This window comes from Castor canadensis, chromosome 14, assembly GCF_047511655.1.
Source record: "Castor canadensis chromosome 14, mCasCan1.hap1v2, whole genome shotgun sequence".
Taxonomy (NCBI): Eukaryota; Metazoa; Chordata; class Mammalia; order Rodentia; family Castoridae; genus Castor; species Castor canadensis.
Window position 1 is genome coordinate 105,156,114 of NC_133399.1, and position 144,179 is coordinate 105,300,292.

At 41.1% G+C, this 144,179-nt stretch overlaps 1 protein-coding gene across 1 annotated transcript; it reads right to left on the reverse strand.

Moving 5' to 3' along the window:
- Nucleotides 1-6,691: 6,691 nt before the first annotated feature.
- On the reverse strand, nucleotides 6,692-92,995 carry Adra1a (adrenoceptor alpha 1A). Its single transcript, XM_020153652.2, has 3 exons — nucleotides 92,689-92,995; nucleotides 89,943-91,479; nucleotides 6,692-13,225 (listed from the first exon to the last, which is right to left on the reverse strand). The coding sequence occupies exons 2-3, from the start codon at nucleotides 90,826-90,828 to the stop codon at nucleotides 12,708-12,710; spliced, it is 1,404 nt and encodes a 467-aa protein (XP_020009241.1). The 5' UTR covers nucleotides 90,829-91,479; nucleotides 92,689-92,995; the 3' UTR covers nucleotides 6,692-12,707.
- Between the last annotated feature and the right edge of the window lie 51,184 nt (nucleotides 92,996-144,179).

The following is a 144,179-nucleotide window of genomic DNA, read 5'->3' on the forward strand; positions in this document are numbered from 1 at the left end:
GGGAAGCTATACTAAACTGACTGTAAAATAACCAAGCTACTGTCCTAGGGCTGATACCAGTACTCTGTTAGATTTGGGTCATGTGTGTCAGATGAATGCCCAATAAAGAAGTAAATTCATGTGTCAGGCAAGACCAAGCAGCTCTACTGGAAGCGAGGGGGTAGTGGGGGAGAGGGAGAGGGTGGGGTGGCTAAGGGAGGGGGCAAGGGGAAGGGGGGAGAAATGACCCAAACATTGTATGTACATATGAATAAACTAAAATTAGAAAAAAAAGACCAAGCATCTCTAGAGGTGGATTCAAAGTGACACAAGTAGCATGAGGCTGTAGAACTCCAGTTCTGGACAGGGAGCAGGCTTCATGTTACAGGTGTGTGTTCCCTTAAAAAACAGTGTAGGTTGACCTTTAATGAACCATCATATTTTTATTAGGCATCACACAACACATCAATGTGATCACAACTTTGACCTTTTGTTGAATAAGAATTCTTACTCTAGATCCAATGTATTCATTTTTCCAAGTGCAGACTTTGCTAGAGCTGTTCTTCTAGCCAGCACTTGTTTCCCCGTTAGTCAGGCCAGCCATATTCTGCTCCCTGTGGGCCATGCGCTAGCTCTGTCCCTGCCGGCATGGAGACAACTGGAAATGGTTCACTTTAATTTGGGCCAACACCAATTCCTTCGCTCTCACACAACTTAGCAGCTGCTTCTTAAAACCCAGAAGACTGAAATAGCCAGATTGTGTTTATCCAAAGCAGAGTTGGGCCAAGAACCTCATCCCCTCATTTCCTTCCCTGTAAAGCAAGTTTGAGAGTCCGAGTCTTGAAAGACCATGGAGCAGGAGACAGTAGGAAATCACTGCCAAAGGCGCCTCTGTGTGCAGCTGGCTGCCCAGTCAGTCCCAGTCCTGCAGAGCTGAGCTTATGGTGTGGACTCTCTGGCCAGCCACCTGCTGGAGGCTCCTAGCAGTCCTTTCAAGGGTCCACAGAAATGCCTGACCTGTGGGGCAGGACCTGAAATTAGAACCAAGGTCGTGCCTTGGAGGTCCCACTGCGGGGACTGAATTCCCAGTGAAAACAAATCATGATTGGGATTTGTTGTTTAGTCGTGTAAACATTTACTTCTGACAGTTGCCAAGCAGTGCTGGGCCCTGTTCCTCAGATGATTTTAAACCTAATCCTTGTGTCAAACTCTGTTTCTTCTTCCAGTGGTCAACACTACTTCTCTTTCTTATAACCTTTTGTAAAGTGGTCATACTTTACGTTGCGCCTTTCACAGGACAACCATGATAACATAAAAATACTTCCTCCTGCCAAGAAAGTAGCCAATGTGAGCGAGATTACAAACAGCAGCTCTAGACACTCTTGGTTTGAGTGGCCTTGATCCCAAACTTGGTAGAATTTCAGGGACTCTTACTTAAAAATTAAAACAAAATTTCCAGGTAGGGATATTTCCAAGTCAAGGAAAACAGCGCCATGTGGGACAGGTATCTGAGCATTTGACTGGTGCCTAGCACCCTAACTTCAGGAATGGCCAATCTCCACCATGGCACAGAGCTGGTTTTATGAGTTCCTTTCTAATTAAACAGAAACAAGGGCGGACCAACTCTTGGAAACAGACAATGCTGAAGTAGGATGAAGGACAGAGGAAGGAAAGACTTATTCTCTCTTTCCTCACATTTGGAGCTGCCATTGCTTGAAGATACCGAAAGGTCATCTGCATTATAATAACATCTTCTGTACACAGAAATTGGGAGAAGTCAAGACAGGCAGAGCACTGGCGTGCAGTGGAGTTCATCATCGTCCACAGGTTTTGATCTGTTCCTTCCTGCCCATCGTTTTAGTTGCTCCCCCATTTCACAGGCATAAACAAGGGGCCAAAGAGCTCCAGTGACTTGTCAGGGTCATTGAGAGAGGGGATGGCCTGTGAATCCCCATCCACAACACAACTCCCAAGATCCTTCTAGGTCCATTCCTATGATGGGTGGTGCTGGGAAGGTCAGGTTCAGGTTCACATAGGAGAACTCCAGGAGAAGGAATGGGCAAACTCAACTGTCCCCAATCTTTTTCTTTTTCCTAAACTCCCTCTCCTCTTCTTATGCCCACATCACTCTTCTGGTTCTCTGTGAAAATATTTCTTCTACAAAGTGACTGTAAAACCTCATCGTTTCCCACCCAAAGGGCTTAAAATGTAGCAGGTGCTGTGAAAACAGTTTTTATTACTTAAACCTTATTTCCTCCTGATTCATCACAGAAGCATGGAAGGGGGCAAAAGAATTGAATTGTCTGTGATATTGGATTAAGTTTGTGTAGAAATACTCCAAATGCACTCTTGTAGCTTGTTATATCCAGAGACAAAAATAAAGAGCTGTTTTCCTTCACATCGTATGAGGAAAGCATGTGCTTTGATTAGGGGCTTTCAAGGTGGAAGCAGAATTTCTGCCACTCACTTAGCTCCCACTCAGAGTTCAGGTTTTGGGATGCTGTGGAAGTTTAGAGGAGGAAGGTGGGACCAAGCTAGCTGCCATAAATGGAGGTTACAGTAAGCAAGGACCCTCACTTTCTTATTTACTTCCTCCTTAATAAGTGTTTCAATTTTTAAAAAAAGGTTTGAGGAATACTGTCAACTTGTTTTTTTTTTAATATTTGTAACACTTGCATGTTTTGTTCTTAAAAATACTTCATGGCATACTAAAAAATAGCCTTCTTCTCATCAGATTGAATTTGGGCACCTTATTTGTAGATTAAAGCTGCTTGTTCACCTACATTCATCAATGTCCTACCTTCTCTACACTTTACAGCCACTGTCACTTCTGGTATGATGCAGGGACTGGGGAGGGGTGACAGGGGCCGGGGGAGGGGGGAGAAGGGGAGGAGGTTCTCATTACGACTCTCAGCTTTTGATTAATGGGCCATGCCCTTCCTAGCCCTCAAGACTTCAATTAGCTAAAGCCTTTTCATAATGAAAGATAAGGCAAGGTTCAGCAAAAGAATTGCAGACCAGACTGGGGAAGCAAGACATTTTTTTTTTTAGTGGATATATCAATAAACCACAGCTGCAAATCCAACCTGTTTTTGGCTGGCTTTTGGCTTGCATACACTGAATTCTTGTGGAGGCTTTGCTTTTCCTGTGATTTCCTCTCCTAATTGCTAGACTGGACTGATAATGATGAATCATGTTGATCTAGACAACGGTGCGTCACTGTGGGACTGAAAACACCTCCAACCTGAGAGGCGCTGGGAGAAGGCAAAAGCAGCAGCATCCCCTGTACAGAAAGCAGGCCATTAGATGCCCATGCAACAGAGCATCTCTGAGTCTTGCTAATGAGGACTGATGTTGTTGGTTTCTCAGCAGGAACCAGGGCAGAAGAGAAAACACCACTCTGTGTGTCTGTCACAGGGCACCATGAGGGCAATAAATTTGCCTCCAATAAGGACTTGGGTGGGTTGATGAAGCAGAAATAGAATTTCACAAGGGAAACAAGGGGGATAGGACAAGGTACTTGAAGGCCACACAGAAGGCTTCAGAAGTGAAGGTGGGAGCATATTTTCACAAGGTCTGAATTAAATTGTCTTCTTATCCACAGGAGTGGCTGTTCATGGCCTTGTATCAGATCAAGCCTCCTTTCCTCTTTTTTCAACTACCAGATTGAATGGAGGAGAGCTACCAGGAAGCTCCTTGGCTTCTATTGTCCAAATCCTGATGAAGGGCAGAGAGTATTGAGGATCCAAGAGGTCCACAGCTATGCAGTGCCCAGGACCGGGCCTCTACAGGGTCCTCATCTGACGGTGTTCTGCCTCACACTACCCTCGGTGTCAGGGTCTCCTCATTCAATGGTGGGGCTCTGCTTTCCAGGGTACAGATGCATCTGGGGTGACCATAAACCCATTTGATTCAGGACTGTTAGACTGAGATTCCTCATGCTGTGCCCTGCCCCCACCTAGAGTTTTATTGGAACTTTTTAGAAACCCCAGGGTTACCAATATTACTCGAGCCTTCCTGGATATTTCTGAGTTCCTATAGGCAGGGTCTCCCAGCCCTTGGTCAGCTCCCCTGTCCCTTTGCCTGCTCAGGTGGTGGTGGGTCCCAGTACTCAGAGTTGGAGTATTGCTATGGGTGTACTAAATGACATGACTGTTCCTGACCTTCCAGAGTTTCCCTGTAGTCAAAAAGACAGAATCTATATGAGTACAGTGTCTACAAGATGCCTTTTAACTTTAAACAGATATAGATTTTGAAAAGAACCAGAAAGATCAAAACAAAGCACATAAACAGTTGCCAAATATATTTTGTATACAGTTGGTATAAGAACTTGGAGAGGGCCTGGGAATAATAAAGGCTGAATTTGAACTCCTGATCTACAAAGAAATTATGGATACCTCTTTTTTGTACAGGAAGAATGGAGAGAGAGTATATGGATCATATGGCCAAACCGAGTTCCCCCTCAACTGCTGTTTGATGTCCTGACCCCATTCACTTCCAAGGTGACTGTATTTGGAAAGAGAGCTTTTAGAGAGATGATTAAGGTTAAAGGAGGCCATGAGGTTGGATCTTAATCCACTATGACTGGTGTCCTTATAAGAAGAGGAAATCGGGACACAGATGTGTGCATGCACAGAGAAAAGACCAAGTGAGTTGCAAGGAGAAGACAAGAGAGGCTTCAGAAGAAGCAGCCAGCCCCTTGCTTGATCTTGAACTTCTAGCCTCCAGAAGAGAGAAAGTAAATGTGCATTGTTGAAGCTATGCAGTCTGTAGAGCTTTGTAATGACTGAATAGCTGGAGCTTTCAGCAAAACTGGAACCCTGGGGGGAGAAAGGCCTGTGTTTGAAGCAGAAAGTTTCCCGATGTAAAGAAAGGATGAGTGAGCAGGGGGCTTTGTGAGTAAGTCTCAGTAACAGATGGCTGGTGGGGACAGGGACAAAGAGCAAAGCCCCAGAAAAGAAAGGACATCCTCTGCCTAGTTGGCAGTTTTGCCTAAGGAATACCACCTGATGGATTAACCATTGCACAATGCTAACTGAGAACAAGTTTCCTTTATGGGATCCATCAAAGTCTGGGAGGCCCAAGGTGCTCACAAGAGGGAAAGTCAATAGGAGAGAAAGAACAAAGGCCAGGGACAAAATGCAAAGGAGAAAAGAAGGCAACTGCAGGACTCAGTAAAGACTTTGAATTATCAGAACAAGAGGCGGCAAATGGCAAAAAAGAGGTGCACATTTTGGGATGGCAGTTAGTAATACCCCAGAAACCACTCTGACCATCAGCTCCTTTCTGCAGTGTCTCTGTGCTCTTCTTGTGGAATGAACAGTATAGGAATAGAAATGCAGACAGAAGGTAAAGGGTGAAAGTCCTTCAGGATTAGGATGTTGAGAAGGTTGTTGCCTCCTTGGCCCCATCTGTTGCCCTTGGCTCACTGGAGGCTGTGGCCAGAGCTCACAAAATCAGGTTATTGCTCAGAGAGCCCCATCTGCCAACCAGAGCTATGCATGGGCACAATATTTCATGGAAATGTTTTACTTTACAGCAGAGGCCCCTGTCTGGACCTCTTTCATTGGAGAATTGCAGAGTAGAATGACAGAGATGGTGGATAGAATCAGGAAAGGAGACTTTTGGAAAGGTGAAGGGCAAAGGGTCACGATACAACAGGAGGTGGGGGCGGGGAAGGGAAGGAGCCACAGAGCATCCAGCCAACCCTTCCTTTTTGTGTTCCAGACAGGTAATGGTGGTGTTAGCAAGTGGCCCCAATATTTCCATGTCCTTTCAGATCAGTCCTCTACCCACTCCCTACCTCAGAGCCCAGCCACGGAGTCTCCTCTCTCAACACTGTGGAACCCTGCTCTAGGCCATGGGATTTCAACCTTACTTCCAGCTGGGAACGTCTTCCTCCTCCTCACTGCCCATCAGGACTGGAGAGAGGAGGGGAAGAGGTCCCGCTCAGGGAAACATGACTTCAGGATCCATCCAGGGGAGGGATGTTTTCCCATAGTAACCCACTTCTAGTCAGATGATTCCAGACTTACAGAAAAGGAAAAGAAGGAAGAAACAGAGAAGCAGGTGTTTGAATGCCCTTCTACAGGGCACTGTGGTCAGGAGGCTTCTTCAAGGAGCCAACTGTGGTCCCAAAAGACTTTGGGGACCTCCACTTCAGCAGGGCCTGGGAGGAGTTTCAGGCCAGCTCTGGTTATGTGGCGTCTGACTGTTGTTGCTGTTCTGAGTTGCTCAGATTGTCATGGCAGGATTTGCCCATGGGCTCGCTTGGGCTTCTGCTCTCCTGCCTGTCCCTCAGAATACAAGTGGAGACCACAGGTCTCACTTTCATTCCTGATGTCTGCTTAGAAAACCTCTGGGATAAGGACTTGTCATTTTATGTAGCCACTCATGCAGGTGGGGAGCATTAATTTAGTCCAGTGGAGATGTGTCAATGAAATATTAAAAAAAAAAACAATGCTTGTATGCTGGGCACCAAAAACCATTGTTTAGCGTCATTTGTGTACTGATGATGGCTCAAAGCATTCATGGCAAATTGTGGCCCAGAGGCTAAATCTACCCCTTCCTTTTTTGAACTAAGAGTGGCTCTACATTTTTAAAGGATTGGTCCCCTTCTCCCTTAAAAAGTCAAAACAGAGAAGATGTAGAGATGATATAGTCCATAATGGCTAAAAATTTTACTATCTAGCCATTTACAGAAAAAGTTTGCCAACTCTTGGAGTATATTAAATAGATTTTTATTTTTTAGTTCATCTGGGAACATCCTCCCCTCCTCCATTTGTAACAATGCCTCCTGGAAAAACACATTCTTGACTTTGGAACAGATGAACTTGGAGCCCATCCAGCTTGTAAGTTGGGGACTGTCTGTGCCTCACTGGGGTTTCGTGCCAAGTGCAGTGCTGGCGCAGAAGAGGTAGGTTGCCACTGCTGATCAGTGTGCACAAAGACTCCAGGCTCACTTGGAAAAGGAACATTACCAAACTCCCTTTGGGATCTTTGTGTTCTTCATGACCTTGAGGTGACAGTCACAACTGGCTCTGACTTACATGTCACCCTGTTGAGCAAACAAAGAGCCTCCTGCCCTGCCTATTTTCATGGCTCTGTGGCAACCTACCCAGGCAGAAAGAACGGAATGACATGTGCCTGTCTGTTAGCTAAGGAGAGAAGCATGGATGAATATACTTGGCTCCCAAAATGGTCCTGTGCTGCCTAATTTCTGGCCAAGAGAGAAGGAGAGAAGCTACACACAGAGCTGGAATTACAAGTTAGGGATGAAGGAATAAAATATGAAAGAGAGTCAAGAAATACAGTGGACCTTGGGGACATTGAAGTGCCATGGAAAAAGGAATCAGAGGCTAGATATGGGGGTCTTCAAAGAAACCCTGAAAAACTCACCCCCTCCCCCATTTCTTCATATGCCAAGTAAACAATAATAACTCCTTCCTTCTCTTCCTATCATTCAGGTATGACTTGAGATGGGTGAAATTACTCTGACACATATGAAGCACTCTGTGTAGATGGAAATAGTAAACTCATGTTGGGATTTCTGTTTTGGCTTCTTCTGTCATATCTAATGCACTTGTTGAATTCAGGCTACTAAATAGGCCAGGACCATCATCAGATTTTTCTCTACAGTATAAATTTGCTTGAAGATTTTTTTTAACCTAATTCTGTATTTTTCATAGTTTATCAATAATCACTTCCAGCTTGTAATGTGGCTACATTGGATATGAGCTGAAGAGAGAGGAATGTAAGAACTCCCTGGCCACATGAAAAGAAAAGGTAATTATTATGCCTTTTGAAATGAATGAGCCACCCGTGTCAGGGCACCTTCTGGCTTATCAGTTGCAGCAAAGTTTTGTGATACCATCCTGTTTTGGGTCACATTTACAGCAAGTCTTCCTGATTAAGACTCCTCACCACCCCCATAACCTTTCTTGTAGGTGGGAGAACTCCTAAGCCATGTCACAGTGGCAAAGAAGGCATGACTTTTTCCTGCACCCGGAAGGTGAGGCCCATTCTCAGCCTACGCAGATAACATTTGGGACTGGGGACATGTTGATGGTGACATTGGCAATGTGCCGCTGTCCTCTGCTGAAATCCTAACTTGCTTTCCCAGCCTGGCCCCATAACCGTCATCTCCACTCACTCATCTTGCAGGGATTTTGGAGGGCCAGAGGCCACTGCTGCCATTGCTTTTGGAGGATGGTGGGCTCAGCCCTACTCCACAGCATAGTTGTAGACACGGAGCAGATGCAAACAGTGTTCCAACTGGGCTCGCCTGGAGCTTTGTACAGGTGGTTTCATGGTTAAAAGTCTTAGTACTGTAAAAGAGATCAGAGTGACCAATGAGTATACCTCTGATGTCTCTGTATTTGCTACTTCTGCCTTCTTTTTGTTACCCTGGCTTTTGCTTAGAGAGTTTGCCTTCTACCTGCTTGTCTTCTCCTTTTGCTGATGAGCCAAGTTATTCCCTTAATCAAGACAACAATTATTCATAGGCAGAAGTAGCAATTTTTTTTTTTTTTGGCAAGAGTACCTGAACAGAACTAGCCCCAGATGCAATTGAGGCTGTTTGTCAGCTGTGATTAAGTAGCCATGATTAAAGAGTGAACAATTACCTGTCTAAGCAAATTGTTCCTAAAATGATCTCACTCCCAGCCATAACCCTGAAACCTGCTCAGCCAGAAGGTCTGCATGATGGTTCACATTGAAGAGGGGGATGTCAAGATGCTTGGGACATGCAGCTTTCACTGGTGAAAGGAAATCCAGAAGCAAGTGAATGTCATCGAGTAAATAGCACAGCAGCCAAACAATGCTTCATTTGTAAAGATGGCCTGGGTCTCTGGCTACCTGGAGATTAGCATTCAGAACCCTTTTCTCACAGAGGCATCCATGAAAATAATTTGCTTGACATATTCTCTGCAAGCCCTGGTGAAATACCTATAATTCCCTCCCTTCTCTTCAACTCAAAAACAAAAAAAGTTGGAATAGAGATGAGAGTGAGTGATGTGTTTATTTGCATTAATTTAAAAAAGAATATGCTTCCTAAGCATATTCCTAAGAATATGCTATCCATGATTGGTAACCAATAACTTCAGCACATCATCCAATGTACCCTATCCACTGCTGGGTTTGTTGTTTTGGCCAATGCAGCTCCTTCTGCATTCTCTTTCATGCCCGTTGCCTCCCAATTTGGTATAATTTGCCCTTCTTGTAATGCTTTAGCAAAAGTCTGGGACATTACCTCCCAAAATTGTGGTATAGTTTGGTAGAATCGTAGGCACCAACCCTTCCAATGATTATCTGCTCTTGGGTTTGGTTGGATTGGAGTTTGGTAGCATATATACCAAGGTTAATTTGAAAGCAAATCCCAACAAAACAAATCATTTTCAAGTTTGGGCATAAGTTGGTATTCTTAGCATACCCCATCTAACCTGGAAGACTTTCCCCTCACTGTGCATGAATCAGGAGTGCTACAGAAAACATGCATGCTTAGAGTTAGGGAGACTCAGGTGTGAGTCACAGCTTCTCCTTGACTTTGGGCAAGTCCTTAACTTCTCTTAAGCATCAGATTATCTTGTCTAAAATAGAAATAGAGGAGAGTTTCTAGAGGCTTAGAGCCAATCATCCCTGACATACAGTAGGACCTAAGAGAAAAGTTAAGAGAATATTTATTTACCCAAATACCACTGTTTACCATGGATGGACCAATGGAAGTGGGAGGTGAGAGTTAGAAGGCCCAATATTTAAGAGTGTGGGGTGCACTGAGTAGTTACAAGCAGAAGCAGTCTTGGATGAGACAGCAGAGAGGTAGAAGGAAGAGATGTGATGAGTAAAATGTTTTTTTCTAAAACTCTTGCAATAGTCTGGGGAAATTTTTGAATAAAGAGATTCAAGTTCCCTCTTAATGTATACAATCAAAATCACAGAATAATCCCAAATTTTGCCTACTTCATAATGTCACATTGATTTTCGTGATGTGTAGGCAATCCCAAAGCAATTACTTTTTATAAGACACCAGAGAAGACATTTTAACCACTGCTACTGTGGGTGAACTCATGCTCCACATAGAAGCAGTAAATATGTGAGCAAAAATATGCCCATCATTTCTTTAGCTGTAACAATTTTAGATAGTTTTTGGCATGCGTAAAGGTACAGATATTTTTGTAGATGAGTAAGAAGCAACTTAACTTGTATATTGTTTGGCCCACTTTGTCACTCAGTTTTGGGTGACATTCTCAGTTTCTCATAAAATTGGCATGTTTGTACCCAATAGCATTGCTATGGGAAAGGAAAAATATGTTAAGAGTTTTCCTAGCTGGAGGAGGGAAGCTGGAGAGGAGAGTAACAGACGATTATTTACGGACAACTTTACATGGATACAATTGTCATGGTTTTTATCTGATGACTCAAAGATTTTTTGAGTTGTTTATTTTGATTAGAAGTGGCATAAATGTGTTTCAAAATCATTGCTAGCATGGATAATGTTTTGCTGAAAAAAAACCATGTTCATTCCATGAGCGCTCTCTTCCTGTAAGGGAAGCCAGAGCCAAGAGCGATGGTCAAAATTTTGGATTCTGAAAAAAAGCTCTTCTCAGCAACAACACTCGTTTCTATCAAGGCAGAAGATAAACCAGGTTTGAATACTCAAGTTTTCTTCTTTTTCCTCATCTTTTTTTTGACACTGAGGATTGAACTCAGGGCTTCATGCTTGCTAGGCAAGTGCTCTACTTCTTGAGCCATACCCACCCCCCATCCCCAGTCCTTTTGGCTCTTCTAGTTTGTTTATCTGATAGGATCCCTGGACAGGCTTCATATTGCAATCCTGTTATCTCTGCCTCCCCACTAGCTGAGATTATAGGTGCATGCTACAACCCCTGGCCATATTCAAGTTTTCCCTAGGTGCCTGCCTCTAGGATAGGACACCTATGTTGGATAGAGCTGTTTTGGGACATACAGAGACACAAATAGAGTCTAACTCCAGCTAACTTCTCAGTGCCAGAATCCAAGTATGTAGCAGGCCAATAAGAAGACACTATCCAAAAAAAATCTGAGAAAGTAGTCACATTCAAAATCCAAACATAGCCAATCACAGAACCCAAATGCACATGAAAACCCACCTTCTGCTGCACTGTGCACCATGTCTTTTAGAAAGATTGAAGGGAATGACCACGTTGCTACAGGGAAGAAAGGAAAGAGGATGGGACCAGGATCCTTGCTGCAAAGGTCATGTAATAGCTTCAACCTGCTTTGAAATTCTTAGAGGAAATCACAGATGCAGGGAAAGAGACCGGTAACTTTGGACCAGTGATTCTTGTCAGGAATTATGACAAAAACATAAACCTTATTTTAAATTTCTACTGTGAGTTGACAAGCACATTTTAACTTTTGCCTATCTTTTACTGTTTTCATCATTGGTAACGATCTGAGTTATTAAGGTTTATCAGAATTTGGCAAACATAATGCAAAAAAAGAGAACATTCCCCAAGATCCTGCAGAACGTGGATTAGATGAAGTCAAGTGGGTTACGGAACCTTTTGCCAGAATAAATGGGGTTCTGTCCAAAAGTGTTTGTAAACCCCTGCTTTGGGCAGTCCTTTGGTGATCAGTCAGCATGTGTCTGTGGCTAAAATCAGTAGTTTCAAAGGTCAGGAATGACCCTAGAACTCGTTCCATGGTGCCACTGATGAATCTAATTCACTATGAAGCAATAGTGAAGCAGGTGAAAAGAAATGTAAGTCAACATTATGCCTCTCAAAATATTATAAGCTCTGGGTTTCCACATGAAGTTCTGGAAAAGGTAAGCAATTTGTCAGGGAAGGTCTTTCTAGGCCACATCGTGAAGCTGCAGAGTAATTTGGCAGCCTCTGTCTCAGCCCCGCCCCCACCCCAACCTCTAGATCTTTTAACATGACACAGAACAAGTTTCCTGAACCTGATTTAGGAACTCCTGAAAGTAGTTAATTTGCAAAACCAAGTCTCACTCTACTGCCTTCTCTTAGGAAAAGCATGCTTTTCTTTGATTGCTTCTGTGCACTCTCCAGGCCCACACTGTGCAGGATAGACCTCCACCTCATTCAGAGACACCAGTGTTTCTCACTCTCACCCTTAGGGGATAAGGAGCAGTAACCAATCAAAACAACCAATGATAGTCTCACTATCCAGTGTCACTCAAGCTGAGCAAGTGGACCTATCAGAAATGGTGGAACTTTCAACTCTAAAAGGAATGTGCCAGAATACTGGCCATCTTCTTACAGTTCTTTCTCCGTAGGTCCTCTCTCCATAAATATGGCTGTCAGAAGCCACAAAAATAAAAAAATCCCCTCACTTCCATCAAGAAATAGCTCCAAACTTAGAGTGTGTTCAAAATATTCATGATGAAATATTATTCTATATTTATAGTCTTTTGGATTGTGTATGGAATTCTGTGTCCTAAAGAAAGGGCCAGTCATGGAAAGCAGGCTAGGAGAATGACTGAGAGAACTTTAGCTGTGGAACATGCTATCCAGTGTCATTCTGAACCAGCTGGTTGAGAGACAACTGGCCTCTTCCCTGTACCCTACCCTCTGCCTGATGAACTGGGTCTCTTCCCGACCCCAGGCCCAGATGGTCCACTCATTGAATGGGCCTGTCTTGTCCTCAAGAAAGGATGAGCTGGCCTTCCAAATAGGAAGTGGGGGAGGGTATCAGGGGTCCTTCTTCCTTCTGACCTTTCCCATCCTCTAGACCTCCTCCCCATTTTCACTGAGGGAGATGGTGTGGATCTTAATGGTTGGAACTTGGTGGTTTTCTCCAAGGTTGGGGGTCGAGGGCCCCACACAGCAGCAGACCTGCAAAAAGCTTTTACTCCTCACCCTGGCTGTGGTGCAGCCGGATTGGTCCTTGGACACTGTAATTCTGGCAGATCCGTGGGGCATGGAAGAGAAAAACTTCCATTCACAGACCCCATCCGTCTTGGAGATCTTATAGAAGGTTTCTCCAGATCCCACGGGGATGCGCACCATGTCCTTGTGCTGTCCCTCGAGGGCGTGGCTGGGGGGGTGCAGGGTGTAGCCCAGGGCATGCTTGGAAGGGTGCTTTCTGTGGAGACACTGGATTTTCAAGACGTTCTGAAAGGCCTTTTTGAACTCTTGACTGGAGCATGGGTAGATGATGGGGTTGATGCAGCTGTTCAGGTATCCGAGCCAAAATACTATTTTAAAAACTGTTTCTGAGGGCTTGAAATCAGGGAAGAAAGACCCTGGAAGAAAACAGAATTATACATATTATTTTCAAGCCAATAGGTCAATCAGCAGGGAAAACAGGCCAGCAAAACATCTTTTTATATCTTTAAAAACTTTCAGATGATTGCAGATACATTTGAGTTTCTCAGATTTGCTGGTAAGACTGTTCTTATTTGGTTCATGTGTGACCAATTAATCAAGGCCACAGTCCCAATGGACAGGGAGGGCTGTATCAGCTCTCAGTGACAAGACTATCCCTGATGGCTCCTTTAAGACTTAAAGAGTGAAACATGACATTGTGGTGAGTCTAGATACACAAATTGTTTTGTCTGAATTTTAAACATAGTTGGTATCTATTCAAACAATTCGTATTAAAATTTGTTACTTGAAAATATTCTTTATTCTCTGATTCAGTGCAATATACATGCAGCCTAAACGTTCATGAATTCCTTCCCTCTGGAATGTTGGAGCTGTATATTTTAACAAGAATTCAAAATTCATAAAATATTGACTTTGTCAACTTGTGGTCATTGATTTGCAACCATTTCTTTGTGTGGATGCCTCCTGCTGCCTCAGTGTCCTCATGACTCCTGAATGTTAGTCACCTGCTTGACAGGGTCCTCCCTGGCCTAACCAATGTAATACCATATTCCTTATTAGTCAGACTCACCACAGTTTTTTCCAAATCATTGGTCACTTTTTGTCCTTTTACGTTGGGTCACCATGGGGTAAAAATTCCGTGTGTCATCCTGTCTGTATACACAAACCTTATCCATTGACTACACGGCAGAAGCAAGGTCTCAGGTCTTTTTGCATCTTGAACAGTGACTACCACAGAGCTCTCAGAAGTGGAAACCATGGGGTGCTAAAGTAGGAACCCTGTTGGGGATTAGCCTACCCGATCACTCAATTTCCAAATAAAAAGATGATTAGAAAAGAGGTCTTCACACACTTTATAGCCACAGTACTAACACTGATGTGCAGAGTGATCTGGAATTTGCAGGTCAGTGTTCTTTACTTTCCATTCCCCTGACTTCTACTGTTTCCTAGAAAGGCACTTTATAAATACGAACCTCCCCAGGTGTCTCTTTTCATTCCTTCCAGACAGCAGGGAAGGTTTGAAAGAACAGGTTTGAAAGGACATCTTGATACTCCCTTCATCTCTTTTCTTTGTTCACTCCCAAGCTCCCATTCCTTCTCCCCAGGCTTTGTCTGTCCACTTGGGTGAGTAATGTGATGGGCAGTCTGATTGTACTTGGGACCTCAGTTTCCTCTCTGAAAAAGGAGAAGTTGTTATGGACAATTTCTAATGGCTCTGCCACAACCCTTTTATTTTAGCTTGAGGTCTTGATTTTATGTCTTTCTTTTCCCTTCTGTGCTGGGGACCCATCAGAGCCATGACACATGGTGTAACTGCTGGGTGTGCTTATCAACTGCTCTGACCAAGAGTGCTCTGGAATTTAGTAGAAGAGTGAACTTACATACTGTGAAACCCGGAAAAGAATGGTGCAGTGGTGGACAGGAATACTTATCACTGAGGCACACTTCTTGCCAAGTTCAATGTATTGCAAAGAAATTAACACATATACATATCTACACACACACACACACACACACACAGATGATGGGCCTGTACTTAGGAAAAACATAAGGGTAAGAAAGTTTTATTTTTGAGCCAGGCAGTATGATGAACACTTCACACACAATTCAATCTTTACTAGCAATAGTAAGAGTTACATGACTTTTATTTTACAAATGAAGAAACTACTGCTTAATGAGGTTGAATTGCTCAACTAAGGTCATTCAGGTAGTTACTAGCAGGGCTGGGATTTGAAATTAGGCAGTCTGATTTCAGGGAATCTGTTCCATCATGGAGCTGCAAAATATACTAAAATAACGCCTTTTTTGGAAATAGGATGGACTGAAGACGTGTACAGGTGGCAGAAGCTCAACTGGGAAGAAGCTTTTTCAAACTTCTGAAGGTGGAGAAAGTAGTCAATATTAACATGATTACTGACTGTGAATGGTTAATTCCAGAAAAATTCATCTTACATTGCAATGTAATATTTAGACTGTCCAATATTTCTTTTTAATAGTGACAGCAGTGTGATTAAGGGAACCTGTTCACAAATGCCTGCCTTTTCCTGTTCTTGATTGCAAGCATGATGAGTTGGCATAACAAAACCCACCTTGTCTGGAAATTTCCTTTCTAAATCAGCTAGACAGGGAAGGGCATTTTCTTTATTCAAAGAATTTCAGTTAATAACAAAAAAGGAAAAAAAATAAGGTATGAATGTGAATGCTATTACAGTGATTTGAGAGTCTTGAATCTCCCACAATTCCTTCAAGGACATGCTTTCTGCTCATAAAGAACAGTTTTGCATTCACAATTCTTACCCTTTCCTTTCTAGTCATCTCCTTCCTAGCCCCTTTCCTCGCTTGCTCCCAGCTCTTAACTCCAGGTCCAGTTAACCCAGAGCCAAGCTCCTGGGGTACCTCTTTCTTGAGGCTGCCATGCTGTGTCCACATTGTCAGAGGGAAATACAGGTCCTCTCCCTCTATGTCCCCCACCTCAAAACACTTATTCATTTTCACTGCAGCTGAGTTATAGGAGTTGGTTTAAAAACTGACAGATGAAGGTTTAGATGTAAGATAGTGTCCAGCCTCAATCCTTCAGGGATTTGCTTGTTAATCCAAGACCATTTTTGGATTCTGGCTTTCCAGATAGGGAGTGGGAGATGCATCTAAGCCAAAGACCTTTCTACGAACTACACCATTTGGTTTATCCCACTAAATGTGTGACAGCACCCGGATGTGTCTAAGCCTCGCACACAGATTTGCCCACTTCCAATTTGACAATTCCACCAGGAGCAGGTGGCAAGATCTACTTTTCCAGCTTGGAACATTCTTTTCCCCAGGGAGAGAGTCATGTGATTCTCTCTAGGCAGCTGTCAACTGGCTGCAATTGGGAAAGGGACTCAGAATGGTACTTCCTTTAGCCACTTCCCAGAGGGTGAGAAAAGTTAGTGAAGTGCTTTTCCCTCCTATGGACAGTACTCCCAACTTTATAGCTTGCTGTTTCCACTTCATTTTTCCTCTCTTAGGAAGGGGAGTTGGAGCTGGAAACAGGCTTGGGGAAGAGCTGCAGCTGCCTGTTCCCCATCACAGTCCCTCATCTTGCTGTCTTCTTTCCTGCCCAAACCTTTCCAGTCAGGCTTGGTCTTTTCTGAGCTTCCCACGATTTTACCCCCAGATGCGGTGGCTTCTTAGATCCCTTTCTTCCTGATAACGAATGGTACTTTTTAGAGTGGGAAGACACCTGAAGCATGCTGCCTCTGGCCCTCTGCCCATCATGGTATGGGAGACCAGGGCAGAACCAGCTGAGTTAAGGATGGATACCTCTGACCAGTCACTAGGACATGAACTCCACTTGAGCAAGACCAGTCCATTTTGCTCACTCATGGAAATCCAGAACCCAGCACAATGCAGAGATCCTGAAGATACCCCCCTCCCCACCCCACACTTTTTCTATTGAGTGGCTGACTGCCTGATTGCTGGCTGAATGAATGACTGGGTGTCCTTGTCCTCTCGATGCTTTTGCCTCACCATGTGGTCCATGGCTTTCTTCTTTGCCCAATGGCCATAGCTTCTTAATTCTTTCCCTGGCCTAGTTCTGCTGCTTGCTTTCCTTTTTTGTGCATTGTTCCCATCCAGTCCTTTAGCTTTCTGTGTTGGTATTTTATTCTTTTTTTCTTCCTTGCTGTATCATTTGGTTTCTAACATTCTAGTTTTTCATCATGGTTCATAGGAAAAGACTTCTGAAATATTCACATGAGAACAGAGGCTCCTGTTTTCTTTGTCAATATAGCTATGTTTTGTTCCTCAACAACCTCTGGCCAGACTTTGCCTCAAGAGGAGCCAAGTGCCCCCAGCTTAATTCTCTGAACACCTCGTCCTGCAGGTCAGGTCACCTTTTGCATGTGAATTTGCCTAATCTACTTCTTGGACTTGGGAAAAAAATCCCTAATTCTTTAGGAACACTCCCCTTCACTGAACTTCCTTCCACTCTTTACCACCTTCACAATTTCTGACTCTTTCCTAACCCTCTCAACACCCTGACCAACTTAAATTGGCCAGGTGGAGATGGGGTCTATGACTGCACACCATCATTACAATATTCTCACCTTTAGAGATTCAGTGCCCTCACTTCCACTGTAGAAGCTTCTAGATCCCAAGGAGGAATTGAAATGGGTGATTTTGAATGCTGCCTCCATGTCTTGTCACTTGAAGTTCTATCCACTGGGAACATTTGACTTCTGTTTTTTGATCTGGAGTTTATCTGGTAGGCTTATGTAGAGGATACTGGGATTTATCCCAGTGAAGCTTTGGGCACTAGAGTCATATTTTAGCTAAGACATGGCAGCAAAGTTTTCCCTTGATGTTCCCAAGATATTTTTTTCTGACAGTTTTAGTCTTGTATGTGAGTTTGCTCAACAACGGAATGAGACTAGAAGTGGAGACCTCTAATTCCAACCCCACACTGGTCATCTGAGGGTTCCTTTTAGTTCAACTGTTTCTTTCAGAGTCAAGGGACTCAGGATGGAAGCAGAAAGTTCAGTTGTCTTCTTAGTTGTAACCTTATACAGCATCTATGCCTCATTTTATCTACCTAAAACCTTAACTTCTCAATGACAACTTGGAGAGACCCTGGGTTGTGGTAAATTCCAGTTATCTGGAGTTACAGCACTTTAGGCCATAAAGACTGGCAGGAACCTAGAGATCAACAGCTCTCCTTTGCAGACAGAAAACCTGAACAGGGAAATGATTTCCCCAACCCACAATACTCTTTCATGGCTGAGTCAGGACTGGACTTAGAATCTGCTCTACTCACCCCAGTCTCTGTGTGCCATTTAGCAACCGTACTATCACATAGAAAGTGTTAGTGGCAATGTGTTCAGCGTTCGCTGGATGATAACAGGTTTTGCACACATATTAAGCAAGAGAAGGAAAGTAGTGTCATCAAATGACTACATTATTTAAAAACTCAGAATGTACTGTTCAAAAGGCCTGTCAGCAACATATCACATTCTGGAAATTTGAGTTTAAATGACTCTAATTAAACATGTGCATTCCAAAAGAGAAGCCAATGTTATGTAACTTTGTGGAGAAAATTACCCTTAGCTGTTTCTCATTGTCTACCAGTGGTCTCTCTAGTGGGTCTGGTACACATTCAATGGACATAGGAGAGAAACAACTGTTGCACAAATAGGTGGCCATTTTCTCACACTGAGCTCCAGTGCCAAGCAACCTTCAAGCCAGTCCAGTTGGTGTCTTTATACCAGGAAGACAATCTCTGCCTCACTCAATTAAGTTCCATAGAAAAGCTGGAGGTATCAGAGTGCAAGAGCAGACCTAGGTTTCTTATCCTCCTGGGTCTACCAGATGACTTATGTTGAGCTGCTAACTTGGCTGTGTTGCAGTAACCTGACTAAGCCTGCTTAGAGTTCAAGATGGGCCACCTGTGGACAGTTCTCAGCCAGCCAGGCATCTCTCAGATATCAACCTGCAATCATCTCTAAGAATGCTGGCCATATTAGCCATGGACTAGAGGCTCACACTCAAGATCTATAGACAGACTTCCTGCAAAATTGAACACAAGTCTTTGTAGGTTCAAGAGTACATTTCCTGGACAGAAACCTTCAGCTTCTATTGGCTTTTCAGAGTAGTCCATGGTGATGCTAAAGATGGTTAAGCCTGGATCCCACATAGTGAAGGCAAGCTGTATCTCAGCTGGTTCACTTCACTCAGCCTGCGTGTTCTCGTGAGTGACCAGCTTTAAAAAGGGCCAGCAAAACCTGACCTCTCCTGCTCTTTCTTTCCTCTCTTCAATTTGGGCTTGAAACTGCCAATGTTTGTCTCTAGCTTTGAGCATAGCCATGTGACTGCTCCTTTGAGAGTCAGTGTATTGGGTCTTTCCTGAACTTTCTGGTCAGAAGTATGAATAGTAGGCAAGGTGAGGTAGGGTGGAGGAGGCCTGGGAGGGCCTGGGCCTGCCCAATGTGGGGTGGGGGACTGCCCACTTTTTCAGGGATTGAGGAACACTGGCATATGGTTACTGCTATGAAGAGCCACTGCTCCTCTCAAGCCAAGCAAGGAAAAAGACCACTTGGGGAGATGTTCTGTCACCCCTCAGACTTCTACAAGTGGCAGACTTTTAACTGGATCTTTTGGTTGGTCCAGGACAGTTCTGCAGAGTCAGCAATCTCACCCCAGACACCTCCAAGCTGCTCAGACTCAAGCTCTTCAAAAGGTTTGTTTCATTGGCCAACAAAGCCCCACCCAACATTTCTTCTCTTGGAAAAGGGAGCAATTTTGTTACTGTACATGGGTTGGGCCTGAATCCCATAGTAACTTGGAGAGAATAATGCAGAATCCCACAATATAGACCACTGAGTATTTCTTCCTAGAAGACTGCCTTGTGTTGAACAAATAATTCAAAACCCTCTCAAAAGAGCAAGCTCTCCTCCCCTCTCCTTACCAGAAGATCATGTGATTCAGGGAAAAGCAGGCAATGAAGAAGTATCCCGCTCTTTTTTGCACTGTTTCCTTGAAAGTGGGTCTCCTTCCATCACCCAGCTTATTTCCCATACTTCATCTCCTAAGATCACCATTCTTTCATGAACTGTCTTTTTAAAACCCCTTATCATCTCCCCACAAAATGTTTCCTCAACCACATGGCCTTCAGATCCACAGTCCTCAATCCCATTCCTGCTAGGATGGGCTCTTTCTTCCACGGCACTTACTGCTTGTAAGTTTTCCTGTTTTCTTTGATTGTCTCATCCTCTAGGGTGGAGATACAGGGCCTGGTCTGTGGCAGAGCTCCAACACACAGTTCCAGAGAAGAATGTGTATTTGATTCCTCCCTCTCCTTTGTCTCTTACACACTAACCCGCTGCAAGGTCCCACTCATGTTTTCCTTTGAAACACCTTCCAAATTTGCCTTTCCTTTTCACTTTCACACTCAGCACTCCTGCATGGTGGGCTAGTTGTTTAAAGCTTAGCCAGCTACTTTCCCCTCCTGGGACTCAGTTTCTTCTTTGCAAAGCTAAAGATTTGGGGAAGGTAATTGTTACTATCTGTTCCTTTCTGTAAAAGCATATGCTTCTAGGTAAATTGCAAAGGTCAAAGGTAGAAAACACTCCACACCAAGCAGGATGCTATGATTTGGATGTGATTTTTCCCAAGGGTTCATGTGTTGGAAGGTTTGTCTTTGGTGTAGTGATGCTGGAGGTGATGGGACCTTTGAGGTGGAGCTTAGTGTAAGGTAGGTAGGTCATTCAGGGCATTGTCCTCAGTAGGAATTAATGTAGCTCTTCTGGGACTCCAGTTAGTCCCTATAAAAATGGGTTGTTAGGACTACTTCGTCCCCACACTTGTGTTTTTCTGTCTTGCTAAGGGAGCTCTCCTTTTTTCATGTACTTCCACCAAGATGTAATATAGCCAAAGGGGTCCTCACCACAGCTGGTACCCCACTGCTTGGACTTCTAGCCTTCAAAACTCTCAGAGAAATACAACTTTTTTCTTTCTAACGTACTCAGCCTTAGGTTTTTGTTTTGTTTTGTGATGCTAAGGATAGAATTCCAGGCTTTGCTATGACAGACTCATGGAAAGAGGGACTGGGAGGAGAAACCCAAGGGCTGGTGTCATGAGCTGCACTAACATGGAGTACAGACAGTCCCCTGAAGCCCACTGTCAAGAGAGGAGTTTGCTCTTTTTCTACATGGGCACAGCCTGGCCAGGGCTGCTAGTGGCTCCAGAGCTTATGCACTGCTTGGTAATATAAGTGCATATGTGCGCATCGGGGGTGTCCCAAGGAGATGGGACATAAAGGAAAGGGAGTGGTAGAAACCACGAGAGAACATTCTCAGAAATAGCTAAAGGGAGAGGAGGTTTTTCAAGGGATTCAGTAATGTAGTTAAGGAAACCTTACAATGGTGCAATGGCAAGATATTTCTTGTGCTGTTAAGATCAGGTACAAGTTCATCAAATAATATCCCGTTGTTTAAGATCCTTCATCATTTGGTTTCACCAACTCTGTGCAACATTCTTTCCTGTACTTCATGTAACAAATAATTTCCTTAGCACCTTCTCTGGATCAGGCATATTGTAGTTGTGAAGAAAGAAAGGTCAGAAGCCTGCACAGGGATCCTGCCACTGGAGCTGGTGTTCTATGAATATATCCATAAGAGCCTGTTACATTGATTCATGAATTTCCAATACCACAGCTTTCTTCCTGGCATGGTGGACATTTCACTGTAACTGGTCTTAGCTGGTGTGTTTGTGGTTCTTTGCTTCATTTTCCTGCTCTTCTGTCAGTGACCTGTCCCCCTCCCCATGGCTATTCAAACATGAATCCCATCACATTGTTTCTATCTTTAGGATTGTGGTCAAAACTCCAGTGCATCTTGGAGCTCTCCATTTATTATAGCCAAGCTCGTTTTCTGATCCTTCCCTTAGGTGGACAGCACCAGTTACTTTCTCTGAAATCACCATTTTCTATGCTTTGCTTATTTGCTTTTTGTCCTTACACTTGAGAGAAGAGCTTTTTATCTTATTTCACTGCTGTATCCTCAAACTCTGCATCACTTTAAAAATATAGTTGGCTCCTGACAATATTGTTGACTAGATTTTATTCAGTCTTTATGATTTGAGTCTCTTTAAAGACACCTATACAAATTTGTGATCCTTTAGATCACTTTTGGTGATGAGCACAATTCTCAATGAATGTTTATTGAGTGAATGAATGACATTTGTTGATGGAAGGAAATGGCATTTGGAATAAAATTCTTGCTTCAACAACTCACAGCTGTACATACTCTCTTAAATGGGGGAAGAGAGCTCATCCTAGCCACATTCCAAAACTATCTTCCCGACTTCAAGATACTCCTATTAACATGAAAATAAGACCATTCTCCAAGTAATTTTATAGGCTAGGTTGCAGGCACTTCATAAAATTATTACTTCCAGTACTTATAAAGACATTTTATTGGGTCCCACGGGAAGGGCTGAAGCCTGTGATTAAGATACGATAGCCATCATCTCCTCTCCTATTTGTGGGATGTAAGCCCAAGGCCAAACATCATTAATCCAAAGCAGTGACATAAACAACCAAAATCGGCCTTCCAAGGAGGAAGTGCAAGACTTCACTGGGACAGGATCCCTTCCTAGTCAGCTGAAAGGCTGAGGCAAGTCCCAGTCCTGATTCTTGCCAGCCAGGTCATGAGTGAGTCGGCTGATTCTTGTGTAGCAAAGGGCGAAAGAGGAGTAGGCAAGTGGACTTTTAGTTCTGGACTGATGTGTAATGCCGAACTTGAGCTTTCTGGATAATTTCCCTACTTGGAAATGACATACCAGTGACTCTTAATGGCCACTGGGTCATCCAGACAAATGTCCCCTATATATCATTCTTCAGCAGCAGCATCTAGCTCTGCTGAAAGTAGGAATTTGAATAACAACCTCTCTCTACTTCTAGCTTCTGTACCGCTCCCCCTCCCCCAACCCAGAGTAGTCTAGGAACAAGGACAGTCTGTGGGTTTCTGCTACTTCTCTCCAGCCATGAAGGTAACCAGCCCTAGGCTCAAACTGGATGAGACCATCACAGACCCTGACTGCCATGAAACATGGTTGGTTTTCTAACAGCATAACAGACATATTCAGGAGTTTTAATAGCTCATTTAAAAAATATGGCTTCTAGCATAGCTGCGCTAACCAATTTTAAAATACAGAAAGGGATTGGGGTAATTTACTCTTTAATGTTAAAAAGCAATAAAGTATGGTGCTGTTTTGATTACAGGCATCTTTGAAAATAAGAATTGTTCATGTCTCTATCTTTCATAATAAATGCAGCATTTAGGTAGCTCAGTTTTGCTTGAAGGAGACATTGTCACTCTTTAACCTGAATGAAACCTTCTGCAGTCTCATCCAAGAACTTTCTGGTACTGTCAGGAGGAAGATGAATGTTGGAACAGCTCATCCATTTCTGTGCCTCAATTTCCCTCTTTGGCCTGATTATACTCAATTCTTCTTCCCCAGACCATGTCTGGCGCTAGTCTTGCATGTACAACTTTTATCAGATGTCTCTCCTGATGTCTACAAGCCATCTCATCCTTAAGAAAACCAAAGGGAACTCACGGTACCCCATATACCTCTCTATCTTCTCTGCTCCATCCCCAGACAATGACAATCTTTTCCCTCAATTGTCCAAGCCAGAGACCCATTGTCATCTTCAGCCTCTCACTACTAACTCCCTCATGTCAGCCAAATACCCAGTCCTAACTGTGGAACCTTCAATCCAAGCTCAGGCCACCATCACTTCTAGCCAGGACTCTGTGTCAACTCTCTTAACTGGTTTTACTTCTTTCCATCTATTTCCTGCCTTATATCCAGAAAAATGAAATGAAACCTAATTCTATCCCTCCCTTGATTACATCACTTCCATGATTCTTCCTTGAATTCATGATAAAGTACAAATTCTATATTATGACTTACAAGGCCCACAGTCTGGGAGACTAAAAATCTACTTTGTTGATAATTAATTAGTTACTGTGATCTCAGTGTCTACCCAAAGTTTCTAGTTAGTATCATGGAAGAGTAGAGAATTTCAACCAGCAGAATTTAGACAAATGTGTAATTGTTAACTCAATGGAACAATAATGTATCTTTCATCCAGGCAGATTGATTTAGGTTATAGTGGCTGATGTAGTAGAGTTTAGGAATAAATTATATGACTTATAGGTGCAGCATATGCACTAAAACAGACTTCCTAAAGCCAAACAACTCATGAATTTCCAATAGCACCAGTAGCACTGATGACAACAAACCACAAAGTTTGTTTAAACTCACAAGACCCAAGACAAGAATAAAGATGTCTGAAGAATAAACAAGGAAAGTGGTGAAGACAAATCAAAGACAGAGACAACGGCAATTCAAGGCTGTCTCAAAAGATGGAATCCTGGTGGAGGGTGTGATTTTTTTGTCATCAAAAATAGTCATATTTCTTTCCAAAGAAAGGTTGCTTCCCCTGTCACAATTTCCCTCTGAAAGGTAGGTTTCAATTAAGTTATTAATTTAGAACACATGAGATAGCCATAAAGAATAGTTTTTGGATTTGGCCTTGGGAACAGTAGTATTCTTTACTGACTGAAGCACCACTGATCCCCAGGCAGGTGTGGAGGCAGACAACTTCTTACCTGCCTGTAGTTGTAGACTTGTCTCTGTATCACTCACAGAAATGTGCACAAAAGAAGAATGCTGGAAATTGGTCAAAATAAAAATTATGATCCTTGATGTTTTCATTTCTTCAGAGTTGATTTTGGTGAGTTAGAAATTAACTCTGTTTCATGTCTCAGGATAGCTATTAGTGTTAGCAAGTGGCTAGCTTTCCTGTTTTTTTAAAAATAAAGCTTGAATTTATCAAATAATAACTAAAGAGGAGACTGTTAGGGACTGGGAGACCAACCAGGAGACTAATACATTGGCCCGCTGTCAGAATTCTGACCAATGGCTAAAAGCTGTAGGAAGACAGATGTGGGCTGCCCTAGAATTTGTCCTTCACTAGGATAGAGTGGATAACCACTCATTGAAGCCCCCATGGCAGGATCCCAAGCACTGCAAGGTGTCCTACTCACCGCAAAGCAGTTTGTTAAAATGCTCTGGGTTAAGACTCCAAGAGAAGTAAACACGATTGAAGGACAAGAAGTTGTTCATTTTGCATGTCTTGCTTCCTTTTTAAATATTGCAATAACAAAACTGTGTGCTAGAAACATTTTAAGATGCATACATATGTAAGAATATGGATCTGCTGTTGATATGATAAATTAATTAGCATGGTTTATCTGTTCCTAGGACTAATCTACATGTATTTCAATAATTCCTAAATTGTCTTCATAGTCTATTTGAGAAATGTGGTATACATTTTGATCTAAAGTGATGTTGAAATTATTTATCATCGTCTATAAATTCTCCAAAAGTAGAGTTGATTGGGCAATAAACAGATAAGGGCATGAACACTTAGAAAGAGAAGGCACCTACTCTGGGGCAGCAGAAGGACTAGGTGAAAACTGCTCTTCAGATTTCCAGCTTTGAAAGTTTCTTGTCAATTAATGCACTGAAGTTTACAATTGCAGGGGTGGAAATAGCCTCTCTGAGAGTTTTGGGGAGCTCTCAGAGACCTGTTTGAAAGAAGCTGGACACCTTCAAGATAAGTATCTGTAGCGAGCATTTAACCATCAGGCGTGTGGCCCAGTCATTATTTGAGCTCACGACTTATGCACGCATTTCCACTTGAATGTCTCACAGGAATCTCAAAATTAGTAAGTCCCAAGTGACACTTGCTAATCTGCTTGTTTCCTAGGGCTTTTCATCCTTATCCATGTTTGTTGCAAAAACATGGAGTTGTGAGTGCTAATCTTTTTATTAGTATATATTAATTGTACAAAATAATGGACTCCATTAAGACATTTCATACATGTATAAAATGCCCTCTGGTCATCTCGCCCCCATTACTGTCTCTTGTTCCTCATCCCCCTCCTCCTGGTCCCCTTTTTCCCAAATAGTCTTTTTTTTTTTTATTCATATGTGCATACAAGGCTTGGGTCATTTCTCCCCCCTGCCCCCACCCCCTCCCTTACCACCCACTCCGCCCCCTCCCTCCCCCCTCCCAATACCCAGCAGAAACTATTTTGCCCTTATCTCTAATTTTGTTGTAGAGAGAGTATAAGCAATAATAGGAAGGAACAAGGGGTTTTGCTGGTTGAGATAAGGATAGCTATACAGGGCATTGACTCACATTGATTTCCTGTGCATGGGTGTTACCTTCTAGGTTAATTCTTTTTGATCTAACCTTTTCTCTAGTTCCTGGTCCCCTTTTCCTATTGGCCTCAGTTGCTTTTAAGGTATCTGCTTTAGTCCAAATAGTCTTTTTTAGCTTTCATGTCTTGCTTTTTAAAAAAAATCTAAATTCTGCATATGAGAGAAAATATTTTATATAGCATGATGCCACTTCCATCCATTTTCTGCAAATGACAAAATTTTGTTCTTTCTTGTGGCTGAACAGTATATATATACATACACACACACACACACACACACACACACATATATATATATATATATATATATATATATATGATATTTTCTTTTTCCATTCACCCACTGATAGGCACCTAGACTGATTCCATAACTTGGCTATTGTGAATAGTGCCACAGTGAACATGGGTGTATAGGTGTCTCTATTGTATTTTGACTTTGATTTCTTTGGGTATGTAAGCAGGAGTAGTAAAGAAAACTCATATGGTCATTCCATTTATAGTTTTTTGAGGAACCTCCATACTGATTTTCATAGTGGCCAGACTAATTTACATTCCCACCAACAGTGTATGAGGGTCCCTTTTCTTCTCACATCTTCACCAACATTTATTATTGTTTGCTTTCTTGATGATAACCACTCTGAACAGGTGATATGAAAGTTCAGGGTAGTTTTTATTTATGTTTTGCTGATGGATGTTGAACATTTTTCTATATATTTATTTGTACTTTTTCTTTTGAGAACTCTGTTCAAATTCATTTGCCTATTTATCGATAAGATTATTTATCCTTCTGGTGTTTAACTTTTTGAATTCTTGATATAGTATGGATATAAATCCCTTGTCAGATGAATAGCTGACAAAGATTTTTCTCCCACTCTGTAGGCTGTCTCTTCACCCTGGTAATTTTTTCCTTTGGTATGCGGAAGCTTTTTAATTCGATGCAATCCTATTTGTCAGTTTTTGCTATATTTCCTGAGCTGTTGGAGTCCTAATCAAAAAGATGTAGTCTGTGCCTGTATCCTAATGTGTTTTTCCTCTAGTAATTTCAGAGTTTCAGGTCTTACATTAAGGTCTTGGATCCACTTTGAATTGATTTTCATATATTGAGAGGGATCTAGTTTCAGTTTTCTACATATAGATATCCAGTTTTCCTACTACCATTTGTTGAAAAGGTATCTTTTCCCCAACAAATGTTTTTTGGTACCTTTGTTGAGAATCAGATGGCCATGGCTGTGTGGGTTTATTTCTGGGTTCTCTGTTCTCCTTCATTGGTCTCTGCGTCTGTGTTTGTGCCAGTAGTATTTTGTTATTATGGCTCTGTAGCATAATTTGAAATGAGGTATATGATAATGATGATTATTGATTGTTAACTTGGCTGAATTGAGAAGTGTGCAGGACACTAGTAAACCACACTGCTGAGTGTGGCTTTGAGGGCATTTCCAGAGAGGACTAACTAAGCATGGAACACCCAACCTGACTGCGGGTGGTGCCATGCCATAGGCTGTGGCTCAGATGGAATAAAAGGGGAAAAAGAAGAAAGGACATTAGCACAGGCATTCATTCTCTCGCTTTGCTTCCTGGCTGCCTTAAGTGAGCAGCTCTGCTCCATATCCTTTCTGCTACGATGAACTGAAACTTCTGAAATTTTGAGCCAAAATAAAGCTTTCCTCCCTTAAAATTGTTTCTCTCAGGTATTTGTCAGAGCAATGAAAGAGATGACTAGCACAAAAAATTATTACTAGGAGTGGGGCATTGTTGTGACTTTGCCTGATGATAAGATGGTTCAGAAATCTTTGGAACTGCCTTGTGGGAGGAGTTTGAAAAAGTTTGGAGATATGGGCTAAAGAAGCCATAGAACGTTGTATTCTGAACTTACTGGGCAGTTCTAATGGGAGTTCAGTAGACCAGAATGTTGATAGAAATGGGGACAAGAAAAGACTGTGCCCATGAGGTTCAGATGGGAACCATGGGAACCAGGATTCTATTAAGAATTCGACTACAGGTCATTCATGTTACATGGTGGTGAAGAACTTGTCTACATTTTGTCCATGCCCTAAGACTTTGTGGGAGGCTGACTTTAAAGGTGATTGACTAATTGATCTATGAGAGAAAATTTCAAGGCAGCTCAGCAGTCAGCCTGTGGCATGGGCATTATTGTCTGCTTTAAACTATGTTTACAGTGAGAACTGTGAGTAAAAATCAGAGTGGAAAGATTAAAGGAAAGCCCAACAACATTGCACTTTGCCCATTGTTGGGCAATGTGTAAAGTTGGGGCCAAGGAAAGTATGGCTGCTGAAGAAATTAGGGCCATTAAAAAGAAGCCAGGTAATGAACCAAGCCTTGTATGCACATATGAATAATAAAAGAAAAATGAAAAAAAAAAGAAGCCAGGTAATTTGCATTGGGACAATAGAAAACATGTCTTTGAGGCCATCTAATGAGTTGACCTGACTTCACCCATTACAGGCTTGGGTGTAAAGGTAACACTCATTTGAAAGACTTTGCTTTGAGAAGAGAGTTTCAGGGCTCCCTGCTTACAGAGGGCTGTCTAAGAAGTGTTTCCATATATTCAACCATATAGGCAGGCAGAGGCTGCTGCAGCCATAGTCCAAGAAAGCCTGGTTACTGCTTGAGCTGGCAGCAGACCTTGGGAAAATCCAGGTGATGCTGGATTTGAAGGCACACTGAATGCAAGAGTTATGGTGTCATGGAGGCTTCCGCACAGATTTCAAAGGAAGGACTGGAAGCCTTTGCAATGTGTGGCAGGGTTTGCAGGAAGCTGTGAGGGTGAGGTGAAAGATGCAGTGGAGACCCAGGAAGTTAGAGACAGCCAGGAACATGGAACATCTGCTAAGGAAACTGCAGGCAAGAAGCAGGGCCAGCCCAAGAGAGAGGCCATGTGACTACCACCAGCAAGACCATGGTGCAGGGCTATCAAAACCCTTTGGAGTTCATATAATGCCGCATGTGTCTAGCCATGGAGTTGTAGGATTTAGTGCTTGCCCTTCTGGATTTTGGTCTTGCTTTGCTAACATGTACCTGCTTTCTATACCTTCATTTCTCTTTTTTAGGAATGGGAAGGTCTATTCTATGTCATTGTATATGAGAAGTATTTAACTTGTTTTCAGGTTATTATTGGTGATCACATCTAAGAGTTTTCCTTGAATCTCAGAAGAGACTTGGAGACTTGGACTGGTTTTTCTTTTCTTTTCTCTTGTGGTATTTGACAATTGATCTTAGGACCTTGTACTTGGCAGACAAGCGCTCTACACTTGAGCTACAATCCAGTCCTTTCGCTTTTTTTTTTTTTTTTTTTGCTTTTCAAATAGACTCTCTTGCTAACTTTGCTGGGAGGCTTAGGACCTCCTGTTCTCACCTCCTAGGTATACCACATACCTACCTTTGGATTATAGGACTGAGCTACCATAGTCAGCTTTGGACTTGCTCTTTTGACCAGTGCTGGAACTGTTGGAACTATGAGGACTTTTGGAGATAAACTTAATGCGTTCTGCATTATGAGATGGACATAAGCCTTTTGGGGGCCAAGCGCAGACTATTACGGTTTAAGGAAGTGTAGATGCTTGTCAAGTTGACAAGGGATGGACTTGTGATGCTAACTCTCAATTGTCAACTTAAGTGGCTTGAGATGGGCCTATGAGATGAATAAAGCCCAACCCTGGGTGTATCTGGGGGACATTTCCAGAGAGGATTCACTAACGGGGAGAGACCCATCCTGAATGTGAGTGCACCATCCCACAGGCTGGAGGTCCAGATGGAATATAAGCAGAAAAAGAAGAAAGGGCATTAGCACAGACTTTCTCTTTCTGCTTCCTGGCTGCCATGAGGTGATCGTCTCCACTCTATGCCCTCTCTTCCAAGATGGACTGAATCCTCTGAAACTCTGATACAAAATAAATCCTTCCTCCCTTAAAATTATTTCTGTCACATATTTGTCACGGGGATGAAAAGGGTGGCTAATCCAGAGATGAATCTTGAAATCTTCTTGAAGAATAGATCATAGATCTATCTACAATCTCTAATAGATTATAGCCCCTCATCTTGTCCAAGTCTCTCCATCTCCATTGCCATGGCCTGCTCAGAGCCACCACACCTGTCACCTGCAGAAGCCTCATGTATCTCTGGCATATCTGCATCACCTTCCCTCCCCACAGGATGATCTTTATGTATTGCAATTCCTTTTGGGTGTCATCTCTGCTAATGTGCCCAAGCACCTTCCATTCCTCTTAGATGGAGTCTAGAATCCCAAAGATGGCCCAGCAGGCCAATGATCCAGTCTTGCCCCTCTCTTGACCTGCCTTGTACTACCTTCTCTGCCTCCTGCTTGCTCTGGCTACCCTAGTCTTCTCTTCATCTGTGAAATGTTTCTCTGTTTTGGAACCTCCACTTCTGCTGTTCTCCTTACATGGAATGTTCTTTTCAGCTCCATCCTCTGTGTTGTTAGCTTCCCTTTGCTGCTTAAGTTTTAGCTTAAATTCTACTTCCCCAAGGAAAGGGTTTCTGATTCTCTTGTACCCATCTACATGCTCCACACACTAGTCTAGAAGGAGTTGTCCTATTAAATACTAAGATTTTTGTTTCTAGTATCTATCACAATTGTTCTTATGTGATTATATGTGTGATGGTTTCTTCAATCTCTTTTCACATAAATTTCAGTAAGATAGAAATTGTGGCTGGGTGCAGTGGCTCATGCCTGTAATCCTAGCTTCTTGGGACACTGACATGGAGAGGACAGCAGTTCAACACCAGCCCAGGCAAATAGTTCATGAGACCTTATCTTCAAAATAACCAGAGTAAAAATGGACTGGAGTTGTGGCTCAAGTGGTAGAGTGCCTGTTTTGCAAATGAGAAACCCTGAGTTCAAATCCCAGTCCCACCAAAAAAAGAAAAAAAGAAAGAAATTGTGTCTGGCACATTGTTGGTGCTTAGTATTTACTCATGAATAAAACACTTACTGAGCGCTTATTATGTGGCAGACATCTTGCAAAATATTTTGCAACCTGTTGAAACTTCCAGGAATGGGGGAGAAGGGAAGAAAGGAGAGAGGTGTAGGGGGTTGCATTCAAGTATGATACATTTGATACATTGTAAGAACTTTTGTAAATGCTACCATGTACCCCCACCCAGCACAACAATAAAGGAAAAAAAGGAAAGAAAAAATATTTTTCAAACATTATCCCTCTTAAGTCTCCTGACAACCTTGTGTGCATATACTAGCAACCCCATTTTACAGATGATGAAACAAAGACTTAAGGAGTTTAATTCACAATGAAAGAAAATGGCTGAGCTCAGATTCAAATCCAGCTCAAAGTCCAAATTATGTTTGTAATCTTTGTAATCTGCCCCTGTTTTGGGTTTTATGGTAAAAAATGGTACACAGTGTTGTGATACTTAGAGTTCAAAACAAAGACAATCATCCCAGTGGCCAAGAAAATGAATCACACATATGATTGTACCATTTTTTCAGAAAGCAGAGAGACGCAGCATTCAAAATCATCATTAAGACAAAAATGAAATTCCTGAACGTTAATTGTATGTGTTCAGAATAAACATTTTGGACATTGGATCAACTGTGCACATCATATTCTGTTAAAAAAAACTCTTGACAAACTCTATTAGTGAAGAATTCTTAAGAACAGGTGGATTATGTCAGAAAGTCTGATCTGTCATTTATAATAAAACATTAGACAAAGCCCAGGCCTACACAGAGGATTGTAGTCTATAGTTCTTGAATGTGCAGAGTAAGAGAAAAGTGAAGGAGTGGTGGTAAAAATGATCACCATTGGGTGTGAGGCACAGAAGTGTGAATTCTAGGGAAATGACACTGTGGGAAGGAAACTAGGGATAAGGGTTGACTTCTGACATGGAGAAAACCTTCTCATTCAGAGCATTGGGGAAACAGAATATTCACAGTAAAACAGGCTCTCATTTCTTGAATAGCCTGTTGTGCGATAATACCTAACTTTGTCTATAACAAGGTAGGGCATAGCTTTTTTTCATTTGAGAATTTTTCAAGATGAAATCAAGTGTAAATATAATTAAGGAAAATTTTCTTTTTCCAAGTCATGTTATATTCAGTCTAGAGCTGGGGTCACGTGTTCATTACACTGGGTTTCTCATGAAGGGATACCTAGGCTTTCTACCACACTTGGAATGTTGTTTCTTATTTTTTAGATGAAAAGCCTCCTAGTAGTTAAAAATAATTTAAGTTTTATAATACCTATAAGAGTTCTTCAGAGCACTGTGAGGACAATGGTGACAGACCTGGTGATGATGATGGTAGCTGGAGCTTCTCTCCTATTGTTAAGCATTTTTAAGGGTCTAGCACTGTGCCAAGTGTGCTGTGCATTACTGCATCTCAACATTAGAAGGTACATAGTGTTTATTTCCATTTTATGTATGAGGAAAATGAGTCTTACGGAATTTTATAATTGTCAAAAAAAGAATCAGCCAGTAGGACCCAGTAGCGGTTCAAACTCACATTGCCCAACTCCAGATCTTGCTCTATGCTCCTAATATTGAGCTGGGAATCTGCGGCCTGCTTTCTGTTTCTGTGCAATGCTGAGTGCTAGCTGCTCAATCTTCACCAGTAGAAATCAGGTCCTGATGTAGACAACAATTTTACAATTTACACCTGTAAATTGCTGTGAGATAGAACGTTCAGAAAAGTACAATCTCTTTCTAAAAAGAAGCATAGGAACTAGCCTAAGAGGGTAGAGATCCATTGGAAAAGAATCAAAAAGGACACACACCCTGGATGTCACCTTTGATGACAAGCCCCTCCTCAGCAGTTGCCAGCTCCCCTCCCTTTCCCCTTATAAGAGCCCCCTATGCCCCTGAGCACCCTGAGATGGCTTTGAGGAGGTAGTCTCTCTGTCTCCTCAAAATGCTGGTCTTTGCAAAGCATCATTCCTTCCTACCCACTCTTGTCTCCAAAATATTGGCCTTTGTTTGAGTGGTGGACAGCCCTGACTTTAACTATGGCAACAGATATATCTTTATTAAATAACTGATATGATATTTATGACATGTGCTTTTGTGACTAGCCTTTTTTTCATTTACAAATCGCCACCTTTCTTCCATTTTATTTTTATTTCAGAACACAATTTTTCATGACATCTTAACATTTCATCATATGAGTATAACAAAATTTATTTATCTTCCCTTGCTAATTTGGACATTTTGGTTCTTTCCAAGTTTTCTCTGTTATAAATAACTATGAAATAAACATTGGTGTGGCTAGATTTGGAGGTACATTTTGGAGTATTTTCTCAAGATAAATTTTTGGGAAAAAGAATTTTGGGTCATATGATAGAAATTTTTGAAGGTTTAGAAGCCATATCTCTATATTTTTCTTTGGTGGGGATACAATTATTTACTAGCAACAAAAAATAATGACAATTTATGACAACAATGACAGTGAATGATGGGGTGTGCACTTAAGGTACTAAGCTCCCAACAACTGATCATTTTATATTGATAAATGGCACACTTACCAATAAGAGCTCTCATTGTCAAATTTTATGTACCACATGATAGCAAATATATATAGATGTGTTTATGTATTTATATTTAAAAATCCTTGGAAAAACTGACAAAGCTATACTCAAAGTCAATGGCCTTAGTGATATTTATAAAACAAGATATATATCCACAGTTTTTCAATTAAAAATAAATCAAAATAGCAATGAAAGGCAATTTGGAAATATTGAAAATGACAGCCAAGAAGCCAAGGTTGCAAGGTTGGACTTTGCATAAAGTCTTAGGTAAGTTATGTCTAGACAGGGAAGACATGAATAGCTGACAGGTCATTAGACTAAATATGCTGAAAAAACCCCACAAAATTAAAACAAAGGGAGCAAAAATCTTTGAATTAGAAAGCAGAAAGTCATTAGGATTAATAAGCACATTAAGTTGATTCATTGAAAAGACCCCAAGTCAGATATGCCTCTGACAAGCCTGACCGCAAATGTAAGAGGAAAAGCATAATTGCCACCAGTAGTGAGAAAGGAAGCATTTACAAATGCTGAGAAGAGTAAAGGCAATTCAGGGGAAGGCACTGCAGATAATCTGAGGAACATGGGTCATTCTGAAGATATTCAGTGAGAATATCTTCAAAGATATTCTTTGAAAGATTTTCAAGGAGAGTACCATAATGATTACAGAAGACATAAAAATTGCAAAATTTATCCATAGACATTGTTGAGTCGACACAGTTTATCTTCATACTATGTAAGTATCTCAGAGCTTTTACGTATGTCAAAAGCTTCCCTGTTCACATCTAAGGCTAGCATGATCCTGATATCCAAACTGAGAAATAGCCTCAAATCCAATCAAAATAAAAATATCAACTATTTATTTCACCATAAAACAAGTAAGTAGAGTTAAAATACAACGAAACTTAATTCAGTTGGATCTACCAGTCTATTAGCTGAAAATACTCCATGATTTAGTGGGGCAGGAACTGAAAACATCTTGTGTAAAGGGCCAGAGAGTAAATATTTTAGAGTATTCAAGCCCCATGAACTGTGTTTTGATTACTTAACTCCTCCATTGTAGGGAGAAAGCATCCAGTGACATCATGCAAACAAATGTGTATAATGTGTTCCAATAAAACTTTATTTGTGGACATTAAAATTTGAATTCCATATAATTTCGTGTGTCATGAAATATATTTTTCGATTTTTATAAACACTTACAAATGTAAAAATCATTCTTAAATTATGGGCCATAAAAAGAATGGACTGGATTGGATTCATGGGTCATAGCTTTTCAACACCCAAAGTGGAATTTATCCCTCACTTTGAGGGGATTAGTGAGCAGAAGTGTTTTTTCTGCCCCTTGATGTTAAGAATGTTATTATGGAAAGGAAACAGATGTTTAATTATGATTAATGGATAATGTTCTAGAAGATTAAGTTAATGAAATGGGGAAGAAAAGGAAGGAAATACAAATAGAAAAAAAACTTACTTTCTGTAAGCTGTATACTAATGATTTATTATCTGGAAAACAAATGTATTTTATCTTTAAAAATTCTTTTTTAAAGCTAAATTTGACTTCAAAAAAGACTTAGAAACAGTTATTAATGCAGTAGCAATGACTGTGTCCTCTAGTTTCCATTCACCCAAAAAAGATCCAAGGCTCCTTGAAGAAATGGCTGATCCCGGGTCTGGGCAGGAAACATTCAAGAACAAACTTGTCATTGCCATGAGAGACTCAGAGCCAACAAGTTACCACTGGCCAGAGATGAGACAACACCAGATTCAGTGAGGATTCACAAAGGATCAATAATGGCAGTAAGGAATCGTGAGCCTCAATGCACGAGTTTGGGTTTTCAGTGTTGCTGGGAGAAAAGGAGCTCTCATCAATTATCTTTGAAGGATGTTAAATAACCGCCTTAGAATTTTGAAACTCAGTAAATAAGTAAAGACGCAAGCATTAATCCTGACCTTGAACAGGTGGTGAGTGCAAATTGCTTCTTATAGATTTTTTTCAGTGAACAAATGAAGATAGAATGGTAGAGTTTGAATTTCACCATTTTAATACTTTAAAATAGAGCAAATTAATTAATCTAGGCAATGATTATTATTACACAATAAATCTTTATGTACTTCTAGATGGTAGATACATTATTTCAGCATTAGTTTTAGAACAAACAAGTGAAGAAGCCTTCTAAAGGCCAGTGACCAACTCTTCTAAACTTAGTGACCAATTTCCAGGAAATAGAAGACAAGGAAAATATTAAATAACATTACAGGAATAAAGTCAGCAAAATCCAGACTATGGAAAACTTTATTCAAATAAAAATAAAAATTTCAAAGAAAAGAAAAAGGAGAGGTGATAGGGAACTTGAATAAAAAATTCTTAAGAGATATAAGAGGCAATCATTATATATGAACTTTATTTGAATATCAAGCAAAAAATTCTGAAATAGTCTAAAGAAATTGGAGAAACGTGGATGCGGTTGGGAGATTTGGTGAATTATTGTTGATACGGACTCTCAGTGTAGTTTTGACTCACATTTTCTGGGCAGTGAAAGATGGTGGATGTGTTTCATGTATTTGTTGGTCATTTGTACTTCTTCACTTGAAAAGTGTCTGTCTATTCAGTTCACCTGAACACCATTTATTGACTGGATGATTGTTCTTTCAGTATGTAATTTTTAAAATTCTTTATATTAATTCCTGCAGGATGAATAGCTGGTAAAGATAGCTGTGTATAGATATGCAGTGGAGCTTAATTCAGCCATAAAGAAGAACAAGATTAAGTTGTTGGCAGGAAAGTGGGTGGAATTGGAGCTCACCATGTTAAATGAAATAAGCTTGAGTCAGTCAGGTAAGGAATGCATATTTTCTCTCATATGTAGGATTTACGGGGCGGAGGAGGAGAGGGAGGACATGAAAGTAAAAGGGGTACTATTAGGGTGTGAAAAGAGAAAAGGGCAACATGGAGGGGGTAAAAGAAAGGGAAACAGAGGGAGTGAATATAATCAAAGTACATTATATGCATGCATGGAGGTGTCATAATGAAATACATTTCTTTGTTCAATTAGTACATGCTAATAAAAAATTATTGACTTGTTTAGATATGATAATCATGTTACAGTTATATTTTTTAAACAAGAGCATTATTTAGGGGCACATAGGGACATATGTACAGATGAACGATATGTTGTCTAGATTTTGCTTCAAAAGAATATGTGTAGAGTGAGGAACTTGAATCAAACAACTGCCTCTGTATTTATCATTTTGAAAATTTGGTGATAATTACATTAGCTCCATTTCTTTACTCTCTCTACTTTTGTATATATTTGATAATTTTCATAATAAAATTTTAAATGTAATAAAAGAATGAAAGCACATGACTACGAATATAATGATTACCTATGATGTTTTGTTGCCTTTGTCTGCATTTCCAAGTTTCTTAAAGCTTTCTTAAATGACTTTGTCTTTTAGTTCATCTTGCTTGAAAACAGTGTGTTCAGGACTGTGAGGGACACAGGGCTGAAACTTGGTTCTTTACCTCCTGGATTCATTCATTATGGACCAAGACTGGAAGAAATGCAACAGTAATCCACAGCACCTAATGCCGTGAACAGGGCCCCAGGAAGCAGGCAGAGGCATTTGGATTTGATACAGTAGTGATCAGGAGCCTCTGCAATGTGTGAGTGCACGAAACCCTTGGATCTGAACTTGCTTGAAAGGCAAATCCATTCAGGACTGATTGGAGAGGTTTATTCACTTAATGAGTGAATATTTGTAGGATGAGACCAGAATCAAGTGTAAAATGAAGAGTCATATTAGAGCATCAATTCCCAATGTCCTCCTCCAAAGTGTCTGCAAGGTGGAAAATAAATTCGTAATAAATCTAAGACACTAGTTGCCTTTCTTGCTCTTGTCTCTCATGAGAGTACAGTGGAATATTGCACTATATTAAGTGTAGAGGCAGATAGGAGGATAGCTATTGCTTATCGTCAGACATTAAAGAAATTTGCAAACATAAAAAAACAAATTGTTTCAATTTTTATCATTATTTTTATTTTTTAATTTGGAAAATATATTTTCTTTCCACCAAAGTATTTTTTATCTTAACACACAGAGGGCTTATAATTACTATTGATGAGTTTATTGATGTTATTTTAAGGGAATTAATAAATACTTTAAAAAGTTCTCTGTTTTGATGTCTAATATAGCAAATATTGATGGATATAGTCCATGGAGACATGGACATGGGGTCTAATATAGTTTTAAGAGTGGAGTGGGGGCCTGGGAGCAACAGGTCTGAGAACTGCTATCAGAGTGTTTTCTGAGGCTGCAGAGAAGAAGAAGGATTCAAGAAGAACTTCAAAGGAAAAGTGGTCCAGACATGGCGACCAACACAGTATTGAGCACTCACAGTGTCCAGGGTGCTGAAGATGAGGCAGGAGGAATAAAGATGTTTAGAAGTTATCAGGCTAGCTGTTGTTTGATTCAAAATCAGGCACAGATTGTTGTCTGCATTGACCAATTAGTGAGTTTTCAGTAGTTTCTAATGCTCCAAGCAATCTGCTCTTCAGCTAGCTGATGGATGAGGTTTGAACTCAGAAAAGCACAGCTTTCCTAACCCCGTGTAGAAAGAAGCCTTTTCTTTTTCCCCCAGTACTAGGGATCGAGTCCAGGATCTCACACATACTGGGCAAGTGCTCTGCCACTTGAGCTGTGCCTCCAGCCCCTTTGTTTGTATTTTTATGCTTTTGAGATAGGTTCTTGCTAACCTTTGTTGAGGCTGGTCTTGAACTCTCCATCCTTCTGCCTCTGCCTCCTAAGTAGCTGGGATTACAAGTGTATACCACCACAAACTCAGTGAGAACATGCCTGAAAAAGGACCTCTAATACATTAAGCAGATCTAAATATACTTATCCCTTTGCCTACACTAGCTGTATCCATTGCTAGCTTTCAGCTACCTGCTGCTTATTCTCATTTGCTTTTTGTTTTAAGGACATTTTTCATTCCCAAATTACGTTCCCAGGCATAATAATTTAGTTATGTTGACATGTCATTTAATATGCTCGCAGGAAAGCCAACTCATTTGAGTTTCTGGAGTCTAATGAAAAATAGAACTGAAATAGTGTCTGCCTGTAAAAAAAAGACACAGTTTATAAAATACACAAGTCTACAAAAAGAGATTATTTTGGGGATAAGTTATCATTCTTTAATACCCAGATGAAAAATTATTTCTTTAAGAAACTTTCCAAAACTTACTTACCTACCACCGTGTCACCTACCATGCATGTCAAAAGTCAGCACTCTTGCGGTGCTCCTGGGAGCACTTTGATTTTTTTCTTACTGTATGAATTAGCCACACTTCTGTTTTACCTTCCTGTCCAGGGAGATCGTTCACAGAGATATTTTGCTTTATTCATATTTGCTTCCCAACTATCTCTTACCTGGGGCTTTCTATATAGCAACTTTCAATAATGAATATTAAAATTTAATTAGCTAAAAATTTTAAGAGTTGTCCACATGGTACTTGTGTATTTAATGTATGTAGGACCTCAGAAGTTCAGTGCTGGGTTCCAGCCATGACACAGTAGTGGGTACGCATATCTTCCTGTCATAAAATGATAACATTGGGTACTGTACAGAATTGCTGTTTTTAAGCATTTAAGGTTTGATCTCCAAAGGAGAGAGCACATGAGATGAACTCAATGTCACTAGCTTTCTCCCTAAGGGTATTTTTCACCTGGGGCACAGGGAAGTGGCCCTGACAGATAACTTACTCTGAGTGGAGGAAACAGAGGTTGTTGGTCAGGTATAATGAGATGGATGAAGTTCTGAAGGCAAGGTGCCAGAGAGAAGGCTATGCAGAGAAGTGCCAGCAACCTGCAGACGGATCCTTTGAATCTGGTCACATGGTTAGCTGTGCAAGCCACCAGAAATGCCTGCAAGAAGAGTTGGAGGGTGTGTCTGTTTGATTCCTTTGAGGCTGGGCTTTGGGCTTTCCATTGCTTCTGGGCAGCCTGGTTCCTAAGAGATAATGTTTTGGAGTCTCACATAAGCCCATGTTATGGGGTAAGGTCTCCACTCTGGCTTGTTTTACCTTTAATGTGTCCTTACTTGTGTGACCTGTTGAATCAGTCTTGAGACAGGGACAATAAGGAAATATCTGGATCATTTTCTAGTAAATAGGATAATGTACATGAGGTGAGATAGAAAAGTTCTTTGAAATATGTGAATTTTCAAAACTGATTTAAGAAGAGGACACTTCAATAAATCAATCTATACAGAAATGCAAATGATTTAGAATTGCCAGTGCAATTGGAAAAGAACAGAGTTGTAGGAGTTATACTATCTGACTTCATGCCTTGATAAAAAGACAGTGATCAAAACAATATTGTGTAGCTGTGAGGACAGACTGATAGATAAATAGGAGAGAATAGACTAGAAACAGAATTCAATGGGGAAAAGGAAAGTCTTTTTTTCCTCTGGATTTTTTATATTATTGTTGTACTGGGGCTACATTGTGACATTTACAAAAGTTCTTACAATATATCATAGTTGAGTTCACCCCCCCATTATTCTCCTTTATCCCCCCCACTCCCCCCAAGGAAAGTCTTTTTAACAAATTGTATAAGAGTAATTGGACATCCATTGGTAAACAAATGATCCTTGTGCCATGCACTAAAAATTAATTTGATAAGGATTATGAACTCAAACATAAAAGATATAGACTATACAGCTTTTAGAAGAAAATGTAGGAATACCCCTTCATGATCTTAGAGCAGGGAAGTATTTCATAGGACCTAGAAAGCAATAAATGTAGAAACAGACAAATAAGCTTAATCAAACTCCTTCTTATCAAAAGATAGCATTAAGAAAATGAACAAACTCAACCTTTGAGAAAATAGAGGCAATATAAATACCTAACAAGTACTTATATCTGAATATATGTGGAGATGCAACTCTATAAAAAACCAATTAGAAGAATACATAAAAGACCTGAATAGACATTCAAAGTAGGAAGACACAGAAAAAGTTGACAGAAAAAGAAATAGATGGTAAGTCAGACAAGATATTCAGCATATATGCTAGTCAGCTTTCTGTTATTGTAGCAAAATACCCAAGAAAATATATAATCAATATAAAAAGAGGACAGCTTTATTCTGGCTACAGTTTGGAGGTTTTAGTACATGACCGATTGCCTCATTGCTTTAGGCCTGTGATGGCACAGCACATCACAGAGGGAGTGTGTGGAGGATGAGGCCTGTTTACCTCGTAGCAGGGATGGTAAAAGGAAGGGAAGAGACCAGTGTTCCACTCATCCCTTTAAGGGCATGCTCCCAGTGACCTAAAACCTCCCATTGGGCTCCACCTCTTAAGGGTTCCTACCAATCTATAAAGCTGGACAAAGCCTTTAACACTGGGGCCTTTGGGAAATACTTAAGATCCAAACAGTAGCAGTATAGTTAGTCATCATGGATATGCACGATAAGAGTACAGTATGATGCAACTATACACTGTGACCGGTTTGCAGAAGAACATTTTGGGAGGTTGCTTAAAACTTACTTTGATGCCTATATTATGACCTAGCTGTTTCTCTTCTCAATACTGTCTGAAGGCTTGAATCTCAATGTTCAAAGAAGTGCTATTTGTAAGTTTCAAACTGGAAGTAGTCCAAATGTTTGTTGATAGGCAAAGTAGAAAAAGTTAAAATATATATTGCTCTGGAATAAAAAAGAACAAACTATTTATGGATACATCTGACAACCATTATGGTGAATAAGAGAAAAGAGGCACACACTGTATGATTCCATCCATTCTGATCCTAGAAAGTGCAAGTTAGTACACAGTGATAGAAAACAGATGGGTGTTTGTCTGGGGACAGAAATCAGCATTGGCATGGATTCTGTGAGCTCAGAGTTGAATTCTGAATTGCTCTAACATGTATCACTGTGTGTTTAATGAACAAATAATCATGTAACATGGGAAATCTCTAAACCAGAAATTTGGAGTTTGTTCCAAAACAATGCAGGTAGTCTCTGTGAGGCTCCTGGGCTGAACAGCTGATGCTTCAGAGGATGGCTGTGATAGAGACTAAATGAGCTGACATGTGAAAAATAATTGCAATTATAAGGTCTGACAAAAATTTAATTTATTCTTATTGTTTGATATTAACAGCTAGAGAGAGGCCACGAGATTGGAATTTTATAGCTCATTAGTGAGAGCAACCATGGCTTTGTGTCAAAATTGGCTTTGAAGTCACACACACACAGACACACACACACAGAGACACACTTAGGTTCCACAGATATTGATTCTGTGGTCTGGATCAAGACTCTGAATTTTGTATTTCTAATGCTACTAGTAATTCGAATGTGCATCGTAAGGTAGAACTCGAATCTTAAAAAATCACGTAGATAGTTCCTCATGTCGACCTAGCTTGTCACCTTCCTAGTTTGCCCAAGGAAGTCTCAATTTATGCCTGTCATTTCCGCATAATTCCTAATAGTACTTTCTTCTGTCCTTTAGAGTGTCACAGTTGGACAAAAATTCACAATGAACAAATGCTTACTGGTTAGGATAATCAGGCAGGGATTGTTTCTGCTTTGAGGATGAGGCACATTGTTTCTGGATTGGATACCACATGCGGTAGAAAAGGGAGACCAAGACTCTAAAACAGAGCCTGACCACTTACTGTATGGTCAGGATGTGCCCAGAACTTTCTAAATGCTGTCCACATATGAATTACCTGATTTAATTTCCCCAAAGTGCTAAGAGGATACTAACACCTTAGTGTCATTTCAGGTTGAGAAGCAGGCATGGGAAGAGGTGCAGCTCCTTGCCCTTGGTGATGCTCCAAGTAACCGGAAGTAGATTTGAACTCTGACAGTCCAGAGTTCTCTTTCTCTGCATCCAAATATCTTACCACGGGTACCATGTCCTCTCTGTTGAGAGAACAAGCTAGCAAGTCCATCTCACTGTTTTCCTCCTCTGAAGTAAGAAAGAATACGCGTATCACGCTTCCATTCCACCACACTTCTGCTCTCCCCCTCACTCCAGGAAAGACCCTTTGTAGGGGATTATTACTACCGTACTTCGACTCCCGCTTCCTAACTACCTAAAAATCACTTACTCTGCAGACTTGCTTTGGACAGGGTGGACCTGGACCCAGGAGATGAGCATTTAGGCCCAAGAGTTTTTTTTTTCTTTTAAAGGGAAAGCTGCCTTCTGTTTTGTTCTTCCCTTGTAGTATGATAGATAACAAGGGTGCAGACAGCCTTTGTCCAGTTCATAGTGGCCCTAGGTGGGATAAAAAGAGCCCAGTTCAAGTTTTCTGTGGCTTCTGGCTCAGTTTTACTGGAATGTAAGTGCAATGCCAGAAGCTGACAGAAATAGAAGCTCTCCAGGGTCCAGGCTTCTGTCCAGATGGTCCATGGGAATTCCAGATAGTAACGCATCATAGAGAGGAGTCACTGTTCTTTAGCAGGAAGATATCGAGCCTGAAAGGGGGCAGTAAATGGACCTGCTTTTGATTTAGAGAAGAACCCTGATACTGCCAGACAGCTCCAGGTTGCTCCCTAAGTCTCTTAACTCTGACTACATTGAGAGTTCAGTCATTGCATAAAGCTATCACATGCCTTGAAGGATGAAGCAGGGAGAGCAAGTGCAGTGACCCTGGTTGGAAGAGGCCTGAGGGGAAGTCTTGGAAAAGGAGAACTGGCCATGAATCTGCCAAAAGGACAAGTGACATTCTCAAGAAGTAAACCAAGAAACAGGAACAATCATACCGCAGCTCCCCAGAGTAGCTGCCATGAGAGAAGATGAATGAGAGGGAGGCTGGGGCTTGGATGTGTAACAGGCTATGTGCTCCTCCCTGAAGGCCAAATAGCTTGATTTTGTCTTTGTTAATTCTGCCAGAGTTATCAGAGGGGAACATGCTACAAAATAAATTTACTCAATGAGTGAGCTTCCTAAAATTCTAGACATCTTTGACTTATCAAGGTGGAATCAACACCAGATGAAAGAGCCTTTGACGCTGTCACAGCAAGTAATTATTTCTCTTGATAAGGCTCACAAAGCTGACCTCTTCCCACTAAGCAGAGCCTGCTAAGAGGAATGAGCTTCTGGCATTGGCTACACCACTCAACTCTCCACGTCTCCCTACAACAAGGACAATCATATCTGCTTCCTAGGTGGTCTTCTTTCGACAATTAAGTAGTGACAGGTGCAAAATGAGGGAAGGTTACTCAGCACATAGGTGACAAAAATATGAACGGAAGAAAGCAAAGTAATACAAATGATTGCCATCCCCAAATTGGAAAAAATGGTGTTACTCTACTTCTTTCTGACTTGACTGGAAGGAATCCCTCCCCTGCTAAATTTTTACTAATTAGAGTAGATGTCACCTATCTGAGAAATGTTCTGGAAAGCCATGCTGTATTTTTCATCTCAATGTCTGCCTCTCTTAATAGACAGTGAACACTTCAAGGGAGAGACTGTGGCTGGCTCAGGTCTGGGATCTTCACTGGTGTCTAGTGCATGCAGCTGTTTGGATCAATGAAGATTCCTGGTGTGTGTGCGTGTGTGTGTGTGTGTGTGTGTGTGTGTGTGGGTGTGTGTGGGTGTGTGTGACACTGAGAGGGGCAATTGCTTCGGTAGGATTATAGCATGATCCAAGGTAGGAACACACTGGTTTAATATCAATAAGTGCATACTTGCAGGGAGATAACGAGTGACAATCCTGAATAATTTTGGCAAAGTCCCTCAAACAATTTGGGCCTTAGAACTCCTAGATTGTTAATGGAACTTCTTTCTTAGGTGATTACATCCTGTTCTGTATCTCAGTTTGCATAACTTTTATCACAGCAGCGAAACTCTGGCTCTAGGAGGGAGATCTTCCCTTTAAAACTGGCTGCTCCACGGCCTCATATCATTCCCTTAACAGAGCTCCCCTGGTTTGCACAAGTTTCTTTTTGTCAACTATTAATAAATAAACTCAGAAGTCAAATCAATAATGTAGAGATCTTGACCAATTGTGGTCATTGCACATAACAAAGCCATTTTTATAAAATGGTTGTCATGCAAATTCTAGCAATTCAGGCAAATTGCACTTCGAATTAATTTCATGTTGCATTTCTGAATTCCCACTACAGTTTCTACTGAATAGAAGCATGATTGTAGGGTTTTTTTCCCCTTGTTCCATCCAGAGAGTTGGTGACAGGCAACAAGATTAAAACAGCTGCTCTGCTTCACTGGGGAGAGACGTTGCACGCGTACACTGAACGAAACCATCTGCGGGAATCTTCCTGTAGTGTGTGAAGGGATGAACTGGAGGGGAATTTCTCAAGAAGCCCAGTTCAAGGTAACTGATGGGTTCTGTACTGATCTGGAAGAACTCAAATCAGAAGGAAGGTTCTTAATAACATCCCACTACTATGTCACTCTGGTGGAGTAGCTCTGGCATGTTTCAACTGAAAAGATAGATGCCCAGTAATTTTGCTTGTAGAAAACAAGCTAGTTGTTACTGAAATGGTGTAGAGACTTTATAGGAGACCAGAAGTCATTTTTTTTCAGGTTCATTCTCCAACCGCAATACGCTCCTTCCTATAGAATCATAGATGGCTAACACATCTTTGGTCCTTGGATGGACAACTTGCAGCTTATGTCCTACTCCACTGAGCCCCAACTAGCTTAAAATAAAGACAACTGTGTAAATTTCAACTGTGATTCATTGAAAAATTTTAAGATTCACCAGTGGAACATTTTATATATCTTATAAATATTTTTTGGTGGATATAAATCCTTTTCACACAAAAGCATAGTGTCTCATTGATAGATTGAATTTATTTTATATATTCTCTGTTTGAAGAAGTCAGTGTAAACTATTGATGAATCAGATGAATTCAGAGGTGACCTCTGCAAATTTGTGCCTTTCCATCTTTGATGACCTGAGCCTGCCTCTTTCTTTTCTTCTGCCTTTATTCCTATTAGTAGCAACTGGTTTCACCCATTTTCCTTCTGAGACTTCTCCTGTACTTTCCCTACATTTCTTCAATAGATATCCACACAGAAGAAGTTATTAAAATAGCTATCACTGAGGTTCACATATTAATGGCGTTGTTGCTTTACTGGTGAAAACAGTGATCTATTTTTTGATGGAGGAATACTGGAAGTCAGTAAGGGTCAGGAGACAACTTCTGAATGGGGAAGTGACATTTTGGGTGCCAGAAAATCATATAATAGGTATATTTCTCATTAAGCCAGCTCTTAGTGTCTCCAAAACAGGGTTGCCTTTTTATAGTACATCTAATTTTTTTAATGCCAATCACATTAGTTCAAACAACAATTCCTGAGTTTCTGTTGCAATCTACCTGCAAATTCTCAGCATTCCCGTTGCAGCCGTAATCTTCTTCCCAATTGCCAGCCAAAGACTTTTTGAAAGATTATGCTTACTCAAATAGTAAAATACAGAAGGGGAAAGGAAAGGTTACTGAGGGGTGGAGAGGATGGAAGTGCACTGCCTATATACATATGAAGACAGCACAAAGAAACCCATCAAATATTGTTTGAAAGGGGAAGAGGGGGAGGGGAATGAGAATATAATAGAAGGAGTGAACTTGAAGGTATACTGTACAAATACGTGGTATTGTCCCAATGAAATCCTCTCATATTACAAATGTATGACAAGCCTAAAATTAAAAATGAAGAATAGTAAAATATACTAGAGAGACATTTTTCAGTTAGAGTTTCAGAGAAGTGAAAGCTGTTCAGTTGCTCTGGAAGAGCAAAAACTGACAAACATTTGCTTCCTTCTGTTAAAAACACAGTGGACACCCTAACCCATGTCACCAAAAGAAGCAGGTAGAATTATTTTCAATGACATCATGGGCCAGCCTTTTGAAATAAGCTTGGGAAGAAGGCAAAACAGCTATTTGATATTCTTTTGTTTTTCTTTACCCAATCCACTTCCCAAACTTTTTGCTTCACAGCTTCTTTCTTCCAAAGAAGAGAATTAATAAAAATCCTACTTGAAAAGAAACATGTGGCTGAAAGGGAACTTAATTATCCTTGTATCTATTCATCCACCTGGCCATCCTTCCATCCATTCATCCATCCAACTATTCATTAGATCCTTGGCGTGGATCCCATACCAGTGTCTCTGATCTGAGAACATCCATTTTATGTCACCTGCAAGCTCATTTTTGACAAGGTAAAAAAGTCACCTTATTGGAAAGTAACCAACAGATGGTTTGGTAAATTGGTATTCTTTTCATTGTTTTATTCTCTATTGTTATAAAAGTTTTTCAACCATTAGAAAAACAGAATATTGAAAACAACAAGTAAAGTTCTTTTGAGACTATACTCAAAACCCTGGATGGCATGAAGATGGTGCTGAGAGCTGATATTTTCCCTCTCTGAGTTGGAGCAGGAGAAAGATTTCTTAACAAATGACATGACCTCCAAAAGCCAACCCAATGATGTGTTTTGTTTGACTAGCATAATATTTTAAAGATAATGAATTAGTTGACAAAATTTATAGACAATGCCACATAAAATTTGACTCTGGCTTATCCCAACAAAGAGAGGGTGTTTAATGATTTTTATAGTCTTTTTTTCTTAGCTTTAAAAGAGTATTTTTAGTGATCACCATCTCCCATGCTGGAAAAAAAAAACACTTCCTGGTCAAATGATTCCTTCCATTTAGTTTTAGTCATTTACTTCTATTAAACAATTTAAATTTAATATTCCTTTAAAGTAAAAATTATCTGTTATCATTTTCTTTCTCTCGGCCCATTCATGCATACAATTATCCTTCCATTCTTAAATGTCTGGGTTTTTGGTTGGCCAAATGATAATGGTGGGATTTTAGACCTTTAACTTACTTTTAAAAAATTTTCTAAGTTGCTTGAAGTTTTAGTATTGAATATATATCATTTTTACTTAACAATAGTCCTTGTCATTTAAAAAATCTTTCAAAATTAAAATATGTTCCTCTTCTTTCATCTCTTGACTACTTTTAATGGATATGCTTAAGCGAAATCTCAATTAATGGTGAGATTTTTTTCCATTTTTTAGATTATTAGAAAATTCTCCCCATCTCCTCCCTTGGTAACAACCTCTCTTTACTTAACACATTTTAATAATTTAGAAAGACATGAGTTTTATTCCTTTTTTTCATCAAAATCTTGTAGACACGTAGGTCAAAATGTCAAAAATTTTTCACTATCAAATTCTCACCGAGATATATTGGATTAAATTATGTGGTAAAAGATGTTAACGTAACAGCACTTAAAGGTCAGAAACAGATTTTCAGTTTTGGAAATAGTGCAGTCTAGAATACTGAAAAATCTTTTGTAATAGAACACCTAGTTGTAATGGATAAATTTTGACAAACTTCCTCTAAATGCTTGTTAAACTTGAACAATAGTAAAGAACTTCTCCAAGGCTCAACAATGAGAGGTAGTTGAAAAACCAAAGTGTTACAGTAATGCTGACGCCAAGTTGCCTGTGGGCATTTGTTGTCCTTGACAAAGGAGGGACATGAGTTTCATGAACCGCTTGGTACAAAAGATGAGGACTGGGTGGATTATTTGAGAGTGGGAAATATGAACTAAGACCCCTGCAGAAGAGTTGGAAGCTTCAGGAGCAAGGCTTCAACAAGAAGGCAGATGGACTAGGAACCTGTCCATCGTATTCTGGACACTGTTTGTGTGAGAGAAAGATCTCTGTTGAAAACTGAATAATAACAAGAATAAAACATACCAAAAATTTCAGAATGTAGCCAAAGCAGTACTTGAAAATTCATACCCTTGTGCACTTTTATAAGAAAAGAAGAAAGCAGAAAATTATGAGCAACATATCTGTTCTTGTTCCTTATAAAATAGACTTTGGTAGGGATCAAGTGTGAATGCTGTATTTGAGAGCTCCTCTCCCAAGACAGAAAGAACTAGGGAAAGGGCAATGAGACAGAAAAGCCTGAGAAGCAAAGAAAGGTGATGCATTAAGGTGCCTGTCAGGTGCTGCCAGTGTGCTGTGTGCTGTGATGACACCAGCTGTCCCTGGATATACATATACCCATGTGGTCCTTTGTGCCTCCAGAAAGCCTAAACAGAGAAACAGTGCCTCAAGACAGAATCTCAAGGAAGCACCTTCTTTCTGTAGGCCTTTGGGGGATGTCAACTCTAACCTGGATCCGTCATTCCTATGTTTCCTGTGGAAGAAGAGCCTAACACTTATGTGGGAAGGGGCACCCCCCACATACACATTGTGTGTGTGTGTGATTATTAGAAAAATGTTTTCACATTAGAGAATTATTTTATATATTATAAAATATTTGAAAACTCTATTAATGAGTCACCACATTAGTGTATTAAAGGGGGAAAAGCACATACCTATCTCAAAAGATTATAAAAGTACCAATAAAATTTAATTTCAGTTAATGACAAAACTTCTTAGCAAATAAGGAACAAAAAGACATTTTCTTCAAAGGTTAGATCAAGAAGAATTAACCTAGAAGGTAATACACACACACAGGAAATCAATGTGAGTCAACTCCCTGTATAGCTATCCTTATCTCAACCAGCAAAAACCCTTGTTCCTTCCTATTATTGCTTATACTCTCTCTTCAACAAAATTAGAGATAAGGGCAAAATAGTTTCTGCTGGGTATTGAGGGGGTGGGGGGAGAGGGAGGGAGTGGGGGAGGGGGGAGAAATGACCCAAACATTGTATGCACATATGAATTTAAAAAAAAGACATTTTCTTCATTTTTTTAGCATATACCAAAAACTTATGGCTGTGCCAGGCTCAATGGTGAAATGTTAGAAGCATTTTCTTTAAAGTCAAAAATGGGGAGGTGGTGGCTGCTATTAACACTTGCTTCCATATTATACTTGAGGTGCTGGCCTTTGCAACAGGACAAGAGAAAGCAACAGATGGAAAGAAATAACAAGCCATCATTACTCACAGATGACATGAATGCCTATGTAGAAAATCCAAGAATTGAAACAGAATTGAAACAGAGATAGGGACTTTCCAAGGCAAATAAAAGTTGTGGGAGTTCATCGCCACCAGTTTGCCTTAAAATAAATGCTAAGAGAGTCCTTCAAGTTGAAGTGAAAGGCTATTAATTTGTAACAGGAAAACAAAAATGTGTAAAGCTCCTGGGTAAAGGGAAGTATGTAGCCAAATTCAGAAGCTCATTCTTGTAATGGTAGTGTGGAAATCACTATTATTCTGTATGAAGACAAATGTATTAAAATAACTATAGCTATGACAATTTGTTAGTGGATACACAATGTCAAAAGGTGTAAACTATGGAATCAAGAGCACAGAATGTGCGTGGAGGACAGAACTAAAAGGTAGAGTTTTTGTATACAAGTGAAGCTAAATTGTTACCACCTGAACACAGACTGTTAAAACTATAATATACTTCATGTAAGCCTCAATGATTATCACAAAGTAAAAGCTTCTAGTACATGCACAAAAGAGAGAAAATCAAAGACTACCACTACAAAATATCAAATCACCACGAAAGCCAGCCAGAGAGGAATAAAGGAACTACACAGGAGTCAGAAAACAATGAACAAAATGGCAACAGTAAGTCCTTATCAATCAATAATTACTTTAAATATAAATGTATTAAATTCTTCAATAGAAAGACATAGGGTGGCTGAATGGATTAAAATAAAAACCAAGACACAATACTATGCTGCCTGTAAGATGGTCACTGTAGATTTAAGGACATTTGGGTTGAAAAGAAATGATGAGAAAAGATATTGTAAATGACAACCAAAACACAGCAGGGTAGCCATGCTTAAACCGATTTGCTTAACGGTTCATCCACTGAAGATTATCTGAATCTGGGGCTATAGAAATAAGTCTGCTATAAATATTTCTGCATAGGTTTTTGAGTGAACATAAATTTTCAAATTTCTGGGATATGTGCCTAGAAGCCTAACTGCTGCGTTGTATGGTAGATCCATGTACAGATTTTAAAGAAACTGCCAAATTTTTAAAGCTATCTATACAATTTTGCGCTACCAACAGCATAGCATGAGTGATTCCACTTTTATACTTCTTTGCCAGCACCTGGTTTGTCATTAATTTTTATTTTAACCTTCCTATAGTTGGGTAGCGACATCTAATTGTGGCTTAAATTTGCATTTTCCTAATGGCTAATGATGCTGAACATCTTTTTGGATGCTTATTTGCCATCTGCTTATTTTCTTCAGTGAAAGGTCTGCTCATGTCTTTTGCTCATATTCTAATTGGATTGTTTGATTTTAGTAATGTTGAGTTTTGAGAGTTTTATGTACATCCTAGATAACAGTCCTTTGTTGAATATCTGGCTTGCATATATTCTCTCCTAGTCAGTAGCTTATTTTTCATCCTCTTAATAGGGTCATTTGCAGAGCAAACTGTTTTTCATTTGATAACGCTCAATGCACTAATTTTCCTTTTTTGTGGATGGTGGTTTGGTGTTAATTCTTGCCTAGACTTAGATATCAAAGATTTTTCTCCTTTTTTAAATAAAAGATTTATAGTTTTATGTTTAGAATTTAGGTCTGTCATCTGTCGTGAATTACTTTTTGAATAAGGCTTGAGGTTTACGTCAAGGTTCTCTCTCTCTATATATATGTACACACACACACACACACACACACACACACATGTTTACAGTACTAGGGTTTGAATTCAGTTCCTCTGAGTTGTGAGGCAGTTGCCCTCCTGCTCTGGTAATTTTTGAGAGAGGTTCTCATGTTTTGCCCAGCCCAGCCTGGATTACCATCCATAGCAGGAATGGAAGGTGCATCTAGCTTTTTTCCATTGAGATGAGGTCTAGCAAACTTTTGACCAGGCTGGGCTGGAATCACGATCCTTCTGATTTCAGGCTCCTGTGTAGCATGGGGTGACAGGCATATGCCACGGCACTCTGCAATTAGTTGAGATGGGTCTTGTGAAATTTTTGCCTGGTCTGGCCTTCTTATCTCAGCCTCCCAAGTAGGTAGGATTATAAGCATGAGCCACTGGCACCCAGCTTCAAGGTTCAGTTTTTGCTTTTGGGTGTTCATTGGGTCTTTTATCATTTGTTGGTTATACTTACCTTTCTTCCATAGAATTGATTTTGCACCTTTGTGAAAAGCAGTGGGACAGATTTGTGTGGGGCTCTTTGTTCCTTTCAGCTGTGTGTCTATCCTTCTGCCAATCCACAAGTTTTGACTGCTGCCAGTATTTAAAATGTCTCAAAATTGAGTAGAATGATTCGTTCCAATTTAATCTCATTTCTCAAATGGTTTCAGCTGTTCTTCCTTTAACTCTTCATGCAAACTTTAGAATAGTCTCATCTACAACTATAAAAAATACTGCTAGGACTTTGATAGTGATTGCGTAATACCCTGTATATCAATTTGGGGAAAACAGACATCTTCACTAGTTTTGTGTCTATGAACAGCACAGCAAATCTCTTCATTTATTTAGATCCTTTCTTTCTTTCATCATCATCTAGCAGTATTCAATATACAAATCTCGTATGTATAACCGTTAGACTTATATGTTTAATTTTTCTGAGCAATTACAACTAATACTGCTTTTTTCTTTGAGGTACTGGGAATCGAACACAGAGCCTTGGATTCTGGGTAAGCGTGTTACCACCTGAGCCATGCTGCAGACACTGCATCTTCAACCGTAATATCCATGTGTTCCTTGCTAGTATGTAAATGTGTAACTGATTTTTGGTTTATCTTGTATCCTGAGACCTTGCCAAACTTATTAGTTCTAGGTGTTTTTTTTAAAGAATATATGCCTTAGAATTTTTAACATGGATCTCATGTCATCTGTAAAGAGACAGTTTCATTTCTTCCTTTGTGGATTGTTGGTCTTTTCTTTCCTTTCTTCACCTTACTGGATTGGCTAGAACTCCCCCAATGTAGCAGTGAGTGTGTACGTCCTGCTTTGTTGCTGATACTAGGAAAAAGCATTTACTCTTTCACTGCCATATGTCATGTTACCTGTAGGTTTGCCATAGATGTTCTGTATCAAGGGGAGGAACTTGCCCACCTACTTCTAGTTTTCTGAGAGCGTTCATGACTGTGGGTTGAATTTTGTCACGTGACTTTGTGCATTGATTGACCCAATCATGATTTTTCTTGTTTAATACACTAACAGGATGAATTGCACGGATTGATTTTCAAATACTAAATAAGCCTTGCATCCTTGGAATAAATCCCTTTGGTAATGATACGTAGTTCTTTTTACGTATGGCTGAATTCTACTTGCTGTTACTTTGTTAAGAGTTTTTGCATTATATTCACGAAGGACTACCATTCTTGCTTTTAAACTGTTTTTGGTTTCAGTATCAAGGTGATGGATGCTTCAGAATGAGTTGGCAGGTAGTCTATCCTCTTCACATTTCTGGACGAAATTGTGTAGAATTATTTTAATCTTTCTTTTGATGGAGTTCTTCAGGGAAAACCATCTGCACCTGGACATTTCTGGCAGTTTTTAAGTTACGTGTTCAAGTTCCTAAATAGATCGTAGGGCTGCTTAATTAAATTATTTATTTGAGAGGATTGTGGTAGTTTGCACTTTCCAAGAAATTAGTCCTACTTCATGTATGTTGTCAAATTGATGTGCACAGAGGTCCCCATGGTATTTTCTTACCCTTTTGATATTTCCTACTTCACTCCTGATATTTGAAATATATGTCTTCTCTCTTTTTTATCTCAGACTTTCTAGATGTTTGTCAATTTTATTGATCTTTTCAAAGACCCAATCCTTTTTGTCATTGACTTTCTCTTTTCAATGTCAAAGATTTTTGCTCTTACCTTTCAATTTTCTTCCTTTATGATTTCCTTCACTTTCTAGTTTCTTGAAGTAGGATATTAGGTTATTTATTTGAAACTTTTCATGCTAAATGTTAAGTATTTAGTATGAAAAATGTCTATCAAAGCACCATTAGCTATGTCCCACTATATCTGATTTTAGTTTCTTATGGACAGAATATAATTTAATTGTGTCTTCAAAATTCACTCTGCCAATTTCAGTCTTTTAATTGATGTATTTAGACCATCAACACTTAATGTAATTATTGGTATGTGAAGGCTAAAGTCTGCTATTTAATTTTTCCATGTGTGTTTCTTTGGCTGCTGTTGTTTTTGCTCTGTTTTTCCCGCTTGCTTTCTTGTGATTTTTGGAAACTTTTTCAAATACCATTTTCTTTGATACACAGTATCTGTAAGTGTATCTCTTTATATACTTTTTTTTGGTAGTTATACATAACTTACATGCATATTGACATTGACATTCACTTGACCATCATTGATGCCTTAATGGTGAGGGGAGGGGGCTCATCGTTACTGCTGGGTGGGGGTCGGAGCCCCCTTCCCCCATTGGCTTCCACTGATATCCCCTGGCTTGGAGTGGAGAGGGTGTCTTGATATTGCCAGATAAGACATGGAAGTGCAGACTCTCCCCGTGGTCTCTATTAAGATCAAGGTGCATGTGGCAGGGATTTTGTCATTTGTTGGGGATGAAAGCCCTAACTCCTTACTCTATCTTCTTTGATGCCCTCTCTTGGGAGGGTTAGGTACCTCATCGAAGCCTGGCAAGGGTGGAAGTCTGGATTCTCTACTTGGTCTTTGCTGACATGGGTGGGGAGGAGTCATAATATTTCTTTCTGTGTATTTCATTGAAGTAGAAAAGTTACTGTTTAGAAGTTTACTTTGCTTTGTATGCCCTATTCAGGTCTTCTGGCTGATGAAAGAAGGCTTTGATTGCCAGTATTTTTGTGTGTACCTGAATTTCTGCATTGTTTGCTTCTTTAGCTCCAGCACTATGATATATAAGGGAGGAAAGAAAACCCAGGGAATTTGTCTCTGGATCATTCTTCAGGTCTGAAAGTCTCTAGCCAGTCTGCCTTCTCCTCACCTTTCAGAATCTCTTATGTATAATGTCTATATATTTATATATATAGATATATATATCTAGGGTTTTTCATTGTATTAGAGGATAATAGGTAAAAGTACATCTGCTCACCTTCCCAGAAGGAGAATTTGCTTGTCACATTTTGTAAGCACCTTTTGTGGCCATTTCTCTATGAGCCAGGACTGGATGGTATGACAGCTTAGAAGGGAGATTTGGGAGTCAGGCTGATCAATACTTACCACCCTTCAGCTGTGTGATCTGGATGCTAAGACTTAGCTTCTTCATCTGAGAAGCTGTACTTGGTTCATAGATTGTTTTGCTAAGTTGCATGAAGGCTACACAAGGCCACACACACACATGCTTAGCATTGCACGTGGCTCCAAAGAACCTGAAACACAGCTAGTGTTAGCAAGGAAGTGAACTTTTTCTTTTACTCAACTTTGAGTCATTTCAAGTTAAATAGTCACACTTGACTAGTGGACACTCTATATTTGACAAATACACAGATCTACAATGTTAGAAAATGAAGATAAAAAAATTATGGAAACCTGACTTGAAGACATTGTAATATCAAACCTAAAGTGATTTTTGTAGTCACTATGATAACTCACGGCTGTTATGGATGCAGGCCAAGAATGCTCCTCCCTCCACAACTGTGAGCTGAAATTTTTGGTTATATGAAAGTAATAAGAAATGAGTGAAATGAGAGGGGTGGCGTCAGGAGGCAAACCATGTGGTCAGCTTTTCTCCAAAGTGTACTTCTCTGCTCTCCGTGATGGCCACTTAAAAAACCACATGTTGCAGTGTCTGTCACCCTTTGAGCTCTGCCCTACACAGTGGGGGCTGGGCAAGGGCAGTGACTTCTATTCCACTCACAGCATCACCTCACAGCATTCATTATCAAGATAGGTCATCACTGAGAATGTGCCAATAGCACATTGTGGTCCACAGTGAGCCCTATCTCTGACTCCTCTCGAACAAGCATGCAGGGGAAATAGAGGAGTTTCATGACAGGTAGTTTACTGTTTCTCCCTGAAAGGTATGAATCCCTTGAAGAAAAACAAGCTTCCCTCCATCTGGAAGTGGGAAAAAATGGACTGACTCCAAGAGCACTGGGGTAGGTATCAGGGAACCTGGATTTTTGACATATTTGTGACACCGGGAAACACCTCCCTTCTTTCTGTTCAGTCAGTGCCCTACCAGGACCACAATTCCATTATTTACACCTGATATTTGTTTGTTCTTGTGACTTTGAATGATCAGCCTCTCTCTGAAGCATGTTATAATTACAGTTAGACAAGAAAGCAGAGGTGTGTAAGATCCTGGCTGAGCCAAAGCACCACAGTAATAGAAGATGGCAGCAAAACCAGAAACAAAAACTTCACACTCTTGCCCTATACCACGTTGCCCTGAGCTCATTTAGGAGAAAGTATTGCCCAGGACTCACAAACAGTGTTTGATGAACAGAACAGCTTGTCTCCTCTTTCCTGCCCTGCCTGCTCACCCCCTGACACCTGTCACACTAGTCCTGGTTGGGATGTGGGAGAAGAGAGAAGAGAAAGGGAGTAAGGAAAGAGAAAGGTAGAAAGAATGCTTAGTAGTTTTCATCCATTTCAAAAGAAAGGAACTTAGAGGCTCAGAAAAGCTGGCATCCATAAGATTCATAACAAAGAAAGAACGGAGAAGGCAGTGGAGCATTCCAGGCAATACAGTTGTATTTAATAGGCAGAAAATAAAAGTTGACAGCAGAGCCTATACACCAAGATCCAGTCCCTGCCTTGTTGCTTCTAGGCTGGGAAACCTTGGCCAAGGGAACCTCTCTGAACTTGATTTTCTTATTTATGGAAAGGAAGCCATGACACCAACACCTTAGGGTTATGGTGAGACTTAATGAGATAAGACACGTGACACAGTTGAGTAAGATAAGAATGTCATAGAAGAGAAAACTTAGGAGTTTGGACCAGAATCCAGATATTCCATTTCATTCAAATGTTGTTCACGTTATAACATGCTGTCTGTCCTAGTGCTTCTCACCACCACTCCGCCCCCATTCTAGCTGCCCCTGTATGCCCCCTAATTAGCTAAATAAAGAGTGTAGACAGGGCCTGTGTGAAAAAATGATTTCTGAGCCAAGTAAAATCTCCTGGGAAGTGAAGAAAACCACATGGCCAATTACCATAGCATCATTTCATTTCCTTGGAGTGACTAATTAATACCCAGAGACGGTCACTTAAACGCTAATCGCAGGAGAGCAGGTAGACATTGTGTTAACTGAATCCATCTTTATTCCTGGAAGAAAAGACAACAAAGTTGTCTGATCCAGGAGGTTGCTCGCTTCTCAATCATCTGCAGAAGGAGAGCGTGGTTTCCATCTTCCCCTGAACACTGACTGCAGCTGAAGCAGGAATTGTTCCTATGAACAGCTCACAGATCACTGGTATGGGACTGAATATTTGTCAACTTCTGATTTTCTGAATTTAAGACTGGTATAAAAACACGAAGCCCACATGCTACAGAGCAACCATGGACACCCACACATCCCACCCTGAGTTTAGCTGTACCTTCAGGGTCTATGTCTATACTGGGAGAGGGGCAGGAAAGAGCTCTGACTTTATGGGATTTTTTTTGGTGTTACTGGGGTTTGAACTCAGGCAAGTGCTGTACCACTTAAGCCACACCCCTAGGCCTTTTTGCTTTAGATATTTTTTACATGGAGTCTCATTGTTTTGCCAGTAGCCAGCCAGGAACTGTGATGCTTCCCATTTCTGCCTCCTGAGCACCTGGGATTACAGGTGTGAGCAACTGTGTCTGAACTTTTTATGAAGACTTCTTCACTAAGGGGCTGTGTGAATCATCACTCTTCACCGACTAGCTTGTTTTCTTCTTTCCATCTGTAGCTTTTCCTTTTCTCTTCTCCTGCCTACCAGTTATGGTTTGAATCTGAAATGTCCCCCAAAGACCATGTGCTAAAGGCTTGATCCTTCTGGGAGGTGGTGGAAAGTTTGGGAGGTGGACCTAATTGAAGAAAGTAGGTCCTTGGGAGCATGGCCTGGAAGGGTGTATTAGGACTCAACCCCTACCATTCCCTCTTTGCTTCCTGGCAGCCATGAGGTAGCTGTTCCCAAAGCCGCCTGCTCTCCACCCACCCTGATGTGCTACCTTGCCACACACAGGGCCAAGTGACTAATGGATGAAAATCTCCAAAGCTATGAGCCAAAATCGTCCTCCCTTTTCAGTTGTTTATCTCAGGTATTTTGTCACAGTGACAGAAAGCTGACTCACACATCACCTTTAACCATTCTCCCATCAAACTTCAAGGGGGAAGTTTCATTGTTTTACAAAATGAAGAGGCAGGTTGGGAGGAATTCCTAATTCTGCCTTCTTTCATGTCTTATGAAGTGACCGTGAATACTCTTCACTGTTCATCCTCGGGTCTCTCATCTTCCCAAATCATATTTGTCTGACAACCATTCTTGTCAAAATTCCCTAACCATTCTGACTAACATCCTATTTCTTTCATAAGTCCAAGGTCAAACTCCCCACCCTCGCTCCCAAAGTCTCCATTGCTGTGTCAGCCCTCACAGAGTTCCTGTGGTTTCTTTAGAATAGACCCAAGTTCAGCTCATAACTTCATACAAATGGTATCTATCGTGCATGCTCACTTAGACCTTGATTTAATAGACCCCATCTTGATTTAATGGTTCTTGAGGGACAGGATTCAGTATCTTGCATGGTGTTTTTTTTCAGTACAATGGTGGGCAAAGTTGGTTGCCTATTTGATGCCTGCTTAAAAGAGAAAACCCACTTCTGAGGGCTGTTAAGTGGTGTTTGCACAAGGACCAGCTGCATTCCTTCATTCCTCCAGTGCTCCAGGTGCTGAGGTGGACACTGACCATGCCAAAAGCCCAGTCTGTCCAGAGAGAGTGTCTCATTTGTCCTAAGAAAATGATAAGAGGAATGCCAGGGCAATTGACAGAGGTCTGTTGAACAGGTTTCCAATTGGTAGTTGGAAATAGCTCTCCCTGACCTTTATGAGAGACCCAGGCTCCTTCTACATTTGGCTCTGCCATCCCAAAGACCTTGGACTTACAAGCATGCAGGAGGGCATGGCAGGGTCACAGATGACTTCCATGGCACTAGCTCTTGCTGCCTTCATGGGTCATGAAGAACACTGAAAACTATGTTTTACAATTCTATTGGTACAAAGATGATTCTATTGTTTATTTTGAAATGAAAAGCATTTGCATGAGGTGTTAAAAGTATTGTAGTCTGTAAGTATGTGCTCATCTAGTCTATTCCTGTCTCTTCCTGGTCTGTCCAGTCCCATGGCCTTGGTGCTGGCTTGTGTTGTCTTGCTTTGCTACCCTGGCACATGCACATCGGCCTCCCGAGACAGACAGTGAGGTTTGGGGCCTTTTGCTAGCTCTGTAGCGCATTGCACTTAGCCTTGCCTATACATATTGGGGACAAAACTGTGCATGACTGGCAAGTCCCTAACTCACTGTGTTTGTATTCTCATCTGTAAACCAGAGTGCAACAGCTGAATCCCCTCATAGTCCTGCACAAGGATGAAATTAGTTCATTAATGCACACTGCTTAATGCTGCATCTGTTACTTGGTGAGCACTAAATAAATGTTAACCTTTTCATCATTATGATTTAATATGACAATGACTCATATTTATGGAATACTTGGGTTTTCTAAGAACTGTCACAGCATGACACCTGGCAAAATATGTCTCGCTGTAGCCAAAACTTTGTGGAAAGTATTGAGGTTTGACGGAAATATTTTATACTAAGACAAATGTGGGTTTAACTCCCAGCTCTGTCGTTTTCTAGTTGGGTGAAGTGAGGCACATATCAAATCTGAGTCCATTTAGGCTGCTACAGCCAAATAACACACTAGGTGGCTTATAAACAACAGGAACTTATTTCTCACCATTCTAGAAGCTGAGAAGCTCAATGTCAGGTTTAATGTTTGATAGGGTCTCCTTCCTGGTTCATAGATGAAACTTTCTGGTGTGTCTCCACAAGGTGGAGGAGGGAGCAGCTCTCTGGAGTGTCATAAGAGCACTGATGTATACACCATTGCCTTGTCTTTATGGCCTAAAGATCTTCCAAAGGTCTTACGCCCTAACATCATCGTGCTGGTGGTAAGGTTTTAACATGTGAATCTGGGGGAATACACTCAGACTTTAGCACTGAGACTTTGCCTTCTCTTCTGTAAAATCAAATAATCATAGTTTTTACTTCATAAGTATTAAAAATCTGTTCTGGGTATCACTGTCAGCAGGATGTCTCTTGTTTTTTGGTTTAGCGTCCTAAACAAATACCTCCCACTCACCTGTGGTTACGACAGCCCCATGTCCTCATTAGACACCAAATTTGGTGCTAAGGTCAAGAGCAATAACTCTCTTCCCTTGTTCCATCCCCGTGACATACAAACACGGTGTCTGGAAGGGGTAACAAGTCCTGCACCAGGCAGTCACACTTTAACTCCAACGTGCTTCTTGTCTCTGGGGCAAGCTCTGTCAGCTGGGGACAAGAGGGGTTTACAAATGTAGGGCTTGGGACAGAAGGCCTGGGATGCCAAGGATGGACTTTGTTTCTGTTATCTTTTTTTTCTGTGACACTGGTGTTACCACAATATGACAAATCCCTCTTGATTTAGAGGGTCGCACTCCCTGAAGAGCGCTATTAAATGAAGTCATAGGATCAGTGTCTTAATTCTTTCAAGTCTTTATGCTAGCAGTCTGATATTCAGTTGACTTGTACACTGAAAACTGAGTTCTGACCATAATACCTCTGACGATAATCTGGGGGCATGTGCTACCCTCACCCAGGACATCCTGGACCTAACTTTAATCCTAACTTCAATCCTGTTTTTCCCAAATGCCAGCTTTATGAGCCAAATTATTTATTCTTGAGATTTTTGTACCTTTTCCTTTATAATCTGAACAGGAGCAGTACCTGCCCTATAGAGTTGCATGCTGGAGGAAGTATATAGTACATGCACAGTTTCTGGTATATCAGAACTTTGCAGAAGTGTCACATCTCAACACAGCAGAGCCACACTAGGTAAATGATTGCTGGGAGCTGGGAAACATGCCAAGGACAGTGGTGCTTTCTAGCTGTCACCATCATCCATAATGATTGGTGTGGTCCCTGCCTTGCTCACTGACAAAGCCAGTTTGAAGATCCTGATTGGTACACAATGGTATGGAAAGAGGGAGGAGATATGAAAATATGACCACAAAACAAGACAAATTCAAGCACCTTTCCTAGAATTTATAATACAGAGCTGCCTTGGGAAAAGAGAACTAGAAAACAAGATGAACTCTGAGGATCTTCCCCAAAAGTGAGAGAAGAAAGTTAAGTCTGTTACTTAAATAATTTTGCAAAGTTTCCAATTCATCCCACGTTTTTTGTAAGGATGGAATTCTGCTGAAATTTTCCTTGGCACATAAAATTGTTATAAATTTCACTTATGAGAAAATAATAGGAAAAAGGTAAGTGGGTGAATCCATGAAAAAAGGAGAAACAGCAAAAACTAAACAGCAGACCATGTCACAAAGTGCTCGATCACGTATTTGAGAACAGTGAGCAGTCATGTCATCCGTGCTTCCACTTCTGAAAACATGGCACACTCCCTGAATGGAGGGGTCTTGGTAAAGGTGGGCAAATGGGCAATGGTGGGATTCAGAAGAATAGCCTCAGAGGAAATGAACACCCGGGAAAGGATTGCAATCCCCAGCATGTCACTTGGAGACAATTTCATAGGCCTCTAGTGAATTTCTGCAAAGAAAACAGTGAAAATCCTGAGCTAACAGACAGACAAGCCAAGAAGCTGATTCACTGGAGAGTTCCCACATTTTTAAACACTAAAAATGTGTGTGTGTGTGTGTGTGTGTGTGTGATGGGTGTGGATCGAGGTGTTTCAAGGAGAAGGAAAGTCCAATGCTTGAACACAGCACCAAGCCATATGTGAGGGTGGTCATCACCTTGATGCTCTGGTAGACTCAAGTCTGTCACCTGTGTCAGAACCACAGAAGCTCTATCCACCCTGAGAGTCAGGATTTCTGGGGAGGGGTTGGGAATCTACACATTGGATTAGCTTCCTCTGTGATTCTTAGGCTCATCATAAATTAAGAGCTATCACTTTATTACTGCCCATCCAGAGCTCTTGGGCAGGTTCCCTGTACAGAAAGTGAAAGGTTGGAGTGAACTATGATTCTAGCAAAAGGCGCTCATGACTTAGTCCACCTGCACCTGACCTTGAACTTGGAGGCAGTGGTGGATGTACTTATTTCAAAGAAAGGGGAGGAACGTAGCTTTGGTATCAGGGTCCCTAACAACTTTTTCTTTTTCTTGGTGGTACTGGAAGTGGAACTCAGGGTCTGGTGCCACACCTCCAGTCATTTTTGCTTTAGTTAATTTTTTAGATAGGGTCTCTCATTTTTGCCAAGGGCCAGTTTAGGACCATGATCCTCCTACCTCTGCCTGCTGCATAGCTGGGATTATAAGTATGCACCACCAACCTGGCATCCTAACATCTTGCTCTCTTAAATTGGCTCAAAGCCTTGTCTTCCTCTATTACCAGAACCCTAAACTTAGTCATCAGAATTCCCTGTTCTGATTAGAAAGTGACACCTCTGGACCACAGAGAAGTGACCATGGAAAGAGAATACTCTGGATTCAGATGCTACTCTTTCACCCCAGAAAAGAGAGGAGTTAATAGAAGGTAAAACCAAAGACAATTTGGCTGGAGGGACAGTGTAGCTGGATCTTCTCATCAACTGTGGTTGTGACAAGAATTTGCAGGTGCAGTTGTTTATTTAGTAATTCACCAAGAAATAAACTGATCTGTCCACAGTCATCTCAGCTGCCAGCCACCCAAATTATTCTTCCACCCTAGGAGAAGAATGATCCAAGTTCTTCCACAGCATCTGGATTTTGTGCAGACTCCTCTGGAATATGAAAATTGTTTCTATAGCCTATCAGAATGGGCCCGCAATGTTTCAGGATCTCCCTCAGGAGGTCAAGTCAAAGTCTCTCTCTCACCTTTTTATCTACTGATTTACACAAGGTTTGATGATTTGGTTAAATCACAAGGCATCAGTCTGTATTTGTTCACACTGACACACTTTTACTGCCAGATTTCAGGAGACTGAGCTCATTTACAGTTAAAAAAATATATCCTGGGAGAGAAATGGAGGCCAAGGGTTGCTCTGGAGGTTGAGCCTCTTGAACTACAACCTAACAGTGTCTCTTCAGCAGCAAAGGCGAGAGGCTCTGCTGAATTGTCAAACTCTCACATGGACATTAAGAAGATTAAGATAATAGCATGCTTAACACAGCTAATAAGAAAGATTTAAAACAACTGGCAGAAGTAGATTGAGTTCTGAAATGCATATTATGGGTAATGATTACGTGCTACAGAAGTAGCCCATAGGATCAGCTCAATTTCCCACATCAAACAGGGGACAGGTGATGCCAGCGATGCCCAGGCAGGGACAGACTGCAATGCTGTGCCCAGCATTCAGGTAGACAGGCTGACAGTGAGTCTTCAGGCCTCCCCCTGGGCCAGCCCCTGACAACACCCCATCCCATCACTGGTGATGGCCAGTTTGGAAAGGGTGCAGAGGTTACAGAGTGCCAGGTGACAGTGGTGATACATATTGGAGGAGGCACATGTATGCCCAAATATCCTAACTGGATTTTCCTAAATTTATGAATTGTCATCCAGTTTTCCATTGTCTAGCCTGGACAGACCAGCAACATGCCAGCTCTCTTCCTGTTCGTATTTTTTTTTTCCAGAGACAAGAAGAGTAAAGTTTCACCCACAGGGAACTGAGGTCACCCTGAGTCCTGCTGCATGCAGTTCCCTGCCACCCTCGCTCCATCTTCCACCTCTGCCCCCTAGTGACCCTCTTCACCGTCTCTGTAGCTGTCAGCAGCAGCCACCCACACTGTGGCTTCCTGCCCTGGGTAGCCATGTCCTCCAGGCTGGCTCGTGCTTCTGCCTGCTTTGCAGGCTTGGAAGAGGCTATGCTGCTCTCCACCCAGTATCGCTCACCAAGAGCCCTGTGACTTTCCTCGAGTCCTTCAGCCTTCTCTTCCCCCACCCCCTGTTCTTCCCCACAGAAAGAGTGAGCAATGGTGCAGTTGGGAGCATCACTGGACTTTCTGCTTCCAGGAAGAGGCAGCTCCCATCAGCAGAGAGTGGGAGTGCCACCAGGAGGTGACACTCAGCTTGTGAACTGTCAGACATCAGTGTTCCCAGCGGTACAGATTATGGGTTGGGGCATATGGCACCAGAGCACGTGCAGGTGTGTGTGTCGTGTGTGTGTGTGTGTGTGTGCATGTGTGTATAACTCTGTAAAAAAGAAAGGTGGGGCCTCTTTGATTTTCAAGGTATAAAATTTCTGACATATCAAAAGTCTACCTGGACGCCATTCCTACAAGAGGCTGACAAGACTCCCAGGCCGACAGTTCTGGGGTAACATGGACCTCATGCCCCCTGAGTTTGTCACAGCGGAAGCAGGCACTCAGATTCCCATCTGAACAAATGTCAGTTCCTGAGAACTGGATCACTTTCTATTTTTGAATGGGTTGGAAATAGAACCAAGGATAAGTTCTGTCTCCCTTTGGCTTGTCAGGAGTGGGTCCCTCACATATGGGTTTAAATTGGTAGCCAGAATAAAACACAAAGTAAAGACTCAGATGATGCCACTGTCCCCTGGAGAGGCACAGAGGGTGGTCAGATTGCAGTGACTGCTTTGTCACAGCCCCAACCAAGCAGCCCAGGAGTGACTTGGTTTCTCCTCTGGAGACTAATTAAGAAGCTATAAAAATGTAGGGACATCACCATCAGACACTTAATCAGCTCCTAAATCCTACAGTCTCCTTACACCACAGTATGGAACAATGTGTTCAACTCACAGCTTTCTCCCAAGACTGTCCTTCATGGTGTGAGGCTCTCATTTCTATCAGGTTTGAACTGAGGGCCTCACATTTGCTGGGCAGGTGCTCTACCACCTGAGACACTTGGCCAATCCTTTTTTGTGATGGGTATTTTCTAGATAGGGTCTCAGGAACTATTTGCCTGGGACTGGCTTTGAATGGCAATCTTCCTGATCTCTGCCTCCTGAGTAGCTAGAATTATAGGCATGAGCAACTGGTGCCCGGCTATCAGCAAGGGTTTGAGGAACGATGACAGGGGAAGAGGAAGATCACGAATGGCTTCACAGTAACATGTGTCTGCTGATCTGGAAAGACCAGGCCAGCGGTCTGTCATATTCCAACTGGATATTCTCGTATATTCAGTGCTGTCCTGGAAGTCACAGCTCATGCAATTAGCCAAGAAAAAGGTGAGTTATACATATTGGAAAGGAAAAGCAGAGCCAGTAAATCAGGATTTTTTTGTGTGTACTTGGATAACTCAAATGGATTAGTTGGAAACAATTATTAGCAGTATAATAAGAAAGCCAGAAGGTATCTGTAAACATGTAAATATATAAAAATTTGTAGCTTTAAAAATACTAGCATTAATTAATGCTAGTATTTGAATGTGAGGAAGGATGAGATTACATTTACAGTAGCAATAAAAACCTGGGGAGACATTTGATATCATGCACAGAATAAAAATTGACTGACTTGGCTGGGTGTGGTGGCTTATGCCTGTAATCACAGCTACTCAGGAAGCAGAGATGGGAGGATCAAGATTTGAAGACAGGCTGGGCAAAAAGTTAGCAAGACCCTGTCTCAAAAGACAAGCTGAACTTGGTGGAATATGACTGTAATCCGAGCTATTCAGAAGGTGGAGGTAGAAGGATAACATTCCATGGCCATCCTGGACAAAAGCATGACCTTATCTGAAAAACAAAGTAAAGCAAAAAAGCCGATGGTCACACCTATAACCCTAGCTAACCAGGAGGCAGAGATCAGGAGGACTGCAATTCGTAGCCAGTCCTAGGCAAACAGCTTTTGAGACCCTATCTTGAAAAAAACCCACCACAAAACATAGCTGTCAGAGTGGCTCAAGTGGTAGAGGGCCTACCTAGCAAGTATGAGGCCCTGAGTTCAAAGCTCACTACGACCAAAAAAAATGTGATTATAAAGTTGTATGAATTTATAAAATATAGATCCCAAACTGTAAATCAGGCTTTCTGCTGATTATTCAGGCACTTCTAACATTTCTAGGATGGATATTCGCTTTCTCCTGTTTCCCCAGTCAACCACAGACTCTCATGGATGTCATTTTGTCCTGGGTTCTCTCCACCCCAGTCCATCAGCCCATAACAGCCATCACCCCTGTGGGCCTTGGGTATCGTTTTGGCAAAGGCAGTGCGGCCCTATGCCCTGGACTGCACTCCTGTCGATGACGCCCATGACTCCTTTGATGCGTCTCCAAGGTCTGGAGAGCAAAACAGGCTCTCAGCAAAACATGCGCAGAATGCCTGGGCATCCAGGACACCAGCATCTGGCACAGCTGCAGCCCGCCCTGCTGGAAGGCTGGGTGGCTTCCGCTTCCTTCCTGCCTTTGCGGGGACAGGTAACACGTGCAGACTACCATTTTCCTTCCTCACAGGCCCCTGGACTTTTGATGCCCCACAATCCAGACTTTGCACGTCACCTGTGTAAAGAGCCGGCGTTTCCAAATCCACTGGGCACTAATTTTAAATGCAAAAAAAAACCTGTAAAAAGTAAAATGAAAAAAGAAAAAGAAAAAGAAGTGCCAAGCAAATACAACCTCTAATTGTTATTGTTATGTTCAATAGACAGAGCTGCGGTTGCACTGCTACAAACGTCTCTCCGCACACATCGGTGTCACTTGTCCCCCGACTGCACTGTTACACATCTCATCAGAGAAAAGCCACTTTCTATCTAGCAGATGACTCTTCACACCCTGGGGTCTACGTAACAAGACCCCCTTACATTTTATTACTCCTTACTTATATGGTGCTCAAATCACTTCTCTTTCATGACTCTCCAACAGCCCTCCTCGGAGGCACTTGGGAAGCTTGTTAGGCGCTCCATTTGTCAGGTAAGAAATGCAGGTCCTTACAAAGACAGTCCCTGACACATCCACAGTGGGTAGTCAAGGCAGGAATGTGCCCTGTGACGTTCTGATTCACCATCCCATGTTCTTTCCACTCCAATGCAGCCGAGCCACCACGGTGGTGATGGACTGCAGTTCTAATCTATGACTGAGTTTGTTGACGTGGCATTGTGAATGCTGACACTCCAGGGCCCTTTCACCTTCCATTAGAGAAAACCCACCAAAGTGTCAGAGCCTTTGGGTTAACACTGTGGTTCTTGTACTGAGTTAGGAGAATTTCAAAAGAGCCATCACTCAGAAAGCATAAATATTCTAAAAACAACAGCAAATATTACTATAGTAATGACACTAAAGCCTGTTGTTAAACTCTCCAACAGGAGAGATGTAGCTGGCATGATGGTGAATGCCTATAATCCTGGCACTCAAGTGTCTGAGGTAGGAGGATTGACTTTGAGATCTGCCTGGGTGGGGGAGAGAAAAGAGAGAGTGAGAGGAGACAGAGAGAGAGAGAGAGAGAGAGAGAGAGAGAGAGAGAGAGAGCGAGAGCGCCTAGCTATGGTGTGGCTGGGTGGTAGGTAGGTAAAGGTGGGTGCTGATATTACACTGGGCAGTAAAATGCCATTACAAAGAGACTACAGCAGAACAGATGAGCAGCCCAGGAAGGCAGTATGGAACCTGAAAATGCCTTAGTCCCAGATTACAAGGGCCTGGGTTCGAGTCCCAGCCCTCCCACTTCCTAATTGGGTGACGGTCCTGCACCCTGCTGTGCCCAACAGAACTGTTATTATTAAACAAAGAGAAAGATATCATGGCCGGCACATTAGCACTGAGAAGTAGTGGTCCACGTGAACAGATCAAAAAGCAAATAGGGTCGCTCTTCTAACAGCATTGGCTTACCCCTTGTCAGTCCCTGAACAGATTGTAAATTTCTTTTTTCCCTATGATTAGATGGAATGAAACAGCTTTGAGTGGGGTGCACAATTTACATGAAAAAAACAAACACAGCTGTACAGAGAGACACTATGAATTGTGTGTGTCACAGTCCGGAAAAGCCCCCGAGTAGACAGCCTAAGGTCTGACTGGTGTCCTTTCTGGGATCGCCAGATGTACAGCAAAGCCAGCTGTGCTTCATGAGACAGTTCTGCAGGGGCCATTGGATGCCCACCCAGGTGAGCTAACAGTGGAATAGAATCAGTGGCTTGATGTGTGACTGAGAATGGCCCCAGCTTTCCTGGCTTTGATTCCTGCCTTGCTCCTTCCCTTTTGTCTCTACCAAAGCACCAGAGAATGTAGAGAAAGAGGGTCATCGTCAATGCCTTGCAAGCAGTACAGCACACAATCAGGACAATTCTGATTTTTTTTTCAGGCTTGAGTTGTTCCAGTTGGCTGTCTACACTGATCACAAGACTCTTGTTTCTCTGAGCTGTGTAAAGTTAAGCCAAGTAATTGAGTACAAATCAGGACACACGGTTAATCATACAGAAGTTTTATACCACGTTTTCTTTTTTTGTAGACACCAAAAAGCTGCTTGAATACTTTCTTTAGTTTATAAGACCACATTTAAGTACTTTGGATAATCAACTTATTTTCCCCTTTTACATTCAGAGATTTAACAACATAGGACACAGCTCCAGGATCTGTCTGAATCTACATCTGAGGAAGCCAACTTAGACCAGCTTAAAGAGCAAGTCACCAAAGCCACTTTGCAAGTCTTGGGGACAGGTAGAAGATCTAAGCCCTTGCTCTAGTTTTTATATTAAATAAAGTGAAGCTGGCTGGGATCTCTCTTTAATGATGTCCTTTGAAGAGAGTATTAGACTTTGATTCTCTTTAATTTAATTCAACAAATATTTATTCAGTACTTACTATCATGCTGGGGCCCCAACGATTCAGAGCTGGTTGAGACCAATTCAGGTTGGGGCTGTACAGTGCAGTTTGGCGCTTAAGCGCTGAGTGCCTCCAACTGGCTCTGTGGTTCTGCTGATGAAGATCCTGGCCGTGGAAGGCAGGAGGCTTCCCAAGTGACAGAGCAAGGGTGGCCAGGGCACTTCACTTCATGAAGTCATGGTGAAAGCATGGATGCCATTAGTACCAAAGAAATGGTGTCAGATAAAAGTACTACCATAAGCCACCACTTGTGTAGCTTCAGGGCTTGGTTGCTCATCTGGACACAGAAAAGGGCCTCCGCCTTCTACAAGTCTATCATAGGACAGCCACCTCCTCACACAAACTGCCTCCACAATTTATTTAAAAATGTAAATATGATAGTGTTCCTAATCATTGAGTACACCTAAATCCATTCAGAACACAAAATCTGTGCCTAGGCTGTCACTACTCTGATGCCCACCCAGTGCCCATCTCCACCCTCAATCTGGGACCAACTCCACCGCCCCTGGTCCCCTCAGTTCTGGAGGCAGAGGAAAGAACAGCTATGCCTTCACAATGTTCTCAGCTGCATTTTGGACAAATTAGCTATTGAAGCCACTGAAATAAAGACCAGCTTTTCACACTCAACATCTTTGTTATCTAAGGAGATACAAAGTCAGCTTGTATGTGGGTATGCAGAGCTACCACTTATGATACAATGCAGTTGATGAATGATGCCTGGTAGCTATATCGGAAAGCTATAGATGGTGTTAGTCAAGTCACTTCTTTATGACTAGTTTGACACCCTGACTCCCACATTGGAAAACTAACCTCCCTTGAAGGTACCCATATGACTGACCATTATGGCCCTGTGTAGAGACTGGTCACATGCCAGTCTGCACCTTCACCTTGAAGCCAGAGTCTGTTGCGGTCTGGCACCCACCAGGTCCTCAGTGTATTTCTTGAATTGGAGATATTTTAAGATCCTAGTTCACTCAGGGGTGGTCTCCCGGAAGAGGTGAGCTGGGGTTCATTTTACAAAACAGAACTGATTTGGTTGAATGGGCATGTTTCTTCCTTCCTGCCTTCCTGGAGACTAGAAAACAGAAACAGGGTGGGGTTGGGAGGATGGGGAGGGTGTAGAGGGGAGGAAAGGCACAGACTGTTCCTATGACTCCCTCCTGTTTGGAGGGATGCCGTTGCAGGCAGGTTGACTCAGCCAAAGTCAAGGGAGAGAACAGATCCTCACACCATATGTTCTCCATACGAGACACCTTTGGACGGAGCTTAGCGCTGACCTCGGACATCACTTCCATCTGGATGCTGGGGTGAATCACAGGAAGGCAATATGCACTTTCTCAAGTTCACATCTGGCTGGGGCCGTCCAATCTCCATCCTGACCATTATGAAACACTATTACCCAAGAACACTCAGAGGGAGGCAGAATCAGTAAATAAAGTGTGGGGCTCTAACTCCCTTCCAACAGACACATTTAGACATATAGAGATGTCACAGTAAAATGCAGTCGGTGGCTTGGCTTTGAGAGACTGACTGACCCTGAGATGCTCTGGATGCTGGGTTATCACAGTAGCAAAGAGCTAGGGTGTGGGAAGGTGGTGGATGGATAGGAGAGAGCTTTCGTGCAATATTTTTCTTTCTAATATTCACCCTAGATGATTCATTTGATATTGACACCTGAACTTTGTGAGACAGCTAGGTCTTGCCAATGGCCCTATACAAACTGCATGGTGTAAATCAGCTGGGTAAAAGCAGTTACCATGGAAATGCCAGACTTTGGTTTGTAAGGTATAGGTAATATTTACGATGACTGCAGTGATGGTTTAGAACAATGCACTACTTGGGAAAGTTTCTTTTTTACCCCACTACTTGGGAAAGTTGGTTTTTTTTTTTAAATATTTTTCCCTGTGGAATTTGGCAAAAGAAAAAATTTAAATTAGATTGGAAATATTACCTTCCCAGTTAAATAGCTAACACAGGAGGTCTTGATTTATTCAAACCATATTTGCTGAAGACAAATTTAACTCTACATGGAGACAGTGCTGAAAGGTCAGGGTTTGTCTTGGTTACTTTGAGAGAGTTGCTAAGCATTTTGTCCCCCGTGGAGGCTGGGTTGACACTGGAACGTGTTACTTGTGTTATTTTCTCACAACTATTTTTCCACCTTCAGTAACAAGAGGAGAATTATGACTCTAGAGGGCAAACACATCCTTATGTGGGCATGATCACAGCTGTGACCAAGTCACTCACCAGAGCAGGAAAAGGCTGGTCACATTAGCACAGAGGACACCAAGGGCACAAGATTTGGCTCCAGACAGAACCAGGTCCCAATTCCTACTCTGTCACGTGTTTGTTGTATGAGCCTGGTCAAGTTACTCTCCACCCTCTGCCACAATTTCTTCTCTGAAATGAACATTGAAATATCTATTGCTCCAAATGTCCTGAAGAATTAAATGAACTAACACACATAAAGCATTGAGTATTAGTCCACAATAAACTCATCACCCAAAGCAAATCAGTCCTAAAGAAGAAGGGAGGGGAGGGGACTGGGGAAGGCAGAGGAGCCAAACTTCCAAAGCCAAGCCCTTCCTCCCTCCCCTTGCTCATCCATCTGGCCGTGAAGGCCGTTCAATCCCATGGATGTCCTCTGGGTTTCAGTCCTTTCTACCAATGCCTGGAGATGTCTGTCTTATGGGCCCATCTTCCTTTTCTTAGAATAAAACCATAGTTTGACCATGAAGCCCTTAGTGGTACTAATGTCCTGTATTTCCCTTCTTTCTTTTATTCTCTCAGCAGCTGGCTCTGCTCCCCTTTCCCTTTCTTTCTGACCACCCTCTTAAAGGAGGCCCTGGAGCCTTACCTTTCACTGAAGCTCTTCCCAGATCCTGAAAACACAGTCTGAGAAAGCAGGGGACATCCCCACTGTAGATATCTCTTCTGTGCTCTGCATCAAGTCTCATAGGTTACAAATGACCTGAAATTACTAAACAATTTTTTGATTTGGGTCCTCTTTCTCTCTGACTTTGCTGCTGCATTCAACAATGGTACCACTCTTTCTTCAACTGAAATTGTCTCTTCGTTTTGTTGCCAGGCTTTTACACTCTGCTTAATCTTCCACTTCCTCCAAACCTCAAGCAATTCGTGTTTGTTCTTCTATTCTTTCCAATTTCATACATGTCCCAAAATTCGCTCTTGACCCTCCTCCTTAAGAGATGATCCACTGACTTTGCTTTACCATTTCCCCATTTCCATCCTGAGCCCTCCCCCTCACCAATGCGCTGCTTTTGGCTACTGGGCTCTGGACCAGTCTTGTCCACCAGAGCATCTTAAGGTGATGGAATATTCTATGTCCATGCTGACCTATCTGGTAGCCACTAGCCATAAGTAGCTCTGGAGTACTTGAAATGTGGTTAGCCTGACTAAGGGACTGAAGCTTTAATTTTTTCTAATTTAAATTTAAATTTACCTTGCCACATGTGGCTAGAGTCTACCATATAGTCCAGCATAGTTTTGAGAGTTTCACTTAAACACTACAATTTCAGGCTGAAAACAATACAAATCAAACATGTTCTAGAGCCATTTCCTTGTCCACCCTCTCTATCTATGGCATTAGTACCACACTCCATGTTCAAATGTTATCTGTTACTAATTCCACTCTGATTCTCTCAAAGCACCTCTGATTCCACTGGCCTGCCTTGAAACGTCTCTGCTCTCTGCCCTATGCATCTCCCAGCCACACCCCCATCCAGGTCCTCACCCAACGTAAACCATCAACATGAATCGCTCATTTCCACGTCTTGCCATCACTGCTGATCTAACCTCATTCTAGAATGGCTTCACTATGCCACTCACCTGCCCCTGACTCCCAGTGGGTCCCCACTTTTCTTACTTCAAGGCCAAAGTCTTTGTCTGGTTTTCAAAAAGACATTGAGGATAATGTTGTGCCACCGAATCCAGTCAGCTTTCTTCCATAACTATTTTTCTTCAGTCACACACACACGTATACTCAGACACGCTCAGGCACACTCAGACACACACATAGGCCCATGATGTGCTAGGCTCACCCCTATCCTGGAGTTTCTATTGGTTTTTCCAATCTTACCTGTCAAGACCGCTCCATGGAGCGTCCCATGACTACCTCAGACCACCTGACATCTCACTCCTGAATTCCTGGAGCATTTATAATGAACATTACTTTGTCCTGGTGACTGTTGCTTGTGTGACCTCTTCTCTCCTGTTAGACTTGAAAGCAGTGGGTCTTCTTCAGTAACCCCCACAAGACTCAGCTCCAAACTAATACACAGTGCATGTTTAGTGCTTCACAGACACTTCTTGATCACTCGGCAAGTTCAGAATAAAAGTGGACATGGAAGCAACTGAGACCTCCATGAATGTTAGAGTAAGCTGCTCAATCATTTACCCCGCTCCCTGGAGGTCCCTGCTCATCCTGACTTTTCTTAATTCCTCTCATTTGTCTATTTTTCCCATCACCCAAGAAACTGTATGAACTAATCATGACAAGGTTTGGGTAGAAAGTGTAGGATTTTCTGTTATTTCCTGGGAATGGTGGCTATGGCCAATGCCTTGTTTGTCAAAGAAAGTTAACATGTTACAGAAGAAAAATTCTCACAGATCTGCCACTTACTAGCTTGGTGACACTAGGTAAATTGTTTAACTTATGAGTCTTATAAGGGGGCAGGTAAAATGATTCAAAATTCTGCTTCAAAATCTTATAGGAGAACTGTGAGTTGAACAAAACAACCCTTGGTTAATGGGTTACGGTATTGCATCGGATGTACAAGAGGCAGGATGCGTGCTCCTCGGGGATGGCGTGAGCATTTGGATTTTAAGGGAATTAAACCAAAGAACCTGATTAAGGTAAAAAATTCCGGAGCATGGTGTCTGGAATCACAGTCCATAATGGGTGCAGAGAGGGAGTAGGCAAAGTGCCTAGGGCACCCATCAACACCCAGGCCATTTGTGCATAAATGCTAGTTGCATAAAACAAATTGTGATTATTATTGATGTTTGTAGTTTTCTAATCAAACACAGCAAATCATCAGAGTTTTGAGTGTCATGAGATAACTATCTGTTCAAAACCTTTGGAGTGAAATGTGCTTTGGAGTTCAGGATTTTTCCCGTTATATAAAAGAAATATAAGAATGCATAGAATCTACCATTACCAATGGGGTGTATCCCACAATCAAAATATAAGTACTTCCTGAACACGAGGCATGCATTTTAAATCTATGAATAGATTCATGAGTTCAGATTGGGTTCACTGACAAGTGAGTTCTCATCAGGACAGGTTATGGGTCCAAATGATTACTATTTAAATTGCTATTACTGTAATTGTACCTATTTCTGATGTGCAGTGTAATAATTCACTATATGCATACAAAGTATAATGATCATATCAGGGTAGTTAGCATTTTCATTTTTCAAAATTTTAAAAATCAAAATATTTTATTACCACTGAATACATTAACATTGGACTTTTTATCTTCAGAGGTTTTGAAATTGGAAATTCCAAAGAAATTGTATTTCTGCACTACTTTACATAATTTTCTATAGAAAGAAAGAGTTGTTTTGAAACCCTCCATTACCTTTTAGAAATGTAAAAAATACTGTGCAGCAATTTCAAAACTTACCACAAAGCAATAATAGTCAAAACAGTATGACACTGGCAGAAGATCACGTGTAGAATACAGAACAGAATTCTATGCCATAGAAGAGAATTCAAAGTTTGGAAACAAACGCATGTGTATATGGAAACTTGAACTTTTTTTTTTGGCAGTACTGGGGTTTAAACTTAGGGTCTCATGCTTGCTAAGCAGATGCTCTACCACTTGAGCCATTCTACCAGACTTTATTTGTGTGGGATATTTTCCAGATAGAGTCTCATGAACTATTTACCCAGGCTGGCCTTGAACCATGATCTACCTGATCTCTGACTCCCAAGTAGCTAGGATTACAGGTGTGAGCCACTGGCACCCAGCCTGAAAAATTGAATTTTGATAAGGTGTCAAGACCTGTCAGTGAGGGAGAGAAGAGACTCTTCAATAGTGGTGCTTGAACCACCTGATGTCTACATGCTGAAGACTGGGACTAGCACCTTACCTCACACCATACATAAAAACTAACTCAAAAGACCTAACTATAAGTGTTAAAACTATAAAATCCTTAGAAGAAAGCATAGGAATAAATCTTTCTTGCCTTGGATGAGACAATGACTTCTTATATATGATGCCAAAAATACAAGAAACAAAAGAAAAAGTAGATAAATTGGATCTCAAAAATTAAAGACACTTGTACATAAAAGGACACTGAAGAAAGTGAAGCCAGCCTTGGTGGCACACATCTGTAATCTTAGCACTTGGGAGGCTAGGGCAGAGGAAGTGAGTTCAAGGCCAGCCTGGGCTACTTAGTGAGACCCCCCCCATCTCAAAAAAAATATCGAAGGCTACCTCCAGAACACAAATGCTTGAAAGACATATAACTGATAAAGTTCTAGTATCTGAATACATAAATAACTTCTGAAAGTCAACAGCCACAGAAAGCCCAACTAAAAATGGGCAATCACGTTAAAATCACTATTCCTCCAAAGAAGATAAACACCATTAGGGAAATGCCAAGCCAGCCACCCTGTGAGTACAGCTTCACACTCGTGAGGGTGGACCTAACAACAACAAATGAAACTAACAAGTAGTGGTGAAGCTGCAGAATGACTAAAACATTGCAAACCCCTCATACGTTCATTGCTGGTGGCAGTGCACACTGGGACAGCCACTGTGGGAAACGGTTTGGCAGTTCCTCCGTGAGCTAAACATAGAATGCTGCATGACTCAGCCATTCCACTTCCATGTGTTTATCTAAAGGAATTGAAAACAGGTATTCAACAAAAATGTGCCACTTTTAGTGGCACTAGTCATAATTAGCCAAAAGTTAGGAACAACTCAAATGCCCATCAACTAGAATGGTTAAATAAAATATGGTATATCCATACAATGAAATATTATTCTGCCACAAAAAAGCAATGGTGTGCTGTAAATGCCACAACTTTGAAAGATTGTTCTTCACGAAAGAAGCCACATGCAAAAGAACACATACTATATGTCCCTTACATAAGCAATGCTGAGAGTGCAGACCCATACAGACTGATGGCTGCCAGGGGCGTGGGGAGGGGGTGGCTGCCAATGGGTAGAGTTTTATATGGGGGTGACAGAAACATTTGGGGACTAGATAGCGGTGAGGGTTGTACAATGTTGTCAGTGTGCTAAATGCTATGGAGTCCTACAATTTAAAAATGGTTAAAATGGCAAACTTTATGTTTTGTGTAATTTACCACAATTAAAAAAAAAACTTGTAGAAAGACAATTAGTGTCTTTAGGGGCCTTCAGGCATCTGGAGACTTCAGGCATTTTCTTTTTTAAATCATTATCCAAGATGTTGGAAACCTAATAAGAAAATATAAATGATAATAAAAATTCATCTGAATGATAATAAAAAAATTAGTGTTCTGCTTTAAACGTGGTGTTTCTAAAATATTTGGATACCATTTAGAAATTTATATAACAAAAGCGAGGGGTTAATAGTGGTGTCACTCTTTCCTTTAGGGGCTGGTTCATTCCCTGCCATGGGCCAGCGGTTTTACAGTTTTCCTGGTCGAACCCACAGTACAGCAGGAGCATCTGCCGGCCCACGGGTGGCATTGTGATAAACAAAAATGTCTTTTAAAATCATCAAGCGTCCCCTGGGGTCAAAGTCGTCCATGGTTTAGAATTAGGAATGTTATTCTGGGATTTCATCCTCTTTTAGAGTTTCCTTTAAAAAATCCATTTCACAGATTGTCCACTAGTAATTTTCCAATAACAGGGAAATCGTGGGGTGGTGGGGGCATGACACCAATGCAGATTGTAGGTAAACGTCAAAATCATTTCTCACCCTGAGCAATCAAAGTACACAATCAACCTGCAAACAGCGGGTTTCTAACTGACGACTAAATGCCGTGGCAATAAGCTAAATGTGGATAGCACATTAAAAAAAAAATGAGTGTGCAAAATGTTTCCTTCTCCAACCCTTTTTGGGCAAAGCCTACTGCTCTGCCGGCATTCCAGAGGAATGACAGCCCAGGGGCCTTGGTCCCCTTGCCTCCTTCCCCTGTGAAAATAGAAAGCATGCTTCCTGCAGAACTCTTCTGGTACCGTTTGCTGAGTCTGGAATCAGACACCATCAGCACCAAGAGCAGCCTGTGCTCTGACCCCCTCTGCGGAGCTGCCAGAAAAAGGGGAGCACTGAGTGTTCAGGACTCAAGGTTCCACACTGCTGCCACCAGCATGGCGCCTCTGTTTTTCAGTTACATCTTGGATTTTTAGGTGGCATTTCCTTTGCACAGAGAGTTCTGAAATTAGGTTGGAATGCCACGGGCTCAAGGCAAGATTCCCTTCTCATAGGTGGAAGCAGAAGTGCAGAGGAAGGGACAGAACCAGGTGAACAAGAGCCCAGGATTTTGATCTGGTGGCAAAATCCCCTGTCCCCAAGAAGGTAGCTATACAGCTCCAGTCAGAAGTCCCGTAATCTTTGTTGTGCTTCAGTTTCCTCATCTTACACCAGCATCACCACCTCATCCTACAGGCATGTTCTGGAGTGACACTGTTACCACAAGTGGCATTATAAGCATTGGTGACATGATGCATGGAGTCCTGATGTCTCTGATTTGGATGTTGAAGCCCTAATCTCCAATGAGATAGCATTAAGAGGTGGAGCCTTTGGAAATAATTAGGATTCAATGAGGTCATGAGGGTAGGGCCCCTAAGATGGGATTGGTGGCCTTATAAGGAAAAGAAGAAGCTAACACTTTTTCTTCTCCATGTGTGGACACAGCAAGAAAGTGGCTATTTGTGAACAAAGAAACTCACCATGCGGGCCCCCTGATCTCGGGACTTCCAGCCTCTAGAGTTGTGAGGAATAGATGCAGGCTGTCTAAGGCACCCGTCTATGGGACTCTGTCATAGCAGCTCCAGTGACAAAGACAACTTCCTATCTCCTATCTCATCATACATATCCAGACACTTGTTTTCCTAGGAAGAGACTTGTTAAACTCTCATGACTTCTCATCCTCTTATGACCAAGACCACAAAACAAAGTCCAGTTGGACCACATGTCATTGTCCTCTACCTGCACTGACAGGCAGGCTTTGTCTTAAACCATGACTCCCCACCCTTCAGGTTGCTCTCACTTCTGCTTCATGCGTTGGTATAGCTGTGAAAGAAGCCTGCATGGAAGCAGTGATTTCTAGATCAAACTGAACTTCCAGAATCTTCCTAAATTCTTAATACAACTCAGAGAACAACCACAGGGGTGAAATTTTATATTCCTGCTAAATGAAGGTGCTACCGACTCAATCTTTACCCGATCAGCGACTGCATGAACTTCTGTAAAGGAAAATGGGTCCACTGGAAGCAACTCATAGCAGTAGGACAACTTACATACCTCTTTCAGCATTTGACAAATAACGTAGATTACTGATAAGGTAAAAGAAAAATGAGTAAAGGAGAGCTGAAAGAACCACTATCAAAATTACTAACATATATATCTATTAAACATTAAATCTATCAAACATGTAAATTGTTGATTATATAGTAAGTCATAAAGAAAACCTCATTTCCATAGCTAGAAAGTATGTATCTCATACTCTCTCAATATAGGGAAGTCAATTAGGAATTAATTTCAAAAGAGTAGACAATTTTTAAATGAACCATCACTGAGAACTCCTTCCTTATCTATATGGAACAAAGGAAATATCAAAAGTAAAAATAAGAACCAATTGGATGAGAACGCAGTCTAATAAAACACAGGGAAAAGAGTTAAAAGTTTGCTTAGAGGAAGCCACACAGCTTTGATTGTTTTCAATCTTAAGAAAGGAAAGAATGAAAATACACAAATTAAACATTCTGTTTGTAAGCTAATATTGAAATGCAAAAATAGCCTGAAAATAAAACAGAAAAATCTTGGTTTATTTAACTAAATGAATTCATTGTAGAATAAATTAAAATAATTAACAAATCCAGAAGCTGGATTCACTGAAAGATCTAATAAAATAGTCTTCCGGGAAGTCTCAGAGAATGCAAAACACAAAATTATAAGTATGTAATATGGGAAATGAGAAGGATAGCAAAGGAATGAAAGGTTCCAGAACTGATGTATAAATCCAAGCTAAAATAGCAAAGCTTGAGGACAAGGAAAATGGAAAATAAGGGAATAAAATCTCTCAATCTGACAATCAAGATAAATCACTGTTCTTGGGAGAGGCAGAAACCAGTGTCAGAGAACAGCATCCATAAAAGGAACTGAGCCCAAGCATTTTATGGGCAAGTTTTTCAAACCTTCAAGGAACACATAATTCTTATGCTATTTAAACTGTTGCAGACTGTAGAAAAAATGAAAAGTGTCACAATTTGTTTTTGAAGTTAACGTAAACCTGGTACCAAAATGTGACAAACAGTCCAGTAAAACGAAACGGTAGACTGACTTCACACAGAAATAGAAATGCAAAGTCGGAGCAAAAGCTTTTGTACGGAGTCGTAACACAGCAAGAATAATGCTTGCTGACCAGTATCATCTAATCCAAGAATACAGTAGGGCACCAGTGCCAATAAAATACACCAAATCAATGCCAATAAAAATTATATCATCCAGGTATGGTGGTGCATGCATACATTCTTGTGCTCAAGAAGCTGAGATGGGAGCATCATGTGTTCAAGGTCAACCTGGGCTACATAGTGAGTTTGAGGCCAACCTGAACTATTTAGAAACACCCTGTCTCAAAAAAAAAAAAAACCCACAAAAACAGAAAAAGGACATTTTATTGGTGGGCATTGAAAATCAGTGCTTTGTACAAGTGAAAATTCATTTTCTACAAAATTGCACTCTAAAATGCATTTAAAATCCATCTGTATAGAAAGTTCTGTAAGCTATAGAACGACACAGCCCTGATTTGATGAAGTGTATCAATCTAAAACCAACAGCCAGTGACATATCTAATTTTGAAATACCAAAACAGCATTTCTCAACGTCATTCTATAATCGTTTTTTTCAGGAGAGCTTAGTAAGCATAATTAAAAGCAAAAGGAAAACAACAGTTCCCAAGTAGACTGGGAATACACAGAGCGACTTAATGAGCCCAGAGGTTCCCTGGATGGACAGACATCCAAGAATAGACAAGATCATTTTGAAAAAGAATATTCATACAGATATTTTAAACCAGAAACTATTAAAATGGCTTATGATTAAAATAATGTGACATCAAAGTGAGAGCAGAGAGACAGATAAATGGGAGAGAAATAAATGATTGAAGACTCTTTTTTATTCAACAAATGTGGTTTTCCAAAAAGACAGGAAATGATGGATTATTTGATAAATCTTTTGAGAGTGTCTGGATAAACTCATTTAAAAATTAATATATTTAGACACCACCTACCAAAATACAACCAGAAACTTCCAGATAGAATAGAAATGACTCTCTAAATAACCAGTGGAGACCATCTGACCAGCACTGGAGGGGTTTCTTCAGACACCCTGCAGAAGGCAAATTCCATGAGGTTAAAATGCAGGAGTAGATAAAAATTTCCTGTGCTCATGTGTCTGTAAGAACCATAGACACAATAAGATGCAAACGGGAGAAGTAGTCATTAAATGCACGCAAGGTTTATAATATTTTAAGAAATTCCCCATCTTCATTCCCCTCTTAGACCTCTCTCTTTCTCTCCCAGAAGTCCACTGGCTATTGTTATATCATAGAAGGTGTGTGCCACCCTGGGAAGGAGGAGGTTATGATTCAGAAGAGTGTCCTGTCATGAATTCAAGGCCAGCCTGGGAAAAGTTGGTGAGACTCTATTTCAAAAAAGAAGATGCAAGGGGCTGGCGAAGTGGCTCAAGTACTAAAGTGCCTGCCTAGCAAGCATGAGGCTCTAAGTTCAAACCCCAGTACCAACAAAGAGAAAAAAATACAAGATGCAAACAAAAAGAAGGAGGACACAACTCAAGTGTTGAGACTTTACCTAGCATGTATAGGGCCCTAGGTTCAAATCCAAGTACCACAAAAAATGACATGGTAGTTACAGGTTTGCATATAATTTTTTCAGAATCATTTAATTATATCCTAAAGTGTCTGCTTTTTACTGTATATCAACTGTACCTCAATAAAATCTAATCAATAACAATTATACACCACAATGTACCCCTACCCAGCACAATAAAGAATAAAAAATAAATAAAATGAAAAAAAAGAAGATGAAGAAGAAGAGTGTCCTGTTTAGCTTTAAAAAAAATAAGGAGGAGGAGGTTGTGGAAGGAGGTGGCCAGGCATTTGTTCTCAGCTCCTCTCCACAAGGACGGCAGAGGCATTTAAGGATACAGGTGTGATGACAAAGCCAGGCAGAGGTGCTTTTTGCCACTCTCTATTTTGGGTGTCCAGGAGGAGGGGGTCCCTCACTGAGGACTACCATACCTGCTAAGGTGACAGCCAGCATGGCAGGACAGGGAGCAAGTCTGGTTAGCTTCATGGGTTTGGTGTGAAGTTGCTGCAGGGCTCTCTGTGTCCGGAGACCAGGGATGGAAATATTGCAGAGAATCTGGCTCTGGAAGTTGACAAAGTTTTCATGGGAGCCTTCGGCAAAAAGCATCTCCCTGGCTAATGGTCATAGAGCAAGTGTCACCCAGCCAGGAGATAGTTGAGTCAGAGGCAAATCTTGAGGGTCTGTGGTGGCAGTAAGGACTGGGTGAAGCTGGGCCACTGGACAGGACAAGGGTCCATGGCCAGCAGTCTCAGATTCCTCAGGAGGACATGAGCGTGAGGCTGGAGACCAGAATCGAAGGACTAGATCGGTTAATTAATGTTCTCAGTGCAGGACATTGAAATAAACAAATTAATAGGTCACAATTAGGGCTATGGCCATGCTATCGTCAAGATGTTGAGTGTCCCCAAAGGTCCATGTATTAAAGGCTGAGTTCCCAGTGTGGCACTACTGGTAGACGCTGTGGCTCTTTAGGAGGTGGGGCCTTACGGGAGGTTTGTTGGCTATCGTAAGGAGGAGATGCCCTCAAAGTGGACTATGGGGCCCTGGTCCCCCAACCTCTCTCTTGCTTGGTGTTCTGGCTTGTGAAGTGAGTGCTTTGCTCCTCCAACCTCTCCTGCCATGATGCTCCACCCTTGTCAGAGGGTCAAGCAATGGGGCCACCTGATCTTGGACTGGAGCCTCCAGAACCATGAGCCAAAATACATCTTTCCATTTTATTAGTTAATTGCCTCAGGTATTTCATCATAGTGACAGAAAAACTGACACAACTACCCTGAGATTATGTAAGATACATGGCTTAGTCAGCAGTTTAGAGAGCAGTTTTGAAAGGCCAAGTGCTGCAGTCTGGGTGTTTGTGTCCCCCAAAATGTAGATGCTGAAATCTCAACTCTTGATGTATTAGGAGGCAGTGCTTTTGGAGGGGATTAGGAAAGAGGCCTTGCTTCTTCACTGTGTGAAAGAACACCTCGAAGGTGCTGTCTGAACCAGAAAGCGGGCCCTCACTAAAAATCTGGTACCTTGACCTTGGGCTTTCCAGCCTCCAGTGCTGTGTGAAATAAATTTCTGTTGTTTATAATAATCCATTTAATAGTATTCTAATACCAGATTAAAATAAAAGTGTGTGTGTGTATGTGTGTGTGTGTATTTCTTAGAAAATCCAGCACATGGGTTTTTGAAAAATAAAGAAGCCACATTTTTTTTCAGCAAATCTGAACATAACATTAGAAGTCAGCCAACTCAATATTTTTGTCATGATTAATATATTCAATGGATAAAATGAACTTACAGTTAAAAAAGAACAGCGAATGAAAAAGAAGCCCAAAGGTTGGGCATGGTGGTGTACACCTGTAACCCCAGCTGTGTGGGAGGTAGAGATGGGAGGATGTTGGTTCCAGGCCAGCCAGGGAAAAAAAGTTAAATAACACTTTACTTCAAAAAAAGAGAGGGGGTGTTACATGTACATAATCCCAGCTATATGAGAGGCGGAGATAGGAGGATTGTGATCTGAGGCCCAATCAAAAACAAGACCCTATCTGGAAAACAAAACAAAACAAAAATAAGTCAAAAGGGGCTGGCTCAAGTGGTAAGGTGCTTGTCTAGCAAGCCAAGGTCCTGAGTTCAATCCCCAGTACTACCAAAAGAAAACAAAAGTGACTCAAAAGCAAGGTAGGCGATTTCAAAAAAGAAAAAATTTAAATGACTAATAACAATGTGGAAATAAATGTTCAGATAGCAAAGAAATACACAGCTTAAAATAAAAATCAGTATACAATGTCACATCAGCAAGCTAGAGACCCCAGTTAAAACATAGGAAGTTTGTTAGACAAAGACATTGCCTTCTAAGAGTGTCCTCCTGCCCATTGCGACACTGTGCCATGAAGGAACACCACCATGCTTGTTGCTAAGTGACCAAGGAGTTACCACTTCTTCAACCTGAGGACTTGCCTGATTTGGGAGAGTCAGCCATTGTTCAGAAGTCAGTGTCACTATCTCCAGAATAGGATGGTAAGCTGTCACTCTTTGTCTTGTGGAGAGAACCAAAATTAATTCAAAGCCATGTCTAGTTATATTTTTTGTGATCAGGAGACGTGCTTCCTCGTAAACCCAGACTCTGGAGGCAGTGAGGAGCCATTCCCGGGCTAGGCCAGCTCTGGAAATAAGAATTTTAACGGGTACGTCAGAAGGCTCATACCCGGCAGGCTATATCTCACCCTGTCCTATGGAAAGGTCTCCTGACTGGTCTGATCACAATCTTTTTTTTTTTTTTTTTTTACTAAGGCTTTGATATTTTAAAATATGACTTTGATCACATCATCTCTGTTCCCTGGTCATCTTTGGATAGAGGTAACTTGTAAAATGGCTACCAAGTCTTGTTTAGTCTGGTCCTTCTGCTACCAGCTTCATTTGACACCAATTATGTCCAACCACAGTGGCCTTCTAGAAAATTCTTACAAGCATCAGGCTGGCCCTGTCTGAGTCTGCATGTCTCTGTGCTCTCCCTCCTGCTTTAAACCACTAAATGTCAACCCAGTCAACAGATCTTGGATCAAAGGTCAAGCCCTCCTTCCCGGCAGTCTTTTCAGCCCTCCCCATCCAGGACCACTCTTATCTTATCTGGATTTACAAAGCATCATCCAGACCCCCTTATGGCACGGTACAGTTTGGGATTGTTTTATGTGGTCACCTGATTGCTGTGTCTGCCTCTGGAGATCAGAAGCCTGCAGGAAGACAAGGACCCTGACCGTAAGGACCAGTATATGGGATGCTCTCCCTGTAACCATGGGAGAAAGAGAAAAGTCATTTGATTCCCTTGTGAGGTCAGTATTCTTCAAGAGGCCCATGACAACCCCTCATCCCTATGTGTACCGCTGCTTCGGCATCAAAAGTGGATCTGTCTCCATTCCTCTTGGACTTGGACTAGTCTCACAACTTGCTTTGACTGCGGTGAAGCTGGGTGAGGTATGGCCCCACCTCTGTAGTGGCTCTCTTGGAGAGAACTGTCACACTATAAGACCATTGAAGGAAGAGAGGCCACCACAAACATCAGCCATCCCCGCCTGCCAGCTGGCTGATGCTGACTTATTCCTGACCCACAGACTCCTATGTCACATGATGGCTTTTTGCCACTGTTTTGGGATGGTTTGTGATATAGTAAGAGTAACTGAAAAACTGGTATGTCAAGTTAAATCCTAACTGCTATTAGACTCTCTTCAATAGCCATATTTAAGAAGTCAAGCTTTTTCTGTAAGAATCAGGGGTCTGAGGCTGGGCACAGTGGCTCAAGCCTATAATCCAGGCTACTTAGGAGTTGGAGGTCAGGAGGATTGCAGTTTGAAGACAGCCCTGACAAAAAGTTAGTGAGACCCATCTCAGTATAAGATAGGTGTGGTGGGGTACAACTGTAATTCCAGCTATGTAGGAGGCATAGGTAGAAAGATTTTGGTCTGAGACCAGCCCTGTGCAAAAAATGCAAGACTATCCAAAAAATAATTAAAGCAAAAAAGGGCTAAAAAAAGACAAAAAAAATTTTTAAAGGGTTGGGGTTGTAGCTCAAGTATTAGAGCACCTGCCTAGCAAATGGGAAGCCCTGAGTCCAAACCCCAGGACTGTAAAAAAGGGGGACTGAGCCCATTGTAACTTCAGTGAAGCAGTAACCCTGGGTTATCTCTGGTCTCCACTGAGAAATCACAGTCATTACATGAAATTTGCATATGATCATATACACTGGCTCTTTTTCTTGCCTGGCTTATGTATCAGCTCTGTACTTTGCTAGGATTTAATTGTGCAGCTTTTCAGCTCTATTAGGGCTGTGATTCGCTGTTGTTATACCAGTGATTCTCTAGCTGCCTGGCACACAGTAGGTGCACTATGAAATTTTGCTGAGTGGATGAATCATTGGCTCTACCTGGTGAACACTTGGCCAGCTCCACCTTCTCCAAGCGTCCCATCTTCTCCCTCCCTACCGCAGTCTCTTTTTAAACATAATTCTCAAATATTCTTTGTCCCTGTAAGTCACACTGCAACCTAATACTGCCTCCTTTGGTTCAGAGTTAATAGCAATGGCATAGGTCCAGGTTTTTTATTTAAACTTGAGAATGTGTCCAGAATGCAGACATGCGTGTTCAATAAATGCTGACCCCTTCATCCCTTTCTTTCTGATGCTCTTTCTTTCTTGTGCCTCCAAGTGCATCCACCTTCCACGTCAACATCCTTGTCAGCCTGTCAGTAACCCCTGATTCATATGAACCCTGCTAAGATTAACAGCTTTTGCTATTTGCTCTGTACTAGGCATGATGGGAGGCAGCTGGTCTATCTGTTTTATGAAAAAGAAAACCTAGGTTTCAATCTCATCCCTGTCTTCTTTTTCCATTTGGCTCACTGCCTCTGGAAGTAGTAGGCACTAGACATGGAGGTGAAACAGGTACAGATGACGCACAGGCTCCAGGCAGTGAAGCTTTCTGGGAGGCTGTCTTCATCCTTCCTTCTCTTCCATGGTTGAAGGATAGCATCTTTCTATTCTCTCTACTCATCTCCACAACTAAAATGTGCTTTTGCAAGCATTCACTGCCAGGTAAAAATGACAGACAGCAAGCTCCAATGTGACCTCCCTCTGCTGAGGGGCTCTGCATTTCAACTCAGCATTTGGATGCAAAAATGAACCAAGACCAGGCAAATTGAATTTCTACCTGCAACTGCACTGTTCAATCCAGCAAGCAGCACAGCTTTGGGGGTGGGGGGACAGAAGTTTGGAAAAAGGGAGGTGTGACAGCCAGGAGGACACAGAGTCTTCTTTTTGTACGCCATGCTCAGCCCTGCTCTGGCTTCATCTCTGTTGCCTTTGCTCCCCCACAGCCTAGTGCAGCCTGATAACCTCTTCTTCCCCGGAGAGCACTCGTCATACTTAAAAGCTTATGTCCCTTGGGTATGATAACATAATGGTGTATTTATTTTTTTGGTTCACATTTTGCATGAAAAATAGACTTAAGGTGGTTAATAAAAACATAGCTGAGGGCCCAGCAGAAGAAGTGCTGTCTTCTTTTAAGCACCTGCTCAGTCAGCAGTGGTACTTCTGGAAGCTTCTGCGATGACTTCCAGATGAAGGTAAGTGCTGTATTCTTCAGCACCTGGCAATAATGCCAGTAGAGCACCAATTTCCTAGCCCTGTGTTCAACATTCACAGTTTGTCTCCTTAACTAGATTGCGAGGCCCTATAAGGTTGGGGTTTGCTTTACTCGTCTTTGTCATTCTGTCTAACTCTGTGCCGGGGCCTTTTACACCACCCATACACCCTGGGAAGAATAGCTTTGCACTTACTTGGTGTTAGGAAATTGCAGATCTGTGGGTGAGCAGCCTGGTCAGACACTGTGAGGTGTAACTTTTCAGTGTCACTGTGGCCACACCCTGACTTAGGATTTAAAGGAAGCCCAGTGACTCTGAGACAGAATACAGAAGCCTGTGTTACCACAACACACCTCTGCCATTACGTTATGTCTTCACCTATTACCAACCCCCTGAGAGCACAGACCTAGGAGGGAGGCTGTACGAAGACTGGAGCCTCCACCTTCCCCTGCAGGACATTGGCCTTGGAACTTCATCTTTCTGTAGCGACCGGTCACCAACACAGTCCCTGTAGTTTTTCTATTTCCTAGCTCCGTGTGTGCTCTCATCTGACCCAGTCTGTGTCCCTTAACAGACATTTGTCCCCTCTTCACCCTGCTCCCTAGAACTCATATCCATCCTCAGCCATGTCCCTCTATCCTCAGCTGCTCAGCTATGGCCAGCGTCACACAGCCTCCTCAGTTGTGCTATGTTAAAGTACCTGACTTAACTCCCCTAAGTCCCATCAGGACTTCAGACTCCACCACGTTTGCATGGTGTACTTCCTCTCCCACTCTCAGAGGTGGGTGTTCACATCTTTTCTTTGCTCCTTGAACTGCCACACACCCTAGCCCTTCCTTGTTGTTCTTAGCCCATTATTGGAAGACACCTCTGTCTCTCCCGCCTTGGCTTCTTGCCTGGTGCTCACACCTTTTGCCTTCTTTGTCACTTCTTCCTCTTGGGCACTGAATCCCATCTTCTCTCTTGCCTGTGCTGCTAGTGTTCTCTGTTCTACCATCCCAGGAGAACTTCGGATGATGCTCTCTCCCCACCAATGACGACCCTCTAGATACCCCAGCAAAGCCCCCTTTCCCAGCACCACTCTAGCAAACTCTTCCAAAGACTTGTCTCTTTTCCTTGTCCCCACTTCACCTTTCATTGTCTCTAGAAAGCACACGATCGGTATTGCTCCCATTGGTCAATGGAAGCCATTAGCCTCCTTTGCTATGGACCTCCTATTGCCAAGTCCACTTGCTGTTGGTCCCCAGTCCTCCTCTTACTTCCCCAGCAGCCATGTGTGACATGGTTGAGTATTCCTGCCTTCTTCAAACATTTTCCTCTGCCTCAGCTCTCCTGAATTTCCTCCTGCCTCCCAGGTCACCCCTCCTCTACCTCCTCTGTGGGTTGCACCCTTCTTTTCCTGACACCCAAGTATCTGAACCCCCAGGCTTAGTTCCCATCTTTTTTTCTCTCAATGCCTTCCCCCGCTCCCCAGCTCTCCATTCCTGAGGATTTGCAGGTGCTGCTGAGTTCTGGTTTTTACTGGTGGTCCACCTAAACTCCAAATTCACATGTCTACTCCTTACCTGGCAGTCTACTTAGATGTCTAACAGACAATTCTCAGCCTAGTGTACAAAACAGATAATGATCCAAATTCCCTCTTATACTTGCTCCTTCCAAGCTTGTCATTCTCTGTTTTTTTGTTTGTTTTTGTTTTTCTTATTATAGTAAAAATTACCACCATTTACCCAGTTATTCAGGTCCCAAACTTGGGAATTATCCTTAATTTTCCTCTTTTCTCATACCTCATTCCAAATTTGTAGCTCTGTCTTTGAAGTAACTTCTGATCATGACCACTTGCCACCTCCACCTGTCTCACCCGAGTCCAAGGCCTCAGAACCTCTGACCTCTCTCCCCTCAACTGACTTCTCCTACAGCTCCTAACTGGCCTCTTTGCTTGCACTCTTGCCCCCCAGCAGCTCATTCTCCAGTCATCAGTCAGAACCATCCCTTAAAATAACAGCCAGACAATCCCTCTTGCTCTTCCCCAAGCAGGTCAGGCTTACCCCTATCTCTGTTCTTAACTGTGCCCTCTGCCTGGGAGCTCTTCCTACAGATTTTACAGTCCTGGCTCCTTGTGACAGTCAGGGCTCTGCTCAAATGTTCCCTCTCCAGGTAAGTCTTTGAAGATCACCTGTTCCATTACCTGTTAGGGCTTGTTGATCTTTGACTTTTGGGACTATATTTATTTGTTTACATGTGTCTCCTCAAAAAAAAAAAAGCAAACATCTCATGGGCAAGGACTTTTCTGGCTTGTTCAGCCTAAGTGTTTAAGATGAGTGTTCAATAAATACTGAGCAAGCAGATATGTGGATAAATGTGTCAAGTTCAAGAGGCAGGAAGAGGTGGGAAGCAAGAAGGTGGGAAGCAGGGAGGTTGGTGCTCTGGCAGAGGCTTGGTAAAGAATGCTATTTCAGTAAATTCAAAGCTGTGATGTCCTTCCAGTTGCAAGCTAAATAACAATGACAGGCAGGGACAATGGAAGACCAGGTGGTGGACCTGGAAAGACCTCTCTAGAAGTGCTGTTGGATAGAAATTTCTGCAATAACAGCAATAATCTGTATCTCTGCTGCCAAAGACAGAAGCCAGTGGGCCATGTGTGGCCACTGAACCCTTGAAAGATGGCTAGCAGGCCTGAGGAACGAATTTTGATATTGTCTAATTTCGGCTCACATTTAAATAGCTACAGGTGGCTGTGGTATTAGAAGCTGAAGAATCCCTTTCCCCACCTGCGATCTCAGGATAAAAGTTGTTGAAAGAACTAGTAAGATAAAAATGTCTGACGCATACTTGGCACTCAGATATAATAGCTACAATTACAACACAGTTGCAAAGTGCAGTACTTCCCATTCATGCCATTGAAATTTGGCGCGGAGGCACTTGAAATGGACTTTTTATTAATTTTTACTGTGACTATCTGTTTGCTAAGAGTTAGTGGGTAACCAATGTGTGGTTCTATGTTTGAGTTCACTAAAAATAGCAAACAACCATTTTGGGATCTCACTGAAGGTCTTTCAGAGATAAACCACTATTCCAAGTGGATCAGCTTGCTGGTACATATAATGAGCTAATTAGTTTTGACAACAGCTAATTTAGCATCTGTAAAAAACTGGATTTGTAACATCACTGTGTTATCTTCAAACAGTGTCACCTACAACTTCCTGGGTGATGTGGGATAAGAGTAGTGTCTGTTTTAATGCTTACCTCACAAAAGAAAGGAATAAATATTTACCTACTGGAAATATGAATTCTTTAAGGTTTAAATTGGTTGGGACATAAAATAATTTTTGTTTCTTCCACACTGACCCAGAAAATAACTTTAATACAGATATAGCACCACAAACCCTTATGAGCAATCAAAGGCAATACTAAAATCAAGCATTTGCTCTGAATCAGCACTGCTTGTTTTCAGGCCAAGGGAGTTTGCATTCCTCCTCAGTAGCAGAGTGAAAGTGGCATTTCAAGATCTGCCCAAGTCCTTGGTAGAGACTGAGAGTCACAGAGCTGGGGTAGATTTAAATTAAATATCAGCTTAAAGGCATTAAGAAAAGTTGGCATTCTTATTAAGGAGACCAATTAACCTGCATCAGTTAGCAGCCACTTTACTGCTGTACACAATTACTGTTGGAAAGACTCGGGTAGAGGGAATGAAACTTCTCATTTTCAGCAGGGAGCCGTTTCACGCGCAGACCCCTCTGCTACCCTTGACTGTGAGTCTTGGGGGGTGGAGACCCCTACGTACTAAGAAATGGTTCCGCAAAGACTTACCAATGGGCATCACTAGGAAAAAGGGCAGCCAGCAGAGCACGAAGCAGCCAACCACGATGCCCAGCGTTTTGGCCGCTTTCTTCTCCCGGGAAAACTTGAGGAGCCTGACGGAGAAGTGCGTCTTGTTCTTGGCGCTGCCCACCCCGCCGCCGCCTTCCGCCTGAGCATTTTTCCGATGAATGCGTAATGTCACTTGCTCTGAGTCTGACTTGTCTGTCTTGAGGCCAGACTTGAGGCCCCGGCTCTCCCTTTTGGCCACCACGTAGACGCGGCAGTACATGACCAGAATGATGGTTAGTGGTACATAGAAGGAGCCCAGAGCGGAGAAGAGCACGTAGCCCGGTTCCTCGTTGATCTGGCAGATGGTCTCGTCCTCGGGGGCCGGCTGCCTCCAGCCAAACAGGGGCCCAATGGAGATGACCAGGGAAAACGCCCAGACGCAGAGCAGAGCCCGGAGCCCTCTCCTCTGGGTGACGATGGTGGGGTAGCGCAGCGGGTAGCTCACCCCGATGTAGCGGTCGATCGAGATGATGCAAAGGCCCATGATGGACGCGGTGCAGCACAGAACGTCCACCGCTGCCCAGATGTTGCAGAAAACTCTGCCAAAGGCCCAGTAGCCCAGGATCTCGAAGATGGCTGAGAAAGGCAGCACCGTGGAGGTGAGAAGAAGGTCGGCCACCGCCAGGTTGACGATGTAGTAGTGAGTGACCGAGTGCAGATGCCGGTGACAGGCCACGGAAAGGATCACCAGGATATTCCCCAGCACCCCGAAAATGATAAGGCCTCCCAAGATCACCCCGAGCAAAATGGCTTTGGAAATGTTCACTGGCGCTGGCGGGTGGGTGCAGTTGGAGCCTTCAGAAGCATTTCCAGAGAGAAACACCATGGTCCCAGCCGGGGCCTGGCAGATCCGGCTCTGGAGGGCCACCCTCGGGCGGGGGCGGAGGAGACAGCCAGGGAGCAGGGAGTCAAAAAGTCTGGGCTTGGGCGAGCCCTGCCTGCCGGATTTGGCTGGGGGTGAGAAAGAACGCACGGATGGGAAATGACCCGGGCCAGCCCTGGGGACACTCAGAGGGCCGCGCTAAGGTGCCGGGCATTAAAGACAACATGGCCAGGGGCGCGCGGGGCGGCAGGAGACCCTCTCCACTTACTTTGCTGCCCCGGAGCCCCGACTTCCCCCCTTCCCCAGCTTGAGGAGAAGCTTGAGGACACACGTTGCCAATGCAATCCCAGAGTCACTGGAGTCCGCTTTTCTGCACCGTCTGATCCATCCCAGTCGGGTATTCTGAGCAAAATTTGGGATTCAAAATTCTAGAGCCAGTCTTCCACCAAACCACGGGCTAGAATGGGCCAGCCGTCGACGCTGAAAGGCAGGGACCATCGGCATCCGGGCGCTGCAGATGATAACTCCTGCCCGCAGCTACCCTCGACTAGGCTGCCCCATCGTGGACTCGTGCTTGAGTTGGGTGACGCAGGTGTGAAATATTTCCTGCGACCGGACCGAGGTGGCGCCGCAGCTCCGTTTGCCCGCGTCCTGCTGGAAGAGCGCAAAGAGAAAGGTGCACAGTGAGCCAGGCGCCCTGGAGAGCGAGGCGGTGCTGGCAGCCCCGCTCACACTGCGGTTCAGGAGCGGTTTTTACTCAACAGATCCGAGGCGACACCGGGGCACGAGAGGGGTCTGCGTGCTGCGTCCCCTGCGCCCTCACTCCCGGGACCCTGCCTGCGCATATTCTGCCTCTCTACCTCTGGCCAAGTTCAAGATCCAAAGCACCTCCTCCCCTCAAAAAAAAAAAAAAATCCTGAAGCCTCCCAGGCGCGACTGAGGCCGGCTGGCGTGGGTCATTGTGAGCCAAGCCGGAGAATCTACCCGGTAGTCATTTGAACAGGTTGCACTGCAGTCACCTGGAGGGGGCGGCCTGAGAGAGGGAACCTCTGAGACCCGGGAACCGCAGGGATAGTGCCACACGCACGCTCACGCCACAGGAATTTGCACTTGTAGGTTCAGAGCGCGCGGGTCTGTCTACCAGCCAAGCTGGCCCGAGAGCCAGGTCCCGAGCAAAGCCCAGCGGATCCCGAGGGCTAAACGCCACCCAGGTCGGTCCTGGTTGGGTTTCCAAGCTAAGAGTCACCAGCCCCAGGGGCTCGAGCCGCGCGAGCCACACCCGGGCTGCTGGGGAATGGGGTGGGGAGCGCATCGCTCTGCAGAAGGGGCTTTGCAAGTGACAGTCACTGCGGTTTTTGTAGGCGTAAAAATCAAGCCTGCGCGCCAGCGGACCTGGGACGCCTGGGATTTTCTGGGTTGGGGGCCACGATCTGCGTAAGAAACTTGGATTTCCACAACCGCAAAAGGTCCTCGGGGACTTGGGACAGGAGTGCGGAGTGTGGGGACGTGCCCACTTTGCCATCTAGGCTTAGGCCCTGAGACAAGAATCCCAAGCGAAGGCTACTGTGAAAATCCCAAGTTCAAGCCTTCATAGGCGACACTAAAGACGTGCCACTGCAGAACTCGCTTTTTCCTACTCGGGGCGATAAAACAGAGGGTTAAGCAAACACTTGTTAACTGGAAGGAACTTCCCAGAATCTATATAGGAAACGCGGTGGGGTAGGGGTGTTTGCATAAAACCGGGGAAAGACAGCGCCAGGCCCTGGGCTAAGTGGGGGTCGGTCTCACCTGGAGGCCAGTGGGGCGCTGTCCTCGCCCACCCGGCCCTGCGGGGTGCCTGCGCCCCGCGCCGCGCGCACTCACCTGCAGCGCGTGTGCCGGGTCACCAGCACCCACGCCGGGGAGAAGCGGACCACAGTTCCAGGAGCTGCCTATCGCCTCTTCTCTGGTCGCTGAGAGGGGACAGTCTCCGAGGAACCAAATCCTAATCGTTTTTGCACTCGCTGACTCACCCCTCCACCACGGAGTCAAATTCCGGACTCGCACTGCTTTACCTGAATATTCTTAAAATAGTGGACACAGAAAAAGAGAAAAAAATGTAGCCAATCATTAACTCCACAGTCACCCCTTTAATATTCGTCTCCTCGACACCAGAAAAGACTGGCAAGGAACTTTGCAGCTCCCGCTGACGTAACACAGGCAGTAGCCCAGCTAGTACCGTAATCTCCTGCTCTTACCGTATTCCTCTCTGGCAACTGCAGAAGTGCCTGCAGCCCACCCTTTTTTTTTTTTTTTTTCTCTTTTTCTTCCTTTCTGGGCTGGGCTTTCGTTTTTCTTTAAAAAGGTGTGTGTGTGTGTGTGTGTGTGTGTGTGTGTGTGTGTGTGTGTGTGTGTGTGTGTGTTGGGGGAGGAAAGTTACTTAAATGACTTTAAAAGGTCTGATTTTAAAAAAGAATTGGCACTCCCCCTTTCGAGGTATTTACTGTGTGTGTGGTGTGTTCACAGAAATCCCCCTCAAAAGTCAATCTGAACAGCTTAATTTAACACGTGGCCCAGGTTTGTTAAAATACAGAGACATAGTGTTACATTAGATGGGCAGCTAAATTATATTATTTGCAGATGTTTTAAAAGTAAGTAAATAGGGTAAAATTTAATAAATTTGATTGTAATAAAATGCTTCCAGAAAGTGAGTATATCTAAATCTTTGTTAAATATAATCCTCTTTCACTTCTGTAGACAAGTGGATTTAAAAAACCTGTAGTTTTCTAGCTTTTGTAAGAAAACCTATTCTTGAACAAGTGAGTGTCACTTCTCTTTAATTCTCTTAGATTCATTAATACGTGGAGTATGGAAAGTCGACACGACCAGTCTTATTTACTGCTTTTTTTCTTCCTGGTAAATCCCATGCTCTACTTCCCTTAAGGTTAAATAAAATCATGCGTGTTTCAGAAAATTAAAATGAAACAAAAATTTTTCCTGCTTTTTAAGTCATTTTCCTTCATGTTCATCGATGCAGATAATGCATCATTTCTAGGAGTATTTGTTAGGTTCCCTTAAGCTTAATAATAAAAAGATAACTCTGAGCAGTGGTGTATGGTTAAATTCCTTCCCTTGAACAAAAATTTATTCCTTTCATTACCTTTTTCAGTTGAGATGTTTGGAAGACTCTTGTATATCAAGATGCAGGGAAATGCCCACAGGAGGCTGAGGGGATCCTGTACCATCAAAGACCAAGTATTTAATTTCCTTCTCTTTTATGCACAAAAGCTCCCTGCCCCCTTGTCTCTAGAGACAATGCCCACACCCACCACCTACATTTGTTTTGATGTGACTTTAATATTATTTAAAAATATATTCCTCAATCCGTACACTGAATGTTAAGCTGTAGAAAGTACACTGGCTGAGCGGACAGGAAATACGGCTCTTGTAGCCAGAGCCCACTCTGATGACTAAGCCACGTACTGTCTCTGAGATTCAGTCCTTTCGAGTGGAGGACACTGCTCTCCAGTTCCCTGCCATTTTTATATCACATCATTGAATATATGTATAAAGGCTCCTCTTCAGAAATCTCATTCCCCAGCGGAATTCTCATCGTCTCCCTTCATATTCACTAACCTCGTGCTATGAGCATTTGTTCTCTATTAAGATCTGTGCCATGGTAGATAAGGGAAGTGGTGTTATCTGCAAGTAAAACAACTGAAAATTGCTCAGTTGTGCAAGGTCAAAATTTACAAAGGTCTTTGGGATTCCTAATCCTCCGGCCTCAATAAATAAGACCATACCTCACCCTGGATAAGGAACCAGCTGATGCTAGGTCTGCCAGAAAAGTCCCATATGGTACCAGCCAGGTCTTTCAAATCTGCTCCCTTGCCTTTGAGCATTAATCTTTGCAAAGTGAAGTCTCAGGGTCTGCTTTTCAGATGCTGTCACCTCACAAACAGGAAACTATCCATGGAATAGTTACTTTTGAGGGCGAGGTTGATATGGATGACTCAGACACTAGGGAGGTGCAGTGCGGAGAGTGCAGTCGGTGAGGCCCTGAAGGCGCTGTCTCCATCGTCCTGTGAGCCCATGGTAAAACTCAGCTTTTCAGAGTCTTGTTTTCCTAATTCTCAAAGGGTGGCAATGAAGCCCGGTGGGATCATTATGGGACTGAATGAACCACCTGTGTCAAGAATGCTGCTCAGAATGTATCAAGTCTTGTATTATTCGTCCTATCATTCCTTTCCCTTTCTGTTTACGTAGTGTGTTATTTCACTGAAAACCATTTTATTAGCATATATTCATTGCACAAAGGGGTTTCATTGTGGTATTTCCATATATGAATATAATGTACTTTGAGCAAATTCACCTTGTATGTGTCTTTAAATTGAAATAACTCATGGTAGTCCATGGACACTGGAAGACTCAGTTAGAGATGTACAGAATGACCTGAGCATTACACTTGGGCCCAATGGCAAAATCAGAATGACTCAAATGACAAGTTGAGAAAGCTGGCTCTGGACACTGGCTGCTCCTCTTCCACATTCCCTTCTGGCCCCACAACTTGAGGGGCTGTGTGAACGAGGGTGAACACCTCATGTACAGGTAGCTGACTCCTGGCCTTGGGTATTAGGATGTACCTGTGATGTTGTTGGATGGGACAAAGTAAAAGGTCTAAAGACTGTGAAAAAGACTGCATGGTTGTTTGACAGCAAGGGATTTTTATGGACCCAAGAGCATGGGCTATAAGAGAAGGTGCAGGCTTCAGGCAGGCATAGCATGTTAGTCCCATGGACCCTTTGTCCTGAGGGGAAAGCCTTAGTCTTAACCCCAATGAGAGGCCTCTCTTGCTTCAACCTAAGGTGTAAGCCTCAGGTGTGATAGAGGCTGAGAAATCCAGTGAAGGGGAGGCTCTGGGAAGGCTGGTGGGTGATGTTGCTTGATGAGCAGGATTCAGATGGGTGGACAGAGTGGGAAAGGAAGATTGACAGCAGTTGCATCAGTGGTGTGTGTATGTGTGTGTGTGTGTGTGTGTGTGGGTGGGTGGGTGTGAAGGCCTGGGCAGTCCACACATACCTGATGCCTTCAATTGGCAGGGCTCAGTGATTAGTAAGTAAATGTGAGAGATTTTGAGGTTTTTAAAAAAAGTCTGTCAATCATTCTCTTAGAAAATAACACACAAGAGAATTAAGACTGTTTTCTGGGATTTATGATTCCAAGTGACAGAGAAAGAGGGCTTAATGTTAGTATCCACCCAAAGACCTGGTTTTTCAACTAATTCTCTCAAGGCTTAAAAAGTTCAAGTGGGAGGAAAATGAAAAACATTGCTCAGAAAGGTATTGATGCAGCATCAATCCAAACAAGCATTGTGTTCCAATCCTTTATCGAACAGAGAAAACTGCACAGTGCACAGACGCCATTGAAGGAAGGCTTTGTTGAGATAACAATTCTGTCTTGGCTTCATTTGCCTAAGTTCTCATCAACCCGAGACAATAACTTGCTCAGAATCTTGTGAGTTACATCATACCTTTCCTAAGCTTTAGGAATATCATAGTGGAAACAGGGAATCAAGTCTGTCTATACAGGACCAGGTAACTTGACTCTTGCATAGCAAATGTAAGCTAAGCCATGTTAACCAATTTCCATCAATTTCTTTGTCAAATGTTAGCTGATAAAGGAAGTAAAAAAGCTTGAATCAATATCCATCCCAAGTGTACAAACACTTTGCCTCATTTCTCCACTGGCTGATTGACTGTTATGGGTACACTAAAATGCTTACTGGTTTGTATTTGATTATAAAATACATGCTTAGTTTAGTATATTTTAAAAGTCAGAAATGTATGAAAACTTTATATGTAATCCTACCACTGGAGAAATAGCCACTTTTAAGTATTTGTCACAATTTCCTAGATTTAGCTCATGGGTTTAAATTATATACATAGAAAAACAAATGCATACATGGATTCATTATGTGTGTGCATACAATACACAAGTTATTCATTGTATACATTCTACACAATACTGTAGTCATATAGTTATATATCTTATTTTTCATTTACATATTTCATGAACTCATTTTCATATTAAATTTGTGCCAAAACCTGATGTATCCCAGATGCATAGTAATTTAATTCTGTGTACATACTATGAGCTGAATATTTATGTACCCCTCTCCTGCCCAAGTCACATGCTGAAGCCTAATGCCCAAGGTGGTGGCATTGAGTGGGGACCTTTGGGAGGTGATTAGGTCGTGAGGGCTCTGCCCTTATGAATGGGATTAGTGCATCTTTGCCTTTCTGCCATGTGAGAAAACATAGGAGGGGCCATTAAGTAGGAAAGGGCCTCACCAGACACCAGATCTGCTGGTACTTTGATCTTATATTTTCTGGTTCCCAGAACTTTGAGCAATAAATTTCTGTTATTTATAAATTACCCAGGCAATACATTTTATGACGGTAACCTGAACAGGCTAAGACAGAATGGATAAAGTGAAGAATTAAGATATTTAGGGTTTGCAAAAATTTCTGACCTATCATTTTGTAACTTATACTATGATAAATCTTCTTAGATGTAACATTATACCACATTTTTAAAAAGATTTATTTCTATAGCTGTAATTAGAGGATTAAAGATCACGAACATTTAAAAGAAAGGTCATACACGAAAAAATCCTCCTAAAAACTCCTAAACGCCAAAAAACAGCTTCAGCAAAATAGCAGGATACAAAATCAATTTAGCCTTTCTGTACACCAACAACGAACAGATTGAGAAAGAATATAGGAAGAAAAATTCAATTTGCTATAGTCCCCTCCCCAAAATCAAATACCTAGGAATAAACCTAACAAAGGATGTGCAAGACGTCTATAAAGAAAACTACAAACAACTGAACAAAGAAGTCAAAGATGACTACAGAAGGTGTAAAGATCGGGGCAAGCTGCTACTTGCTTTTAGAAAATCTGGAAGGGCAGAAATCTCAAGAAACCAACAATGTGTTTTGCCTACAGCTCCAGTGATGTGCAGTACACAGAAGTCCATGGGAAAACCTCCATGTATGCTGGAGGAAGACCGATACTGGCAAAGGGTGAACTGTGGCTTCTGCTCATCTTCAGTGTTCCCAAATCCCTTAGGTATTCCTTTCATGGGTGGATAACAACTCAGAATGCCAAAGGTAGAACCTCTTCCAGTCATTGCAGTGCAGAGAAGAATGTGTGTGTATGTGTGTGGTGGTGATGGGGGGTGATGGTTCTGAATGGCTGACAGCCAATTTGGTATAATGTCCATTGCCTATTTTTATTTTGGAGTTTTCCTGTCTTATTGATTTGTAAGAACATTTTTTATATCATGGCAGCCATGAAAACATGCATCTCCTGCAAAAGGAAGGATAGTTGACTGACAGTGTCAGAATTTTGCCCTCTGGATCCATTTCTGTGTTCATGCCTCCCTTCCTTTAGGCACTCCCAACCAGTGGATAAGCATGGCAGAGGTTAAAGTGTAGATCTATTTCTTGAATGGGAGATTGTCTCACGCCTGCTAACACTTTTGTGCAACTATGCAACAGTCTGACATTTGTTTCCCCCAATACTCCTTCCTTTCCCTCTCCTTCAGGGTGCCAAGTAGGGGTCACAGTCTGGAGACTGTCCCTGACTTCTCAAAGTCCTTCTCTTCTTTCATCCACAAGCATTTCCCAATAAATCTATTGTATCATTAACATGCCTGACATCTGTTTCTTGAAGCATCTATTAAGGATGCTAGCATTTTGTGATATTTGTTGTCATTTCTTCTCATCATAGACATTTACTGGAAAAATTTGATGAATTTATATAGAGAAGCTCTACCAAAATCAATATGTCACAAAGTGACATGCTCTACCTGGGCATGCCATGAACCTTGTCTGCCCAGACTTTGTGCATGTTTTGCAGACATTTACTTCTCCTCTATAATCAGGATGATTGGCCTCATGAAAACGTATGGTGCCTCCTTACTTCTCCCTGCTCAGCAAATTTTCCTTCCCCACTTAGGACTGAAATTAAGTCAGATGAGCAAATGGGAATCTGTACCAATTTCAAAGTTCTTTCTTAAAGTCCTCCTGAAATGTCTTGTAGAGTGAGTATCAAGAAGGAGCCTGCCCATTAATTTCCTTTGGCTGCAGTTCAACAAATAATAGGACATCATGTTAAGGCTTAAAATGAGAGGTTCTTTTTCTCTTTTATTGAAGGATGAGCTTGAGTTCTGGATCAATATCCAGAGTTTTTATCCAGTCTTATTAATTTACCTGCCCATGAGGTAACATGTCTTCACTTTCTAGAAGACATGGGACATAAATTGATAAGATGGTCTTGTTCTTCTGTCCAGCATCAGAAAAGGCAAAATAAAACAAAAATTTTACTGTTCTTTTATTTTCACTTCTGTAACCACCTTCATCATTTTTCTGCTCCATTATACCAATCAAGTGACTCTAATGAAGAAGATTTTAATGAGCCTATAAGAAAAAAAATCAGAAGTCAGGCCAATCTGATTATAGCACCGGGTGTAACTGGGAAATTCTTGAAAGAAATGTTACATTATCAGCTGGGAAAAACTTGAACAAAAAGGCTTGAAAACAGATTTTTTTTTCAGCTTCTGTTTGATATTTTCAGTGACAGGTGAGTTTCTAAAATATGAGAAAATAAATTTTGAATGAACTAAGTTGAGCATTTGTTTAGACCATCATGAGGGGGTTAATACTCCATTGGCATTGTAGAGGTGACTGTCCTTAAAAGATAAAAATCTTAGTTTAAAAAATATATTTGCTGTGTAAACTCATCCTTAAAGCAAGACCCCTAGCCTCCATCTCCCACCACATTGTACCTTTCAGTTAGCATCTATAGAAATTGCAGATATCAGTGGTTACCAGATACAGCAATATGATAATCATGGCATTGATTATAGTGGATCAATATTTGGGACATTAAAGCATTGGAGATGACTGTTCCATGTTGATCGTATACCATACCAGGAGTCTCCGTTTAAGGCTTCATCTGTGAGTCAAGATACCAAGAGGAAACAGATTGTTGCCCACCAAAGAATTTGGCTGGAGAAAAGTTTGTGAAAGTAATAGTGACAGGGCTTGCTCTTTGGATCATTTGATTAGTTAGGGGAATTTTTTTTGAATATGACACCAAAAAGAGAACTTGGGAAAAAATTGATAAATTGAGTTACAGCAACATTCAACATTTCAGTATAAGGAAAGGAAGGAACCACGTTAAATTGTAACTTTAATTGGAAGTAAACTACTTAAAACATTTAATACACCAAGATTATTTTCCAGATGATATATGTTCTGTTGTTGGAGAAGTCACTCAAATTTCTATCACTGCTTCTCTGAAGGTGATATATGATTTTTCTCTTGCTGATTTAATTCTTTTCTGTGTTTGAACTTTACCTGCTTGGCTATAATGCGTCTGTGTTTCTGTTTGATTTGTCCTGATGACCTTCTTGAACCTGTAAATTTAAGGTTTTGATTTCCCTCCGGAAAACTTATGCATGTTCTCTCTTTTCTCCTCTGGGATTCTATTTGCACAAACATTAAAATCACGTGGTCTCATCTCATGCATCACTAAGGCTGGCTTTTTTCTTGCATTTTTTTTCTGTCTTATCATTATTATTATTATTATTATTATTTTAGTATAGGCAAATTCCTTTTTTTTAAAAAAATTTTTTACCTTTCTATCTTTTTTACTTGTTGTACATTAAATTGGGTGTAGTAAAGAATTTTAAGTCATGGAAGATTTCTAGTGACTACTTTTCAACCTGCCTCATTTTCTCTTTCCCTGCAATTTCCCAAATTCTCTTAGACTATTTGCTATTTTCAATTCATTGGCATGTTTTTTATTTTCAACATATCAGTGTTTTTTTGTATAGGATATAACATAACTCTCTCCAGTAACATTGCCCACTCATTCATTACTGGGATTATCTCTTCCTTTAAGCACTCGAGTTTATTTATGATAGCTGTTTTAAAAGCTTTTCTGATAATTTCAACATCTAAGTAGATATAGAATTAGTTTCTACTTACTACAGTTCCCCTTGAATCAGATCACATTTTCATTTTTCTTCATGTGCCTAGCAGAGTGGGTTAGGTATATGGGGCCTGTTTTTAGTTATGTCCTCTTAAGTGTGCTGATTTTTGTTCCAGAAGACTGTTAATTTGCTAGGACTCTAAGTTCAGTCTCCTTGGTCCTGGGCATCAGCTCAGCTGCAAGTTCCCTTTGTGGATTTCAGCTAAGTTTTTGTCACATCCGTGGAATCATCCCCATGAGTCACTAATTCAATATTCACTCAACAATTTGGGCAGACTTTTATATACAGATTTTGGGGCTTATGCCTTCTTTCTTGGGCCTTTCTCTTAATTTTACTACTGCTTTTCCAGTTTCAAACTCTGTCCTCTGGCACCTCAAGGAAGTAAAATTGGAAATTTCTCTCAATTTTTAACTTATGGATTATCTTGGATTTTCTATAAAGACAATTACCTGCATTAGAAAATGTCATCCATTTCTTAAAAATTCTTATTCCTCTTACTGTCCTCTTCTTTTTGTAACTCAGTGGCTCTAGGATAATGCTGGATTTCTGAGTGATTATGGGCATTCTTGCCTTGATCTCATGCTTCTAGAGTTTAGTACGATATGTGTGTGCCTTTTGGAAAACAATCTTATCAGTTAAGTAAGTTCCTATCTATTTAAAATTTGCAGAGAACTTTTTAGGTTTTTAAAAATGCTAAGGTGATCATATGATTTTTCACTTTTATTTAATTTATTGATATGGTGAATTATATGCTTTTCTTTATAATGAATCATTCTTCCACTTCTGAATAAATACACTTGAGTTTAATTCTTTTTTTTTTTTTTTGAGTCAGAGTCTCACTATGCAGCCCAGGATGGTCTGAAACTCATGATACCCATGCCTCAACCTTCAGATCGCAGGGATTACAGATGTGTACTACCACTCTGGGCCACTTGGACTTAATATAATGTTTTCTTTTTACATGTGTTTTGCTTCAATTATTTTTGTGTTTTATTTAGAATTTTCTCTAGTGATGTTTATTATGTTATCTTTGTCCTGCTTTGGAATTAAAATTGTATTAACTGAAAACAAAAAGACATGGATTTACCACTCTGTTTTCTGGAACAATTTAAAATAATAGGAGCACCTGTCATTTAGAAGTTCTGCAAATCAGCTAAATTAATGATAAAGTTAATGATAAGATACCTAAATTAATGATAAAATACCCCTTTTTAAAGAGGTAGGAAAATTTGCATATTGCTTTGATACTTATCATTTACTTTGGTTGTCTTTTTTGTTATAATTTTCTTCATTTTTTAATCTAGCTTTTTGTAATTAGTGGCATATTCACTTTCATGACATTCTCTTACAATTTCTAAAATACTTACCCTACTTTTATCTTTTTAAAAAATTCCTAATATGATTTAAATGCTCCTGTTTTGTTCCTCCTGCAAGCTATTAAAATACTAGATGGGATTTTGCCCATCCTCTCTTTTGTTGTTTTGCTTATGTTTATTCTACTAATTTAATAGCTATCATTATCTTTATTATTTCTTTCCTTCCTCACATCACCTTTGATTTATCCTACCACAAATATCTTAGTTTTTTGTGTTAAGTAATGAATTTTAATCTTTGTATTTTACAATATTTATGACCAATCTTTATGTTTTAAGAAATTTATGACTATAAATTCATTTCCAAGTGTCACTTTAGCTACATCCTAGAAGTCTTGATAAGTAAATTTTTTTACTAAGTTCTAGATGTTCTTTAATTTATGTTAGGATTTTTCTTAATTTTTAATTAAAAATTTAAGGTTACAAATTGATAAAGTATAATTTATGTATTTATGGTATAAAAGTGATGCTATGATATAATATAGGTATGCAATGTAGAATGACTAAATTGAGCTAGTTAACACATGCATCATTTCAAATCCTTGCCATTACTTGTGGTGAGAGCATAAACTTAGCTTCTTAGCAATTTTGAAACAAGAGTGCATTATTTTTAGTTGTAGCCTTCATGCTGTGAAAGAGACTGCAAGAACCATGTTCCTCCTGAGTAATGGGAACTTTCTTCCTTTTGGCCAACACTCTCCTTCGCCCTCCCCACCAGACTCTGGAAACCACTTCTGCACTCTACCTCTATGACCTGAGTGTCTTAAATTTGCACGTAAGTGGGATTGTTTCATATTTATCTTTCTGGGCCTGGCTTATTTCACTGAGTGCTATGTCTTCCACTTTCAACCTTGTTGGTTCAAATGATACACTTCTATTTTTTTAAGCATTGAATTAATTGTATATAAAGACTATATTTTCTATCTATTGACCCACAACTTGACTGTTGTGACTAATACTGCAGTGACCATACAAGTGCAGATTTCTTCAACATACTGGTCTTGAATTAATTTTATGGCTCCATCTGCATTTTAGGATTTTTTTCTATTTCCATAAAAAATGTCTTTGGGATTTTGATAAGGTTTGCATTGACTCTGTAGATGACTTTGTGTAATATGGACATGAAAGCAGTGTTAATTCTTCCAACCCATAAGCACAGGTGTCTTCAGTTTCTTTCATCAGTGTCTTTCTGTTTTCAGTGGCCGGCTCTTTCACATCCTTGGTTAATTTAGTCCTAAGTATTTTCTTTTTTGTTGCTATAGTCAGAGACATTGTTTTCTTTTTCAAACAGTTTGTTGTTAGTGGATTGTAATGCTGCCGAGTTTTGTTACTTAGTATTTTATAATCTGTGACATTTATTCACATTTTTTGTAGACTCTTTAGACTCTTCTAGGTATAAAATCATAACACCAGCAGCAGAATTGATGTCACTTATTCCTTCCCCACATAAATGCCTTTTATTTCCTTCTCTTTTCTAATTGTTTTGGCAAGTGCTTCTGGTCTGATGTTGAATAGAATGTTGGAGTGGGTATACTTGTTTCAGTTCTGATCTTTGAGAAAAGCTTTCAGTATTTTACCATTGAGCATTGTTTTATCTGTGGGCTAAAGAGATATGGTCTATTTTTATTGTATTGTACCAATCTTTTGAGAGGCCTTATAATAAATTGTTGGGTTTTTCAAATGCCTTTTCTGCATCTCAAGATGATTATGTGATTTTCCCTCTTTGGTTTGTTAATCCATTGCATTTATTAATTTGCTTGCATATGTTAAACCAAACTTGGGCAAATCTCACTCGATTTTGGTGAGTGATCCTTTAATGTACTTTGAATCTGATTTGCTAATATTTTGTTAAGTTGTTTTGCATCTGTGTTCATCAAAGATATTGATCTGTGATTTTCTTTCTCTTTATCCTTCTTCTCTTTCTCTTCCTTCTGCTCCTTTTTCTTCCTATTCTTTTGAGACAGAGACTTGCTATGTAGTCCAGGCTGGCCTTGAACTCATCATCCTCCTAACAGCCTCCAGTGTGCTGAAATTACAGATGTGTTTCACCACTCCTGGCTGTAATTTTCTTCTCTTGTTTGCCTTTGATATCAGAGTACTCCTGGCCCTCTTTTCAGTGGCACTGGAATTTGAACTTGGTAGGCAGGTGCTTTACCACTTGAGTCAAGTCCCTGGCCCTTTTAATCTTAGTTATTTTTCAGATAGCATCTTGTATTTATGTCTGTGTCTACCTGGACTGTGGTCCTTCACCTATGCTCCTGTGTAGCTGGGATGACAAGCATCCATCACCATGTCCAGGTTTTTATTGTTTGAGATGAAGAACTTTTTTACCTAGGCTGGCCTCAAACCTCCCCATCTCCACCTCTCTAGTACCTAGGATTACAGGTGTGAGCCACTTCACCTGGCCTCTGCTGGCCTCTTAAAATAACTTTGGAAGTATTCTCTCTCTTTTTTTTTTTTGGGGGGGGGAAGTGTTTGAGAAGTATTGAGTTTAGATATTCTTCAACTGTTTGGTAGAATTGCTGTAAAGCCAAGTCTCAGATTTCCTTTGGTGGTTGGCTTTTTATTACTGATTCAGTCTCCTTATTTGTTATTGATATGCTCAGATTTTCTATTTCTTCAAATTTGGTGTTGGAAGGACATATACATATAGTAATTGTCCAATTTTTTGGCATATAATTGTTCAAGGTATTCTCTTACAATTCTTCCTATTTCTGTGGTATAAGTTGCAATGCTTTCTCTTTCACTTCTGACTTTTTTTTTTATGGTACTGGATTCTGAACTCAGTCTCACACTTGCTATGTGGGAGCTCTACCACTTGACTCACTTTACCAGCTCTTGTTTGTGTTGGGTATTTTCAATACAGGATCTGTGAACTATTTACCTAGACTGGCTTCGAACTGCAATCTTCCTGATCTCTGCCTCCTGAGTAGCTAGGATTATAGACATGGGCCACTACTACACAGCCCTGATATTTTATTTACTTGAACCATTGCTTTCCTGGTTAGTCTAGTTAAAGATTAAAAAAAAAATCTTTTCAAAAACTAACTTAGTTTGGTCGACTTTTTCTATTGTTCTTTTTAGACTCTTACATTTATTTTTTCTCTGATCTTTGTCATTTTCTTACTTCTCCTAACACTGGACTTTGTTCTTTTTCAAGTTCCTAGAGTTGTAACATGTTGTTTAAGATCTTTCTTTTTCTTTTTTGGTGGGATTGGGGTTTGAACTTAGGGCTTCATGCATGCAAAGCAGTCACTCTACCATTTGAGCCATACCTCCAGTCCATTTTGCTCTGGTTATTTTGGAGATAGGGGTCTTTTGAACTGTTTCTCCTGGGCCTCCAACTGTGATCCTCTGGATCTCAGCCTCCCAAGTTGATATATACAGATATATACTCCAAACATATGTCCATATTTGTATATATGTTCATCCAAGGTACATAAGCTCTCCATCACCCCAAGGGTCCTCAAGTTGTCCATTGATGGTTACTTACTTCCCTTTCCCAATTCCAACCCATCCCATCCTAACAATAACTAATCTGATATCTAATTTTTTGAAATTTTTTTCACTTCAAAATATTATATAAAGGAAAGCATGTAACATGTAACCTGTTGGGGCTTGACTTTTTTTCACTCATCTGTAACAACAGTCAATCTCTTTTCATCAATGAATAGTATTAGTGTATAGAAGTACCACAATTAGTTTAACTGTTCACCTTTGAAGGACAGGTGGGTTGTGTTCAGATTTGACTTGTTATGGATATGGATAAAGGTGTGTAAACATTTGTATACAGGTACTTACGTGAACCTAAGTTTTCATGTTTGTTGGATAAATCCCAAATGTGCAGTTGCTGGATTATGTGATCTATTCATGTCTAGTTTTATAAGAAACTGCCCAATTCTTTTCCAGAGCCCTCTAGTATCATACTTAAGGTCTAAGTGATCTGACTTCTCCTATCTGAACCAGCATTTGATATTGTTACTTAAAAAAAAGTGAGCCATTCTGGTATGTGTGCTGTTTCCTAGTGTTTTTAATTTATATTCCCTTAATGACTAGTGATGCCGAACACCTTTCTATGTGCTGTTTGCCATGTTCTCTTCGGTATAATGTCTATTCATGTCTTTTGTCTATTTTCTTCCTTTTCTTTCTTTTTTTTTTTGAAAACAGCCTTGCTATATAGCCCAGGCTGGCCTCCAACCTGAGATCCTCGTGCCTCAGCCACCTGAGTATGGGATTACAGATGAATACTCCCATGCCCAGCCTCTGTTGCCTATTTTCATTTGAATCTTTTCCTTATTGAGCTTTGGGAGTTCTTAGCATATATCCTAGATATTAGTCCTTTTGGGACACATGTTTGGCAAACTATTTGTGTTCTTATCTGGTCTTTTCATCCCATATTTTGTGATTTCTAGGACTTGGCTAAGGGTACCATATTTTATCTTCTAAAGACAAGTCCTGACTTGTCCTGATGCCTACACAGTTAGCACTTCCTTCTACTCTCAACACTGTCCTGGTTTATGTGTGATGTCATATTCGTATTAGAAGTGAAACATAGATAGATAGATAGACAGACAGATAAATAGATAGATAGGTAGGTAGAAAGATAGAGACAGACAGAGAGAATCAGCAATAATCATAATTAAAATTAATGTTTGATGAAAGAAAAGCAAGTGCTGCTAAGGGACTGCCAATAATGAAAAGAAGACAGGAGGAGATTTGTGAGGTTGCTGGCATAGGCTGTGTTGGAGTTGCTGGTGAAATGTAGAAGAATACAGTTTGCATAGGATATTGGATATAGAGTGGTGATGAAGGCACTGGAGTCACTCTGTGATCAGGTTCCATATTGTTGGAATAGAGTTTTAGCATGGAACAAGATAGTCCCTGCTCTTGTGGGGCTTATAATCTAACGAAAATAGGTGCATTAGGTGACTCTTTATAAGAGCAGATGATTCTATTTGTCTGAGTCCAGGAGAAAGTTTGGGGACAATCAAAACATGTTGGGAAGTTCTCTTGCTTCTAGGGCAAGAAAAAGAGCTAGAGAATAAAAGAACCAGGAGAGTTAAGTATCAAAAATGTCAACATTTTTAAAGGACAGTGTGGTCTGATGTTGAATGCTGAAGATCAAAAGAGAGATTGAGGAATTATATGTCTTGAGATACACACTTTTTGAGGGGACACACTTTGTGAGGGGACACACTTTGTCATTGCCACTCAGCACAAATTCCTGACATCCTGAATTAACTTTATTTATTTATTTATTTATTTATTTATTTATAGTAATACCTCAAGAGACTCACAGGAAGAATATAAACTTGTTTTGTCCATTTTCAAAGTTTGATGATATTTAATAACTGTTTAATTCCCAAACATATTAGACAAGGAAATGTGGCCACAATCATCATTTAGTTGGATAATAAATTTTCTGTTTACTCAAGGACATTATGTTAATTTTTAGCAATATCTAATTTTCTTCTTTTTCTAAAGAAATGAATCTTCACTCTTTTTAACTTCAGGAGCAAACAATCTTTGGCATTTGAAACTGACCTCTAAAAATATTTTTTACAAAAATAATTTTTTCCTTTGTGTTTTTTTTATCTTTTGATTGTGGAAAGTCAGGAGACCACAACTTTTTTCCTTACTAGTAGTTTCCCACACAAACAAAATAACAACTTCCAAGAAAAGTTCGAAGCTTTCTAATAATTTATGATTCAATCCAATATTTCTTTGCAACTTTCCCACACTGTGTCATTGGGATGGTATACATATAAGCTAACCCTTAATGTCACCACAGTAATTATGCCTCCTGAAGCTCCGTAGCATTAACAGTGACAAGAGGAAACATTTAAACAGAGCTTATAGTTTGCAAAGTGCTTTCACATACTTTGTCTCACTGGATTCTTTGAACAGCCCTATATGATGCTTGATATGTTCACATTTTTAACACAAGGTAAGAAGACTAAAAAAATCAAATAAGCTAGTCCAAGTCACACAGTGACTGAGGGGTAGAGACCTAGGTTTCCTGAACCTACATAATTAAATCTTTTCACTAGAAAAATGTCCAAAATAAAATGAGCTTAATATTGGGTTGGAAATATCATCAACTAGAAATAGTGCTACCAGCTAGCAGCTAATTTGACATTTTTTGGGAGTTAATAAACTACACTCTATGGGCCGAATATGGCCCCCTTGCCTACATTTTTTTTGTAGATTCTCCAACCAAGAATGTTTCAAAAATATTTTTAAAGTTTATCAAAACAAACAAAAGAGCAGGCAAAAACCAAAGAAGATCATGCATCTGAGATGTGTGTGACCCATAAAGCCCAAGCTAATTACAGTTTGGTTCTTTACAGAGCAGTTTTGCCCAGCCCTGGTTTATGGCACTTTAGATAGCAGCACATCCGGGGACAGCTGCCTGCTGGTCAATGCTCCTGTGAGCTGAAGTCTTTAAGAGGAGTTGTCTGAATTGATTCAGTCTACTGTGGGGAAAGGCTTGTCCCACCACAAGTCTCTAGGAACTGACCTACGAAGATCTGAGCAGAAAAGGACTGTCTTCCAGGCCTGTCTTCCTCTGGCCTACTCTGTCTTAGAGTAGGCTGTCCTTGAATTTGGTCCTGTGCATCCATTAGTATTGGATGAGAGCAATGATGGAGCCACTCTGTCTCTCAAACTTCTCACTCGTGTTCTGGCATGTCTGGTGCAGAAGCCCGTTATCAGGGTAGCATAAGGAGTATTTTTTGACAGTTATCCTCAATGCAGGCTATCTTTCACCCTCTCATTTTCTCACTCACTGCAATTGTGTGAGAAGTTATAAAAGGGACCTGGAAGTTAAATAGATTTCTTTCCAAGTGACATTTTTTTTTGATCTGTTGTTTCTATCATTTAAAGATTTAACATAGGATAAGCTGGATACAGGTGGCTCATTCCTGTAATCCTAGCTACTTGAGAGGCTGAGATCTGGAGGATTGCAGTTTGAAGCTAGCTTAGGCAAAAAGTTAGAGAGACCGCATCTCAACCAATAGCTGGGTGGTGTGCATCTGACATCCTAAAATACACAGGAGGCTGAGATCAGGAGGACCATTGCTCTAGGCCAACCCTCCCAAAATAAGTTAGGAGACCCCAACACAATGGGAAAAAGTTGGGTATTGTGGCACGAGCCTCCCAAACCACAGCACAAAGTGTAAAATAGGAAGGTCATGCATGGTCCAGGCTGGCCTGAGCAAAAGTGAGACTCTATCTCCAAAATAACCAGAGCAAAAAGGGCTGGAAGTGTGGTTCAAGCAGTAGAGCACCTGCCTAGCAAACATGAAACCCTGAATTCAAACCCCAGAATACTGAGCAAAAAATTTTAAAAAAGAAAGAAAACAAAGATTTAACATAGGACAAGGAACACTAAAGACAGTTTTTCAACAGACTTTTAATCGAATGCTTATTTTGAAAAGTGCCAAATGTTACTAATATGAAGAATTTGAAATAAGGAGTCCAAAGACATATAAATAAACACATTAATACATGATAAGTATTAAAGAGAAATTTAATGGGAACGTATGAGTGCATTTTTGACATGGAGTATGGCTGGGTCTTGACAATACCTACAGCTCTTTTGCTGTTAAATTGAGAAGTAGCAATTGTTCTCTATTTTTGTTAAAAAAAACTGGGTCAGTGGAGGTACAGTAAGTTCTTCAACCCTGGGAACATCTGACCTCCAGGCAGATTCTATCCTTTCACCCAAGGAAGTTTTCCAAATAAGAGGGCAAGTGGAGCAGCACCACAATCCACGTCAACCTCCAATTAAGAAATCTCGCCAGTGGCTGAATACACCTCAGACAGGACCTCCAGCCGTCAAGTCTCTGCTGTGTCTGCCTGAGAAGTCACAAGGAGCCCAGCGACAGTCTCACACAGCAGTCAAAGCAGGTATGACGATGTGGGTGGTTTTGGAAGAGGGAAGTCTCCAGGGCCCTGGCACCTGGGCACATATTGTCACATGACAGTTCCTTAGGGTGGCTTTGCCCTCAGTGTTTTGAATCACATGCAAATGTGACCTTCATCTACGGCTGTCACACACTGATTCTGCCTGTCACACATCAGCCTGGCCACCTACTTTCGTAGGTCACAGTTTCTACTTTACTTTGGAGCAAAATAATCTTCCCAAGCAGCAGCACATCTGCCCGCTGTAACTCATTCCCTCCGTGTTCAGAGATTCCACAAGGAGCATTTGCTTCCATCCAAACTGGCCTCAGGTCCCTGAATGCTGCCGGCTGCTGCTCCCAGAGCGACTCTCTCACGCTCTGGAGTTGCTTTGGCTATCAGGGCCTTTGAGCTGTCCCAGGCCTCCAGATGAGTTATGAGAAATTGGCAGCAGGAACCGTGGCATCCAGACCAGAGATTCAAGAAGTGTTGATGCCAGGCCAAGTTCAGATGGAAATAGTCAACTCTCCTTTTAGGCCTGTGTGAGCTTAGATTGCACGAAGCTTTCAGAGCAGGCTTCTTTCTCTGCACTGCCCAACAGGCGTGTGCTGGCTGCCCCTTCTGTGTCCTAGCCGTGTGTACCCAGGATGGGACAGATCTCATCTGCTGCAAGACAGGCCACCTGCAGCTATGTCAGCTGGAGCAATAAGAGGAGTCTTTTTTCAAGGTAAAATCGTGCACATCTAAGACATTTCAGATTTTTCATGTTTGTGGGAAGAAATGCAAATAGTTTCCAGCTGCTGTTTGTGAGCAAGCTTGTTTCATGCTAAACTGCACATAACATGTACCATGGGGGGGCGTGTAGTGAAGGCTGCAACAGGCGGACCGTGATGTCAGGTGCAGGTAAAAGAACACATTTGGTGAAGGGGTAAATTCAGAGGTGCCAAGGGAAAAATCTCCATGGCTTTTGGATTGATCTGAGTTAAGACAACTTGCCCTAACTAATTTTCATGGCAAGTCATTAACGTCAGGCTGGGTGATAGACAGTACCAAATGCAGTCACCAAGGATGGGAAAGGGCACAACTGTCTACCACAAGCCACTGAGGAAAGCAGCTGCATTCATTCTAGGGGTATTTGTTGGGGGAATCTTTGCAGAGCTCAGCAGGAATCCTGGCTTCCTCTGCTGGGCTTTTCTTGGGTACCTGAGACCTAGTCCAGTTACCCAAGAACAGGGGAATCAAAGGCTGATACACAGAACATGAAACCCATAGTCAGCAATGAACCCACGCAAGTCACCGATGTGCATTTATAGGCACAGTTATTCTCATAGTTGTTCATTCCTCAGGTTAACACTTTCTCCGCATGTGCCATATCAGCAGAATCTCAGGTGTCTTTGCTTTTTCCTTCATATATTTCCTAGAACTCCACGTGATCTTCTAGGGTGACATTGGGGTCCATCCAGGGTGCTCCCACCTGGCCTCTCAGAGCAGCACAGTAGATGAAAGCAGAGGCTTGGGAGCCAGGCTTCTTGGCTTTGGATGCTGAGTACCTTATTTATTACCTGTGTGATTGTGAACAAGTTATATAACCTATCTGCCTCATTTTTCTTCAATGGTGAATTGTACACAATAATAATTGCTGTTCATTAGCTCATGGTGAGGATTAAATGAGTTAATGCATATGTCTTTGTCTGCCTTGTCTGTGTTAACAAAATGCTGTGGACTGCATGCCTTAAATGACAGACACTAATTCTGGGGGCAGGGAAGTTTGAGGTCAACTTGGCAGCGATGTGACTCTGGTAAGGGCCCTTTTCCTCAGGTGAGGACATCCTTCTTTTTGTTGTGTCTTCAAGTGGCAGAGGGAGAGAGCATGAGAGCTTTGGTCTTCCTCTTTTTCTTTTTTTTTTGGCAATACTGGTGCTAAAACTCAGGGCCTTGCATTTGTTCGGCAAGTGCACACCTCAGTCTTTTTGCTTTAGCTTGTTTTTCAGGCAGGGTCTCATGCTTTTGCCTGAGCTTGCCTCTGTGTGTGCTCACCCTACCTCCACTGCAGAGTAAATGGGATTGCAGGAGTGTACTACCACAACCAACCCTCTCTTCTTCTTCTTGTTAGGACACTAATGATGAAAACAAGTGAGAGAGAAGAAATGTGGGAAAATTTTCTTGATAAAGTTTTCTGCCCTATATGCTAGTTTGCTAGTTCTCTCTCTTCAGTTATGTATGCCTTGTTCTTAAATACATTCACTTAAATTAGTGAGTTTTTGGGATAACTATTAAAATAAAAATAAAATGGTGTGTGAATCTTAAGCCAATTGCATTCTTAATTGTGTTCATTATACCTTTTAGTTCTAGAATTTGGGGGTTATTTTCAACCATGCAGTGTTACCTTACATTAAAATGCAAACAGCAATGGAACAGCATTGTCATGAGGTTTAGGACCAGGAAGAGCCCTGGAGATGGAAGGAGTTTGGAAGCTGGTGCAGGTTCTGATACCTGAGGAGTGAGGTGCCAGGAGACTAGCAAGAGATGAGATTCTGTGCACTGCCCTGGAGTCTGCAGAGCACAGAGCGGGATGCATGTGCACTGTTCAGAGTCTTTCTTCTATTTCATGTCTGCCTGTTGGCTGTAACCCATCTGGGGAGATTCACTAAGTATAACCAGAAAGTAGTAGAAGTTCCACAGCTGAACCTCAAACAAGGAGCTAAAATTTCTTGCTAAGTGACAAGATAAAGTTTTGTGAATAGAGCAGTCATTTAAAAAAGTAATGTTCTCTCTCTCTCAGCGAATACAGTATTTTGCATAATCTTTCAACTTTTTACCCTCAATAACTCTCCCTATAAAAGGGAGATAGAGGTCAATGGATATAAAGTTTCAGTTATGTGGATACATAAGTTAGAGACTCAGTGAAGAGTGTAGTTCACAACATTGCATTGTACACTGGAAATTTGTACAGCTACGACACCGAAAAAGGAGGTGACTATGAGATGATGATGCTAATTTACCTTACTGGTGATGATCTTACCATGTAAATGTGTGTGAAAACATGCTATGTGCCTGCAATATATACAATAAATAACTAAATAAAATAGAAATATCTCTTCAAAGTAAAATTTAAAAAGAGTTAGATTTAAAGATGTCAAATCTAAAATGAAATATGGGAATTAAATTAACAATTTAATCTCATCAGTACAACCTGTGTAATCGCTTTGGTTTTGCAATCTCAGGCATGTTTACAATTTTGTAACTCATCTAAATACTTGTGGGGCTTCCTGCTGAGAACACAACACGTATTTAATCCACATAATTTCCTCCTCCTGCTCATTGCTAACACATTTCAAAGATGTATATATATTTTTAAAAAGCTGAATAATTTATTAGAGAAATGCAAGTATATTTCAGCTAACGTGTCTCCTGGGAAAGAGCCTTCCCTTCACTCTGGTAGAGGCAGTTCCAGACTTGGAAGGAGGAGGGAGCTGTGCCAATTTTCCCATTGCTGAATTACTCGTGGGGGCAGCACCTGAGGTGGGATTGGGGCTCCTGTCATTTCATAGTGGTGGTAGGGACATCTGTGTTCATAGTGCCCAATGCCACAGCAGGTGACATGGAAGAGGTGGATTGGTGGCTCTGGAGTGGCAGCTGTGGTGGCTTAGTCTCAAGCCAAATGTAGGCAAGACAGACTCTAGAAAGCAGAATATAATGTAGATGTGTACCTGGGAGTCAGGGGACCTGGGTTCTCCTTTGAGCTCTGCCACCAACCAATTCTGTAGCTTTGGGGAGCTTGCTAATCACTGCAGGCAGCAATTTCCTCATCTCTAAAGTGAGGCTGTTGGAATAAATGTACTCTTCATTCCTCCCCAGATCTTAAAGTCTCTGATTTTATCAATGTATCTCATACCTTATATTCTTCCTACTACTGAAAAATTTTTAATGAAAAAATTTAAACATTAAAAATTTAAATAACTTTAAAAAATGTTTAAATAATTTAAAATATTTTGTAATGTATGATATATTGTATAATATACAATATGTAATTATATATTATTTGAAATGAAATATAAACATTTAATCTTAATAATTTTTATAATGAAAAATTTAGACATAGAGAAAAAGTAGACCAAATGTTATAATGATCAACTAAATATATCCATCACCTACATTCAGTAACAACATATTTTATATATGCTTTATATTTTTTCTATTTTTTGAAAATAATGGATATCATGATATTCACCCTTTTTAAATAATTCAGACCCTATCTCCAAAAAATAGACCTTTGTCTACATAAGCACAGTGTCATTATATATAATAAAATTAGTCATAATTAAATTAATAAAATTAATAGTAACCTTTTGACTTCTACATAGCCTTATGGTGGAATTTCTTCAGTTGTACCCCAAATATTTTCTTTGGTTTGTTTGAAACAATCAAGGGCCACACATTTCAGTTGGTTGTTATGCTTTAAAATTATCTCCCATCTTTTCTCATGACATTAACTTACTGGAGAACATAGAATTCAGATGACAAATGAGCTATTAGCCTGCACCGTCTTCCTTAGCAGAAGTGTAGCACTGTGCTGCACTGGCTTGGTTTATAAGCACCATTTAACTCCAAGTCCCTTCTCCAATAACCCTGTTCTCAATAAGAAACAAAACACAACAAAACTGACATCTTTGGCTCAGACAACTGTGACTCAAAGCAACGAGCTCCTGTCCCCAGACTCTGGGGTCACCATCGGTCAGGGAAGCAGACTGGGGTGCAGGGTCATGGTTGATAACTGTGCATGTAGACAGAAAGAAAATGTTTTCCTTGCTGAATAGGGAGAAATTTAATGGAGGAAATTTGCAATACCATTTAAAGAAGTTTCTATTTTATTAAATACAAGCTTAGAGTTTCTTTGGTCCTTAGGGAATTCTTAAAAACATGCAACTACCTTTTTCCATTACAAAGACTATAATTTTTAATATGCTACTTGAGGATATTTTAACCAAAGACTATAATGGTTTTTTAAATTTTGTTGAACTAGAGCAAGCTGAGATTCGGGGGGCACTTTATCTAAACTTTGATCAAACAATTTGAAATGAGGCTGGCTATTATATAGGAGTCTCATTAGAGTGTCTTATGACAAGGCTGTTTGCAGAACTGTGTGTGACTACCATATTGTAGCATTTGCTATCATGTGGGGATTTGAATCTTTAACGTTAGCTATACACAAGCTGCTTACAACCTCCTTGTTCTTCTGCTTGCAGACTGTGTTGTCTTTTTAAATTTTATAGCAGCTAAGCATCCAGGGTTGTGGTTAAAGAAGAGAGGGACAAATGATATTTAAATTCAGTTATGCCTTTAAAAACTTGCTGAGAGTAGCAATGCATAAATACTAACAAATATTATTCTTGTTCATCTACCTTCATTAAAAAACTGGTCTAAGCTGGGTGTTGTTGTCTCACATCTATAATTCTAACTACTTGCGAGGCTGAGATTAGAAGAATAGAGGCTTGAGGCTAGCTTGGGCAAATAGTTTGTGAACCCCCCATCTCCAGAATGAGCAGAGCAAAATGAACTGGAGGTGTGGCTCAAGAGATAGAATATCTGTTTTGCAAGAGTGGATCCCTGAGTCCAAACCCCAGTCCCAGCGAAAGAAAAAAAGGGTTATAAATACACGTTATATTTTGTAATTACAGAACAAATATAGGAGCAGGAAAGGACAATCAATAACTTGATAATCTAAAGTCATGGCTATTTCTTCATCTTCAATGTGTACATGTGAAAATGCTAACTGCAAGGATGCCAGGTGCTAAGCACCACGATCAGTATTTGTGGTACTCACTTACGCTACTTGTGTCCTGATAGCACCTCCTGTCCCTTGAACTTAGGCGTAGCCATGAGAAATTTCAGACACAGATATTAAGATCTAAGTTTCTCCACTCTGCTATGGTGGCCAGTGATACCGCAGACAGCAGATATTATCAACGTGAGTCCTCAAGTGAAGATTACCTGGTCCTCAGCCAGGTAATCGAGTGATGGACTTGAAGTGTGAGCAAAAAATTCACTTTTACTATTTAAGCCCCTGGGAATTTGCAATCTTCTTACTGGATTACCTTGCTGCTGACATTTCACATAAGGTCCCTAAGAGACAGATTTATCATTCCATTTAACACGTGAGGAAACTGAGTCTCAGAGAAGTTAGGCAACCTGCTATATGTCACAATGTTAACAAATGGTGGGCCCAGAATTACACCCAGGTCTTTGTGATCCTCCTCCCTAAACATTCCCTAATTATAACAAAATAGTTATTCACTTTGTTCAAAGTTCTGTAAGTATATTTTATAGCATATTACCCTAACATAAGAATTTCCATGATCTATTTATGTGTTCCCCAATTGCTGGACATTTACATTTTTTTAAGGTTTTGCTGTTAAAGGAAGGTTATAACCAATTGTTGGCATAAAACTAACTTCTTGAATTCCCTCCTAAGAGGTAGAATGTGAGAGAGACCCCATTTCAGCATACACTTTACAGATGAGGAACTGAAAACTAAGAAAGTTCCTTAAAAGCTGTATAATCAATAAGAGAAGTGGGCTGGGAGTGTGGGTCAGTGCTAGAGTTTGTGCAAAGCTCTGGGTTCAATCCCTAGCACCAACAGCAACAGCAACAACAACAACAGCAATAAAAAAGAGGATTTTGGTTTCTGCACATTCAACCAAGGGTAGAAAAGAGTCTTAAATAGTCTTAAAAATCTCATGTGTTACTCAGCCATAAGGAATAATGACATGTGGTTTGAAGGTAAATGGCTGCAATTGGAGGACATCACGTTAAGTGAAGTAAGCCAGGCTGAGAAAGACAAAGGCTACATGTTTCCTCTCATATGCGGAAGACAGATCCAAAGATAAACATATACACAAAAAGAAGCATGATCATATACAAACTCAGATGTAAAATGTGTTTGTAACAGTGGTACTGTTCTGTGGAACTCAGGAAAATAGGGAAAGGAAAAGAAATGACAGCACATCAGTAATATCGCATAAGATGTGAAGGTTGAGGATGTAAGGATGTGTATTGAAAGCTGTTGAAAATGGAGGGTAGGAGGTAAAGGGGAAAGGGAGAGTGATGGAAGGGGTTGAATGGACCAAAGTAAAGTTATACTCAGAGTGAGCATACATTGAGACACCCCATTTGAATATTAACTTAAGTATTAACCATGAAAAACAGGACTGTAAAATAGGTACAATGTGTGAGTGTGTGTGTGTGTGTGTGTGTAATGGGAGTGTAAATGAAGGAGATTAAGGTGAGGGCATTTTGTTTATAGACTTCATATACCTATATGAAATAGAACTAAGAAACCACTTGCACTTGCTTTAAGCAGGGCGGGGAGGGGGTTGATGGGGACACAATGGGGGCAATGTAACTAGTTGGGGCAATAGAAGCCTAATCAGAATTGTTACTATGAATCCCACCTGTACAATGAATATATCCTAATAAAAACTTATAAAAAAATAAAAATCTCATGGGCATTGGATAAATACCTCCTTCTTTGCCATTATTCTCCAAACCATAGTGTATCCACGATTTACATACTCTTTGCATTGCTTTAGGTAATACAGGAAATCTAGAGATGATTTAAAATACACAGGAGAATATGTATAGCTTATTTGCAAATGTGATGCTATTTTATATAAAAGATTTCAGCATCTTCAGATTTTGACATTGTGGCGGGGATCCTGGAACTGAACCCCTGACATGGAGGGACAATTGTACTGCTCATGGCTTCTCCATGGACACAGAGAAAGCTGCTGAGGGTGTTGAGTCCATTACAAACTCAAAGGTAACTTCTGACATAGCTTTCCTAGGGATAAGTCAAAGTCCTAGCAACAGAACAATGGGCTTATTAATGAATAATATTTAAAAATGTAATCTAAAGAAGAGGGAAAGACTTAAGTAGTGCAAACACATAGACACAATGGTTACTTTACTATTCTTAACATTTTCAGTATCTTTAATTGAAGTCTGTTTTTTTCCAAGTTCAACCTCCCTCCTCTCCCTGCTTTTTTTTCAACTCGATCTCAGGCAACAACTCTAGAAGTTTACCTGTATCTGTCTCTAGCTAGTGGGCCAGTGGCCTCAAACCTTGTATTTGCTGTCACTTGGTCAGCATCTGCATCTTGTATCACAGGGATAAACCTCTGTGGGTTAAGAAACAAGGGCTACAGACCTTTTGCATTTGTGCCAAGACTAAATTGAACTTTTCAAGCACATTTAAGACAAGCACATGTTAGACATGCGTCTTTACAGATCCCAAGATGGGTTGATGATTTTGCTTCTGTATAATGAAGAAATTACAGTTGGAGGGCGCTGCCCTGGAGAGGATGCAGGGAAGCTTTCTCTTTGCCTTGCTCTGCACATCTGGACCTTTATCACCCCACCCCTTTCTCTTTTCAGGAGCCACTCTGCATCCTTGAACTGTGTCTAGGCTCACCTTAGGCAGCTCCGTGTTGGACTTCAGAATCAATGTGAGTCAATGCCCTGTATAGCTATCCTTATCTCAACCAGCAAAAACCCTTGTTCCTTCCTATTATTGCTTATACTCTCTCTACAACAAAATTAGAAATAAGGGCAAAATAGTTTCTGCTGGGTATTGGGGGGGGAGAGGGAGGGGGCGGAGTGGGTGGTAAGGGAGGGGGTGGGGGCAGGGGGGAGAAATGAACCAAGCCTTGTATGCACATATGAATAATAAAAGAAAAATGATAAATAAATAAATAAATAAATAAAACATGGAAAAAAAAAGAATCTGTCATGGTCTCCATGGTGTATTTCTCATACTTAGTCACTTAAAAAAATAGTTAAATTTTGTGCTTGTTTTTAAAATTTTTCTCTAATAAATTTTATTGTTTAGAAGAGTTTTATATTTACAGAGAACTCGTAAAGATAGTACAGAGAATAACCATGTATCCCACACCTATTTTCCCTATTAGTCACATTTTATATTAGGAATGGTACATTTGTTACAATTAATGAACCAATATTTGTATATTGTTAAGCAAAGTCTATACTAATTTATAAAAATCTTCACTCAGGGTTTTTTAGCTTTTACCTAATATCCTTTGATGTACAATTTACTATATGCCAATCAACCTTGCCAATCCACATTAAAAATAATGACAATAACAAAGAAAATCTTAACAGTCAAGATCGCTTAAGGCAATGTGATGTACATGATATATGTAGCATACTGCATGGGATCTTGGAAGAATAAAAGGACATTGACTAAATTTGTTTTGTTTTATTTGGAGCAAGTTTTTGTTTCTAGAAAAACTGAAGAGAAAGTACACCTGCCCAACTTCCCCTAGTTTTAACAGCTTTGTCTTAGCGGAGTCCGTTACTGCAACTGATAAACCAATGGGGAGACGTCATTATCGACTGAAGTCCAGAGTTTACATAAGGACACCCTTGGTCTGTGCATTGTATGGCTTGGGACAAAAGTATAAGGGCATATCCCCACCATGGCAGTGTCACAGAAGAGTTTTACTGCCCTAAAAATCCCCTATGCTCGTCCCTCCTTCCCTGCAGCCCCTGGCAACCACTGATCTTCTCACTGTTTCCACAATTTTGCCTTTTCCAGAAGGTCATGTGCCAGGAGTCAGCAGTACAGTGTGTAGCTTCAAGAATCCATTTTTTTATTGCTAGTCTTGACCTTATTGTCCCCTTTTCCCCTGCTGGCTCACCCTATTCCTTCTTCCTCGGCTGGCTCCTTGCCACTTGCAGTCTTTTATGTTCTGCATAAATTCTGTGCTCACCAAAAGTACAGGCCACCTCTGGCCCAGCCCAGCACAGGGGACTGGATGGAAAATTGTTAATATTCATGAGCAACTGAGTGCACACTGTCTAAAGGGAACTGACTCACATAAATATGGGGTGAAGGTGAGGGAGTGATGTGGCAATTCTGGAGAATCTTGGTTTGTTGTTTCAGCACTCTATTCTGACTTAGACATTATGCCAACAGGAAGGGACATGGTTATCTTCAGAGGATTCCTTGAGAGTATCATCTATCATACATTTTATTTTGTCAAGTTCATCTCTACCAATAACATTTAACTACCTTTTCATAATGAAAATGATAAGACACTAGTTATGGTAGGAATGTATTCTAAATCATTGTTGAAAAGTGGTCTTTTGGAGCAGTTTAAACCACATAAGGATTTGTTCTCTGAAACTTGAACATATGAGTATAACTTTAGCAGCATGCCATAAATGTTGATATATATTGTGTTTCACTGTTGTTATAATCTAAATAGTCTCTAATGGTGGTATTGATCTCCCCTTTGATCCCAGAATTATTTACAACATTGTCCAGATTTTTTTTGTTTGTGTGATTTTTTTTGTTTTTGCTATTAAATTTATTGCAGGATGGTCAGGAGATTGTGGTCTGTACACTTTCCACTCCTCTATATTTATTTTGTTTTTTGTTATAGCCTAATAAAAAAGGTTCCAGAAATTATGCCAATAATTTTTTGCATGCTTGAAACAGAATGCATTTTTCTGTTTAATGGTAAACTGCCACCATATCTGTTTACAGTCACTTTAAGGATGTTGTTGAGATCACCAATAGTTCACATATTTATCTGTTGTCTGGTGAGGGCAAAGCTTTGAAGTCATCCAAGTGCTATTTCATTATTTTTGGTATTGTTTGTGGTTCTAGCAGATTTTGCTGTATGTATTTTAGTACAATGTGTGGCAGAAGGAAGTTTGTGATAACACATCTTAATTTTAGATTACATATTTTGTCAACATAAAATGATTTTTCTTACACAGTATTTTTGAACCCAGGTTTTTTCCTCCTTTATATTGACATTTTCATTCTTTATATTTTTCATTTGTATTTCCATCTTTGTCACTTAAAATGTTTTGACTTTTCCTTGTACATATTAATGTAAGCTAATAAAAATAGTAAAAAAATAGAAAAAAGTTTTGGCTTTTTTGTACCTCTTTTGCAATCTGTTTTTAATAAACAGCAGATAGTTGGCATTGACCTTATGAAACAATTTGATATATTTTGTCATTTGGTAGGAGAAAGTTTACCTATTTACATATGCTTGGGCTTAAAAATTCCATCAAATAAACTTAAAACAGGTTACTCTTTCTCATATTAATGCTTTGTGGTTTTAATCTTTCTCTGACTTTTTCTATATGAATATGAATTATTTTTATCTTTTATTTGTTCCTCAATGATTTGGAAACTATAATGTAATACTTAATTCTAGTATTGGTTACCTTAAGGTTTTCTTTGGGGGGAGGGGTGATACTGGGGTTTGAACTGAGGGTCTTGTGCTTGCTAGGCAGACACCCTACTACTTGAGCCACACCCAACCTGTAAGGTTTTTTTTATAAATCATATTAGAATCTATTTTCCTAAACTCAGAAGAAACATGAAGCAGTATTAATTGTTATTGATGCCTAGCCATGTGGTAAGATGTTTCCATTTTTAAAATTTTTGGCAGTGCTGCCTGTTATTTCCCATTCTGAATTCTCAAATCTTATCTATGGGGTATGGAAATTTTAGACCTATCCGATTACTTTTTTATTATAAATCATCTCCTTAACATATTTTAATATTTGCATTGATTTGTATGATTGAGCTCAGTCTGTATATGGTAAGGTTTCAAGCCCTTACTGTATTCTGAATTTAATGTAATCCAGTTTCTGCAGCATAATTCTGTGTAACTGTTTCTGGATTAGCTTGTGAATGATAGAATTTCCAATCCGATGTAGGTCTAAAAATGTTTTCCTGTTGTTCTTATGAATATATTTTAATGGGGTGCAGATTTTTGGGTTCACAATACCTCACCTTCATACTCTGCAGATGTGGTTTCATTCTCTCCCACAGTGCTGAATGCACAAAGAAACTTGCAGTCACCCTGATCTTTATTCCTTACAAAGTGATTTTTTTTCCCACCTGGATGTCTTTTGGATACTTGATTTGTTCTTAAATTTTTAACAACTTTGCTATGCTATCTTTGACCTTAACTTTCTGCAGACTTTAGTAGTCTTTCTTTGGTTTAGAAAAATTTTCTGCTGAAGTTTTAAAAAAATACGTTAATGTCTGTGTGCTGGTCTTCACTTCTGGGACTACTATCAAATGTATTTTGTCTATCCTTGTTTTTTACCTGTCTGATCTCATTTCTGCTTTTCTCATTTCTTCATGTTCTCACAGACTCTCAGAGTTCATCCTCTACTTTGTTGATGAGATCTTCTGTGGTGTTTACACAGTATCAATATTTCATGAAATTGAAACTCCAGAAATTTTCCTTCTTGGTCTCAAAAAATCTACTTTTTATGAATACTGGCTCTAATCTCATACCTGCAGTGTCTCTTTGAAACTGAGAATAATGATAACACAATTTCTTTAAAATGTCCTTGTTTCTGGTAACTGTGGATTTCAGAAGATGACATTTGGCCAGGCATGGTGGTACATGCCAGTAATCCCAGTACTCAAGATCCTCAGGATCACAAGTTCAAGACCAGTCTGAGCTACATAGTGAGTCACTGTTCCAAAAATATCCCAAAACAACAAAAAAGAAAGAAAAAGTGACATTCATTCCTCAATATGAAATATGGTAGATTCAAATAGCTTTCGGTTTGCTTTCCTTGAAGAAAAGGTCCAGGTTTGCCCAGGAATGGCTTATAAAGTTAGGATTTGAGGGAGTTTATGTGAGTCATTCGTTTAAGAATGGATGGCTGTTGAATAATAGGGGAGTAGGGCAACAGAGAAAGAACGAGTAATACAGATGGTTAATCTGATTAAAGTGCAATAAATACCATGGCAACCCTCCTTGAACAATCAATATACACTTATAAAAATGAAAGGCAGGAAGTAAAACAGGTCCTGTCCAGGGGCAGGTACCAAAGGAAGAGGGAGGATAAATGGAGAAGGTGAAAGAGGGTGAATTTGATCAAAATACTTTGTATACATATATGAAAACAGAACAAAGAAATCTGTTGAAATTATTCTAAGAAGTAGGGAAGAAGAGATGAGGAAGAAGGTGATGGAAGGGTGACTTTAATTAAGACACAATGTAAGCACATATGTTGTTACCATGAACATATGGTTAATAAAATGTCTTTTCAAAAATGAATAGAACAAAAAAGATGGTAGATTTAAAAAAATGGATGGTTCATTCTCTTTCTGAATCTTTCAGTGTAGTTGGAGGGAGACAGGACAGCTCAGGTTTCCTGAAGTTTACTTCCAGGCAGAGCCCTGGTGTCCAACCTCTAGCCCCATTTCAAGGTGAGTGCAGGTCACAGGCACCTGGAAGCCTGAGCTGTGGCTGCTGGGGTCTCATCAGGTGGAGAGTTCCCATGAGGAATTCCCCTAAGGCTGTTCCTTCTGGGTCCCTGCTGTGTGGCTGCAGTTTGGATGAACCTTCCACAGGTGCCAATAGCTCAGCAATATGGCAGTGCCCATGGCCAGCTCCCTGCACATTTCCTCAGGACCCACAGTGTCCCCATGTTGGAGTGCCTTCCACTTCCATTCTGTGCATGGTGTTAGATTGTTCTCTGCTTCCATCCAATCCTGTCATATGTCACTGTTTCTGAATGATGTCATCAATGTTTCAGTGGTTCTAGAATCATACAGATGGTTCCAGGCTTATGATGTTTCAACTTAGGATTTTTCTACTTTATGATGGTGTAAAAGGGTACCCACACAGTCGTTCTGTTTTTTACTCTCAGTACAGTATTCAGTATATGACACAAATTATTCAATACTTTATTACAAAAGAGCCTTTGGGTGAGATGATTTTGCCCAACTGTAGGCTAGTGTTCTGAGCATGCTCAAGGTGGGTGAGATTCAGCTATGTTGATGATGGGTAGGTTAGGTGTATTGAACACATATTTGAATTTAAAATATGTCTATTGGGTTGTAATCTCTCCGTGAGTCAAGGAGCATCTCCATATGCAGATGTATGTATATATGTATATGAATAATACTTTACTACTTTACTTGATATTAATCTTCCTTTTCATAATCTACATTTAGCAGAAATCAGGGAGAAGCAATTCAATGTTTGCACACGTCTCTTGGCTTTATATTGCTTCTGAATGTTTTCTGTGAGCCTCACACAGCTCTCTTAGTACAGAGCTTGCTGTAGATTCTTGTATCTTCCAAAACCTAACCAGTGTGTACCACACCATTTGCAGTTGCCAGATCCTAGATTAATATAATTCTAACACAGTCTCCCTATTTTCCTACCCCCAACACCAGGCTTTAAATATCAGTATTTTTGTTGGCAGGGAATCTTACAAGAATAAAAAATCAAGTCTCCAATTTTCAGGAATAAAAAGGTAATATTAGAGTACCCAATACAATGAATTTTCTGTAATAAAATAATTAGGTTAATATTCCTGAGTCTGCAGTATTGCAAGTGAAATCCGTGCTCGGTTGCCTTCCCACTGGGTTACTGTGCAGGGAAGCAGATAGACGGAGAGTGAGAATAACAGCTTGTCGGTCCCCAGCTGTCCCCACCCCCACCTTCACATTCAGCTTGTGCCCAAGGAACAAGACAACAAGGCGGCACTGTTTAAATCTCTCCTGAAATGTTCACAAAGACATGGCCCTGATAGCTGTTGTAAAAGTCAAGATCAGGCCACAGAATTAGTGGAACAAATCATCTGTGAAGACTGTGTCTGAGGAGGTTAGCTCACTACAGACGGCCAGCTGCAAGAAAGACATCATTTACAGCTTGTTTTCCAGTTTCACTTCTATCTCCCTCTTAGTGTTTGACACACACCCACCTGGGCATGCAATGAGCACTCTGACACCTGTTTTATCAACAGGCCGGGCAATGAGAGAGTCAGCCTGGCTGCCTTATAGCAAGCAGCCTCAGAAAAAGACCTCTGCCTCTCACGGTTCTGGAGGCTGGGAAGTCCTCAAGGTCAGGGCAGGATTTGTTGGTCGCCTCTGACTCTCTTCTTGGACTGTGGACACTGATTTCTTGCTGTATTCTCATGTGGTGCTAGTGGTAAGGAGAACTGGGGGTGGGTGGGTAGAGGAGGGTGAGAGAGAAAGAGAGAGAGAGAGAGAGAGAGAGAGAGAGAGAGAGAGAGAGTTCAGGAGTTTCTTCTTATAAAGACATGAATCCTGTCATAACATCACATCTAAATGCAGCCACATTAGGGGTAAGGGCTTCAATACTTGCTTTTTAGGGGGCGTGCATTATTTAGTCCACAGCAGGTAAAATAGAGGATGAGGGTGTATGTGGAAAGACTGGGACCAGGAATCACAAAACTCCTTGTTTCCTAGCTGCTGTGTGAGTGCCATGGGTCATTATGAGTCTTGGTGATGTCATGTGAGGGACATACACCTTACACACACACACACACCCAGCCCAGGATGTTCTACTCTCTTGCCTACTTTATTTTTCTTCATAGCACCTGTCACTAGCCAACATAGTATACTTTTTTTTTTGCTCTGTTTAATGTCCTTCTACTCATGCACTAGAAAATAAGCTTCTTCAGAGCATCTCCACAAACCTAGATCAGCATCTGGAAGAAAGCAATAGAACAATTGTAGAGTGAATGAATGGATGAGCAGATGCAGGTGATCTAAGGAGGAGCGGAACCTCATCTGATTGTCTGCTAAGTGAAGGGGCCTTGCAGACCTAGCAAAGTCCACAGACAGGGGAAGAATGGCTGGTGAAGGGCAGCATGCTATGGATGACAGGCTGCTGCCCTGACTGACAGGCTGCTGAGTGTGTGTGTGTGTGTGTGTGTTTGAGGTTATGTCAACCACAGACTCCTGGAAGGCCCAGCTAGTGGCAGTCCCTGTACTCTGCCACTTAAGCCATGCCTCCAGCCCTTTCTGCTCTGGTTATTTTTGGGAGTTTCTCTTTTTTGCCTAAGTTGACCTGGACCACAATCCTATTTTATGCATCCTGCTGTAGCTGGAATGGTAGGTATGTATTACCATATCCAACTATTTGTTGAGATGGGGTCTTGTGAACTATTGGCCAGGGCTGGCCTTGAACAACAACCCTTCAGCTCTCAGTCTCCTGGGTAGCTAAGATTTCAGGAGTGAGCCATGAGTGCTTGCTTACAATTTAAATTTTTAAAAAAGATAAATTAATTGGCCAGACCTAGTGGAACACATATATAATCTCAGCACTTAGGAGGTTGAGACTAGAAATTTGAGGCTAGCCTGGCCCCGTACCAAGACACTGTCTCAAAAAGAAAGAGAGAGAGAGAGAGGGAATTAAAATATGGGATGTTATCGCAATATTCCAAATAAGCAAACGGCTAGCAAACACAGGTACTCACCAATATTATCTATTGGAAAAATGCAAATCAAAACCAGAATGAGAAACTTTACACCCACTAGGACGGCTAGAATGGAAAAGTCAGGTAATAACAAGTTTTGGTGAAGAGGTAGAAAAATCAGATGATAGGGATGTAAAATTGTGCAGCCACTTAGCAAAACCAATCTGATAGCTTCTTAAAGTATTAAGCAGAATGATCAATTGGACCAGCAACAACCCTCCTAAGTATAAACCAAGAGAAATAAAAGTGTGTGCCTATACAAAAACTTTTACAAGGTTGTTAATCAAAGCATTGTTTATAATGACCAAAAAGATATAAACAACTCAAATGTCTATCAATTGATGGATAAAAAAACCAAAATATGGTCTACATAATATGGTAATACGTGGAATATTACTCAGCCACGAAGAATGGATTGGTACAGGTTACAACATAGATAATCCTTGGAAAATTATGCCAAGTGAAAGAAGCCAGCCATAAAGGGCCATGTGTTGCATGACTCCATGTATATGAAATATCCAAAACATGCAATAGAGTCTCAATGGAGTTTAGTGGTTGCTTAGGGCTGGGTGGGGTGATAGTGAGGCTGGTGAGGAATGGGTACAAAAATGTTTTAAAACTGTGGTGATGGTTACAGGACCATTTAAAATACTAAGACCATTGAACATTTTACATGGGAAATTATACACTATATGATTTAGAACTCAAAACAGTTGTATTCTTTTTAAAAAGCTCCCAAGCTAGTTCTTATGTTTAGCTGGAATTTCTACCTTAATCTATTCTAACCCAGCTGTGGGAAGCAGAGGGCACAGGGCAGTAAAATGAAGGCAAAGACACACTTAGTTCTTAGGCTGTAACCTTAAAAATGTAGGTTTGGGTGTAAAATATTCTCGATTGAATCTAAGGCAGCCTGGAGGCTGTGGTCCTCCCTGTCTTACAGAATCATGGCAGCATTGACAGGTGCAATGCCAGCAGGAGCAGAAGACTCATGTTCAAGTTCACCTCAGACATGGGGAGAAAAGGGCAGAGGTGCACTTGTTCCTCACATACACCTGGGTATGGGATCCCACAGATTCAGTGTGGGCTGAATTAGGAACAACCAGAACTGCTTGCTAGTAGTCTACAGTAGACAGCAATTCACACTCGGAATAAAATGTTGACCTGCCATTTACAGGTAGATTGTATAACTCAGGAGGGACCTGTGAGAAGAAAGGGGGACCACAGACCAACCTGTTCTGCGATGCTAACATGATATTATACCAATGGGTAAAATCCTTGCTGAGTAGTGAGAAAATCAGTAGCAGAATTTTACATTTGGATTCCTCTTCAAGAAGCATTAAATTCAACATATTTTACTGATGCTTAAACAAAGGCACAAAATGTCAGCCAGTCACTCCAAACATTTTAAAAACTGCATAGGGGACTTCTTCCATTTTGAGGTTGTTGTATTAGTCTAGATTTTTCAGAAAAATAGAACCAATAGTCTGGAAAAATGTGTGTGTGTGTGTGTGTGTGTGTGTGTGTGTGTTAGAGAGAGACAGAGAGAGAGAGAGAGAGAATGAAAGAGAGAATGAAACAGGTATGCATAGAGGATTGGTTCTAAGACTCAAGGATAAAATAATCCACAGATGCTCAAGTCTCTTATAAAATGGTGCGTTATTTGCATCTAACCTACGAACACCCTCCTGTAGACTTTAACTCATCTCTATATTACTTACAATATTGAATACAACATAAATGCTGTTATGCAAATAGTTGTTACACGATATTGTTTAGGGAATAATGACCCAAAAAATTCTGTACATGTTTGGTAGGAAAGCAAATTTTTCTCCAACTATCTTTGATGTGCAGCTGCTTGAGTCCATGGATGTGGAACCCACAGACATGAAGGGTGACTGTACGCAACTTATTGTAGGGAATTGGCTCCCTCGGTTATGGAAGCTAAGAATCTTAAGTTCTGAGGTGAGCAAGCTGGAGACCCAGGAGGTCTTAGTGTATTGCTCCAGCCTGACTTCAAAGCCCTGAGAACCAGAACTGACTGCATAAGCTCCAGTTCAAGGAGAAGGGCAATGTCTCTAAGACGGTCAGGGAGAAGCTCTCTTATTCACCTTTTGTACTATTCAGATCTTCATCTGATTGGATGAGGCCCACTCACATCACGTGGAGAAGGGCAATCTGTTTTACCCAAATGCAAGTCCCATCCAGGGGCATCCTCACAGGCACACTCAGAATTAAGTTTGACCAGATGTCTTGGCACCCATGACTAGGCAAGTGAACACACAAAATTTACCATCACGATTTTGTCTTTGGTGTCCACGGGATCCTGCCCTTACATAGTAAGCACAATGTCATTTTGCATACCATGGGTTTGGTGTTTTAACATTGGGCACCTGTGTGCCCTGAGCCTGGAAACTGAGAGCTACAGTCCTGTGTGGAATAAAAAAAAATTGCACAGGGGCTAGAAGCATGTGTGGTCATTGTAGTACTGTGAGTGGAGTAGGTCTCAGAGAGAGGCGAGACCAGCATGGGACAGGGCACCTGCAGGCTTCTTGAGGGGGTGCAGACTGTAGGGTGCTTTCCCCAGGGATGGGAGAAAAGATGGTCTAGCTGTGAAGGCAGCTGGAACGCGGACACAGATCTGGCGTGGTTATGAAGAGATGGGTGGAGGGACAGGCAGACACAGTCTGATGAAACAGAGCATGTGTGCTGGGAAGCAGGAAGAGCCAGTGGGGACCGCGAGCTCCGTGAAGAATTGGATTCCACACAGGAGGCTGCATTCTTGAGTCAGGTATTCATCTATTGATAAGGGCCTTCTGGAAAGAATTGTCACTCTTTCAATGCAATTCTTAGAGATGAGTGGCCAAAACATCATTCTCCAACAGGTCTAATAAGATCAGTCACCTTGGCAATCATAATTAAATGTATTTCACTTAAAATAGAGTAACAGACATGGGTTCAGTAATAATAAAATTTGTATTTCCTCCTGTGTTTAATGTGCTGAGAAAAGAAGAAAACTCTGAGCTGGGTGCTGGTGGCTTATACGTGCAATCCTAGCTACTTGGGAGGCTGAGATCAGGAGAAACATGTGGAGGCCACAGGCAAATAGTTTGTGAGATCCCATTTCCAAATTAACCAGAGCAAAATGGACTGGAGGTGTGGATCAAGCAATAGAGACCTGCTTTGCAAGTGTGAAGCCCTGAGTTCAAACCCCAGTCTTATAAAAAAAAAAGAAGAAGAAGGAGAGGGGAGAGAAGAAAACTCTGCAGGCTCTGTGTTGATTTCTGAAGCGTATTTTTGCACATGGCAAACTGAGCAGTGGTGTCCCAGTCTATATGACAGAATTGTCGTCTTTCTGTTCTTAAGCACTGATGTAAGAACTGTCATTTTAATTCACTTTTAATGTTCTTCTTACAATAACATTACCATCAGTTTTGGGATACACTTGTACTCTGGGAATATTTCATTTACTTATTTTTTATTTATAGCCCAACTCTGCAAGGAAAATGCCCTCTTAATAATTGAAAAACTGCAATGTGCTATGAGTTTCCAATTTACCAGTGTTGCTCATCCCCAGTGTGTGTTTAAAAGTGGAGCTATTTCCTTGTCACAGCAAAATAATTGCCACTTTCCAATCCAGCCCTCCGAGGCGAGCGGAGATATGTAAAAATTATTTTCCAACCAGCACTTCTCAGATCTCACACATTGAGCATAGTTTCTAGGACAAGGGTTGAGGGAGTGAGGCTCCTTCTCAAGCCATCTAATGGTTCATTCCCCTTTCCTCTGGCCATTACAGAACAGATAAACCACATCATCAGAGCCGTATTTGTAATTCAGGAAGAAATGATATCCCTGTGTTACCTGAAGATAAATTTGAAGATTAATATCCCTATGATGTGTAGAAACTTAGGAGATAGGTTCAAATGCTTTTATATCACCCACAAATCACACTACATATCTTTTTGGCAGGAGGGTTTGAACTTGGGGCCTTGTGCTTGCTAGGCAGGTGCTCTACTGCTGGAGCCATGCCCCAGTCCCCTTTGCTTTGGTTTATATTTTAGATAGGGTCTTATGCTTTTGCCCAGGCTCAACTTGGACTCAGATCTAACTACCTACCTTTACTTCCCTGCTAGCTGGGATTACAGGCATGTATACCATGCCCAGCACCCTTTAGACAGCTTTTATTTTCCAGTGGGTACAGAGGTAGACACATCCATCAGAGGCCTGAGAGAATATTATATATCTAAACTGAGAATTATTATTCACTCATTCTTTTTTCCCATTATAAAGGACTGGTTTCTGTGTATGCAACAAACTCAATCCCAAGAGTCCCCTGAAATTTGCAATAAAACCCTTTTTTAAAGGTGTGAGAGAGAGTTGAATTTGAAAGATAATTATTCTGGAAAAGGATGAGGTAATTTACTGGTTCTCAAACTTAGTTGCACACTAAAATTACCTGGAGTTTTTTCCCATTTGTTTTCCCCTCCCCTCCTCTTCTTTCCCCTCCCCTCCCCTCTCATTTTCTCTTCACCTCTCCTTTTCCCTCCTTTCCTCTTCTTTTCTCTCTTGTGCCTCCCTCTCCTCCCTGTTCCTTTCCTTTATTTACTTCATTTTTTCATTCCTTCTTTCTTTCTAATTAATAAATGACAATTGTGTGTGTTTATTGGGTACAAAGTGAAATTTCAATCTATAGATTTAACAATCTTTGCACAAAACTGTGCTTCAATCACTTTAATAGAAAATGAATGTTCTGCTAGTCTTTGAGATGATTATTTAACATTCTGGTAGATTTTAGAAACCTAGTGACATTTTGTAAATATGTAGACTTTATCAGGTAATATTTAACTGGTAATATTGTTAGATAGATATGCAATTTGATTCCTCCAGGATTTTCTTTAAAAAAATCAGTTCTCTTGTACAATGATAATAATTTTAAAATGTTTAAGGAAAAACTAATCAAATCAAATAAAAATCAGATTCCCCAGGTGGAAAAACGAGTTAGGCAGATTGGCTCTAGTATTTCATATTGGCATAAATTAGATGTAGTCTTTTTAAAAGTCATGCATAGAACAGAAATTGAAACTCACTGAGTGTTTTGAGCTCTTTAAAGGACAGGGGAAATTTTCAAATAAAAGTTAGAAAGACACAGACATAGAGGTGCCCATTGCAGCTGAGAGCATGAAGGGGCTTTGAGACACTTGCATGCATGGTGTCTACGGAGTACTGGGAATAGAATTCAAGGAAAACGAGTTGAAAATGAGCAAGCATTGCCACAAAGGCAGATGGAAAACAGAACCATCACCTAGAGGAGGTGTTCTGTGAGGTCCTGGTGTTACTATCACACACTTGGATTACTAGTGGGAACAATGTCTGGGGAGGGGCTGGGGCTGGCGAAGAGAAAGGCTGACTGCAGGTGAGACTCCCCAGAAGGGATTATGAGAAACAACCCAAAAGAAGAGAGTGTCTAATAGGAACAGAGGCTGTACGTTTGCTGCAAGAAGGAGGCAGAAATGCTGGATATAGTCATCCACTGATTACAAATTTGGGGATAGAAAGACTTCTCTACCCCCGACTCCTGCCACTGCCATCTCCCCCTTTTTTTTTCGGCAGTACTGGGGTTTGAACTCAAGACCTTGCACTGGCTAGGCAAGTGCTCTTTCACTTGAGCCACACCCTCAGCTCTTTTCGCTTGCGTTATTTTTCAGGTAAGGTCTCATATTTTTGCTGATCTCAGACTGTGATCCTCTTACCTATGCCTCCAAAATAGCTAGGACCACAGATGCATGCCATCATACCTGGCTTGATGGTTGACAGGGGGTCTTTCTAACTTTTTGTGCAGGCTGGCCTTGAACTATGATCCTCCCTAAATCTACCTCTTGAGTAGCTGTGATTGCAGGTGTGAACCACAATGCCTGGCTAAGATTTTCAGTTTCATCAGTGAAGTGTGATACAAGAAAATTAGGTAAGAGTGTTGGAAGTCAGACTCCTTAGGACAGAGGAGCAGGTAGGAGTCAGTTGTTCTAGAGTGTGAAACGCAGACATATTAGAAAAATGAGGCAGGACTGCTGTTGAGGGTTTAGTGTTAATTTGTTGATGGTGGCCATGCATTAGGTATGAGTGAAGTCAGTTCTTGGGTGGATACTTAGGAACAGGTGTGGAAAAGGTGAATAGTTGGGTTTAGTATGGATGGTGGCTTTGTTTGGGAATGGCCATGGAGGGAGTTATTGTATTAGAAGGTTTAGTTTCAAGAAACAGCTAATAAAAATCCCCTAGTAGGCTTTTGGTGGGGAATTAAAAATACTGTTCATTACAGTTTGGATGCTGACGTTCCCCAATGCCCATCTGTTAAAGGTCCCATACCTCAGGGTGGTACCTTTGGGAACCTTTAAGAGTTCGGGGCTCATGGGAGGTATGTAGGTGATTAAGGTTGTGTCCCAAGAAGGGCTTGTGGGACCCTACTTGTTCTCTTTCTCTATCTGCTTTCTTTCCTGAGATGTGACCCTGACATGTGTTCCCTGCATGATGTGCTGCGCTCACGAGAAGCCCAAGCCCAAGGCCACCTGATCTTGACTTGAATCAGCACTACCATGAACTAAAATAAACCTCCTTTACATCATAAGTAACCTGTCAGGGATTTTGTTACAGTGATGGAAAGCTAACTAATATGCCGTTACAGAAACCCTTCTTTCCAATGCATCTTTCTTAAATCAGTGCACAACTTAGTCTTCCTCTCTCTAGCAAAGAGCTAGAGTCCAGATGGAGACAGCTGGGAATCTCCAAGCAGGTAGTGGTTTCTAGGGGCTCTAAATAAATTAAAATACATAAGAAAAACAGGACAGCTAGCTTAGATTTCTACATCCTGTCCTTACACACCTGGCATGGTGAGTTCAATGGTAGCCATCTAAAAGATATGTCCACTAGCACCTGAAAATATTACCTTATATGGAAAAATGGTCATTGCAGCTAGAATTAAGGATCTCAAGCTGAGATCATCCCAGTGACAAGTGACCTTATAAAACAAGAGAAAGAGAGAACACAGAGGAAGAGGTCATGTGAAAATGGAGGCAGAGATTGGAATTATACAGCCATAAACGAAGGAATGCCTGCGGTCATCAGAAGTTGGAAAAGGCAAAGAAGGAATCCTCCCTAGAGTCTTCAGAGGCCACATACCCCATTGAAACCTTGACTTTGGACTTCCGGTTTTCAGAACTGTGAGAAAATAAATTTCAGTGGGTATAGGCCACCAAGTTTGCAGCAATTTGTTATGGTAGCCCAAGGAAGCTAATACAACTGTCAAAATGTAAATAGTTCCTTCTCCCGGTAAAGTAAGTCATATTCTCAAGTAAACAGATAATATAATAAAAAGAATAAATCTTGCTGGTGCTCACCTAGGTTGTTTGGGTATATTCGTAGCATGCACGGGGTAACTTGTAGGGCCAGACAGCAGTCTTTGAGCAATTAGTTAATGTTGCTTGATGAGGTCAACAGAGCTCTCTGAAATTCTACAATGGCAGAGAGCATGACATGGAGCTGTTTTCCTTTAAAAAAGTGACACAGTTTCATCCCAGCACTAAAAAATAATCATATCCCATCTGAGGTCTTTGCTTTTCAGAAAACTGAAAAAGATAAACTCAAGAGAAAGCAATTATCAAAGATGGGAATATTTTGTTGATTTGGGGTTGATTTAGGGTTGGCGAAGTAAGCCAGCAAGTGATTTTGTTCTTGTTCCTCCTGTTTGGGTAAATATTCCATGCATAGGAGCTGATATCTATTTGGTTTTAAGTAGAAATTAAAGTGGAATAATATTTGATTTTTTGCTGTTTCAGATAATGAACACCAAAGTATACTAACTGAAAACTGATTGGATTAGAGTAGTGGTCCTTCCATGAAAGCTGGGAACTGGGATTTCATTGCTGCTGGTGACATTTGTCATGAAGATTTTGCTCCTCAGCCTGGTGCCTTGACCAAGCGAACTGGTCATATTATGTCATGAGAGCAGGAGTCCCAGTTAAAAGATGTTCTCCCTCTCTGGCTTCCAAGACGCAAAGAAGAAACACACGATGGCAGGTGGAGGTTAAAGCACCATTTGGCAGTCCTAAATTAGACTTGAACCATAGTACAAATGGGGCATCTCACTCCTGCCTTCATGATAATCAGTCCCACTAATGAACAGAGAGCTGGCTGGAGTTATCCACCTAGAAGTAGCAACAGAAGGATCCAAGACCAGGCTGGGGTATTCAGAGCCGTGAGAAGTGGGTAGATGTAATACACTGATCTATAGTGGTAATAATGAACACAGACAGCCAGAGTCAGGGAGCCAGGTGGCTTTTTGAATAATAGTAGGGAATACAGCCAACCCTTGGTGTCCACATGGGAATGGCAACCCACCCCCATTGGACACCTAAATCATCAGATGTGCAAGTTCCTTACATAAAACTGTCTAGTGTTTGCATATGAGATATGCACATCCTCCAGTAGACTTTAAATTATCTCTAGGGTAATATAGCACCTAATATATGTAAACTCTACCTAAATACTCATTGTACTGCATTTCTTAGGGAATTATGACAAGAAAATCTGTACATGTTAGTACAGTCACATTTTTTCCCAAATGTTCTATTGTTGGTTGAACCTGTGGATTGGAAACCACTATGAAGAGCTGACTGTATACACCCTCCCTCCCTGCCACCTCATCCCGTTAGGTAACTCACTGGTAGAAGACAGTGCCGGGCGGTCAAACCTCCCCCAACCTAAAATATAGGTAGAAAAACAGCCCCTTTGTCTTCAAGCTTCCAATAACCGCTGCTTCCCTGATTCAATATATTGTATGGAAATTGCTCATGGAAAAAAATGACAAATTTCTTATGGCTTACTAAACTTAAAATACCTAAACTGCATTTATGATCACTGATGTCAAACGGGCATCTGAGTTCTCTGTGGGAACTTGTCAGTTGACAATGTTTCTGTTGTAGAAGCGAATATGTCAGAAAATCAGAACATTTTTCCAGCAAAACAATGAAACGGATTTATTTTATCTTTAGTTGGGTAACCCATGCTATCTAGTTATGTGGCAAAATGCGAAATGATAGGCGGTTCTAGATGAGAGACGAGATGTCCTCCATACGAACTCAGCGAAGGAGAGCTACAATGACGGTAATGTTAAAACCTGTTTCTGGACGCCACGCGCTGGCTTAGCCCTGCACGTGAGGCTAAGCCATTTTCGAGTCTAAAGTCTACGGAAATACCAGGAAAGAAAGGAAGAACAAAATGAGGTTTAGAGTTTATTATTCTGTGAGACTATATTGTTAACTCCTCTTGATCCTCTTGTGTTTTAGAGTGTCAAAATAATAATGAAAACATTCTTTATGATTGGATATGTGAGGTAATTGTTCTCCCCATCTCACTTTCTTATATACTATGTGACAGATTTATTGGCTCTCTGCAGCTATTAATATCTAGTTATATTATTAAAACCTGCTCATATAAAATTGTTTTCTAAAAATAAATTGCAAAGCAGTCATTTACTGATTTTTTTTTTGCAGTACTGGGACTTGAACTCAGGGCCTTCACCTTGAGCCACTCCACCAGTCTTATTTTTGTGAAGGGTTTTTGAGATAGGGTCTGGTGAAACTATTTGCCTGGACTGGCTTTGAACTGTGATCCTCCTGATCTCTGCCTCCTGAGTAGCTAGGATTACAGGCATGAGCCACCAGCACCTGGCCATTTACTGAATTTAATAAAATTACTCTCTTAAAAGTGGAAAACAGTGCCAGGTGCAGTAGTTCATGCCTGTTGATCCCAGCTATTCAAGAGACAGAGGTAGGAGGATCTGGTTGGAGACCAGCCTGGCAACATTCGTGTGAAAACCTATCTGAAAAACAAACTAAAATCAGCAAAAGAACTGGAGGTGTAGCTCAAGTGATAGAGTGCTTACCTAGCAAGCACAAGGCTCTGAGTTCAATCCCCAGTACTACATAAAAACAAAACAAAAACTGAAAAAAATTAGTAGTTATTCTTCCTGAGTTTAGAACAGACAACAGGCAATAAATTTGCAGGAACCAAAGGAAATTAGACCTGGGAGTCACTTTGGTTGTCTGTTCAGTCAACTGGTGTTTTTACTTCCTTTTCTTGGCTGTCACTGTGTTTTAAGAACATACTTTCCTGGTTTCTTCAGGAGTGTATGGGTGGGAAATCTTGTCACACGCACTGAAACAATGGCATCCTTTCTTGAGAACTATTGCTTCTTACTTATCCACCACCATGACCTAGGCATAGTCTAAATACTTTGCATTCATTAATTTATTTAACTTTTGCAGTAAGTCATATGAAGAAAGATGTTATTTAGATCCAGTTTTATAGAGAAGAAAATGAGGGGAACAGTGATGGATTTCAGATTATTTGACCCAAGTCCATGCTCTTAGCCATCAGCTCATCCTTCTACTCTGGTCTCTTTAATGGCTATTTTGTTCATGAGGACTCCAGAACCATCTCTTTCCTTGCATCCTCTTCCTGTAAAGTGCATTGCTAATTCCCAGAAAGGTTAGATGACTTGCTAAAGTTTGCACGGTGAGTGGATCTGAGCTTAGAATCTGACCCCAAATCTTATTATCTTTAATGACATCACACTACTGGATATAGCTAAGTTTTGAAAGTTACAAAATAGCTGGCACCATTTCACTTCTTTCAGAAATAAATTCCAGATGGATTTAAAAATTAAATCCTGCAAATGAAACCATAAAAGTACTGGAGGGAAATGTTGGTGAATATTTACATAATCTTGGGGTGACAAAGCCATTCTAAAAATGGCCTTAAAATAGGAAAGATGGACACATTAGATTTCATAAAAATAAAATGTCAATATGTGAAAACATGTTAAATTATAAAGAAAGGCAACTGACACAGTGCAGGAAATCAACTCTCTCTTTTCATTGATTCGTTCATTTATTCATTCCAAAACCCACGGCCCTGGAATAAAATGAAAGTGAAAAGAGACAATGTCTTTGCCTCCATGGAGCTCATAACCCAGAGAAGGAGTCAACCCTGATGGACAAACATGCAATTACATGAAGCAAGGGACAATGGCTTCAGATGGGCCTGGGGTAGACTGGATGTCAGGAAAATGGCAGAGTAATGCTGTGAAGGGATCAGGAGAGTAAGTCCAAGTGAACTAGGGACAGGCAGCCCAGCAAGCTCCTCAAACCGCAAACAGCATGCCTCTTGGGGTAGCAGACATGGTCCATTTGAGAATGAAGGGAAGGCTGGTAGGACTCAAAGCCAGAGCAAACGGTGCAGAGTGGTATGGGATGGGATGGAGAGGTAGGTGCCCTTCATCAATGGAGGGACCCTGGAAGATGAGCTGGTTTGGACAGTGGAAGACCAAGACGTTGATATTGGACATGCTATGTTTCACGTAGCCTTCAGCGGTCCAAGTAGAGATGGTGAGATAGACTTTGCACTTGAAAGTCCAGAGTACAAAGGATAGGACTTATGTGGACATATGAAGTTGGGAGCCATGGGAACATGGATGAGAACATATAAGGAATGAGGATAGAGTAGAAGAGGAAAGTTCTAGAGCTAGCCCTGAAAAAAGCCATAGTTAGTGGCCAAGTGAAGGAGGAACCTACAATGACAACTGAAAAGCCTGACCCTGTAGAGAAGCCCAGGAGAGTGCCATGCCATGGAAACAAAGTGTCTTAGTCCATTTTCTGCTACTATCAGAGAATACCAGAGATTGGGCAATTTATAAACAACACAGGTTTATCAGCTCACAGTTCCACAGGCTGGGAAGTTCTGCTGTGTCTGGTGAAAGCCTTCTTGCTGTATCATCCCATGGCAGAAAGTTAGAAGTCAAAAGAGCAAGTGTATGAAGGGAAGCTGGCTGAACCCAACCTCTTACGAGGAATCATTTTAGCAATCTCCAGCCCATCTCACACTATAGCCTTAATCCACTCACGAGGACAGAGCCCCCATGGCCCAATCACTTCTTAAAGGTCCCACCTCTCCTGGTGTGTCATTGGGGACTAAGTTTCTAGCACATGAACTTTGGAGAACACATTCAAAGCATGGCACAAAGAAGTGAGTGTTTCCAAAAGAAGACAAAACAGTGCCAAACACTGCTTAAAGGTCAAATAGAACAGAGGCTGAAAGATGATGAAAATGCCCACTGCACTGAGAAGATTACAAGTTACTAATGGCCTTAGTAAATGCTTTCTTGATGGATAACAGGACAGAAGCCATGTTGGAGTGGCTAAAGTATGGATGGGTGGGGTGGAAGAAAATTGAAAGTCGAGGCATGGCTCAAGTGGTAGTAATACTTGCCTTGCAAGTGCAAGGCCCTGATTTTGAACTCCAGCACTGCTGAGAGAGAGAGAGAGAGAGAGAGAGAGAGAGAGAGAGAGAGAGAGAGAGAGAGAGGGAGGGAGGGAGGGAAGGAAAGAAGAAGAAGAAGAAGAAGAAGAAGAAGAAGAAGAAGAAGAAGAAGAAGAAGAAGAAGAAGAAGAAGAAGAAGAAGAAGAAGAAGAAGGGGAAGGGAAAAGTGAAGGGGAAGGAGAAGAAGGAAGAAAGGGGAGGGGAGAGGGAGGGTGGAGAAGAGGAAAATTGATATAGCAAGAATGTAATATGTCTAAGAAATTGAAATTTGTGACTGGAATATGCAAATGAGTGATAGAGATATGGGACTGAAGGAAGATTTTTTTTTTATTCTTTTATTATTCATATGTGCATACAAGGCTTGGTTCATTTCTCCCCCCTGCCCCCACCCCCTCCCTTACCACCCACTCCACCCCCTCCCGCTCCCCCCCTCAATACCCAGCAGAAACTATTTTGCCCTTATCTCTAATTTTGTTGTAGAGAGAGTATAAGCAATAATAGGAAGGAACAAGGGTTTTTGCTGGTTGAGATAAGGATAGCTATACAGGGCATTGACTCACATTGATTTCCTGTGCGTGAAGGAAGATTTTTAAAAATTTATCATTTTAGAAGGGAACTTACATATCTATGTATAAATCTGAGTCTACAAATTCAATGGGCAGGGTAGATACCTTTTCTTAATTTTTTAAAAATTGGATTGAATTTTTATTTAGCTCCCATATATCAGAGAGTAAAAATTTAAGTCCATATAATTCACAATGTTCTTTCTTTCCACAAGATAGCATCTAGGCTCTGGGTGAGTCCACACAATTGCCAGCTGTGCTTCCATGATCCCTGCCCAATGGGGTCTCCGATGGCCTGTCTGCCTAGATATGCCCTCCACCCATTATTTCTCTGGGTTTTCCTGTTTTCTAGGATCTCCAAAGAGTACAAGTTTCATTGCTCTGCAGCCCAATAAACTCACCCTTCTTGTGCCTTCTCCTAACTCTCTTCCCTCTCACTGGAGCATCTTCCTAGTCTGCGGTAGTGGTAGAGGAAGCCTTTCTCTGTCTTCTCTGTTTCTGTGATATTCTTCTTGCTTCCACCATGATCTAGTGGAGTCCATACTAGAAAGACTTAAAGATGGTCTGTTCTCTGCTCTGCCTTATCCAACCACTGCTCCTGAAATTTCTCCAGGTGGCATTCCATTCTCTATTGGCAAGATTGACTGTGAACTCTTGGGAGGCAGAGTTTAGGCTGCTGTGTGCTATTCATTTTACCTCCAATGCTGAGATGAGTGATCAGCAGTAACAAGCTCTCAGTGACTATCTGCTGAAATTTTAAAAAGAGGAAAATGAGTGAGAGAAGGAAGGAAGGACAGACAGGAGGAATCTAGGAAGAACTGCTTGATGAAGGCAGGTGGTAGCTACTTTACACAGCACAACACAGACAGAATGTCAGCCGGTGTCTCTGCAACACCTCCACCCTATCATCCTCTGTGAACTGAGGCCTCCCCAGGAGACATAAGCTTCACATTATCCCTGTCTTCAGTCCCAGGAGACCCTGAGGAGCCTTCTCTGTGCTCTCCAGGTGGGTTTTTTACTTCTTCATAGGATGACCTTCTCAAAGGTTGGGCGTTCCTTCAATCCAGCCTCTTATTTCATGTGGCATCTATGAATGATTTTGTCATTTACCCATTTCCATTGCTAACACAGACATTAGCTGTGCTGAGTTCCTGGGATTGGTCTGATTAGGAATATGGAAGGAGTAGTAAGTAAATCCATAATTTCCATCTTGAAGCAGATTCTATGTCATTGTAGCAAGCAAGCTTTGGAAACAGGCAGTAACATTGAAAGAGGAAACAAGTTCTGTCTTGGCAGTCAAGCCTCTTTGGAAAGACTGAAGTGCTTCTGCTCTAACCCCAAGTTAGATAAAGCCAGTTATTATCAGAGAGAGGGTTTCCCTTGCTCTAATTCTGTCCAGGAAGATGTGGTCATCAGAAATGGCCATGTTAAGCTCTCAGGCCTTGAGGAGGACAGCAAGGACCACAGGTGAGAGGAACATGTAGCCAGGGACCCTCCCCAAATGTCCTTTGCTGCTCCAGGCATCTGAGAGAAAAGATTATGACAACTGGCAGAAGAGGAGCTCTTGTTCTTCCCTGCTCTCACTTACTTGGCACGGGGCAATCTCTCTAACCTCTGGTTGTGGTAAAACAGCCTGAAGAATGGTCAATGACTGGGAGTTGCTTCTTCCGAACCCCTCAGAGTTTGGCAACATTTGGGGATATTTTCCATTGTTCAACTTTGGGGGAATGTCGCTCCAGGCAACATTGACAGGTCAAAGTGCTGCTAAACGCCATGCAAGCACACAGCTGCCCTCCATGGCGGGGAACCATCTGGTCCAAATTTTAACATTGCCTGACTTAAGAAATCCTGATGTAGGGACACCAAATTCCTTTAAGCAATTTCTGAGTAAATGCATAACAAAAAGTTATGGGGATAGATTGTGTCCCTCCCTTTTTGAGATAAAGGGTGGGCTTTCACTTTATTTCTTTTATACATAAAAGGGGAATTATAAGCATTACCTGCTATGATGTCAAAGCAGTAACTTTCACACGACACTGGGGCAAGTATATTTACTAAGCTCCTTTTTTTATTTCGTAATCTCCACTTAAAAACCAAGTTCAAAATTTTTTTAAATCTCCTTGGTAAAAATGCACTTCATTATTTGAACACTTCCCCTTTTATAGCTATCACATTCTGTGCCTTCCTACTGCATTTTAACTTTATTGCTAATTTTAATGGACATTTTATATCCATTCCTTTTAATGTTCTTGTCCAAGAGTAAAAATATATTGATCTGAAGTAATAGTATGCCCTTACTATCAACTTTAAATTATTTCAGTTCATGTGTTTTTTATTTTCATGGTTAGATTTGGTTCTGAAAATAAGTTTATATGGCTTGACTTATTTCACAGATGCACATAAAATATCTCCTTATTCACTGCAAAAGTAACTGAATTATGAGAATGTGTTTTAGTACAGGTCCCTAGCTTCTTTATTAAGGACACCCAGAGGGCCGGGGTGTTACTCAAACTGGGGTTCCAAAAAGAACATTGGATAAATGCTTAGCTCCTGAGAGGGAGTATCCTTCCTGAAAGGCTATTTTTAAGACTCCTGATTCTTTAGAAGATAAATGTGGTTTATTGTTAGGAATTGCATTTGGTTCTAACTGACAGGAATGAAACCTGACTTAGGATAGAATTTTATTTTTTCGCTCTTGTAAAATAGGTCTGGAGACAGGCAGTCTAGGACTGATGTGGTGTGGTTGCTCCACAGTCATTGTAGACTGAGCCCCTTGCTCTGACTGCTTCATCCTCCACACACAGCTTCTGTCTTTAAGGGTACAGCTGCAGGCTGGATCTGCACATCCCACGTCAGAATAAGGGGTGTGTGTGTGGCCTTGCCTTTAAGGAGCCATATCAGAAGTCCCATGTAATATGCCCCTGATGACATCACGATGGCTGTAAGTGAATCTCTGTGAGGTAGGTTGTCAGCAAGACTAGGATTCTGTTACTAATGAGGAAAAGAGAGGCTAAAAGCTGGGATAAACAGAAGTCCTGTCACAAGTGTCTCTAAACTGTTTAAAGCTAAGCAATATTATCCCTGATAATCTTATTTGGGAATCCACTGATTTTCATTGCTTTGCTCTGACACTCCTTCCCCACCAGGTTCTAGAGAATGTGTAAGAATCCTAGAAGTTCGAAGGGTTTGAAAATCATTAGCTATAATAATTCTCCAGGGTTCACAATTCTTTAATATTATTGATTAATAAGTAAAATCACATTTCGCAGTGACTATGATAAGGTTTCCACAAATTGTGGTTTTAATTTAATAGGTGTCAAGAATGGATATTGTAATTAAATGTTCTCAATTTGAGCATTCATGGAACAATACCTCTCATTCTCTCCAGTAGAAAAAGATGAATTCAATTTGGTCTGAATATATTATTGAAGAAATGTTATTTATTTATTTTTTCTTTTCTGTTTTCATTCCAGAATGCACGATCAAAATGATGTTGGAGAAAATCAATTGTTCTGAATTTGTTGGGTTATATTTGACTCTGTTGTCTTTGCTGAGTTTTTTTGGTAAGGCACATGTTGTTCCTACCCTCATCTCAAAAATAATTCCACACTTTAGCACTAACTTTAGAAGCTGTAGAAAGAACATAGCTGTTGGGAGTACACACACCCTTGTACTCACTTCTGCAGCTTAACTGTGGAAGTGAGAACAAATCAGTTTTTCTAAAAATGTCTGCACTTGCAAAGTCAACGATGATATCTCCATTGTGGATTTTTGGAGTTAAAGGAAATAATGAATTGTAGAAACTCTATAAATGTTAGTTTCCTTATAGGAAGAGTATGAGTTACTCCTATCACTGGGAGACTTTAGCATCCTTCTGTGATGGTGAAGAGTCAGAGGAAGACAGGTGTGTAGAAGGAATCAGAACTGTTAAGATGGGGTAGTCAAGAAATTCAGATGGATCTGGGAGGCACCATTACAGGACATAGGGTAGAATATGCTATTTCTCTTAATATATATACCATCCTTTGTGCATATACATCAAGCACAAAACATCAGAAATGTGACAGCAGAAGAAAATTTGTGTCTTTTGGAATTGTACTCTGGTTGTGATTCTAAACTTTATTGGCTTTAGAAAGTGACATGTATGCGATTTGCTTTTATTCTTGGCTCTCACATGAAAACATAGGCCTAGCCAAAGGCTAAATTATGAAGCTTTCAAGTTTGACTTTGGCAAGCCTCCTCCTTTCAGCACCTCCAGAATGGCATGGGTGAGGGGAAGGAAAGGGGGAGGTGTTGACCAAAAAAGGAGGAAGCTGTGTGTAGGCTTCCTTAACAGCTTTGGGGATGTGAGGAGATGGAGCAAAGCACATGATCTTGGGTTGCAAAGTCCTACTCTGAGAACACTTCCTTAAGAGGTGTCTGAAGGTATTCTATTTCTTTATGAGACTGCAGCTTATGAAAGTGTCACTAGATGCAGCTCAGTCAGAAGGAGTTACAAAAATAGTAAAGGTATGTCAAGAGCTCATCTGGTGGGGAATTCACAAGGCAAATTCTCAATGATCTTTGCCTATCCTTATGAGTTTTTCTTGATGCAAGCCATTCCCAAGGTATTGGTTTCATAATACCTGTAATCTCTAACTTGCCAACTATGAGTATTTAATCCTCCAAGAGCTTCAGCCAGCTCCAGTCCCTACATCAATATCACATGAAGTATTGTGTCCTCATTCCTGGTGTTCAGTGCCTGGGTCAATTAACTTTGATCGGGTATCTGCCTTGCAGCTTCTCTTTCACCTGATATTTGTAC

What these genes read in the sequence shown, in the direction of transcription:
- Adra1a (XM_020153652.2), bottom strand. Translation starts at nt 90,828, where the DNA reads ATGGTGTTTCTCTCTGGAAATGCTTCTGAAGGCTCCAACTGCACCCAC. An exon ending in TTTCCTAGTGATGCCCATTG is followed by an intron (nt 13,226 to 89,942) that starts GTAAGTCTTTGC and finishes GTTTTCTTCCAG; the next exon opens with GGTCTTTCTTCCCTGATTTC.